The sequence below is a fragment of the Phaethon aethereus genome (genome assembly GCF_964289735.1).
Source record: "Phaethon aethereus genome assembly, chromosome: 3".
NCBI lineage: Eukaryota > Metazoa > Chordata > Aves > Phaethontiformes > Phaethontidae > Phaethon > Phaethon aethereus.
This window is the reverse complement of record NC_138576.1, coordinates 50,193,640-50,336,843: the sequence shown is the minus strand read 5'-3', so window position 1 is coordinate 50,336,843 and position 143,204 is coordinate 50,193,640. Positions and strand designations below refer to the sequence as shown.

Sequence of the window (143,204 nt, the reverse complement as noted above, 5' to 3'; positions counted from 1 at the left end):
GCTCTAACAGGATGAAAACACATTGCCGTTCTTAGGCCATCCATGTGGAGGTGGCTTAAGATGGCAGGTTTGTCTAGAAAGAAAGAAAGGGAAACGTAGGCAGTTACCTGATCGCATTTGCTCAGACTGGGAAGGTTCATATACCACACGGTATATGAGGTTCACGTAGATGGCAAAAGGGTGAGAACCAGCCCCAAGGCAGGTGTTGCTAAACACAAACCAATCCTCAAATTTTTGTGGTTGTTTTCACATTACTAACTTACGCTTGCTACACAAACGGGTTACTATAGTTTGACAACATGGATTTCTCTTTCTAGTAGACCCCCAGCTGGCTCAGATCTAGGACATTGCGGAGAGTCTGCCAAGGCAAACAGGTCCCATCTCTCTCTTGTGCTGAGGAGCCCAGCCCTGGGCACAGCACTCCAGGTGTGGCCTCACCAGTGCTGAATGGAGGGGACGGTCATCTCCCTTGACCTGCTGACAACAGGTTCCTGAGGACTGGAAGAAAGTAAATGTCAGTCCTATCTACAAGAAGGTCAAGAAGAAGGATCTGAGGGACTCCAGGCTCATCAGCCTCATCTTAATTCCTGGGGAGGAGTGGATAGTCCTGGAAACAATTTCCAAACATTAAGGAACAAGAATGTGATTGGGAATGATCAATATGGATTCATGAAAAAGAAATCCTTCTTGACCAACCTCATGGCCTACAGTGGACTGCCTTGGTGGCTGAGGGGACAGCAGTGGGTGTTGTTCATTTTGATTTTAGCAAGACTGTCGATACTGTCTGCCATAACATCATCACAAATAAGCGGATGAAATACAGGCTACATAAGTGGACAGTGACGGACTGAAAACCATCTGAACTGTTAGGCTCAGAAGGGTTGTGATGGTGGCCAGTCACTAGTAGAATACCCCTGTAGTCCATGCCAGAGTCAGTACTGTGTATCTTCATTAATGACCTGGATGATGCACCCTCAACAACCCTTCAGACAATACCAAATTGTGAGGAGTAGCTGATAGACCAGATGGTTGTGCTGCTGTTCAGAGAGACCCGCACAGGCAGGAGAAATGGGCTGACAAGAATCTCCTAAGTTCCACAAAGGGAAGTGCAGTGTCCTGCACCTGGGGAGGAAAAACCCTATGCACCAGCATATGCTGGGAGCCAACCAGCTGGACAACGTCTTTGCAGAAAAGGACCTGAGGGTCCTGGTGGGCACCAAAATGAACATGAGCCAGCAGCGGGCCCTTGCAGCAAAGAGGGGCGACAATATCCCGGGCTGCTTCAGAAAGACCATTGCCAGCAGGTCAAGGTGGGCATGATCCTTCCCCTCTACTCTGCACTGGTGAGATACATCTGGCATGCTGGGTCCAGTTCTGGGTTCTCCAGTACAACGTGGACATGTTGAAGCATGTCCAGCAAAGGACCACCAAGGTGATTAAGGGATTGGAGTATCTTTGCTACAAGGAGAGTCTGAGAGAACTGGGACTGTTCGACCTGGGGAAGAGAAGGCTCAGGGAGAATCTTATCAATATCTATGAATACCTGATGGGAGGGCATAAAGAAGAGGCAGCCAGGCTGTTTTCAGGTGTGTCCAGTGACAGGACAAGAAGCAATGGCACAAACTGATATACAGGAAATTTTATTGACGCGTAAGGAAAAAAAAAATTTACGGTGAGGGTGGTCAGACATTGGAACAGATTTGCCCAGAGAGGTGGTGGAGTTTCTGTCCTCGGAGGTATTCAAAACTCAACTAGACACAGCCCTGAGCATCTTACTGTAGCTGGCCCTGCTTTGGACAGAAAGGCTGCACTAGGTCTCCAGAGGTGCCTTTCAGCTTCAGCCGTTCTGTGAGCCTCTGCCAGCAGGCTCCTGGCTATCCCATCGCTGCTGCTGCTGAGCTGGCTTAGCCCTAAAACTTTTTTCATTGTTTTTCCTGTCATGTCATTCCTTTCCTCAGCTCTTTTCGCCATGTACCCAGACCCTTTCTGTACTCCTTTTCCATCTTGGTTTCATAAGTAATGTTTTTACAAAAAAATCTTTATGAAAAGCTTTTGCCATAAAAATTTTACTTGGCTAAAAATTTCCAGGGTTTGGTCACTCATGTCTGAAAATACTTTGTTTGGCTTTCAATAGGAACAATTCCCGAGGACTTTCTGTTACTGGAAGCTGATTTAGAAAATCAAACACTGATCTTTGTTTATCTCTCTACCTTTTCCTTCTCATACGACTTTTCATAGGACTACGGGGGGGGAATCCCTTTCAAAAGGCCGCGAATTTAATTTCCTAGGCAAGTCCCCAACCTGGTCCCTTCGGCTGCTTCTCTCTGCAGGGGCACGCAGGAGAGCTGGCAGGTGACGCTGCTCTTGGCTGGGTTGCTGGCTTAGACTTGGAAGGGGCACGTAGCACGCCAGCTCCTGGCTAAAAGGGGTAGGAAGGTGGTACTGTCCTGACTTCTAAGGGCCTTGGGGTGAGCGTAGGGGCCTGAGGCACCGCAGTCGCTTCTGGCGGAGCCGCACAGACCCCTTTGCGCTACGCAGAGGCAGGACTCTCGAGAGAGCTTCTGGAACGTGAGTTCAATCTCTTAAGTCGCAATGCTGCTGTTCTGCTGGCGTTTTCCCATCGCCCTTCCGCCACCGTTCCCCTTCCCTGGGGCACGCGAACGTGGGCCCGCGCCAGACACGGCCGGGACCGAGCTGTGGGCTGGGCCGGGGGAACAGGATTTTTTCCCTGGGCACGGGGATCGTGCTAGAACCGGCAAGCGGCAACAGGGAAGCCCGGGTGGAGATGGCGGGTTCGTCGGGCTGGGTGCGAGGAGGGAGGAGCGAGCCGAGCCGGCGGAGGCAGATGGGCACATGGGTGTGGTAGAGGTGATCTCTGTCGTCCTGGGGTTGAGCCAGGCTGCCCTCCGCGCTTGGGAAGATCCGCTGAAGGCGGGTTTGTGTGGCGCGCGGTTGTCGCCTGCGGGCCGGGGAGAGGCAAGCGGCCCTGGGGCAAGTGGCCCTGGGCGCAGGGCCACAGGTCTGCACCGTCCGTGGCTTATGCCTCGGCAGGGGTCTGTCCTTCCTGGAAATAAGGCCGGGTTCGGTCTTGCGTTCCAGCTGGTGTTTCATCCTTGCAGGGACACAATTTTGCCTGCAGTCAAACGTCGCTTGGTGGTAAGGATGGGAAATCGGAGTTGCTCTTCTGGAAACGCTGTAGAGAAACGAAGCTCGCGCAAGCGCTGTGGGGCTTGTCTGGCTACCTGTCTCCTTCCTGCCCCCTTCCCTCTTTCTTCTTTGAACCAAGTTCGGCAGTAGGGACAGTTATCGAAGGAAACTTTATTATGATCATTTGTAGATGTTTATATGCTCACCGCTGAACTGTATAATTAACAACAGTACAAAAAAACCCCTTGCGTTGACATCAGTTAGCATTATATTTGGAGGAATGACTGTCTAACAGATTATTGCTTGTTTTGACTTAGAATATGTCGAATAGAACATTTTTTTGCATGCACAGGATGTGTTGTAAAACACCTTACAGAATGTGAAAGTTTAAAAACATATCCTTACTTAAATGTCAAAGGGGAAATCATATTGCTTATATAGAAAAAAAAGTGGAGTTTGTTAAAAAACTTTGGTTTGTTTGTTTGTTGGGGTTTTTTCCCCCAAAGAAAACCCTCTCCTGGTGTGTCTCAGACATCCTTTAACTGCATAAACCTAGTACTATGAGCTCTCTTTGAGGAGGGCAGGAGAAGTAAAAGACAGAGAAAATGTATTTTTAGTGCACGATTCCTGGAGAACTTGAATTCTTCTCAACACTGTGCAGCGAATGCCTTCTCCCTGCTGCCCCATCCTAGCAACAGGGCGTCTGAGCCTCTGCAGGTGAAAAGCCAACAGACGAATGAAGGCCCCTAAATAACCTTCTAAAGCAAATCTGTAACAAGATGAGTGGGGGTTATTTTTACGTTTTGTTTTAGCGGGCTGAGAACCCTGTTTTTTCTTCACAGAACAGGCAACAGTTTGGGTTCAGCATATTTAGTTTGTGTCCTAAATGGCACATGAATACAGCAGTGGTATGTATCCATGGGATATTACCATAGAATCCATGGAATTTTTCTGTTACATTCATTTAAATCACTCGGAGCTAATTACAGTTTGTCTACAAGTTGCTCACATTGCATTCAGCTCAAACCAGTTTATTTTTACATTGACTGTCTTAATGGGTAGAGACTTGGCTCAATTTTAAATCTTGTCTCCACTCATCATAAGCATCTCAGAAGACCAATCGCTTTCTGGATGTCACCTTTAAAAATGGAAGCAGCGAAGAGAACTGAATTGATAAATCTGCTGCAGGTACCTTCTCCGGGTCAGGGAGGAGGAGCTGGGAGGCAGCGTTATGGCTGAGCCTGTTCCTAAGCGGCTTCTAAGATTGCACCCAGCCAGCACAAGCGTTTCCTCCAGCACAGCCCGACGGCCTGACCGCAGCTGAGCTCTGATGGACTGTCAGATGCCGTAACAGAAACGAGGTCTGTGCGAGAGCACCCTGGAATTTCTGCCGTCTTGCTCAGCAGAGGAGAAAGCTGAAAATTGCTCGTGTTGGAAGACAAGAATGCAGACAAACAGCAGCCTCTGCTGGGGAGAAACCTTCCATACTTTTTGTGAATGCTGTCGATATCACTGGGGAAGCCAAAAAAATTTAGTTAATGGGAAAGACATGGATTTGGCAAAGATGGTGGAAGCGCATGCAAGCTTCAGTGATGAGCGTAGAGTATGCCTCGTGCTGCCCAAAGTAAGTGGTGGAGGTAATTTTTCTCTAGACTAGGGGTGAATAAGTATAGTTATGATCATAAACATTTGGGGGAAACTACTGAAATGAAGAGAATTGTCGATCTGTAAGCTGCCCCTGCCCAGCTTCACCAGGTAGCTATTCCCACTGAAAGACGCACACAGCTACAGCAGCGCACCGCGGGCGACGGTGCAGCTTAAATCTCCCCTTTCTCTTCCCGATTCCTGTCATCTTCTTAGGGATGCTTTCTCCTCCTCTCTGAGTTAGAGGCCATAGAGCCTACTGAAGAACGACACGGGAAAAATCAATTGTGCAGTGAGTAACTTAATCATATCACGGGAAGAATGATCACTAAGCTATTTGTGTCTTGAAGCAGTTGATCTGAGTTCTGCTCTGATCCAGCATCATATTTATCACACTCTACAGTGCATTTAGAAGTAGTAAAAAGTGCTGACGGCTGAAAGTGACGGAAATCCCCAATGGAGTCAAGCTGAAAAAGGAGATGATGTATGTAAACAGTACGGGAAATATTTTAATGGCTTCTGGAGTGGGAAATTTTTTTTTTTTTTTCCAAAGAGGGAAATGTTTCTGGAGAATTTCCACTGTCATCTGGCACTTTCCAGTACTAAACTAAACTTCAGTTTTGAAAATCAAACCCTCTTACGTGCTTTCTTACACTTTTCGTTTTCCTTACCAGCCCTATTCGAGCCCAGCTCTGGCTCGTACTAATGAAGACGAAAGGGTAACATCTACTAAGATGCTATTAAAGGAATTTTTGGCATCTGCAGTATGGATCTTGCAGAGTGAGCATTGCCCTCATGCTGCTATTTCTCATGAAAGCATGTCTCGTTACGATTCCGGTACATCGTGCAGCATAGCAGGGAAGCTGCAGTTTAGTTTTGGCAGCTAATGCTGTGGTAGTCCAAAGGCGTTCCAGATCCCAGCTGGCTCCTCTGCCTGTTCCCCAGTGGCCCCTACCCCTTCGCAGTGGGGCAGGGGAAGGAAAGATGAACCCACTTCTCCTGGGCTTGTCGCGTCCCACCTTGGAATCCCTGGCTTGCAAGGTGAGACAGCGGGGTGGTCAGTGCTTGCCTACCGCTAAAGGGTAACAGGTTTTAGTGGAATTTTTTTTCCCTTCTTCTTTGGACTTGGAGAAGAACTGTTTGCTAGCCCCTTTGAGCCAGCCTTCCCTGTAAAAGGAGGCTGCTAAAAGAGAGACGACAGCATCTGCTTCTTTCAGCCTACCCTCATAGCTGGCATGTTTTTTTACATTTATTCCTTGTACCAGAAGCTGTCACCTTACGGTGTGATACCTTCAACTAGAAGAGCTGCTCAGCTGGGTCCTCAGCGCTGATGCCAGAGCAGAGCGAATTCCCTCAGGTGTTTGCTTATGTGATGTTTCAGAGTGTATCTATCTTCTCAAACAAACTTCTCTGGGCAACAACTAGGTGTTGTTGATACACATGCAGTAGCTGGCCCACACATGATTTTTTTTTTTCTCCTTTTCTTTTTTTCTTTTTCTTCCATTGCTGCAAAATAATGCATAGATACGCTGTGTCCTTGGGGAAGGTACTGCACCCCGCTTGGCACTATCAGGGAAATCCACCCTGATAAATGTGCTGTGTTCCTTCTCTAACCCTACCCTCTGAAGTGCCTGCAGGCATCCCTTTTAGCTTCATGTGTCTGAGGGCACTTTCCATCCCCCCATCTGTGCTGACAGCACTGAATGGGGCTGGAGCCCTGAGTGGGGCTTTAGATTCCCTTTCAGAGGAGGAAAGTCACCCGTGTAATTACTGCAGGCGAGACTCAGACTCATTAGGGCACTTTCACTGCTGAAGACAACCCCCATCCTGAACTTCAACTGAAGTAGAGAAGATCTATCTGGACATGTTTCAAGAGAGGAGCTATCTGGAAGAATGATACAAAAACATATGGGACTTGTAATGTCAGTATTTACATGAAAACATGAGGGAAAATACCAGTTTTCCTCTTTCACCTATTGCTGCTTTCCAGCAGAGATAAGGCTGACAGCACCGTAGAAAGAAGAGGGAAAAAAAAAAATATCACGTGCTGCTTGTGTTGGTATGTAGGTAAATCCTGGGAGTGAAAAGTCAGAGCTCACCTTACGGCCCACGAGCCGCAACTCTGTGGGGCCTGGGTGAGCGCAGGGCTGAGGGCAGCGGCCGGGCACTTGCTCCGGCCCCGGAGTAACACGGTGTCAGCCAGGGGTAGCCGGGGAAGCCGCTTAAACACACACCCCCCCACACACCCTCCCGTAGAGCTGGGCTTCTCTTGTCTCAGCTGGCAAGGGGAATAGCAGCAGAGGTTTCGGGGTGTCGGACGCGGTTCCTTCTGTCTGGCAGGAGCGAGCTGAGCGTGGGAAGGAGGGGAACGATCCTGCTGGTGCTGGCTGCCAAAAATTGCCTTGGGCCCCTGGGAACAGTGAGATCGGCTCAGAGGCTGGGGAGGGGTTGTTCAAATCCAGAGATGGGCTGTTATTTCGCAGCGTGTAACCGCTGCGGTCCCACTTCTACTTGAGCTGAAAGTTGTGAGTCTTTCCCGGGAACATCCATTGGGCACAGGGGGTTACACTTCTTTTGGGGGACAATTCCTTACGTACTTGTACGGGCTGCTGGTCTGCATTAATAATGCTCATAACAGATTCCTTTGGAATGGGCTGCGCAATGCGCATGGGCATCCCGCACTCAGGGGATGCTGCAAGGGGCATCTAGACATACCTCCAGAGACACACCTCCGAAATAAGCGTCTTTGCACAGGGCAGCGCACGGCTTTTATGTAGAATAAATTCAACAGAGCTTCACAAAACCCTCAAGGAGGTAAGTGTGTGCCAGGGATTGGATAGTGTGACGTTCTCTTGCTTTGAGCTTAAACTATGAATAAAAAATATCTCCCTCAAGCAGACGGCCTCATGTTAGGACTGCAGCCTCTTCCTGCCTGAGCAAGAATTGTGTCACTGCTTTCTTTGCCTATTTAATCTTTTTTTTTTTAATGAAAAAAAAAAACCTAGGACATAAATACACCCAGGTTTTTCTGAATGCTTGTATGTGTGTATATGTATATAGACACATATACATATAAGCATATATATATAAAAATATATACACAGTCATGTATAGTTCAAAATCATGCTTTTCTCATATGACCTTATCTGTGCTTTCTTTGCCTCAGTGAATTCTGGCTCAAGCCTTACAGCTGAAGGGCAATACATTCTACTCGGAAACTCACACTGCTGTTTTCTTTTGGTCAGCTGACATGTTTTGTGTATGTATGTGAGACAGTTTTTCTGGTGGTATATGTGGGTTAACTTCAAGTGAGACCTTCTACCTCCATTACTTGTAAACATCTGTAAACATGGCAGAGTTGTGTGGTGCCCATCCCGTGAGTGGTGGTCCTGGGGACGCCCGGCAGCTCCAAGTGCTCTGAACACCCAGCACCTCTGCAGACCAGGTCCTGGGTTTCCAAAACTAAGTCAGCACGTGTGAAAGCTGGAAGTAGCAAGGGTGGTGGCAGGAGAGTCGAGGACACCAAGGGAAAAGTTAGCTGCTACCAGCAGCTGGACCAGCTCTGCGAGGCTTAGGTTTACAGCTGCCACTGGAGAGCTGAGTGCACTCGCTGCTGGCGGAGGGAAGGCAGAGCGTGCCCTGCCGGTCCCGCGGGGGACAGCCGAGGTGTTAAGGAAGGGACAAGGTGGGTGTTCGAAGAGCAGAGGTGGCTTAGCGGTTTGAGAAGTCTGTTCTGCTTTTGGTTTGCAGAAGCACTCGCTGTGACACTGACCACGGGGGCAAGGAGAGGATGCTCCTCACCCGGAGGCGGTGATGAGCAGCCGTGACATCGGCACCTCTATCTGCCAGAGCCCCCGTCTCGGGCACGGGCATCACCTCACATTTCCTGTAGTTTCTCACATACCAAAAACAGCTGGGTTAGTAACTCAGCTGTTGATTCACATTCCACCTCTGTTATTCGCGGGCCGTTTGGTAGCCTGGTTTTGATGTCTCCAAACCCCTAGGCTTCTGGCAGAAGTCTGTTACAGATGATTTCCGTGGTGAGTCCGGTGTTCCTGGTTCTTCACAGCAGGTGTCCAAACCAGGAGGTGGTGACTCAATGCAGGAATACTAAAATACGCTCCTTTGGGCTGGATGAGTGCAGTCTGGGGATCTGGCTTCTAGGGCAGCTAATACTATATATGAATTCAAGACCAAGTGTTTTTATAATTGTAAAAGTTAGTTGTTTCAGGAAACCTTTTCTGCATGAAAGACTCTAAAATAGAAAAACATGTATCCTAAGAAGTTAGAGGAGCTGTTGGATCTCTGTACGCATGTCCAGCACTAGCTGTAATATGAAATGTACAGGTAAAATCTTCTCCCAGGCCTTAGAAGAAAAGGACGATTGCTCGCTGACCGTTAGTAACAGTAACGACAACAGCAAAATTATGCATTGAATTAAAAATAGTTAAAGATACAGAGGAGTCAGATGAGTAGATCTGAAAATTTGCAAGGCAAGTACCTTGCTTTATAATCTGGAGGAATAAAGCAGTGTACAGTAAAGAGATTTGGGATACATTAACTGTCCTGAGACTCTGAACGAAGCAAGTGATGTCCAGAGAATGAAGCGCAGGGGCAGTGATTTCCAGGCCCCTGGTCTCCTCGCCACGTCGCTACCAGTGCGGTTCACTGAGCCTGCTTTTACAGAAGGGATGGTACTTTCTGGAAGCTGCTGAAGCTGCACTTAAGATGTTTCAATTCTTTTCAGGGAAGCAGAGGCTTCTCCTCCACGCTGACCTGTGACCTGGCTGTGGGGGCCTTGCTGAGAGCCAGTGAATGGCAGACACGGATGAGATGGAGTAATTACGGCGGGTGAATGGGGAAAATAAAGATGGACCTCTTTCTTCCTTTTATCTCAAATAGAGGAGCTAATTTAGGGAACCTTTCTGACAAAAGCTCACAGTGACCCAAATCCTTCCCCCTTTGACTCCATGTGGACAAAACCGGGCTCAGAAGCTCAGAACTGGAATAGGTTAGACGGACACTTGAGAGGCAGCGGGTGATGGGTGCGGGTGGGTCCTGGCAGGGCCTGGGAAACTCTGGTGCGGGCTCCGGGTGACCCCCAGCCTCTGCAGCCAGAGGAAACCGACTGAAAGAGACTCTTGGCCGCCTTTGTTCTCTCACCAGCCCTTTCCTCTTGCATCCTGTTGCTTCACTTTCTGTCTTATGCTTTGTGGTGCTGGTGTTCCAGGAAATGGATGATTTTGGTCTTATTTTGAGTGAGTATAGCGTGTCCCTGCGTGATTCTCAGGGATGACAAGGTTTTTCTGGTAACTACTTGTGGCTGTTCATTAGCTGCAAGCTAATAAATACCTTGTGTTACTTAAGGGCTCAAGATCTCTGCTCATCAGCGTATTTTCTTCCATTCCCTGTACCTGTTGTGGCCCTCTGTCTGGCTGTAGCACCTCATATCCGTGTACCCATGTAAAAAGAGGTAGGTAGGCTTTTTTCCTCTGGAAAATTTCACCTGGAAATCAGTCCTAATCCCTGCCTTGTGAAGAGCACTGTCAATGCTCCTGATCTGAGGAACTTCTTGTGCTTATAGAGAAAAATACCTGTTTAAGCCTCAGAGATAGATCAGCCTATTGTCATTGCCAGACCCAAGAACTTACCAGTTGCTGGAGTGCTCTGAAAATGTTTCTCTTACAGCCTTTTTGGGAAGTACCCTAGGCCCAGCTTTGCCACCTTGCCAAGGTGAACAGCGGGAAATAGTGAGTAGACAAAATATGGGAGGTTTTATATCCCTACCTGTAGAGATGCTGCTGTCTGGTCTAACAGTTGGAGGCAGGAACTGGAATTTCAACCCCTCCATTGTTGCTTTCTAGGGTCTGTGGGGTCAGTGGACGTTTCTAGGAACTGGTTTTTACCTTCCTCTTTGCAACACATGGCCTTTACCCAGTTGGGATAGTGGTGAACCCTGATGCAGCACCCGGAGGAAGGGTATTCTGCAGAGGTGGCTGTCACTCAGTGGTACTGGCAAGAGCCCAAGGTGAAACATTCTTAGCCTTTCTTGATTTTGGGCAGGGATCCAGTACTGGTGCTCAAGCATGCGGTAGCAGCCAGCACGTGATGCTGTGCTCGCCCACTTAGAAGCTGCACATGCTGGGGAAACTCTTGAAACAAAACCTGATGGTGCACAGAACCCACCTGCTGCTTTGGAGCTAAAAGCTCATAGGTTTTGAGCTGCCCTTCAGCTACCTCATAGCCCCAAACAGCAATCTCACACAGCTGCTCTTACCAAAGATACATCTTGCAGATGCTTTTGTCTTAGATGTTCTCACCAAAGCCTGAAGTCAGGAAGAGATGCTGGTGGCTCCACTGGGAAGGGAGGGAGACTTTCATGGGTTTGCTGCTCTCATGACCACAGCAGAGCTTCACAGAGGAGATGATGGGGTCTGTTCTTTGTGCCAAGGTGGGTTAGTCTGGTCCGAGTTCAGCTTTAGGCACCCTCCTGTCCTTCTAGGTAGCAGTTGTACTGCGCTGCAGGAGAAAGTCTGGGCAATGACGCTCCCTGGGTTGGGAGCCACCCTAGTTAATGGTCTGCAAACCCAGCACAGAGGGGACACGTGCCCTTCACTGCGGCAGCGCGTGTACTTGCAGCACAGGCCCAACACATACATGGACATCAAAGGTGCAAAATAAAACTTAGCCGTGTGAAGTGCTCCAGGGCAGGCGTGACGTGAAAAGCACTCCAGCACCAAGGAAACAGCGAAAGAGAATACAGGGAAGCGGGGAAGGAAATTGCGCATGGGGGTGTGCACAGTACTTCGACATCCCCTGAAGGGGGTGGTCGTCCTTGAGCTGAGCTGTTGAGAGAAATAGCAGGACGTGATCTGCTTCGTACATACTGCCTCCCGGCATGGGGTTGGCCTGAATCCATAGGCCTGGCCCCAGCCGGCAAAAACATCTTCAGCCCTAAATGCCTATGTCTTGTCATCACTCGGAACGCTGAGGTGACTTGTTCAAAAATAACAGTGAGATTCGCCTGGTAATGACGTACCTGATGCTTCTAATGTAGTTTGTAGCTTGCTTTAACATCTGTATGCAATTTTCTTAATTGTGTGACAAATTCTTCAAATTTGTTACTTGTTTCAGGGGTTTTTTTTTGCTGTCTCATGCAACAGTGCAATGCTGAGAAATGCTAGCCAAAAAAAAAAAAAAAAAGGCGGGGTGGGGGGGAGGGATGTGCTCAGCCAAGCTGGTAGAAAGGAGAATCTCAGCTTTCCCAAATACATTAGCCAAAACACTTGTGGTGCTCGGGAAGCTGTACCTGCCCACAGCAAAGTCCCCGCAGTCTGACTGTCCTGGCCAGAGGTTTCAGAAGACCAGGGTGAAATGCCTCAGGGAGGTGGTCTAAACGCTCCTCCAGACATGTGTGCTCTCTTTAGCATGTGAGTGTGTATGTTAAATCACTTCCAGATCCGAAAGTATGGCTAATGGCACTCTCTGGTGTCGGCTGAGACTAACTAAGAGCTCAACTATGGTTCAATGACTTCAGGGGAACAAGGCTGTAGCTTTTAGTATGCCGGCCAATTCAGGGCCACCGCTGTTTCATGAGTTGTTGGGAGAAGACGCTCCAGTCCCTGGTCTGGAAATGGAGCTTTGCCACAGCAGGTGGAAGGGGAGCTGAGCCTGCTACTGCTCCTTGAAACCCCTCAGAGGCTGTCCCTGACTCCAAGGAGCTGTCAGTAATCCCATTTTTTTCCAGATTCTTCAGTCAGAAGGGCTAGAAAACCTTACCCTCTTTTTTCTTTTTTTTCTTTTGTTTTTTTTTTTTGAAAGTCACCTAGTGCTGGAACCGTATGCCTGTTTCTGCAGTTCTTTTGCTTTAATTCCCCTTGGCTTGCACTAACACAGACCCCAGGGCTCGGGGAGTGCTGGGGCGGCACTTGCCCCTGCCCGCTTTGCCCTGCCACGCCGCGGCTGCCCAGCAGAGGGGCTCTGTGAGAGGAGCCTCCGCTCCCCTCTGCGCAGCTTTGCGCCAGGCAGCTGCTGCTCGGGAACTCCCAGCCTTGGCTCCCCACAGACGTTACGGTTCAGCAGGCTTGCCTGTGACTTTGTCACAGCTGTCAGCGTAGGTCAAGGAGAGATGAAAGAAAGGGAGGCTGGATGGAAAGGACCTTGCTGCGCTTCGAACCCCCGCCCTTGCTGTGCTGCCTTGGGGAAGAAAAAACATTTCTGTTTTCTTTCATAGGCAGCTTCCAAAATACCACCAAATTTAAATTACTCTTAAGTTACTCCAGTAACTTTCAGCCAGTATTTCCCAAAACGTCTAGTTAGTCTGATTGCCCCAAATATTTTGAATGCTCCAACTAAAGTTTTTCTTAATTTTGTTTTGTTTGGTTTTGGTGGATTGGGTTGTTGGTTTTTTTTTTTTTTTTTAGTTAACGGCTTTAAAGAACCTAGGGCGTGATAATTCAGCATACTTCTAAAAGGGAAAGAAACCAAAAAAGCTAGTTTTCTGGAATAGTGAAGACCGAGGGTGTGGCAGTGCAACCACCTGCTGTATAAATCTCTATACTAAGCCAGAATGGCTGAAAAACCTGACTTTTGTGTAGTACTGACAGTAACAGTTTTACTCAGTGATGGCCAAGATAAGTCCATCAGTTCTTTGCCAGCTACAAACCATCTCTAGACATTTAGTCTTGAAGACTTCAAAGGAAAGAAATTGCAGTCCAGCTTGATCTGCCCCATTGCCTTGTTGGGGTGGGGGGACGACAACGACTGTTCTGCTGGTTAATTATCTTCAGTAACAGAAACATCCACGTTCTTCTGGCCCAGGCTTTTTGCCTTTTCTCCTGCAGGGAGGAAGGGCAGTGTTCAACTTCCAGCAGTGGCCCAGTAAATGCCACATCACCATGGCGAGTAGGACTACATTGTTTGGCTAGTGTCTGTTTTGGGTAACACACCCTTTGAACCATAGTCTGCCTGACTAAAGACAGGAGGCTGGTTTTAAAGCCACAGCTGGATACGCTATTCCAGCATCAAAGTTGAAAGACTCTGGAGGAGGAGGAGCAAGTTTCTCAAAATGATGATAAAGGAGACAACTCCTCATAAAAAAAAGATATTGGGTCTTGTCTATCATTTTAAAAAAAAAAGAGGGGGTTGCATTTTCTTACTGGTGCACAAAAGGACTTCTTACTCTAGGGGACAAAGAGCTGGAAGTTGAGGCCAGAGGAACTGGAAATGAGGCAGCACTTGTTAGCAGCAGGTGATTAAAACAAGCTGTCACGGAGCTCAGCGTCTCTCTTTTTCCTCAAGAGCATTCAGGCCTGATCTGAAGCCCAACTGGAAAATATGCTTAAAGCAGCCAAGCAAACAAGGCTCCAGTTAAAGCTGAGCGCTACAATTCAGTACAATAGTAACTGCCCTGAGTGTAACAGCCAGTGTCACGCAGCAGGTGAAATTAGATAAACGACTGATGATACTTTCTGGCCTTGAATTTTGGATTATTTGGAAAAAACCTGGGTTGTAAAGCATCGAAAGCTGTATGGATACGTAAGCTCAGTACTTTTTACTCTTTCTGACTAGTCCACCTTCTCCTGGTTGGTAAAATGGAGTAATGACACCAGTTCATCTGCGTTGGTTTATGAACGGTTTGGATGCTCCAGCCCTGAATATCCAGGCTAAGTGCTGTGCAGCAAGTAACGCCCAGGGCCAAATATTGAACAGCCAGGAAACAAAAAATCGACTAGCTGCATGTTAACTGAGCATCAGCAGCCTGAAAATGTGCCCAGGGCTCGATGGTGACTACTCTGCAATCATGCAGTGGGCAACGCTTGCAAAAAAATAACTGGTGCAGAGTAACCTGCTCTCAAGGCGACCGGTCGTCCTGGAGGTCAGCGGCATTACGGGCAGCAGATGCCACCGGGCACAGCAGAGCGCTTTGCTAAAGAAGGTCTTTAAATTAATTAATCGGGGTATCATCTGAATTATACTAATAAACAGGAGCAGGACAGCCACAGAATGAACTCCCTCCTGTCCTCCACAGAGTTTCTTCCTGTGCAAGTACACAGGAGAGTGTTAAGTACGTAAGCAACTTGAAAGTACATGAAATTATTTGCATCTGGGATATTTTTATTATCAGGAAAAAGACAACTGGTGTGGAGGGAAGGAGATGGTTATGGAGCCTTTAATGAATTAAGAGTAATTTTGAAATGACTGGCTTTTGTAAACAATTCCTGATCCCAGCAGATTGCAGGAAAAATACAACTCTTTCAAAAAAGGCTAAATTTGTTTCGGCACTTAGGGTTACAGAAAGGCTGGAAATAGCTTGGAAGCATGTGTCGTTCCCTGCAGTACAAGGAAGCAAATGAAAATTCTGCTTTTCTAATTATTTCAGAGGGCTGCTGTGATTTTGATGTTACTCTGTTGACTAATCAGGGAGCTTCAACCCAAGAATTTATTCTCATTGGCATGGACCAACATTGCTGTTAAGGCCACGTGGCCGTTACCGCTTCCCTGCAAGGTTAGGAAGGGGGGGCTTGCCTCGCAGCGGTGCACTTAGGTATTCCTGATGATCTGTCTTTGCCTAGTGCACAAGACACGACTTCCTGGCATCAACAGGAAGGTAATAGATCTTAACTGTCCGGGGGAGCTGCTGAAAGGATGAAGACCACTGACTTCTAGATGCTCTTGAGAGGGAGGCATACCCGTGTTGGAGACTAGATGTGAAGAACTGGGTGTTGCTGCTGGCCCAGGGGCTTTGGTTTCAGCTACTATTAGGCACTGCTGGAGGGGGGGTTCTCCATTTTACTTGTTCCAAGGGCTTCTTACATCTGCGCATGTCCAGAGCTGCTCACAGCTCCCCGAGATGGCTTGCTCCTGCCTGTGTCACCTTGCAAGATGGTGCAAAAGTTAGATGACGGCATGCCCAAGGTGTGCCCTCCCATTGCCCAAAACACTGGGGTCAGGCAGGCCAGGAGCATGTGTAACACCACCACGCTCGCTAGGATGTTTTCAAGAAAGCCTTGCTCCTCGTGACTGACCCAAGACATGGGACATGGGAAATCTTAGCCAAGGGGATTCAGAGTCACCTCTTCCCCTTCCCTGGAAAGTGATGAAACCATTTGGCTACAGGCTGGGAGTGGGGTGAGGACAGGACAGGATGTGACGGGACACGTGCTCATAGCTCACTTTTCTGAGGCCGTGAATTAGATGGGTGGGGTGGGTGGGGAAGTAAATGAAGTTTTATGTGACTATGAAAGTAGATGATGGAGTGAGTAGATGGTAACCCTTCATGCAGACATTCGTTTGTACAAATAGAAACAAACTTTTCTGACTTGTAGAGAATGTTAAATTTTGCTACTAATCACCTATATGTAGAGCCCTGTACTGCAACAGAGGCACTGGAGCTAGCATATACAAGCCCTCAAATATTTTAATACAGAATGATGACCCAACGCCATCCAATGAACTAATACACTTAATGTAATTTAGAGATGGAATTTCCAGGTAACGGTAGATGACAGCACTCTCTAAAAAAGAAATAACTGTTCAAATAATTTTAAATTAGCATGTAATAGATATGTACAAGCTTACAGATTGTGGAAGAAGTAATAAAGATGGAATGAGACTTAAATACCAAAAGCTTTTCATCCCAGAGAATAACCCAATTGTCTGATAACTTTAATGACCAGTGTTATTCTCACAGAAAGTACCAAAAGCCGTAATGTTGCAGTTTAATTTTGACAGCTGAATAGGGTTTGAGGTACAATTTCAACAGCATTGCTAGTATGATTCAGGTATGCATGAATCACTTATTTCTCCCTCCCCCCAGCAAAAGCTTATCTAACTAAAATGATCTTTTCTGAAGACAATAGCGTAACACTAAGTGAAGACAGAGGGCAGATTTTGACTAGACAGAAGGAAGAAATGTTTCACAGTGAGGGTGGTGAAACATTGGCACGGGTTGCCCAGAGAGGTGGCAGCTGCCCCATCCCTGGAAACATTCCAGGTCAGGTTGGACGGGGCTCTGAGCAACCTGCTCTAGTTGAAGATGTCCCTGCTCACTGCAGGGGGGTTGGACTAGATGGCCTTTAAAGGTCCCTTCCAACCCAAACCGTTCTATGATTCCATGATACGAGAAGTCTGCCCAGTGACTGTATGGTGCTTTTTTATCATTTGGCAAATAAATAAGATCTCGAATGCCCGTTTTAAATGCCAACGTTATATGTTTTATTTTTAATCAAGTAATTCTTTTAAACCTCACAATATCCATGACTGACAGGAAAAAAAGACATTAGGCATGAAATGAGAATATAAAATACATGATATGTAGAAAGGCAATCAGTGCTTTAGTCCCTCAAGACAGTAAACAGGTGAAATGACCTTCAAAACTTCAACTCACTGTCTTTTTTTTAGAAACATAAAATTCAAGTGATTTTTCTTTTATTTCACCTTGTAAACAACATACAAGTCAAAATGGACAATGAGGTAATCTATACTACAGAAGATAATTTAAAAACACTAGATAAGACACAGTATTAAAGTCATATATAAATCAGTGTTCACTTTGGTCTCTAGTATGGTTATTGTTATTATTACCACAAGCAACACATACTAGTTTAAGCCAGTCTGGTGATGTTTGTCAGCCAGTTGTTGCTTAACTTAGTAATCCAAGAGGTAGTCAAAACCATTATCCTTTGTAAAGATGGTTGCTCCTACATTTGGTTCAGTGACAATGGTAGCAAATACCTTGGTACTTTTCAACATTCTCATATAAACACTCCCGAAGCTGCTAATATACCTCTCCGGTTTAGTATAAAAAAAGAAGCGTTGTGTTCACAGATCAATCTCTTATTATCAGTTGTAACAGGGGTAACACAACCAACGGATCTTAAAAAAGAGGCTGTTGATATACTAAGCAAAATAAGATCGATGCATTTAACAAGGCTCTGCTTGCTTCTAAAACAATACTCAAATCTCATTAAGACTTCTAGAAAATTAAAATCAGTGCATCTGCACATGTACATATCTTCCCAATTACTTTTATATCTAGCACAGGGGAATACATATATATTTTTTATGATAAACATTTCTTACAGATAAATTAATTAAATTAAATTTAAGACTCGATGAGATTTCCCATGTTCTTTTATAATTCTTCTTACAAAGAATGTTACAAGATCTATAAACACTTTTTATGGGGCTCTACTCACAAAACTAAGTATGACTAAGCAGGAACTCCAGGATAACACTGGCGCAGAGTAAAACTGGGCTGAAAAGGGTGGCCTACAAAGGCGAGAGGTAGGATCCAAATGTGGTGTTTGGCACTCCCTGAAAGCTGGCTAAAAGCAAAATATCACAAATGGTATTAGAACGCCAGATTTACCATCAACTGCAGCAAAAAGTTATTTGGCTCTGCCTCCAAACACAAGTCTTCCTCATGGCCTAACTTTTCTGGCATGTAAATAAACACCATGACCTCTCCCTGAGGGAGAGTAAAAAGTACCTCACAATGTCCCTTATGATTAAATCGAGTATTCTAGTGTGGGGGAATGGGTGGGAGAGAGAATTCTTGTTCCAGGTTTAACCTTATCTCATCTCCAGTATTGTTAGGAGAAAAATACATCCTCTCTGAGCAGATATTTGAACTAGTTCTACTGAAACGAGTTTTATTGTGAAGAATTCTGGCAAGGACAAGCTGGTGAATAGGGGAGATCTAGGCTGAGCCAATGCTGCAGAATATTAATTTTGTCCTTAGACATGAAGGAATAATCCTAAACTCAGTCTGTGCCCTTTCCTTTAAAGGGTTCTTTGCTGATTTGGAGCAGCTTATTGAAGGAGTATAACTAGATTTTTTTCTGCTGCAGCCCAGTGCTAAGTAGTTACCTGCCGCAGCCTGCGCTGCTGTATGTTTAACTTAGGCATGTAAATTTTTGTCTCTTCTGGAGATGTATTTATTTTCATGAACAGTGCCCATAATCCTTTAGACAGAAAAATAAAAACTTGCAAAGAAATGTTTCGAAATGTCTTATAATTTCAAATGGATGGATGCTTCATCTTAAACAAGTATTTGCCATAATGTATGCAGTGGGGAACTACCAGTTACATATTTAGGACAGATAAAAAGTATGTACCATAGGTCAACAGCCACCTTTAAGGCTAGAGCAGCACAAAGGTGTGTTATGCAGTAAATATGAGGTAGCATTTTGCTGTAAACAGAATAATAATTTTATTGTCACTTATGTAAACAAAGTGGACTTGATGCTTTTTTGTTTTTATTCTTCTCCCTCCACCACCCCGTCCCCCATCCCTCCCCTCCTAGAAAAGCTATGCACCAGTAACTCCGACTGGAAGTCAGTGGGAGCTGTGGTTGCCCAGCATCTCTGAAAACTCAGACCCTGTGAATGTAAAGACACAAATGCTCACATAAGCAACCAGTACAGAATACCACTTTATCATTTCACAGGAACTTATAATACAAAATGCTGAGATCTGATTATCAGAAATGTAGGTCTATGTCAACTCAGAGGTAGTTACTAGTATCAGTACATAATACTTATATAGAGATAAAAAGGTCTAAGACTATTTGGTTTGTTCAGAGTAAGCAGGGCTGTAGACTATTCTGTAAAGAAAAAACATTACATGGTATATTCCCTGAGCAAAGTTCTTTGTCCTGAGTATGTTATGTAATAGTGATAACATTCTAATATATAAAAATAAAACCTTAAGCTTTCAACAATAAGATAGGGTTTGGTATGTGCTCTTAGCAGTTCAGTCTGACTTTGGTGCACACAGTGATTTCAAACAGCACCGATTAAAATCTGCATGTTGAAAATATTTCCTTATCTCAGCTCTGAACTTCTTACATATAAACAGGGAATGACCAGTTTTCAAATCCACAATTGCCTATTTCTATAAGGAACTTTGGTTTAAATTTTCAAAGTGACCTAAGTTTTGCATCTTTGCTGTTTAACCTGGTTTTTACACCGGCTAGAAGGTTAAGCAATGCCACTTTGATTTGTCTACATAATTTAAATAAGTTTACTATCCTTACGTAAGGCAAGGAAGTTCTTCTCTATAGATATATCACATTCAATATCGTCAAAGGTAAGCTTTGCATTAGCATACTGAGAACTTCAGTATAAACCATTGAGAGTCTCGCAAACACTGGCAAGGAATTCACACAAAATAATTTTCTTGAAATTGTGCCCTTCACTGAGGTGTTTGACTACTACCTGTTTACTGAAGCAGCAGCAGCAGCAACAGTAAAAGTCTCATCTGGCAGGACAAGTGGGAAGGGGAAGGCCACGTAATGAGCGAGCTGCATACCGGCTGTAACTATCGGCTGCAAAAGAGTTACCACGGGTAGGACTTTGGCTCGCTGTAGCCTTTCATGTAGGCTGTTTCTTTAGTTTGATTATCTGAGCTTAAACCTACCTGACTCTTTCAAGCTTTAACAGCCTGTGTTTATTGCCAATGTTAAGGATTATACAGGTTTCTCTAATTAACTTACATCCGCAATGGGATCTGTCAAAGTACGTTATCTTACGTATGACTTGGTAATTCAGAAGTTACAAATGGAAAGCGACTTGAAGTTTTGATAGGCTCCAACTCTATTAACCCCGAGCAAGGGCTGCAGCCCAGGGAGTCTCACTCTGAGGCAACCAATCTTTCTCCTCTTTAACGCAGAAGTGTGTGGTCCCAGCACACTCTGGACCAAGGCTGGTCAGCAATAGCCTCCAACTCAACAAGAAGCAGACGATGCCTAGGGCTTCCAGCAAATTTGCAGGTCACTCCCCTCAGGCTTGTCTGCAGCAGACACCCATCCTTCCTGACTGTACACATGCTGTATCATCAGCCAGGGAGGCTGGCTGAGCAACCCCCAAGTATCCATCTACCTTTATTCTTAATGATACTATTTATCCCAGGATCTCATTAGCTTTGCATTTAATTTTCTTTAAAACCAAAACAGAAAACAACAAAAATCCCTAGGGAGTTCTCTCCATGGCATTTCAACAGAAAGGAAGGCAGAAGTCCCTTCAAATTGAGGGGCACTACTCAGGTCCAAGAGAAGTTGCTGCTGCTGCTGCTACTACTACTGCCACTACTACTGCCACCAAGGTCCCCTAAATGTTCACAGAATACAAAGGGTTAAACAGGATGGTATCCTGATACCACTCGAAAGGGTCTGTTCAGTAACAACTTATACATTCTCCCCTACACAACAGTCACCTAAATTACAGTTACAACCATATTAATTTAACAAAACATTTTGAGAAACCAGCACAGGAACTACACATTCATTGTCTTTTCTGGAGCTTTAAACTCCTCACCAACAAAGGATGGTGGCAATGAGAGCTGTGTTGAGTCATGACACTGCCCTGCATGGGCACAGGGAGGGGAAGGGGTTTGGTACTTTGTGGAGATGAGAAAGAAAAGATCTCAAATTGATGGCATGGGGGATGTCTTAGTATCTTTAGTACCATATGGCAGTTTTAAAATATGAAAGTATCCTTTGGTTCACAAGATAAGTAACAGTCTTGATCTCAGTTCTGTGTGTGGTTTTTCAGATTTGGTTTGGTTTTGAGTGAGATTTCTTGGGTTTTCTTGTTTGTTTTTTTGAACATGTTTGGAAACATGGAATGAGTTCAGGAACACTTGTGGATACTGTGCCTATTGCTTCACAGTAATGTCTTGTGGGAGCTGGAGAACGGTCTGATGGAAAATATATATATTTATAGATATGCACACATACACACACGCGCGTGCACACTCATACACACACATACAGAAGGTAAAACGTAATGCACCCTGCTCAAATGTATTTTGCTTGGAGTGATTTGTCTATCAAAGAAAAAAAAATTCACAGTTCCTCAACAGTAGTTAAAATTCCAGGTCAGCTACTGATAATGAAATTATTTCCCCTGTATTTGCATGAGGTAGACATCCCAAGAGGATAAAGAAAATGGAAAGTTATGACAAATGCTTTAAGTTTTTTTCCTTTTCTGAACAGAAGGCCCCTTTCTGCTCGGTTCTTCGGGCGACACAGACAACTTACTCGACGAAGCTTCCTGTGGTGACCTGCCCGAGCGCTCCGAGATCTCCGACCTGCCCTCCTGAGAGTATGATGGAGACGAGTAGCCATGCGCTCCTCCCCCTTCTCTCGGGAAAGCAGAAGTGGAAGGCTGCGGTTCAGCTTCGTGTCTTCCCTGAGAACTAGTGGGCGGCTGCGAGACAGTTTTATGGGGGCAGTTAGCCACCATGTGCATGATGCTCTGACAGTAATGGCACTTCTTTGGCTGCGGAGGTAGACTACATTCTTTAGCGTGGTGGTCGAGGCCACCACAGTTGTAGCATCTAAAAACAAAGAGAGACAGCTAGTTATAAAACGCAGTGTCAAATTGTAAGATTTTCTATGTCGGGTAAGCTCAGCGTGAGCGTGCACAAGGTCTGCTGGTGAAACCGCAGGGGCTTCTGCACCGATACCTCACTGCCGCAGGCTGCGGTACTATGAGTTTTGCTTTTCAAGTCACTTGGAAGGTGCCCCTTTGTCGCACCGGAGCCAAAAAACACCTTCTGCTCGTGACCGGGAACCTTTTACCGGGGTTCCCGGCCCGCCGGCTCGGCTCTCCCCACAGGGCCGTCGCCGGGGCGCGGCCACCGCCTCCCGGTCAGGGCCCCGGCCCCACTAGAGGGCACCAGATATTCAGACGTCCCGCCGCCGCCGCCGCGAACATCTCTGTCTACGCGGGTATGATAGCATTCAACGCCTGACAGGACGAACGTCGCAAAGCGGGGCGAGGAGAGCAGAGGCGGCAGTCACCAGCGCCAGCCTCCTCCTGAGGCGGCTTCAGCCGGCGTGTGCCCGTCGCCGGGTCGGGGCCGTAAAGAAAGGTGCGGAGAGGAGATAACTCAGCCTCAGGCGTAAACCGTGTCCTAATGGACGTGCTGCTTTCAGCCAGGGAAACCCAAACGTGGAGGAGTGACGGCGGTGCTCTGTCAGTAGCGGGGCTCTCACCCACGGGCCGGCACCGTGCCTCCTCCCGCTCAGCCAAGGCACACGGTGAGCAGGGGCCCAAACTTCTACAGTGCTTGCGTGGCTGAGGGTTGGTAATGGCATTTACGGTTTTGATTCGGAAGAAAAGAAAGCAAGCCCTGGCGAGAGTCATAAAACAAGGTTTGTTTGTTTTCTGTGGAAATTCCCAAGCCGCTTGCAATCGGTGGTGACCTGGGGTGTCACCTTCGCAAGGCCGCGGCTGCCCAGGAGCCGCGGGGCGCAGAGGGCTGCCTCCATGCCGCATGGGCAAGGCCTTCTCCCCAGCTCTCTAACGTGGCTAAGACCCACTGAACACTCTTCTACTGACCCAGATGAAGAGATCTCCAGCAATTCCTTACCGAACCCTCTTGCTTTCTAACACACGCCGGGAACAGAAGTCCTTGGATTACGTTATTCTAACACGATACCAAGAAATAATGACACGCCTTTGGCACGGTGACCCTGTGCCAGTCACGTTCACCACTGAGCTTTCTCTTTTGGCTATTTTTCTATGATTTCCTGTTTCTCTGTTTTATGAAACTTGCACTGAATGCATGGACATTTAATTTATTATGATCTAACACACTACTGGAGAGAACTAAACCAACAGGTTTTTTTTGCTTTCACTTAACCATCAACTGATTTAAAAAAACCAACTGCACAAATACTTAGGCCTGGTGGAGTCAACTGAAGGATTAAAAAAAGACTGTAACTATAATTAACTGTATGTACAAAACAGTGCAACATATTCTGACTCGAGCCCACATCTAAGTATTTTAATCAGATTCCTGGAAAGTAACAAGGTGCTATTTCAGCTACTATTAAGCGGTCACTTCTAGTCTATAGAAGACCAAGTTTAGTCCATGCAAAGTTGTACAGCTGGAGTCTCACCTACAGAATTTACTTTACCTTCCAAAAAAAATGCTATTGATAAACCCCGCGTAATTTTTAAGACGACTGCAAAATGGCTGTTAACATTTGCAAATCCACTCCAAGAAACAATTCCTCAGCACCTCCCTCTTCATAGCTCTTCTTCAGTATTAGCAAGATACTAACAATATCTTTATTTTAACAGACAAATGAAAAAACAGCGTGAGTTGCCCATGGCATGCTGTTATATCCTACAAGACTGATCCATAATTTAGAGAAGTTAAACGATGAACAGAACTTCATTATCCTTTCAGAAAATACTGTAATTAAATTGTCGTATCTTCCCTAAAAATTAATAAGAAACAAGAAACCAAACCCATTATACTGAGCTCTGCACTTCTATGACAACTGCAATAACGTATTTTAGGTGAACTGGTTCATTTTTATGTCACCACTACACTGAAGTTTTATGTGATTTTTCAGTGGAATTTGAAGACTATGCTTCTAGCCTGTCTGCATACACTATGGAATAGCCCACAGAGAGACGCAGAACATAAAACTTCCCTCAAATCAAGAATAAAATACCACGTACAAGCCCCATTATAATTCAGTATTGATTTCCCTAGCAAGAACATACTAAATATGTTGTAAAATACAAACATCCTGATCACTTTTTCCCCCTAGAATTTTAAAAAAAAAAGTTTTAAGTTATTCAACCATATCCATCTGACTTCGTTCTCCCAAATCATTGCAGATCTTTTCAAATTGTGACCCACAATTAACAGTAGCACTCAAGTCTGAACTGGCATTCAGCTACGTTTCCCTGAGAAGCTTTCTAAACACCTTCTGGATAAAATAATAAGGAAGTAAAACTTGCAATTAGAAAAACAAAACAGCAACAACAAAAACCCTTAAGTGTTTTACTTTTTTCCTCTCCAAGAAATACATCTAAGAATTCACAAATGCAGTATCTATTATAATTTAGGTTGTATTAAAGAATGATGTTTATTATTACCCTCTTCATCGGTTTCTAGCAGTGTACATGTTCCTGGGCGAAGTATAGTATAATACAGTATAACATGGGAGTGCGCAGACATTCTGGAAATCGTGTATTTTATCTTAATTCAGAATACAGAATTTTATAGCTGTGAATGCATTTGCACTTGCTTCCTTCCCTTAATATTACATGTATTTAGAGTGGTTTAAAAAAGAAAAAAGTTTGAAAAAAGGTTAAAGGGCCTCAGTAGCAGGGTAGGTGGTAGCCATGGACAAATCAATTTAATCGGTTACTACAGTAAGCACTGTGCTGTCCAATTCAGTGAACCATTTCACCTCACCAATTGACCAAGAACCTGCTGTCAGGGCCCCTGCTTCCACTCAAGAGGCCTCCGTCACCTTTTGTGTATATATTTATCAATACATCCTCCTTGCAAAATATTGTAATTCCCTGCATTTATTCAAATCGCTGCTAAAATGTCACCATAAAAGAAAACTCTATCAGAAGCAGTTGTGATTCAACTGTAATTTGGCTTTTCAGGACTGCTTTCTGTTACCAATCAACTCAAGCATCTGGCTAAAGTGTCGCATTAGAATATGTATGTGCCAGCCTGGGTGTGCCTGGACTTAAACAGGAGGGTGGTATTTATTCAGTTCTTTTAACTATTTATTCATTCCTTGTCAGTCACTCTTACCAGGAGAACAGATCACACCCCGCTCTGAAACACATTCCCTCTCAAGGGATTTACACCAAAATGGAAATAGTCAGCCACCTCAGAGCTCACAAATGATACCACATGGCATCACCCATGTGCACTAAGGTATGCTATTAACCCTTTTGTCCAAAACACTTCAACTCTTTGCTCCTCTCTGCTGTATATACTTATGTAACAACATAATGAAACCTGATAGCATGTGATATATGCACACAAGCTTATACATCCAATCTCTATATACATAAATATATAGAACAATACACAAGCTGGCTCCTGCTAAGAAAATTAGCAAATTCTCATTTTAGTATGTTCTCAGTAACTCTAGATTAGTACAGCCATAGCAAGTATTTCTTCACTTCAGAAGCACCAAGGAAATAATGCATGTTAGCTTAAACACAACATAGAAGTTTATATGTAAATTACATCATGAGATGAATAAACCACAAAAAGCCTTTAAAAGTGCAATTGTAGTAGAAGTAACTCTTACAAAAAAGCAACAGCAAGAAGGATTTGTTAAAATAGGACTATTTCTCACAGTTAAGTTCCCATGATTTACTAGGCAACTTCAGGCTCAAAAAATAATGCAACAGAGTAAATAAAAAGATGGCAGTTATCTTAACGGGGAATCCTTTGTTCACTAGAGCACTGACAGAAAGATGAATCAGGGTGGTTTTTTTAATATGAAAAATATTAACATTTTAATAAAGGAAAACCTTGAGGAACTTGTCTAGCATTGTATTCCAATATTCTCAAGAAAACAGTAACATTAATACCTACCTCCTGAAGAAGAGGAGAGCATATAGCAAGGTTAAAAACCACTAAATTATCCTTCATTATGGATTTGTGATTGCACAGAACTATACATACTAAAGGAAACATGACCAAGCAAAAAGCATACAGATTCCAACATAAATGATATTGTATTAATTGTAATAAACTGATGACTGAAATTCATTAGAAGTACTCAATGTCACAACCAACTGCAAATGCAAAATAAAATAGCCTCTAGTCTTCAGCTTTTTTCCTTGTCCCAGCAGTCAACTCCTACTTAGAAAGCACACCCTACCCCTCTCCCTTTTAAAATGATGATAGCCCTGCCTTGCAAATACCTTCGCCACAGTAACAGCTCAGCTGATCTAAGCAAGGAAGGAAGGTAAGCACAACTGCTTGCTTCTTCATGCTGCTTTATAATATGATTTAGACGATAATCCAATATATATGACAAATAGAGACTCATTTGCGTGGCTCCACACTATTATCTGTTGAGAGAAAAAGCTTTAAAATTACCCTGGTGACTGACTTGGGGGGGGGGGGTAAGGGTTAACATCTAACAGGGACAGCAAAGGGAAGAAAGGGGGTATAGTCAGAGGAAGACTAAAATAATTCACCAGGCTATTCCCTACACCAGCTCCTCTTTTGTTTTTCCTTTTTGAATGCTATCAGACAACAAAAAACTGCAGCTTGGCTAGCAATGCTCCATCTAGCAATGTAAATGCTTTGAAAAAAAATGGCATGGTATTCTAACAGCATGCACAAGTGAGATGTTTTTACAATACACTGAATGCCAACAAAGCAGTTAAAGTGTAAAGGAAACGTTTAAAATTGTACCTAAACGTGCTGTCTTTTTTAGTAATTACTTTCACAACATACCTAAAGAAAGAAAGGCCAGTTCTTGCAGACAGAACACGCAGCAGATCGCGTGACTACCCTATTTCGGTGCAAAGGGAGGTTAAACTACCCACAATCAAACAGAAATATGGATCTCGGACAAAACTAACACGTTTGCAAGGGCTTCAGTGACTTGTCTTGAAAATCAGGCTGTGGGGCAGTGCAAGGGGACACTTCTGGCTGGGGGATGTGAACACTTAGAAAAGCTTGGGGAGGCCTGTGCTTGCTGAGGACAGGTGAGAAACACCTCCAACCCCTCCGCAGTACTGAAAGAGGCTTCTGGACTGTTGAGGATCTGGTAATTTCAAACTGTCTTTGAGATAAATACAAGTATATTTTAACAGAGTATTAAAACACTCCAGTAACCAAATCTCAGATATCAAACCTGTCACAGCAGCACTCCAAAGACTGACAGGCTCACAGGTGATTGCTGCTAAATGGGCACCTCTCATATGTCACTGTATTATAAAAGGACTAATCACTTTTACTTCATACAGGTATAATACGAAAACCCTTCTTGCTGAGAAGCCTGCACCTAAAAGTGAAAAAAAAAAAAAGTTTCAGAATTTTTTGAAACCGAGCTTTACCCTTATGCCTTAAAACAGCTCGCACATGCAGACCTCATCTTTTCAGAGTAAGAAACGCTGAAACTACATATGAAGCTGCAGTCACTGCAACTTAAGAACAGGCAGCAACTGTCCCTGGAAAAGGAAAAGTTTGGTCGTCTGCCAGGACAACAAACCGAGGAGCCGCAGGAGCAGCAGCGGCGTGTGGCAGGGGAGGAGCGGGAGGTGGTGGGGTGGGGACCCCCACGCACCCCGACAGCCCGGCGCTGGGCACCAGCTCCTCTGGCATTTCACTCCTTCCTCCGCCGCTTCTACCGGGGCATTCCCTTGCAGGCGTCACTTCGGGAGATTTCTCCCTCCTCACGCCCTCCCTGAACCTTTTAAGCAGCATTAAATCCCAGGAGAAACAAAGCCAGCCTGTGTTTTTTTCAAAAATCATGGGGTGTGGGAGGGAGCTGCCCCGCTCCCCGCACCCAGCGGGGAATTAACCCACAGAAATGTGGCCCAGCTTTTTGTTTTTAAAGGACGAAAACCCACCGGTCTGTCAATGAGACATACACACGATGCGCTGAACCTACACACCCTGCCCACGCCCTCCAAGAGGGAACTTGCTGGAATGTTTCTTCTCACATGCACATTGCTGGCTTTCATGCCATTTTGTTTATTAACCTTTAATTCTGAAGCAGTAGTTGAATGCAGGAGAGAATACAGGTAACTCTGAAAATAGTCTAATGAGGTATCAGTATTCAAAGTACTGAATACGGAAATAATACTGAAAAAATCATTTAAGGTCAAGTGAAATTCTATAGTTAAATAAACTAGAGAATGGAGCATTCAGCCTCTTCATCAGAGTATTATTTATTGTGTGTCCAGCAAGCAGGGTCACACCAAGACAGAAAACTTCACTAGCACCCTCATTTATCAATCCGTGAAAAAAAACCCCAAATCAACAAACAGTTTAATTTTGAAACTGTAATTATTTCTAGCCAAGTATGTTGGAAAATGGTGTGTTATCAATTCAGAAAGTGGCTGATCCTGTGAGCATTTGCTACCCCAAACCCCTCATTCACACAAAACACCGTGCAGAGGTGACATGCTGGGAAAGTTAATTGCAGGCTGTTGTTCTTCAGTAAAATTCAGTTTGAAAATTTCCTTTGCTTTACTAGCATTTGAGATTAACAGAAGTATCATCTTCTAAAAAAAAGATAGCCTCCTAAAGAAATAAAGATGAAATGAAATAAAAATGCACATCTATCTATTTCTTCTCCAAATCCTACAACACGTGATATCAGAGATCGGAGACACTCGATTTCCTGAGGAAAAACAAGGAACTTCCATTTTTTTAAGCTTGCCTTCTTTCATCTTACAGATAGCCCCAGCACGCTGACACAAACCCGCTGTCTGCAAGGCTTCCAATAACACAGGGTCGAATATTGATGATGTTTACTCTTGTTACAAATAAATAAATAGAAATGCTCCATTTTGAACTCATCACATTGACTAGTTTTCTGTGGTAAGTTCTAAATCAATCTCTTTTCCCCGGTGTATCGCAGCAGTAATATCAATAGGTTACGGTCTTTTGTTGCTTGGGTTTCCCCTCCCCCTCACCCCCCAACAAAGCAGCTGACAACAACGTGGGGCATTTGCCTGATAAATCAGACCTGTCAGGATACAATTTAGCTTAAGTTTGTGAGGAAATGTTGTTTGGTTTTTTTTTTTAAATTTGCTAATACGATTTTGCTGAAAGGTGAGTTTTTTTGAGAACCAAGAACAACAATGAAACAGAAAGGTGGTTCAAAATGCACAAAATGCAGTCTTTTTCTCCACAAACATGGAAAGGACTACACGGATAGCAGCTCTTAAAAAAAAATGACCTCAAAGATGTTATTTCCATTCTTTCTTCCTTTCCATAAAACCTTATCTCTGCTACCCACTCAGCCCTCTTTACAGGCATGGAGGGAAATTATTTTTCACATAATCACACAAAAATCCTTATGAAATGCATCCTCATGGAGGAATGCTTTTCGTTTGTTATGACAAAGGATTTTCTTTATATTGAGAGTTAATAACTCCTGAAATAGGTATTTACAAAGCGAGGTTTTTTTTCCAAATAACATGAAAGATGGTTTTGCTGCAATAGTATCAATACACCGTGGAAAGAATGTGTATATTTTAACGGCTTTAACCCATACAAATAAAGCAGATATAAGATCAGCGACAGTTTAAGTAAGTTATGTTTTAAATATTCGTAGATCATGCATTTCAAACATGAAACGTTACACCATGATTTCAATTAAGTCTACCGCTGCTAATCTTCTTTCATTATGAAACCACACACACAAACACTCACAACCACAAATTTCCCTTGTAAGATTTAATTTCTGTGGGAATAATAATTTCAAAAAAGGGATTTTAAATTAAACCAGTTCCGTATGCGGTGCTTTTCAAAACAGCCAGTATCTTCCATAGTTCGTGTCGGTGGAAAGGCTGCCGTACAGGTTTGCTCTGGGTATCACTGCCGTGTGTACCCACGTTTGCAGCCTACTGCCAGAGTCGGCTGGGGTGCAGCGCTGGGCAGGCATGGGCACGGTGGCCAGAACTAAGTAGACCTTGGCAGGCTGAGTTTGAAACCACTCCTCGGTGCCCCTGTTTACAGCAGCATCGTTCAGTGACACCAGAAGTCTTCACAGAGGTAGCTTGAGCCTTCTGGCCTTGTGGATAAGGACGCATGCTGCGTGAAACCGGCTCAACTCTTTCTGGGTCGCTGAGGTGCTGTTCATGAGCTAAGAGGCATGCCTGACCTTATCTGCCTCTCAGCAGAGCTGGTTCCAGGCTTTCTGCATCCACTGATGAGCTAATCCACAGATGAGATAAAAGGGTACTAAGTAACTGGGAATTAGTTGTTAAAAATTGCCATTTCCCTTGTGCTGTTAGCAGCAAATACAAGTAACACCAACGCCTCACAACAACAGGAAACAGCAAATGGCATCCTGGCAGTAGGTTGGAGCCCTGAAGCAAGTAGTGGTAGAGGAAGAGAAGGAGGATGAAGAGGACAGAGGGGAAGGAGGAAGGCTGTTCTGGAAGTTCATAACCTATTCTTCCCCAAATAACCGTTTAGAGTCTTACGACTTCAGGTATCCCTTATAAATCAGTATCATGCACAAAGTTTCAGAAATGCCTGGCGGCAGGAGTACAGGCTGACTTAGATCCTAGCCTTGAAATGGATTCTCCTATTACATTCACTGAATTAGACGACTTGCATGAATATAGGCTTCACAAGTGCTAAGGATTGCAGGATTTGACCAGCAACTCACATCTTCATTTCATTCTTCAGAAATAACGGGTCGGTTACTGTCTGACACACTCACTATGAGGAGGCCATGCCGGCTATCTCTATGGGGGTGTTCCTTCCAGAGCTGATGAAAATTGAAAGCGTAAGTTGCGTCACATGAAATACACTCAGGGCTTCCTTTCCCAACTGTGTAACAAAAGGACATCAAACATGGTGGTTGGTTTTCCTTGGAACAGCACCTCTAAGTTCACATGTTGAATACCTGCCAGAACAATGAAGCCATTCAGATGCTCTATAGCCACATTTTATTGGTAAGGGAAATCTGTACCACTCTGATGCACTGACTGAGGAAGCAGTCAGTTCCTAATTCACTTTTTCAAACTTGCCTCTTAAGACGTCTAAAATGCTCCATATATTGACATTACTACTAAATGCCTGTGTTCAGCATTTTCTATAACACGTTTTTAAGGGGCTTTCAACATCTTAAAGAACAAAATTAATTTTGATACTTTTCACATCAGAATGCAGAAGCAACAGTAGAGTGTGAAAAGTGTATTTTAGCTGCAACAGGATTAAGCCTCATATAGCTTTTAATTCCCACCTGAGGCAGGTATTTCTGTTGTCCCACACTGCCTGATCCCTGAGAATTAAAAGTGAAATAATGCCATGTTCTACTATGATGCCCTATCTCACCACCAGATTTATCTTTGTTGTTAATTCTCTCTGTAATTGTGTACATAAAAATAAAAAACACATTTGTACACACAAAACCAACATTGTTAATTCAAAATTTGGTGTTTTCTTTTTCTTAGTTTGGCCTCAGGGTGGCAAATCTCATGCACGGGTTTGAGCTTAATACTTCTTTCTCTGAATTCTGTTAATTCTGTGTACAGTTAAAAAAAAGGAAATATAACTGAAATAACTTCACTGTATGTGGTAAACTAGATCACTTTTATCCCTCTTAGTTGTGATTACGTAGCGGTATCACTCCAGAAAAATGGTAACAATGAGGTTAATAAAATTTTTTCAAAATATTGCATCTTCCCAGAAACAGAGCATCTTAATGGTCTTAATTCTGCTCTCAGTCACATGGGTGTAAATACAGAGCAGTTTTGATGACTTCACTGAGCTTATTCTCCGTTAACTTTAATAGTGTAACTGGGAACGGGATTTCCCACTGTGTATGGATACTGAAAAGTCACACTGCAGTAGCCAACGCTGTTTGCAGAGGTCTGGCTGATACAAACTGCGAGGCAACGCAGCAATGCAGGCTGAAGCCCTCAGCTTCACCTGTTACCGTGTTTGCAGGTTAATGTGACCCGTGAAAGCATAACGCAGTATAAATCACAAAGTTGAAAAAAGAAAACCACAGAATTATGGCCAAGGTAGAGAAGTGATACGTTTGATTCTTCTGCCCATTTATGCCCAGCCTTCCAGGTTTAGAAAGAATGAATGAACGATTTCAAAAGTAAGGATGTTTATAGGCCAAGGATCAATTTTCCTGGCATGACTGATGGAGTCTGCATCAGGAGATTTAGATAAAACAAGAACCCTGGACTTCAATAAAATGTTTGAAAGCAAAGAACAATTCAGATAAGGGCACTCCAGTCGTGATCAATGCAAGGGGACAGCAGATTACAAGTCAGACACTGAGTGTGCTGGCCAAAAAAAACCGCAACAGATGTGCTCACCGAGCACAGCACAATCAGCTATCTGTAGTTTTGATCAGAAATTCACACCCAAGCCACAACTTCAATTATGGGAGCCCTGAATTTACAATTTTGAAAGCAGTCACAAACCAGAAGAGTGATTAATGCCAGTGTCGTGTCTGTGCCTTAACAATTCATCTATACTCTAAACCAACCAACCTTCCAGTTATCCAGCAGCACTCACTGCGCAAGGCAGGAAAACTGTACGTTAAGACTGGAAGCGCACGGAGGCAGAAAGCGCAACACATTTTTAATGCAAGCCCTGAGGTTGCTAGTGATGAATCAGACCTCTGGTTGGGGTGGAAGAAGGCACATACATCTTTGCAGCCACTTATGTGAAGCATGCACAGGCCAGCAAGTACTGAATTTCCGTGGGGGGAACGGTTGCGAGTTCTTAAGTTTTGGAGGGCAAATCCCACCTTATGGCAAAAAAAAGGATTACTCAGTTATTTTGGTAGCCTGTCTGCTCTCCTCCAATCCCAGGCTCTGGGGGCAGGTTAGAAGACACGGAAAGGTGACTGGGACATACTGCAGTGGCTAGGAATGGAACATACAACATGTCAAATCCATAGGAAACCCAGTTTCTTCCTGTTTTAGTGATTATTGACCATACTGCTATAAGGTTATGGAGACAACTCTTACTATTTGTTGAGCAGTTAATTATTCCAGTGATATATCTTCCCTAGGAAAAATTGAGAGTATCCTTCTCCCATAGGACCTAAAAATATGCAGCTGAACCAGCTGGGGCAATGGACCTGAACTCACAGCTAGACAGGGAACTGGATCAATTTTTCTTCCATTCTGGATAAATGCCAGGTAGAGGGAGCAGGGAATTCATTTCAGGCAGAGCGAGAGCGCCCGGCTGCTCAGCACCAGGCTGGAGCAGGGTCCCTACCACCCACTCACAGCCCACTCCATCTGCATGAACCCTTCCTACTCCTGAAGGGTGGTGTATGGGTGCCACAACCCTCAACCTGTGCCGAAACAAACTGTATTGGTGTCAGTGTTAAGTATCTTTATTACTGCACCACTGTAAAAACCACAACGCCAGTCTTGGGAGCTGCCGTACGCTTTGCAGCTGAACTCTTCCCCCCGTACTGCCCAGAACCTCCACTGCTGCCTGCCATCCTCAGGCACAGCCTCCCCCACACCTCATGGTGCTGCTTCCACCACTGGGTATAATCCTCCTGGAAATGGTCAGTGACCTCTGTTCCCTAGAGAGAGAAGATGAGAAACCCTTGTCTCTTACCTACAATCTACTAATCCTTCTTCAAAAGGCTGAACAACGACCATCTGGAGATCACAGCATCCCCTGACAGCAGGAAGACTTGCATCCAAACGCGTCTTTCACGCTGAGTGAGGTGTGTGGTGAACCCTTGGGGACCTTTTGTACGGGTTAGTGTGTTCCCTGGCTTGGGCCATACAGGTGAAGGGGACGGCTCAGGAGCCAACCCGATACTTTTGCGGGACTCAGCTGTAAGCTAAAGCACTGAGTTCCTGGCTGTCCAGTAGAAACCCCAAGTGATATAAGACACAGACAGCAAGCAAATTCAGGTTTTGAGGCTCTTGGCAGCACCCAAACATTAAATTTAGGAACCCAACACCTTCCATGTGGTTGAAAATAGTAATACCTGAACAGTTGTAGCCATAGAAGACAAGGGACCAGACCTTTAAAAGTCTGACACTTCCTACACTATTCACAGATACTGCCAGGAACAAACCAATTGTTTATTAAACTAGCCTCACTCTTGAAAACCTGGAAGGCCAGAAAGCCTTGCTCCTAAATTAAGATCCCTTTGGCCCTTCTCCTTACAAACCTTCTAATTCTAAATATCCAAAATACCTGGAAATACCCAATTTCAAATAACCATGGAGTGGAGGGAAACTGTGTCTCCCGTACAGGACTACTAGACCTCAAGCACAGCCCATTAATTTGCCTCATGAAAAGTCTCATCCTTCCCAGGCTCAGAAGCTGGTGACGGAGAGCGTGGCATCACCTTCTTTCTCTGTCACAGGCAGCCTGTTGTGATAATCAAATGTTTACAGGTTTTTAAATGCCTATGTCCCACTGACTTCAGAGGCAAGCAAGATCCTCATAGCTTTGAGGATCTGAGTCTCTGCTCCTCAGGGTTGTTATCTGGTAAAGCAAGAAAAAAGAAATGTTACGGCACAACGGAGTACAATGGTACAGTGATGAGGCCACAAATTAACTGGCATTCACTTAACTAGAGCAGGAATCAAGCACATCCTGGACAATGCATAAAATACCCGATTTTGAAATTGTCATCTTTGTTATGGCTATTTCACTGCTGTACAACTATTGGGATGAAAAGTCATAAACAAGTTGTGAAAAGTCATTTCATTTATGTCTACAATCCAAACATTACACAGAAAATGAGGGCTATCAAGAGCTTAATTGAACTTCGCACAAACACAGAAAAACCCTCCACAGGTCTTTTTCATTCCCTGTTGACAGGAACCACAAAAATGAGAATCAGATGCAGAAAACACACTTTCTACATGGTGCAAAAGTCTGAACCAGAATGTCTTCAAGAAACTACTGTATCTAGCTTTCATCCCCACTTCCCGCACAGCTTTGCACAGCGAGTGCCACCACTGCTTGCTGTCTTGGCAGCATCCGCGACAGCTCCTGGGGTGCCCTTCTGTTTTCACACTCCGTACTGCGAAACAAGCCAGCAACAGTATGCCATGCCAGGCAGAACGCAGGGAACTGCCAGGGATCCTGCTCGAGTGCTGCAACCCATCCAGAACCATACGCAGTGACCAGACTCCAGCTCAACTACTTTGCATTTCATTCATAGCTTTTCTTCGGTAACGTGAAGACAAACGGAAGACAACCACCCAGTAAACAGCCCCCTTTTCAAGAAGAATACTTCCAAAGACATATGATCTGCTTTGAAAAACTCCTGAGGGTGATCCGTGCAGTAACTGAAACTGCTAGCCAATTCTCAACAGCAGAAGTTTTCAGTTAATTCATCTACTTTTTCCAGTTTGTAATGTTTGTTTAGCCTGGTTCACATCACACCTCCAGTTTCAAGGCAAAATCACAAACCATTGCATTGGCACAACTGTGGGTGTGATAAACACTGGCAGGTGGTGGGAGGGAGTAGATTAAGCAGTGAGATTCCCATCATCCTCAAATGCTCTTGCCAGAGGAACTGCCATGCTGAACCGCACCCTGTGACGGGATGTACCCCTGGTCACAGCACACACACAACCTTCACACAAATCTGTACTGGATTTCTACCTGGGTTCATGAATATGTCAATCATTATATTTCATTTATCTGATCTGCACCAGTAGGAGTGTGTATGTGAAGGATGGATGAAAGAATCACGCATTGGAAGTCCAGTGCAGATGTTGAACTTAGTTTTGTAAACAGGGTGGCTGTGACTGAATTCCCTTCAGTTAGAGACAATGAGCTGGAAAAGAACTGAACTGACAAAAAAGTAGCCAAGTTGGGTGCAAAGTGTGCTTCGAGTTAAATACATGCTAAATACAGTGCAGAGCTGCATATTTTCCCTCCTCTAAGTAAATATGTTTTTACACCATTCTTTCACATGTTCCCCATAAATCAACCACCTCTATTTCAAGTTAACTAATCCTTCTTTTGTGAACTCTCCCTCTACTCATGTGTAACATAGCTGGGGCACTTCCCACCTTATGCTCGTACAAGTGCTACTTGCAGCTGGACAACTTCCCTTCTACCTTCTTCTTCTGTCTTGCTGCATTATTCCTTCTTCGTTTCCCTTCCACTGCAATGCTTGGTGTGGAAGCACTGCACCTGTCAGGAATTGGCAAGAATAGCTCTCTGACTGTTTTCTTTCTGAGGCTATTGCACAGACAGGGCTTGAGTCAGAAGCTGCTGCTCACAGACAGAGAGCTGTCTGGTAGCTAAAAAGGGAGAAGAGAAGGGAATGTCAATGGTTTGTGACCAATTAGTCGTGAGATGACTTCTCAGCTCCATTTGCTTTGCCTGTAGTTATCTCAAATGCAGCGGGCAGAAAGCCTTTGAGAGGAGCTTGGCAGCTTTGACATGCCTGTCAAATGGCATCTTACAATACTCATGGCTATGATTACAGGACTGCTGCATACAGTCAGAAACAGAAGTGTAATGTTTAAGGGTATTCCTGCCTTTGTAAGAGATATGAAAGGGGAGCACAGAGTGGCCATGAGGGTGGGTCAGAGAGTTGGACAAAGAGGAGGGAGAGGGATAAACAAGCACGGGGCCATCCACACCAACACCTCTATTAATGGCATGTAACGGAGGCCATCATCAGCGACACTGGCTCACCTGCTGGCAAAGCCCGGACGGCGCAGAGCAATTGCAGGGCTGTTCAACGCTGGCGAAGCCGAAGCCAACCTTTCGGCAGAACGCTCGAGAGGAAGCGTGCCCCGTCACCGCGGTACGGCACAGCTCACCAAGGAGGAAGCTCAGCACGGCAGGATGCTTGCTCAGGGCCTTCCTATGCGAGACTGCCGACGTCGCTAGGGTAACTGGTAGTCAACAACGACTGCTGGTTTTATGGTATGCAATTTTAATTGTCTAACTGCAAGAGGAGTATGAAGTTCAGCTCTGTTATTGAACTGGTGATTTACGGCCGAAGGCAGTGGAGATGGGGAGGTTTCTTGTAGTATTTGTCATCCAGTGCAACACTCACCCTGCCCTGCAGAATGCCTTGAACACCCCTCCAGCAACAACAGATGCGTTCTCTTCTGGAAATTACCTGAGATCTTTACCACAGAGTTAACTGCTCAAATGCTTACCTTACAGATCATAAAACAGCTTAACAATGGAATTATCAACTTTGATATTCATTCAATAGCAAGTGACTCTTTATTCAAGAATGGGACAGCCTATAGGACACTTAGGTTCCCTCTTAAAGCTGAGACAAAGAGCACGATTTCTGCAAAATGCTGTGATAATTCCAATGCTTTACAATGCAATTACACACAATGGCACAGAAATTAACAGGGCAACATACCTGCTGATGTACCACTGGCTCTCTACAGCTAATATTTTTTAAAGGTCATTATTTGCTATGGTTAACTCTGCTATTACCTCAGTATTTTGGTGGCTCTGAAAGCAGAATGCTTTACAACAGAATACCTTTCCGTGCATCAATACCTCTTTTAGCTTAAAAGGGGACTGGAGTCTTCAGCTTACCATACCAGAAATGCTGGTGGTAACATTTCATAGGCCTCTAATAATCCAGCCACTAATATTATAATGTCCTTAAAGTATTTCGAATAAACAATATTTGAGTGTAATTCTAATTTGTTGGCAGGAATTTTAGACAAAAAATCTGCACTTTCCAAATAGTACTTCCAAATTATCTAAATGCTACTACTCCCTGTCTTTCAAAGAGCATCAATAACAAATGTGTTTACCACACCTGTTAGGAGACCCTTGCCACGTGCGTTTAGAGCGGTGCTCCCTCCAGTCTGGCTCCAAAGTTAAAGCATCTGAAGTGTAAATTGTGTGTGACACAACCAAGGAAACCCACTTTACTTTAACCTTGTTAATGGCGAGCCAGATGGAACTGCTGAGGCCACCCATTGTTCGGGTTTGCATTTTTGTGTAATGCCATGGTGTAGGTCCATAGGGCCTCATGAATTCCCCTCCTCTGAATATATACTGTGCTGTTAAAGGCACTGAAAGGATCAAGCTCTGCTCTGAGAGCAGCTGGCTTTGTATTTTTTTAATGGTTGTTAGCAGCAGCAGCAGGTCCATTCTATTCCCCCATTCTCCCCCTGCCCTTCTTAAAATCCTGATCTGTCGGTTCTTGAGTGAACCAAGGACTAACAGCACATCATACATTACCTCAGGTTCATTCCCCCAAATATTCATCCAAGTGTCTCAGATTCTCCCTCCCCTGCAGCCTCAGACCCTGCCCCAGCGGTTCTTAATCACACGAATAATCATCACCCACTTCATCAACAGTCAGGTTGTAATTTCTTTCCTACCAAACCCAGGTAACCTGTGCCTGCATAATTTTTGTTACTGGTCATCGCCTTCTGAAAATTTGGTCAAATTGCCCTGTTTTGACCTCCTTTGTGCCTTTAAGATGAAAATGGAAGCAAGAGGAGTTTTGAGTAAAGACAGCCCGCAGCAGACGCCCCACTCTGAGAAATAAGGGGAAACATGTGAATTGTGACATGCCAAGACACATCTGTACAGTGCTTGTCATGTAGAAGATAACACCTTGCAACGCCTGCACCATCATGCAGCAACGTCAGACATTTTCTGATGAAAAGCTGCAACACACGATGTAACAGAGGTAGTGAAAAACCCACAAGACCAGGGCTGGCTGCCTAGAGGGTTTCCAGCTGCGGTGCGGTATTTTAAGGTGTTGCTGGCTGGGAGAGGGGAGTTACTGTTCGCTGGGCTTTACTCCAGCTGCAGTGCATGCAGAACAGGATGAGAAAAGCGTGAAGCCATCCCTCCAGCCTTTCCTCCCCAATGGGCCTGCCACCAGAGAAGCAAACCGCACCTCGTGAAAAGGAGGCTGCAGCCAGAAATGACTGAATTGCACCACCGAGCACCGAATAACGCGTCTGCCGCGTTGCGAGAGGACTTTGACATACCGGCTCCTGAAGACCACGCAGTTAGCATAACCTGCGAATGATATTAGAGGGATGCTGCAAACAATTGTCAGTTGTTACAGAAACTACACAGAGGCAACATTGGGGCTGATCAGGTTATTAAAAGGGATGAGAAACCATAATCAATGCTTTAGAGCAAATTCCCTGACTGGTCCAGAATGACTTGCTTTTGTACTACATTGGCAGAGTAAGGAAGCAAATGCCCCTACCAGGTCCTCAGGTCAGTGCCTCATCTGGTGTAGGAGGCACACTGCTCATTGAAATATAATATATTCCTGCCGTTCCCAGCTGTCCCAAGTGCTTTTGGGAAGAGGAGCCAGGAGGCACCTGAAGCTCAGCAGTGCTGAGCCTGCTCTAGCGTGAACCAGAGTAGGGAATCAAGAACCTGATAACTTTTCTTTCTCCAAACTGCTCTAGACACCGTTGGGATGAGCAGCTTCCCCCTTCCTCCACGCTCCCCAAAAGCAGAAAAATGCCGGCCACACTCCTTCCTGGCGTTCCTATAACCTGACATAAAAGCTTTGGGGTAACCATGGCTGGCTGCCAAAGGGGAAGACCAATGAACTGGGGAACCACAGGAAAGACACACCAGAAGAAAAGGCAGGACATGGTAACCTCTACTTTCTCCCCACAGCAAGAAGGTCAGTTTAAATCCTCTCCCCTCACCCCTTTATGTTTTATATGAATAGCAGGGTGCAACTTAGGAAAGTTATTTTTAACTTGAATATTTCTTTAATATGATTGTCCTTAAATTAAGGCTGCCTAGATGCTATGAGGTGTCTCAGTGGGATCCACTGCACAAGGCATAGCAGTTTTATACTCACTATGTTGTTAAAAACATTTCCAATTCCAAATCTCAGGGGAGCATGGGAGGTTCAAAAACAAGCTCCTGGGCTCAGTAAAATATTTTTTATCCATTTCAGAGTTCATGTGGTAAACCTTATTTTAACCAATAATTTTCCCTTGCGCACTGTAACAGATCCTTTTTCAAGGCCAGATTACCTTTAGTACATTTCCACTGTCTAAGAAAATAATCTAACTACCAAAATACAAATGTAAGGTGCAATAATAAAGGTAAGGCACGATTTGCAGTTGATAAACTAACACTGCACTTCAGACACTTTTTCTGATTTTTCCAGGTCTTCTCTATTAGAAGGATGCAAGGCTTTCATGCATATTTTGAGATCAGACTGGCTTGATTGTCATTGCCTGCAGTTTTTATGTCCTTCTTTCATGAGCACTCTTTAGCCCTAAGTCCAGATCCCAAAGCAAAAGCTGTTAATAACCCTGGACAGTTGTGACGCTTGGCACTTTAGCACCCTAGGATGGAGATTATATGCCCCCCTTGATTTCAGCATACTAAGCTTCCTTGAAGCTTTGTTTCCTTCAGAGGCAGCTGCCTGCATTTCCATACCTTACCCTGCCTCTCGCCACCAGAGTTAAAATCACATGTGTATCAGTTAGAAAAAACAGCTGCAAAATTGTTTTTCCTATAAAGTCTTGCAGAATGAAGTAGTTCAGCTACTAGTAGTTCAGTTCAGTAACTTCCCTCTGATGATGATGACAAGAAAACCTTAAGCTGTCTTATAGAAGGGGGAAGTCATCAATAAATCAGGACTTCAGTTGCTAATATCACAAGCTTTGTACAAAAGGAACTCTGAGTAACATTAATATCACTGTAGAGCTTTATCATAAATTATTTTTAAAAATTAACAGGTTGGGGGATTTGTTGTTGTTGTTATTATTAGGTACTTGTTTCACTTTCCTGGTAATTGAGGGTAATTGAAAGGCTTGCAATAAAACTAGTTTGCTATCGCAACAACATAGCAAATTAGCATCTTATAACATACTTTTATACTTTATCAGTATTTAGGTATGCTTTGAAAATTCACTGATTCCTAGCAAAAACTAGGAAAATAATGCATGGCTGGAAATATCAGGGAATATATGCTTTCCTTTTTTTGGAAGGCTGGAAAACACAACACTGAATGGATTATATACTGTTTCACAAGGTTACTGACATTTATGTGTACTTTTCAGCATTACACTACTACTAGCTTGAAGTGCTGATTTTATATAATCCTTCCTTTCCATTCAGTGGAAACACTTCCTTTGAAGAACCATCATTAAGAAACCTGAAACATTAACTTCTTGTGTATTACATACACTCTATAATTGATGCATATAGTAAAATTAGACAGAAAGAATATGGTTTCTAATACCGTGTGTGAAATTTATGTTATTTTTTTCCTTGTCAGGAATAAGGCAGGTTATCATTTTAGTATACTTAAGTTCCAAAGTAAAACTCTGAAACTGTAACACACTTAATATGCTCGATGTCAAGTAGCAGAACACTACAACAGGAAATGTTAGTTCTAGTATGTATCTCCAGTTGTTTTCGCATCATTCACAGCAGTTCAAACTAATGCAACAGAAGCAGAAAAAAATTAAATGGATTGCTTAGAGGAAGCTGGTGGGGAAGGAAGAGCTGTGATTTCACCACACGCTGCACTCCTCCATGCCTACCGCCCATGTTTTGCAAGTTTTGAGGAGCAGCAGGAAGAGAACTGAGAAATGACCACTGCATACACACTCCTCTGTCATACTAAAATGCCAAACTAGAAGTTAACAGTGAATTAAGCCTGATCACCGCAGGTTTTAAAGGTTGCTCTTCGGTCCCACAGGCACAGAGCTGAGGACCGCTGCTTACCTTCCCAGTCAGTCGCCAACTTGCTGGTACCGCACAATTTAATAGACAAGTTACTGGTTGTGGTGGCACCAAAGCAACTAGGTGGGATTTGCTTTTCTCATCCTGTTTTCTTTCCCTGGCCAGGCAAACCACAAGCTGCAGCCCTGCTAAAAGCACAGACCATCGTTCCTGTGGGGAACTGGTGTGCAGCGGGATCTGGTGCTTCAGAGCTGCGTGGCAGCCTGATGGGAAGCTCAAGCAGAAAAGGCCTTACCTGGGACGCTCCCCAAACCCTCTGCGGGGTCTTGCCGATGCCTATTTACACCTCTGGCCTTTTGGAGGCCAAACCAAACTCCCTGTTGGGTTTTGTGCTCCTGACACTTTCCTCCAGTAAACCCCACAGGCTCTTAAATCACCACCTGCCACCACCGAGGGCAGATCCCGTGTCGCTCCTACCACAGGGGCTGCAAAGCCGCTGTCATGTTGCAGGGAACGTCTGTGCTGCGCCGAGCAGAGAGCACAATGTGTTTCATGCTGAGCTGCCTGTAAGGTTTTGTACTCCAGATAAACCCACGGAATGCAGAGCTGTTACCAAGAGGCATCCCCCGCTCCGCCACCACCACCCTATCCATTTGCTCCTCGGTACCTTTTTTTTTGTCCCTGCAGGATTAGTTTCTCTCAGTTACGCTCCCTGAACCATCTCTCTGCGGGATTAGATCAGCACCAGCTACCCCGTGGGGAGAGGACCACAACGCTGGCTGGGGGCACGGGGGGACATGGCAGCCAGTAATGTGAAACTGCACCCTGGCAGAGACCTGGCTGGCAGAGCCAGGGGCAGCATCCACCTCTTCTAAAGTCACAGTTCCCCTACAGGAAAAAAAACAATGAATGGGGATTCAATCTGTTAATGCTGTCCAGTACCTGGGAGATTCCCGTTTCTTCAGCTTTTACAGCACAGTGCAGAAAAATCAGCAACAACGACCACCTACTACGCTTGATATTTAAAACTAGTGCAGTACCGCTTTCTGAAATTTACAGTATTTTCAACTTAGTAGTGTCTCTCTAACAAGGAAAAACACCCCGAAAGGCATCATTTGTCAGCCACAAGAAAAACCCAGTTGGATTGCAAAGCGCAGCTGTCGGAGTCTTTGCCTGAAGAGTTTTGGGATGACTGTTGGAGAGAGTTTTGGCAAGCCTGGACCAGAGGTAGTTGAACACTAGCTGTGTGTCCCCAGGGGATGTCAGCGTGTGAAAAGGAGAGTCCCAAGACCTGGCTACATGTTAATGGACACAGGCAGGAGATACGGAAGTAGCTGCTGGAAGTTTATGCTCTTGATATTTGGCATAGATGATTTACAAGCACCCAGAAAAGAAAAAAAACAATTCAGCATGTTCAATGTCTACATCAACAATAACCTAAGTGTACACATTTACTGCACGTTTAAAAACACCATTATTGACAGAAGAAATTTTAAGTTAACTGCTAAATTTGACGGAATCTGTCTTGAATCCCTCCTGAGAAAGGGTACGGCCTGGGGTTGGGCCAAGGCCATCTCTGTACCTTCCCCATCTGCTGAGGGGTACATACCAATCCAACTGCACTTGGTAGGGGAACGCTGACCTGACCAGACTGCAGACTTCATCCTTCTTCCACAGAGGTTCTTCTCCTCTGTAAAAAGAGGCTGCAGCATAAGCAGAATTAAGTTATTGGCATGCTATGCCGACCAGGCCTCCAGGGCTGCACCTACTGCAGCATCCTCAGCAGAACTCTCCTGGCCACGCTGCTTGACTGTCTCAGCGGTCTCAGCCCATGGGTGCGTTTGGCAGCGTCACAAGCGCTGCCTGTCTGAAATACCAAAAGGGAACTTTACAGGCAAGCGCTGTGCAGCCCATCCTCTCCCAGGAAGGGCCACCCTGGGACCTGAGCCTGCTCATCCCCGTCCCACAGGGCAGCCGCAGCAGAACCCCTACCTTCAGGGGTAGGGCTTCCTTCCCCTCAACTAATCTGTCCACAGCCACCAAAAACCAGCCCTCCCGCTCCCCAGAGCTACACGCCCCGTCACAGCACACCCACGGGGAGCCTGGCACTCGGCGTCAAGCCGAGTCCCCACCGGACCACAGCTGGGGCAACACATCTTCCGTTGGGCTGGCACTCACAGGTCACGCACGCCCCAGGCGCACAGAGAGCCTGGGACCCCACGGCGGCTGCGAGGGGTGGGCACCCAGCCTGCCCGGCAGAGCGCCGCACCCCAGCCGGCCAGAGCCCCGGCCGGTCACGCGCCCTGGACCGCGCGTGCGACCCGCGCAGCTACAACCGGCGCCGTTCTCTGTCTCTCGGTCAGCTCGTGGAGGACCCTTGTTTAGCACTCCGCGTCCGCTGAATCCTGTGAAATATGCATGTTAAAGAAGCTTCTCTAACTATTCCTCATCTTTTCTGGAGGGCAAGTAACGACAAAAGGAAGGTGAGGGCTACAACCTGCCCAATTTGGGGCAGAAGTTTGCTGAAGACCTGTCTACCGGCACTGGAAGTCATCAGTCCACAGAAAGCATCAGGGCGGAAGCAGCCCTGCCTCTGCCTGCCATGGGGAGGTGAGCACTGCCTGCCCACCACTCCTCTTTAATCCAGTCAGCCCCAGTCCCACAAACCACCTAGCTCGTATCCAGAGATCCCTTTTACCACATTTACCTTCATTTCCATCCCGATTCTGCTCCTAATCGTCACATTTAGCTTCTACATACTGATATGCACGAACCCTTTTAGAGGTCACAGCTGGCTACTTCAGGGAAATAAGGATTTTTAAACTGACAAACTTGAACTACCATTTAACAAAGCAGTGCTTTAAAAACAAAACAAAACCAAACCAGATTTGTTGTTACACATAATCCTGTCCCTGTGGAATCTTTTATTTTTTTCTTTAACTAAATGAGAATCTGCTTTAAGAAAACAATTTCAAGTTTAATGAAAATGGATTTATATGCCACACACAAACTGTAGTCCTCTACAATGTAACAAAATATGCAAGCTTAAGCAAATTTACCACCTGCTACCACAGTAAGGGCACATGGTGGTATCCTGTTCCCAACACAGCATCTCATTATAGCAGCCGGATGTTTCCACTACAGCGATTAGCGTGCATACAGCGTCGCAATCGATTTCCAGTACTAATACCCCCTTCACCCCCTTACAATTCATACAGTTTTACACTTACAGTCTCAACCATAATCTATAATTCAAAATTTTTTGCAGGTCTGTGAAAACGCTCAACTGATGTTCTTACACGAGCAAGACCGTAGATCCTAAAAGCACGTCATGACATCGTTTCTTCTGCTGTCACCTGGCTTAACCAGAGTAAGCTAATGCGGCTTCATTTTGTCCAATACCTCCTACCGCAGAAGGGGAACAGCGTAAAGCAATGCACTCTAGGACGCACCAGCGGAGAGGACCGGGAGAAAGACGCACGCGCTGCGGCCACGCTGACTACGCAGACGTAGACTGGGGAATGTCGGCTGGTGAGAGGAAGATGTCCTACTAACGCAACACGTGCGGCATCTTTTAGATGAAGCCAGTCACGCAGAGCCTTAGCTACCAGCGACTGCAATAAACTGAACTGGGTTACAAAGCCAGAATTCGTCACGTTCCAGTGTCACTTTGTTACATGATTACCTGTACCAAGCTCACCTGGTGGAAGTTTGGTATAGAAAGGGAATAACACTGCCAGCATAAGAAAGAAGCACTCATCAGTTCCTGTCAGCTTTACCATGCATCTATAAAAACGTTGGGTTTTTTTTAATTGATGAGGTTATCAACATGTACATTTTCTTCTGAACTGATCTCTTATTAAGTCATCTTCCTTTTGATACCCACTTTCTTCAATGCAGTTGAGGCAATCTTTCATAAATTTATTGCATACACATTTATGCATATACGATATATGTGTATACAATACATATGTACACAACAGATTTAATACATTCTTTTTGTCTCTCCACAGTTAAAGTCAACCTTCTACAAAATGCATCTTAACATTACGCTAGTGTAAAGACTATTATTATTCTGCCAAATTCAAAAGTTTTCAAATTTAACTCATTCATATTTTATTCAAGAATTAATGACCCACAAGAAATGTGGGTCATTAAAACAGCTTAGATATATTACGATACACTTCTACAGATTTTATGGACAGCTATCACCTGATGTATCCCATATACATTCATGTTTACCTGGCTGCTGGGAACACTACTTATAAAGAAGACCAACATGCTTTTCTGCTGGCTTCTCATTCAAATTAGCAGCTAGAAACAGAGGAGGAACACAAAAACCAATAGTCCTTTCAACAAAAAAGACCACCAATAATCCAGATTTCTGAAACCCTCTGAACTCGACTGCATTACTACAAAAAGTATTTTCTGATGAGTTCTTATTTTGAGAAGGAGGGGGGCAGTGCAGGCTAAACCCTAGAAAGCAACGCAGAAGAAATCACCTCTTTCTGGCAGTTTGTGGTAAGGAAGTGACTCAGCCGAGGCAAATTACAGAGTCCATTTGGAGACACTGATTCCAAGAGCACTGGGGGCTGCAGCCAGAAATCTGGTGCAGCTGCCCTACCAGGATTTCAACCTTCATGAGCACTTCAAAGTACTATTTGCAGGAGTTCTGATCAGTTTTGTCTAACTCTGCAGCAACTTTTTGGTGTGAAAAGAACATGTGAGAGAACTGAGGATATATTCTCTACCTATTTCTCACACAGATCAAGCGAAAACAACGCGGGGTTTCATCATAAAAAGTCAAATGTAATTTCTAAGTAATTTAAAAAATTGTGTTATAACTTCTTTGAGTTTTGAATTCCCCCTTCCTCAAACTCAGCAAGCAGTCTACTCTGCCCTGCAGGCTACTGCACCCAGAACTTGAAGGCAGTTCTTAGTGTATTTAGAAGTAATGCAAACAATAATTAAGGGATGAAAAACCTCCAGCATCCTACTCTCCACTAGAGCAGTTTTCGATCTGTAAATCTCAGGTAGCTATAGACTACATTTAAAGGGTGGGCAAAAGATAGTTAAGAAAAGCAGACCTGTGGATAGGATGTTTGAATCAAACATCATGAAAAAAGAGGATACATACCTCCAACAGAAATCCTGAGGAACAGGTCTTCCAGATTAAAAATTGTGTGTGGGCGCCACTGTTTTCTAACAATTCAAATAGCCAAGAATCACAATTACTATTGTAATTAAAACCAGCAGTGATTTTAAGTATTGTATGGACTAAGAGGGAAACCAGCTCTGTGTTGAAGAGTTTACTATCTAAACAGACCGAACAGAGGGAAGGTATAGAAAGGGCTTAGGCAAACAAAAAAGTTATCTTAAGTCATGTCAGGCACACTATCTTTGTAGTTACTTAACTTTTTTCCTTTATTAATTAACAAGTTCTCTGTTCCTTCACAATGATTCACACGTCCTCACAAGTGGGTAACCAAAGCCATTCTGTAGGACAGAATCGGCTCTCCCTCCATCCATCCTACCAACGTATTTAACCACAGAGAGGGCTGACAAGCAAGGATCACAAAATGGCTGATCAGAAGCTACCCCATTTTATCCCAGGAATTCAAATGGGCGCAGATCTCCAAGATGCAACAGCCTTCCCCTTCAAATGCTCCGGGTTTCCCCCACGCTTCTGGCACTCCTGGGGATGGGGGCCGCAGCTGGTTGTGGCAGTACCACCGGGGACGCAGGGCACACCCGGTCACGGCGGTACCGCCGGAGTCGCAGGGCACGTCCGGCTGCGGCAGCCCATGCAGCTGGTAGAGCTTCTCCAGCCACCCCAGTGAAATGGCAGGAAGGAAGCAGACCGGTGGCTGCGTCCGTGGGAATGGTCCATGGGCTGCTGCAGTCCCCGACGGCTCCTCCTGCTTTCCCTTCCACGAAGGAGGAAGAAATGGTGGTGATCATTTTGCTCAATTTCCCCTCACGTGTAAGTCAGGGCTAAAAGCTACAAAAGGAAGGTTTTAGTCTTTACAGGAACAGTTTGGAAAGTTATAAGCTTGCAAAGGAGTTTAAATCTCATACGCTTCATTATCAAAAGAACAATAATAAGGTGAGGAGGTTAGACTGAGGCATACAGATGGCTGTCAGCTTGCGTTCAGCTGTGTTTTATAGTACTTTAGTTAGTAGCCATACCTATAGGACAAGTACCAGAATCTATACACTGTTAGTCTGAGCCCGAGCTGTGAAATATCCGTAACTTTTAGTTTTTGTTCCTGTTAGGTGTGTTTGCACACAGAAACACTAATCTGGCTTTTGCATGTGATGCTGAAGCCACTTTTATTTGCACTTTAAACAAGACAGACAAAAATGTGATTGCTTACACAAATCCTTGAACTTGCATGATTTTCAGAGGTGGAAAGGTGTCTTTTTCTAGGTAATATCATCTTCGAAATCGATTGTACAGATGAAAGGTTAAGTTCTCATTCTTCTAAAAACACACACTAATGAATTGTGAACTATGACAGACAAGAAAAAACAGACAGTACTGTTTTCTTTTAAATCAATTTATAAGCTATGAAAGAACATTCCTTGGTGACAAGTTTGCATTGGAAAGGAATTCACATTTGAAAAGCTGTAACAAAAAGAGATGCTTACAAATGATTTTAAGCATCACAGTCAGAAAATTTTAATCTGATAATAATTTTTCCCATGTACTGAGAGCACCTGTATTCTCCTGAGAGCAAGGGAGACAACAAACCACAAGCAAAACTCAGGTTCCACAACACTTACTATTACTGTTTGTAAGAAATGGAGCTGATGAAGTGCATACAGGCTGTATGATCAGATCCTGAATTATTATCCTAAAAAAATGTTGTGCAAAAGCATTTAGTATACAAAATACATAGCGCGTTTACACTGAACAGGCATTATGTTTCTCCAATTAAAAAAAAAATTATTCAGTGTTAATGTCCTCAAATAATATAAATGGCTTGCGTCAATAAACACAGTACAATTAGCTTGTTACCCTTAAACTGAGTTTAAAATAAGCAAATTGTTTGATGACTTTGATGTTTTCCACCCAAAATGTGCCGGCTAATTTTTCCATTCCAGTTCCCATTCCAATCTTTCAACTGCCTTAATCTCCTGCCCTCAGATGTTGACCTTCTAAGAACAGAGGTCATAGGTTAGCACAGACAGACCTCAAAAGATCTGGACTATCAATTCATGCCTGAAAGATTTCTCTTCCACAAAAGAACCACTAAAAAAGCAAATTCCAAAATCCAGCTCCACAGGCTGCATAAAATATAAACTTGTTGATAAGTTACATTCATAAATATTCTAAAAAGATTGGATCTAAACAGTATGAATTCATTTCTGTAGGATACAAAAATAAATGAAAACAATGGCATCGACATGGGATAATGACTGAACTTCAAAGATAAAAAAGGAAAGCTCTAGAAAGGAGAGAATTAAGAGTCGGCATCTTTAACCACAGATACGTATGTACGAAATGTTTCTAATCTCTACATTTGAAAGTAGCATTTTTAAACACAATTTATTTTCTTGTAAGGGTGAAAGAGTGAGATTAGCTAACTCAGAAAATAAAACAGCACCAGTTTCTACAAATTTTACTGATTATTAGTGAAACTACTACCTCATTTTCTTGCCATAATCAGCCGTACAAGATTCCTTGCTGCTTGTTTGGTCAATGAGTGAACAGCTCTCATTAAAAAAATGCCAGATGTTTCTTTTCTATGCATAAATGAAATGTATAGATTGCAAAGGAGAAAGATAACTTCATGAGGCTCCAGTGAGTTAGAAATACAGGGATGACAAGAACTAACTGTTTGATAAGATTATTTCTGAGCTCTAAGTAAAATTTGTACGTTACACAATGTGCATAAGGGCAAAAATTCTAGAAGTGAAGTGATTAATGATACTCCCACATTCAATAACATAAAATACCATTGAACTATTTAACAAAAAGTAAATTAAAACACTCTGTGGGTTCTTTTTTGGCTTCAAAAACTAAAGTGCTTTGCACATTTTAAGTAATTATTAACAGGAGACGTAGGCACATATTCCTAGCATTAATTATGCAAGCAACTAACCGTGATTCTCCAAAAATAAATCAAAGCACAAAAACATGGAAAAATGAGTCTGATGAATAGGAAATTAATGATTTTTCTTATACATACTGCAAAGAAGTGATTTACAACAACTAACTCGGAAAAAGAATGTAAATAAAGTGAAACCTTTAAAAAGGTCAATAAACAGGCTTTTCCTTACATCTGAGCTAGATACAATTTCTAATCCTATTGCCAACTACTGATGATTCCTTTCCATTGACGGAAGAAGCAACGCTGCATAATTTTATAGAACAACATTATGCAGACACAGACTGACACACACACACACACACACACACTCTCCTGTTTTACATTGTTAGTTTAGCAGAACAAAAAAAGGCAGAGCTACTAATTTTAGACACTAGCAAATCTGAAGCTGAATTTGAAACATTGAACTATTTCAGCTTTTTGTATTGGCCAAAAGATACCCATTTATCATTGAGGAAATCAAAGCATGCTGCTTAAACTTTGATGCAAAGGCTGTTGCAGCATTAATTGCAGACAATGAAATAAGAGTCTGTGGTTTGCTATTGTTTTCAGAGCTGTCTGAAGTAAATTAAATGCTTAGCATTTAAACTGTCCAACAGCTAAAAAGTAAAACTCCAAGTAACTTGTAGGCTAAAGAAAGCCATTCAGCGCAAGACCAGTGCAATTTAAATCAATTTTTGTACTTTCAAACTATTCATTGTACAAGCTCTAGTGCCAGGAGACTCAACACCAATAAGATTATAAATGAATGGAGATCAAAGAAAAGAAATTGTTTAGCTCACTCCCATATTTCATAGTGACCCTTCACAACTCTTTCCTCCTTAGCCGTTCCACAGGTCTGTTACTGAGCAAACCCAGCTCCTTCTACTCCATCAATAATGCCAGCCTCGGCTCGATATTCCTCCAGCTCGGCCACAGCCACCTTTGTTCTCTCTTGCACGTGTATGTGCAATTTCTGCCGTGAAACCAGCCCCTTCACCCTCATCCTACAGTGTCACAGTACTAGCTGCTAGTCAGAGACATGTCCAGGCTAATATCTACCCATTACCTACAAATTCAACGTTCAGAAAAGAAGGAAACAATTTACACTGTAGTAACAGCCTGTGAACCAACATGTGAGTTCTCCTACGTGGCTTTTTCTTATTTGCTGCATGAAATATAAACCAGTTATTGTATACTTCTTCTTTAGCCTACTTAATCCAATGCTTGAACTCACCACTAAATGCAGCTAAATCTTGAACACAATACAGAAGTACTGACTTTGGGACTCTCACTTACAGTATCTTCACGCATTATAAATATTAAACACTTTGCAATGGCTCTATGAAATTGTGTGGTTTAACTGGTCCCAACAGAATGCACAGGATTCTGGAGCACAAGAAAAAAGGCAAAATCTTTTTCCAGAGCCTTATTCTAGGTGCCCAATTTGAAATGTTAGAGCCTGTGGAGCACTTATTATATTATAGCACCTGATATATTTAGGGCAAAGCTCAAACTGAGCAACTGTTACAGGTGGAAGCATTTGGTGGTTCTGAAAAAAAAACTCCAGATGTGTCACGTTTGTCACCCACTAAACGAGGCACACACAATAAGCAGACTACTGCAAAAAGTCCCATTTCAGATCAACCCTCCTAGATGGGCTGGAATCACCTCCGTTGTCACAGGGCTGCAAAGCAGGACTTCAGCTCCTTGTGCATTAGCTCTTGACTTGCAGCAATCTTTCAAAATGGAGGAAACTTTGATTCAATCCCTGTTTGTGCCTGAGGGGCTTCAGGCTTCTTTGCACTCCCTGAAGAGTGGCCAGCTTTGAGGTGATCATTTGGAGACTGGGAGAACTCTGTACTTCTGTATTGACACCATTTTCAATGCTCTGTCCTCCCTTCCCCAAGCCCTTCTCTTCCCTCTCCTTCCTGATGTCCCCCATGTTTGTGTTTTCATATTCCTGCTCCTCCTCATCTTCTCCCTATCTGTTGTCTTTGAAATACCTTCCTGTCACCCTGAGCGATCATGGACATCACCAGGGCATTTCTATTTGAGCTCCACTGTTTCTGCTCTGAACAGCTTTCCATAACCAGAAGAAACAACTGCAAAGTCCCACTCAGTCCTGCTCCTTCTGGATGGAGGATGCAACATCACTAGGCAGGGGTGGCTTAAAACCACACTTTTTTTTTCCAAAATAAACCTACCTTTCCTGGTGTAAATAAGCCTTTAAAGCCACGACTTCTTTCAGGATGTAGCCATGTCTGACTGCCTGCTTGAGAAGTGTTCTAGCACACTGTAGGTGCACTTGGGGGGCTGGGGGTGTGCACAGTGGGGACAGCAATAGCGTGCCTGCACCACCGCTACAGAGATGACTACCTCCGTGACACATTCCTCTTATATAATGAGCTGCTGAGCTTCTTGACAAAATAAGATATGAAAGTAAATTCACATTTTTAAGTGATTCATATTTAAGTAGGTTTGATCTTTAAGTGTCAAGGACAGAAACATGAAGCCACAGCTAATAAAAGAAACAGCTGTAGCAATCTGGAATTATATTGCTGCACAGACTTTATTAATTTGAAGTTAAAGGGCTCCAGAACTTTTATTCCTTCTGAAGAGCTTCAGATTCATCAACAGTGGTAAATCAAAGGCAAGGTTTTGGGAATATCTGATTTAGCAGCTATGCTGTAATTCAGTTTTCTCCAACTTTCATGTTCTTGTTATCTTTTTCAGCAGGCCAAGATTTAATGGCAAATGTTTCCATCATCCAGAATCACCATTACAATCTTTCCTTGGTGTTATATATTTATTACATGCTTTGGGTACGTTTGCTAGATGATGCTGGAATGCAACACATCAAGAAAAGCAAGGAAATGCAACTTTTTCCTAAAATAAAAGGGATTTGGGGTTTAACTATTTACACTGAACATTTCTGTAGTAAAATATAGAACAGACTGTGAGCATCTTTTAAACAGAGAGTTCATCCTGTGAGCAGTTCTGTTCCCAGTTCATTGATAGCTACAGCACATGAGCAAAAAGCAGCAGAGTCTGTAGACAGCATCAACATCAACTTAAAAAGAAATTTCCACAACTGGGGAAATCTTTTCTAATAATGCCCTCTTCCCTACTACTTTCAAAGCACAGACTTAAGCATTTACTGAGTTGGGCCCTGAAAATGTATGCACTTTTTCATTTTTTCTTGTCTACTTGAGCGAGGGAGAAATTTGAATGAAAGAAGAAGATGCTAATTATATTAGGAAGATTTTTAGAAACAGCAATGATGTTTTGTAAATTATTTACTGAAATACTTTTAACATAAACTCTACTGAAGTTATGTATAATCTCTGCTAAATTGAGACAAGTTCTCAATTCTTTCTTGCTTCTAAATTCCTTCAGATGTGGGGAATCATTACAGTCTTACTACAAGTAAGACCCCAGTATGATCATTAGGCATACCAGTACACCATAGCAAAGGCCTGAATATATGCTGGTGCTTCACTGTAAACGAGAAAGAGCTCTTCCCTGGATGAAAGAGGGTGAAACACTCAGAAAACATGAGGCCTGAGAGGACATCCGATTGAAGAAAAATATTCTGCATTCTGAAAACAGTGTATGTACTTAAGAAACCCATCTGCTGTGCAGCGACAGCTTTACTCTACATGAGGCTGCACAAAAATGACACCTTCCTACTCACTTCATCTGTTCCTTGTACATTTTCAGAATTGTATCTACTTACTTTAGCATCAAATGTGGATTTGTTATTATAAACACTATGAAAAATTTGGGGCCTATCTCTTCTTAACTGTACATGGATACAAATGGATACCAAAGACAACTTTGTTCAGGCTGTACTCTGTTCTTAATACAAACTTGCAATGAAGAAAATTAGGCTTAGACACCACTGTGTGGTATCACTGCCACCAGGTTCACAGCTCTTGCTTTAGCACAGAAATTTGCATTCACTTGAAGCACACGAATAGCCCTACCAGAAGACACATCTGATGGAGAGGAAGAACATATTTTTGTGTGTTTTGTTGATTTGTACACCTAACTGCAAAGCCCAATTCCTGCCTGCACCCGAGAGCAGGCTGAAACACCGCGTTGTCATGCAAGTTCATCAGCAACGCGGGATCTGAAAAGAGCCCTTACTTCCAAGTTGCCTTGTGATGAATTCGATAATTAAATTGTGAGAAACCAAAAAACGACCTTTCAGATGAACAAGGAATTGCCTGTATCACCACCCAGCACACTACAGTGTGCCTGGGTACCCCAAAATAACTCTAACTGACCTCAGTCTCAGGAGTAGTGCGGCTGGTAAGGGGTCAAATTAAGCTTTGTAGCCTGCATCTAACTACGGGCACTTGGCTTTATAAATTAAACAATGTTCTCTACATTTAAAAGTTGGAATGGGATTTCCTCCATGTCTTCTGAAAGACAAAACCTTTTATTCTAATATTATGCATACCGTTATGCACAACTGTAATGATTCCTACACCTAGCTGCAACATTCAAGTACTAACCTCTCAGCTCAGCATCCTGGCTCCCGACTGTTTGAGCGACGGAAGTAGGCAGGAAGAGAAATCCATTATCTTTTGAGGAAGGCAACTCCTGACGCTGGTGTGCTGGATCTGGGGGTAGAAGTTAGGCTAGCCACGGCTTGCTGTCTTTCGACAGGCGAGGCTTTCCTGCTTGTGCTCTCACTCTGGGGCACTTAACCTACCACAGCTCTACACCAGCATTTCCAGAAGACTCAAGTTTAGCTACACCCTAGGCTGGAGATGAAATCACGCCAATCGTGTACGGTCCATAGATACACTGGGTGCTATACACACCAGTCAGTGGCAGTTGTTCTGTCCTTCCTCCCTTAAGCTGCCTTCCTTTCCTCTTTTGGTGAAGAACATACGCAGCCTTGGAGGTCTGAGCTGCGTTCTCATCAGGCTGCACGGACCAAATCCTGGAAGCACACCATGTGTTTGGTATGCAGGAAGGCTGAGGCTGCCGAGCTCCCTTAACACAGATGGGTGATGTAGAGATTTTAACAAGGGCTGTCTAATGAATATATGCAGTAACACTTTTAGAGGCTTCTAACTTAGACCTGCATGGGTCTGCACGAAGACAAGGAAAGATTAACCCCCCGCCCTAGAGGGGCAGCCATTCCCTCCTCTCCAAACCAGCTTTCAAGCCTCTGATCCACAGCACCAACTAGCAGCTATTTTAAAAAGTTATCTAATTTTTAACCTTATTAATAAAGCCGTCTGGTTTTATCCGACTCCCGGAAAAATCTGAACTGTTGCTAAACCTTCCAAAAAGTTGTCACCCTGAGAAAAAGAGCAAGTATGGAAAACTTCATCCCTAATGATTGCAGTCCAGTAAAGATATAACCTTATTAAAGTACTGGAGTAGTGCAAATCTCTCAGGCTGTTTGTTTTTTGCTTTTTTTTCCCCAGTCTAGCAGCATTCTGCTGCTCCTGTTATGAGTAGTTCATACTAGTTTAGTGGCTTATTATGGCACAGTCAGCAAATATCATTAATAAGATCACATAAGAAAGCACATTATCCCTCTTCCTAGCCTACTGTCTAAGTGTGCAAACTATTAACTATATAATACAAACTGTACAAATAATCTCAAATTTTGCTTGAGGATCCAAGAGGAAGTTGCATCCAGCAACTCAGGAACTTAACACATAATCTAATTGTTTTTTGCAGATTAGGTGCCTAAACCACTAATTGCCAGAGATGGAAAGCTATACCTCCCTATTCCTTACAGGCTCTCCTACTAGCCAGAGGATAGCAGGCCAGAGAGACCTCATTACACATGGCAGTTTTCATGTAAGAGAACAAAACTATGGTGGTTTTTGCAGTCAGTAAGCCTAAGAGGGGGCTCAAACATCTCTGGAAAGAAGACTGAAACACCCAACGGAATCACTATGAAGCAGAGAAAAAGCAAACAGACAAGAAAATGGGCTGCACTTGAAAAATGGGAAAAGCAAGAATGAAAACTGGAAAGAAATAAATTCTTACCATCTAAAACCAGGTGAAAGACAGTCAGGGAGGAAGAGGAGGTGTTCACATTCTAAGTTCTGAAACACCACCCTCAAGTAAGGCCCTTTTGCAAAGCTGTATTTTTAAGAAATCTGTGTAAAAGCTATGCAACTTCTGCATTACTTCTGTGCCAGCTTCCTCTTTAGGAAACAGCAGAGCTATGAATTTGATCTACCTCGGAGAGGAGCAGGAAAATTCAACCCTTTGCCATGTTGTCCATTTTGGGCCCAAGGCTACAACTCCCTGAACTTTTCATCCATTTCTCTGGACGGCTGGGTGCTCTCACTTCATCTGCTCCCCGTTTCGCCCCGGTGCTACTCAGAGACCTGCCCAAAGCAGGTCGCTGGGGCTGGCCAAGGGCAGGAGTGGACGTGCTCCCCGCGGCATAGCTGTGTGTGGTGAGCGCCAGCCTGGCCTTGCCTCCCACCTCTCAGGCAAAGGGACTCTTGACAGGCTCTCCCCATCTGCCTTGGCCCCAGCCGCCGGCTAAGCATGGTTTTAATGAGCTTTTCCCATTTTGGTACTAGTTCAGGGCTCCCCTTCACAGCCCATACCACCCCCATTATTCACGTCTCCTTCACAAAAATCTGCTTGGCTCAAGCTGTAGGAGACTTTTCTATGAAAATTAAATTATACACTTGAGCGTGATTCAGTCAGTAGAGATGGAATTGATTTAATTTCCAGTTCAAAGTGACTTTGTAACTTTTCTGTCCTAAACCAGCTCCTCTAGTCCCACTAACTTCAATCCAAACACCCTCCACAGCACTCTGCCTGCATCACACCCATTCAGTGGCTGTTTGTGCAGACCACAAGATTTCAAAGACTTTTCAGATCTTCTTATTATAGTCTGACTTTGGATCGTCTGCAGAATGTCTTCTGATATTAAATCCATCTTCTGTCTGACTCGGACATAAACTAATTTTAAGTGACAGTTCATCAAGGAAGTATTTTATTATTTAATTACGAACCCCCCACCACCCAGTGGCTGTATTTCAACTTGTGGTTTAGAAATATGTTTTTCTTCACTTGAAAATTATGCTTTTGGTCATGTCTAGGAGTCACTGGCAAACACCATTTATTACATCTTAACACAAAACATTTATTTTCTAGTTGTGTCTCCTTGGTAGATGTCTACATTGGAAAAAAGTTTTTGAAGTGTTACATCGATGGTGCAGTGCTCATTACTCTTTAGCCAACGGCTAAATACACGGCTACTTCACTAGAACATAATTCAGCATCACTGTTTATCCAGTGGCAACGTTTCGTTAAGCTCCCTCATTCCCAGCAGCTCTCGACTCCCTCCCTCACAGTTTACTTGCAGGGCTGCGCTGTAAACCAAGTCAGGGAAATGTTTCATGTCAAACCCAAAATCTCACAACACACTACTTATTTATTACATGTTTAAATCCAAAGCACTTACTGACACAGGGCACCTGTTCTAGAAAGCCTCCCCGCCACAAGTGTGATGTTAGCGGAGGGTAGCATAAGACCGAAACATCATAAATTAGAACTGGGAGATGGAGCTATAGGCTTAATTATTTCTTCCTTCTCCCTTTGTTCTTGCTTTATTTTATTGCTTCCAATTTGGTGTAAACACTTCAAAACCAAAAAAAGTAAAAGAAGTTGTCATCCTCCCTGTCCCCCTTGGAAATGTTCCACGTGAAGCAAGTGCCAAGTCAAGCAGATACAGCACTATAGACACTGCTGAAAAAGTATTCAGCTTCGAGCTTCCACGAAGAATAGTTACAGATACTGGATAATACCTCTAGATCCCAAAGAGAACTCTAGCTTCTAGTCCTGTGAGCATCATGCATCTTCTTTCTTACTATTGTGTCAAAGGTCTATGGGTCAAATTTATTTAAATTTCTACTGCACTAAAGAATATTTTCCCAGCTATATAAATTTATAAAAATAACCTTAAATAAAAAACTACAATTGATAAAATGGTCCTTTATCCCATTTCATTTTAGGTCACATACAAACACTGGAGCATTTGTTTAAAAAAAAAAAAAAAGCTAGCAAGCAAACATGAGGTTTTTTTTCCTTCCTCCCTTCTTCCTCCTCCAAACCTTATTCCAAGATGGTGGGCTAGGTTCTGATTTAATTTACTCTACTCTAAATCAAGATTTCACAGAATTGTCTACAAGTCACTGAGCGGCTAGGCGATTAAGGTGTGAATTCAGAGTACTTTATCTTTTCTGCATCAGCTCCCCGCGGTCATTCCTCGAGAGCAGCACAGCGTGCTTTTGTGTCAGCTCACTGTCAAAGCTGAGCGAAACACGTCGTCTTCCGCATGTCTTAGGAGTTCCTATGACAGGAGCCACAACCTGCTGCCGTGTAACACGTTGCAAACCCATCCCTTGGCTTAGGTAGAGACCAGTCCCAAGAGCCGCCACTGTGCATCCTTGCCATAAACCACCACTTCTGAACCCAGCACTTCTCAGATGCAAATCCCAGCTGAGTCTCCTTTAGAAACCTCCCCTCTAGCTCAGATTACCCTAGACACTGTGCAAAAAATATATACGTAAGACACGGATATTACAATAGCTTAAAGTAAGGCCTGGGAACCTGAAGCCTGCAGGCTGCTTACGGCCACAGCTTCATTTCTCGCGGACGACGAAAGACTTCCCCTTCCTTGTACCGCCATGCGCTAGCACGCTGCCCAGGAAAGATGCCGAGGTGGCCGTGATCACCGATGGTAATCACAAAGCCTTCCCACCCATGCTATAAAATTAACATGGCCCACAGTAACGCTGAAAGGGAAATATTATCACAGCAAGGTCCCCACAGCAACAACACTCTGCAAATTACAGAGACTCTGAATGTATTGTGGAAGTACCACGAAATCTACCAAAAAGCATGAATATTTGGTAACCTCAGTGTCCCGACTTCTTCCCCTTATTGCTGCTTTTCACTTTCTTTTTCCCACCTTTGCTATCCCTGTCAGTCTTCCCTTCTGCCTTAAATCCCTCCTACACCATTAATAGAGTCATGGGATCCATTCAAATTGGATCCATTTAAAAAGACGCAGTGAGGCTCGGCCCTCACACTGTTACACTGATAACACAGAAAAGAGAGAAAGACAAAAACTTCCATAAATGGAGGCACTTCTCACAGTAAAACTGCAATCTTCAAGAAATTTTCCACTACACGTGTTGGAGATGCGGTTTTTTATTAGCTAGGCATTCAATCAAAACTAATTTTCCTTCAGTCAAAGACACTGCTCCTCACCAAGCGATAATGTCAATGCTACTTCAGACATTTAAAATTTCAGACTTTTTTGGTGTCTTATGACTTAAGCATAAGAATTTTGAGACAGAAGTGGGTAGATGTTTTTGCCCACGTTTTCATATTCAAATTAATTCAATTTAATTTTGAATTTTTCCTTCTTTAAAGGCAAGGGAACATGAAAGGGTACATTGTCTCATGGATCATCCTCCTGCACTGTTTTTTCAGGGGCTATCTGTTCAATTTTTTCTATGCTTTAGCTGTGGAAACACAACATTGAAAGTAGGATTAATCTCACCTAAATTTAGAGACTTGGAAGTATCTGCAGCACTGGAGCTAGGCTCCCTTTGTAGTCCCTGAAGAAAAACAGCCACAAGGCAAGATTCATCCCCAATATTTTAGATGCTTCCCTAGGATGAGATTAATTGCACTCTGAAAGTACTGCTTCCTATACCGTGCACTACAGACATCGACATTTGTTCAAATCCGTCTCCTTAAATATGCAGTTTTTCCTGGTCTACTTACAACCTGTCCATTTAAATCACAAAGTTTTTGAAGTAAGGACTGTCTTCCTTCACGTGCACATGCAACAAACAGGACAACAGTATCGTGACTGCATGATCGTGACCTTTATTTGCTGCCATAGTGTGAAACATCAATTACAATGGTAATGCTAATAACCTAAACAGATTAGTAATTACAGTCCACGGAAAACCAATGGTTTAAATAACTATATTGGAAGCCTAGCTAAAAAAAAAAAAAAAAAAAAAAGATTTTGCACAGCCATTGCATGCAACAAAACTCTGAAAGGCCAGATATGGTTAGCAATCAAAAAGAAAGCTTTGTCTGGCTTACAAAGTCTCTCCTTGTTATGGTTATGGACTCTGATCTGTTACAGCAGCAATAAATTTTGTTCATGACCTTTAGCTTTTACAAAGAAGGTGAAAGAGGGACAACCATCATGTTGTCTCCAGTCCTTAATTAAAAAAAAAGAAAAAAAGAAGAAGAAAAAAAAGAAGCCTTTTGAACAGAGGTGGGGACAAGTGGAGTTCATCTGTAGCCAGCAAAGGCTTCTGATCCCCCGTTTCTTGAGGCTGGGCTACACTGCCTTGCCAGGTGACCCCCTGTTTCCCAAGCTAGTCTTTGCTTCAGAATTTGCAATGGAAGAGAACTACCTCTACCATACATCAAATACTGCAGGCAAAACTTGGCTGTTTGAATGTTCTTACTAGGAGCTTCACAAACTATATATTCCCCTTGATCTCAGCCATTACAGCTACTGGGCTGGGCAATACCATGAGAAAAAAAGGGAGATTCACCTAAACACAAGAGCTTTTGGGCAGGAAGGCTATCCTTGGGGAACTAGGTGTAGGTGGCTTTGTAGTGAACAGCATTACAGAACTTCTTGAAGCCATCACAGGCAGAACACAAAGCAAAACAGTGTGAGTCAGACTGCTACACTTGTGTATAAAGAAGTGCAGCTCTTGAAACTAACCTGGAATTCGTAAAATATTATTACAACAGTTCTTAAGACCACCAGGCATTAAAATTTCTGGAAACACCTGATACTCTGCTCACTAAGTAAAAATATAATTAATCAAATTATGTACATCTCAACCCTGACTGCATCACCTACACTTTCTTCTGTATAAAACTACCGATGCACAATTTAACACCCCTCGCACACAACAGTCTCTTTAGCGTGCACAATGCTCACCTGAACATGACATTATTTCACCTGTATTCAGACTGACCTCTCTTCTCAGACTAGTAGCAATATTTTCAAAATAATATTACATTCCCATGCAGGCTCCCTCTAATTCAATAAAATCCTTCTCAAGTAAAACCAATCAAGTGGATAATTTATGTAGTTGTATTGATACAGCTTAACAAGTTTAATCAAATCACGAGGCTACATGTAAAAGCCATATTTACATAGAAGGGTTTCCTTTCACAAACTAATAAATGCTGAAAACATAATTTCAAGAAAAACTTGCAAAGAAAAAACAAGGGGGGGGGGAATAGCAAAGTAAGGTAATTACCTATCTCCCTTTGGTTTTCTTTTTTGTACTGTCTTCCCTTTGGGTCGTCTTTCACTTCCTACACAGGGGCTCCCACCAGGGCCTGTTACCCGTATTGATTCAAGGCCTTTGGAAGATTTCTTAAAAGTAAATTCCACTGGTTCTCCTTCTTTTAGGCTTCTAAATCCTTCCATGTAAAGCTTGCTCTGTAAATAGGAAAAATATACTCTTGGTTACCATTGCCTTAAAAACAATATTTACATTCATAATCAACAGGACAAATTATCCTGTCTACTATCCTAGAACACAGACACGGTAAATAACAGTTTCCTCTGCATGAGCTATAGCAGACGATACTACTGATTATAGTCCTGGATACACTGAAAACACTATTCAACACTAAACAAACAGCAAAAACCTATTTTCATTATCAACAAAACTGAAATAACATTTTCCTTTTCTGTGATGAAGGCTATAAATGTAAGAAGCAGAGAAAATGCTGTATTCTTAAAACCTCTGTCTTAACAGGCATTGGGAACCGAAAAGGCTTTTTAAACAAAATGGAAAGAGAGCTAATTTGTTTATAATCAAAAATGTTGCAGTTTATATTCCTTATATCTGAGTCGTGGCTCTGCTGCTCTGAAAAATGAATCAAAGATACAATGAGCACGAGAGGCAGGAGGAAGGCCCTCTGAACAAAGTCCACTGAAATGGGCAATTCAAATATCCCTAGTGAGCTGCTAAATTTCTGTTCACTACTGCAAAAATCTTACCTAGTTAGCATGATGTAGGTACACATTTGTATTTTTATTCACAGAAAAGGAAATTATTATCATCAGGGCAAGTGAAATAAATACCGATAAATCTTTTGATATTACACTGTAGCCGCAAAAACTTGGACAAGCTGAAGTCAACAGGAGCTTACCACTGATTTCGATGCAATGAAAATTTTAACCTCAATTCCTAATTAATTATGTACAATAATAAGTCTACATCCCAGGACCAATCTGATGAATCAAACTCTTAAATAAAATGATCATCAACTTAAGTGCGACAGTTTTTTTGGGGGGAAAAGATAAAGTGATAGACACTGGTTGCATTAAACATTTGTTGTAAAAGTTGCACATTACATGACTGACATGGTTGGACTCACAGAGAATATCACAAAATCCATCAATTTCCAAACACTTGTAGTTTTTGCAGGAGAGTTATGAAACGTGTTTTCTTCGTTTGCTCATGAACTCTTAATCTCAAAGAGAAAAATCTAACCTGACTGATTCTTACTCTGTTCTCCAGCATTCACTTGGCCAAACCATGGAGTCGAGAAGGGAATCATCACTGCAGGTGCCAGCCCACTCAGTCACACGTCAAAAAGAGCCTAGCGACACTCGACTGTAAGTCACATCCACTACCCACAAGTGCAACGAGGGAACGCATTCAAACCAGATGGCAATCCCTGACATGGGCTCCCTGTATTCATGTTATGGGTATGGGAGGTTTGCAGCACCAAGACACTATTTCAGCTGAGCAAAAGAACTGACACCTACAGAGCTCATAGCTCGTTCCCAAAGAGGGAGCTGGTCTCTTCACAACGATGCATGGAGAACAGGAGAGGAGGCAACAGGTCCGAGCCGCTTCAGGGGAAACTCCATCCAGACATACGGAGAAGTTGCTCACTATGAGAAGACTTAAACACAGAAGCCCAGAGAAGTAGTGTAGTTCCCTTTGCTGCAAATAGCCAAAACTCAGCTTAACAGGGCACTGAATAACCTAATCCAAGGCCCTGCTTTCAGCAAAAGGCTGGATCAGAGGATCTCAAGAGGTCTCTTCCAATCTAGACTTTTCTGTGATTCAGATATCTTAATCCAGAGCTGAATCACACCCAATGAGACTGGAAAACAGGATTCCAGTTCCTGGTTCTGCAGCGGAGTTATCCCAGGGGAACCCATGCTACTTACCTTCTCCCTGACTTTATAAAGAGGGACATCACTACAAAGTCCATTTCCCACAACACTAATAGACTAAGTTAAAAATTATAAAATAATTGGGAATATTTTTTAATGAAACCATGTGAAAGCTCAGGCATCTTTGCTTCTAAAAACCCCCGTACTGGACCAGCTGAGTTCTCACTGACTACCCGGCAGCAACCATCCGTAATGCAACCAGACACTACCAATGCCAGTCTGACAGAGGGACTCGGTTGCTCATAATTTTTCCAGCAGCCAAAAGTAGGCAAGAGCACAGCTCCACTGGTTAGGACGAAGGCTGTTTTTGCTTATCCAGCTGTGCAGCTCTAGCACGCGTGCCTCTTCTACCAAATGTTGTAACAGTGTGAAGCATGAGATGAAGAGCTGACTTTCTAGGTAAGCGCTATGTAAAAAGGGAGGGGACAGTATGGGGGTGGACACATGTGAAAGAAGAAATATGTAGTATCTGTTCCCTGAATCAGAAACTTGGCTGTTTTTTGAAATGAAAATATAAGGTATAAAAAAGGAAATTAGGAACATTTTCTCACTAGTATAACTGGAAGACAGCAATTCTAAAACCAATGAAACAAACCACCCAGGGAAGGCAGTATTATTTCAAGCAAGCCCTCCGTTTTTAAATGTCTGTATAGCAATAAGGGGTTCTTTCTCACCATGAAGAAACATCCAAGTTCAGAATATGCCCAAAGAAGACACCACCACTCATCAACTGAAACAACAGACTCTGCCTGTGGCACGAATCCATCCCTAGGTCCATCCACACCTCTTCAGTCTTCAGCAGCCACCAGGGACAATCTTCTTAAAGGGAAAGAACTGAACAACATGTATTTTGTCCCAAACTAAAACACACAGCTCAATGTTCCAAAACTAGACAACCATGACAACACAGATGGGTGCTAACCACAAGGGGAACCTCAAGCAGATAAACCTAAGCCCTTATTTCTCAGTAATACTGAACATGGCATGGATGTTTCTGTCTTTTTGTTTAACTACAACTTAATGAAGATGCAGTTAAGTATCAGCAAGACTTATGCATTTTCCTTTCTGAGTTTCACTGTTATAAAACAAATACCAAAAGGGTGACATCTGATATGCACATAACATAAAGTCTTCTACTGTTCTTCAAAAGAATTACTTATTTAAAATGCAACCTAAAACCAGGCATTATTAGTACTCTAAAATGTTTTTATTTCTCTCATTTCACTTTCAGCAACAGAACTTTTATTTCCAAACAAAGCACTATGTTTACAAGAGGGATTTTAAAATATATTTATAAGCCAAAGTAATGGGACAATTATGCTTTCATAAATCACATATAATGCAAGTGTACTTTTTTTGCATGTTTGTTTTTTTCCAAGCACTTTCAACAACAGAAAATACTGAAAAACACACTCCAAATGACTTGCACAGTACTCTCCTTGAATAGACCTCAACAGCTTTTCAATGTTATGAGATAGATTTTGTGCTGTTTGACTTATTGTGTAAATGTATACTACTATGCTGTTAGCCAGCTCGTGGTGAGATTCTTTGAGGGTGCAATAACAATTCAAAGCCATAGTGAAAAAATGGCATTTGGAAACCAGCAAAACAAATCTAAAACCTGAATCCCTCTTAACTTGTCTGAAGAGTTGGACAAAAAATGTCTGTAAAGTTGATAATTTAATGTTGAGAGACCTAGCTCAGTATTTTCCTCACCTTACTTAAAGAAATAAAACCCATACAATTAAAAGCAGCCAGTGTTTCAAGTCAGTGAACCATTTCTAGAGCCCTGAATGGGGTGTATGGGCACACCGCCAATGAACAAAGGGAAAAACTTAAAAGCAACATGCTTTTCCTCCTTTCTCTCTCTTTCAGCTGTCAGAGACTTTGCTGTTGTTTTTATTAGCAGTCAATACAGTGATTTCAGACTAGAGCTTTTTTCTTTTTTTTTTTTTTTAACTTGACTGTCATTTCTATTTTTCTTTTTATAGGTATCCTATTATCTCTTGGTATTTTACCCTACAACATAGAGTATCGCACATCTCCGTCACAAGCAATGGCCAAAATGCTAGCAATTTCATAAGAGTATTAGCAACAACAAAAAAATGAGAGTGGAAAAATCTGTGATCACAAGTTCTTTGAAAGCATTTCCTGCTATGATACAAAAATCAAAACGTAGCAAATATAAACTGTATTAGCAAGATGGTCCCAGAGAAAAGTACCACTTCCTGGGCAGTGTCAGGGAGGGCTTAGAGCTCTCACTGGGCTCTACAAAAGAAAGGAAGTTTGGAATTAAGTCTCATTACAGGGGCCCGATCGCCTCTGATACGTGTGCATTACTTTTATTAACGTTTGGGGAGGGAAGGGAGCACAGGGTCCCAGTAAGTGCCTCTTCACAACAACTTTGCAATTTCTAGTCGGGTTGTGAACAACTGCTGTCACAGACATTAAGTTCTTTAGTGGAGGAGAAAAAAGTCATTCAGTGACATTCTGCTTAGGATCGTTTATTTTCTGTATCTCTCATTTCTGCCCCTTTTTATCTGGTGATTGACTTGGTACAATAACCAGATGCCACCAGTATGCTGGGTTTCCCAAAGTAAGAAAATGGTTTTCCCTCCAAAATTATCTACGATTAAATCCAAACATGAAGGAAAACATATCCTGAAGCCCAGCTGCACTGAAGATCGTAAGAAATTCTCTCCAAAACCGTCTCATATAGTTCCATCAAAAGCCAGCAACCTTTGAGTAAAGCAAGAGTACAGAGTAAGTGGACACAGAAGTAAAACAACTCACGCTGGATCTGCACTAGTGCTCTTACCTGCATTAGATCAAAACCAGAATTTAACCGTTGTACACTGCAAATGTTGGGGGAAGTGCTGCAAAGTAGTATCAGCTGCATGATACCAGTCCTGCCGCAAGGACTTCTGCTGTCTACCAAAAGTCCATTTTCAGGAGGTTTGTGAAGATCCTGTGTTTTTGCAGGCAGAATGCTAAAACAAACAAAAACCCCACTACGCTGAATAACAGCCCCTCTGAGAGCGACGCGTACTCTGCTGCACTAACACAGAATTTGAAGGCCAGGCACCCATAAGACAACTCGCCATTGCTCCTGCTGACCTCAAGGGCTTTTTCTTGCTCCTAGAGGCTTATCTTGCACCAAATCTGGCACTTCTCAGTCCTCCCCATAAGCCAATTTAACTCACTAATCTGACAGGAAACAAACTCAGTTTAAAAAGCAGGGGGGGGAAGGATAAGAGGAAGAGGAAACAGGGATAGATTTTTGTTTTTCCAGTGAGCTAAATCTGTTCACAGAAAGGTTCAACGAGCTCCAGGGCATACACAGTGGAAACAGCAACTTTTGAAATGAGAATGAGTTCCTTAATATTTTACGAAAAAAGAAAAATCTACAGTATTACAAAATTTTTTTTTTAAAGCTCAACATAATATAACTTTACTTTAAAAATAAAGCTATAAACCACTTTATTTCTCAAAGATTTGCACTTCAGCTCTTAGGCAATGAAAATCCATGTACATTACATGTACACAACATTTATTAGATAGGGTGAGCTACTGCAAGTAACTTTACAAGTAGGGAAAGAACTGGTAGTTAGGCAGTTACCACAATGCAGCTGGTACACTGCAATTTCACATCCTTATTTACTTGGAATTTGTCTCTGTCTTGAATTTCCACCTTGACTGTAGTCATGTTCATAACCTTGTTTCCATTCATCATCCTCTCGCTGTCCCCACACTGTTACTCTTCTTACCAAGAAGTGTGCAAAGGTATTTATTTAGCTTGTGAACAAAAGGATCTCTCTAATGCAAAACCACCCTCCCTATACAACAAAAGAATTTCTTCCCAATTTATTTATGTCTCAAGAAACTTTTACTAACCTCTTTAACTCTGGAGAACTTTAAGCAAATTCTAACTCAGCTTAATACTTTCAGTTCTTTTCCCACCACAACTTCCAAGAAGTGACTTCCTTTGATAATCTGGTCCTCCTTCCTTTCGCATTACCTTTTCTCTACCAATATCCCTCCCAGGAGAAGGTTCTCTAGTAGAAGGATTATGTAATTTCCCACAACGCTCCTATTCCTTTACTTGATCAAGTTGAACCTTTTCTCCGTTTAAGCCTCCAGTACTTCAGCTCACCTATGTTCACTGAAGAGTTTTCCTAATTTAACAAATGTTCGCCTTAAAAAAAACGTTATTGACACTTTATTATCCCATTTAACTTACACCAAATTAACCTCGTTCATGTTTTGTCTTCATTTTTTAAACAATCAGGTTTTTGTATAAGGTCAGCAATTCCTTCCGACTCCAAAATAACACAACTCTATTCTGAATTACTCTTGCGGTAAGAAAACTATTGACTGTCATGTACAGAAATATCACATCATTATAATATCATTTGTGCTTAAATATAAATCTGGCGTGCTACATAGCCTACCTATAATGTTACTATTCCTACTAGTATTCCTCTCTCATAATATTGTTAACACGCTGCCTCTATATAAATCCTAAGCTAGAGGTCTAAACCAGGTTTTTCATAATTCCTTCCCAAAGTGATTTTGACCAAACAGACTCTTACTGTGTCCATACTACTGTTTTTGTTTCTTTACGTGGTGCCACTTCATTCACGACGCCTTACTAATTTTCTGCATAATTTTCAGTATTTGTGTTCAGGCCACGAATGCAATTTCACTGTGTTTCTGCTGCCTCTATATCTGGTTACATATTCAGCACCAGCTGCTCTAGTTTCGTGTATTACTGAAAAGAGCCTGGATAATAAACATCTAATTTGTTTTTCCTCCCTGACCTCACCCTCTTTTCTTGCTATAGTAACTATATTTTTTTGTTAGCGTAGCACCTACACAACTAATCTTCTGCTACTAGTTTTTGCCCTTCCTCTGTGTAGACCATTTGTGCTACTGCATGTGCAATTCTCATTTACAAAATTTTCCTTCTTCTGTGCTTTAATACCAGGTGTGAAAATTAAGCTGGCCTCTTCTCCCATTTCTAAGTTTAAGTATTTTCTCATCAGTCATGCTAGGCACATGATACAGTTTTTAGGACTTAATTTAGTCAATTCAAAGGGATGGTTCCTCTTCCCCCACCTCAGTCTCACATTGACTCAGGAAGAAAAACGTTTACCGCTTCTTGGTAATGTCAGGTTTTCTGCCGTTTCTGCTCCCCGAAGCAGTTCTATGCAGAATCGAAAAACCACCACCTTCCTCAAAAGAAGCTACGCGTGTGTGCAGCCACGGCAGGTAAGGCTGTCCTATGCAGCACCTTGCCAACTTGCCGCTTACATCGCCTCACTGATCTCCTGAAACCATGCCATTAATCCCAGACAGTTTGTAATACCTTCTGAAGCCCACCCACCGAGAAGCATCAAACAACTCTGCTCTGCTCTAAGGCAATTTTGCAGAAACCCAAAGGCTCTTTCTACATAAACTGGGAACAAATGGACATGATATTTTATGCAATCATTAACTAGGGAGGATTATCCTCTTTCTATTTTCATTGGGAGAAGGCACTGGGGTTTTTTTCATTTTTTCTTTTTTCATGAGACAAGGGCCAGAGGTGCAGATGAACAGGTTCTCCAAGGCACCCTGACTTTCAATTCATTTTAGTGAAGTGTCAAGCGCAAAACTTTCCAACTGGCAAGAAAACCAGCATGGCTAGGCTGTGGGCACGGTGTACCTCTTCCACTGAAAAATTCATTACAATGGTGAGCTTCACACTTCTGTAGTGTCCACTTAGGTGGAGTATTTGAAAAATAGGCTTGAAAAGCCTCCTTTTGGTTAAAAAACCCAAACCTCCCAGGCAGAGGTCAAAACAAGCCATTCTTGTAGCTCTTCTATTACCAGGAATACACAGAGTCCTAGACCTTTTTTCCACCCCCACCTCCCCTGCCTCTCTCTGGCAAAGGCGGGGGGGGGGGGGAAAGGAAGAAAAAAAAGTGTGGGCCACCAGAAAATCCATGAATGCCACTGAGTCCAGTTCTCTCATTTCTTCTACAAGGGATATAAATGCACTGAAACCTGCATGATGAATGTGGTTGAGCTCTCTCCTGGTTGGCATCTCTGCCATGAGTTTAATAGTGAGCACAGAACACAGTACCACTACGATTCACTCATTTTGAGAAATATGCTGAATATACTGGAACACTGGTCTCCCCTAACAAATTTAAAAATCAGCCGATTTCAATGTAGATCATCCCATAAACACAGGTGAAAGCGCAAGAGCACAGGAAGGCGCAATATACAACCCACACAGTTTGCTCTATTTTTCAAGTATTGAAAAGGTACTCTGGTAGAAAGCACAGATTCAATGGAAGAGTTATGTCACCTAAAACTAAACCACAGTTTCCTCCAGATTTATTACAACTTTCTGGTGTTGTTAACCACATTTTCAGAAACAACTGCAGCACCTCTATTCTCATTGCCTGCCCTACGATGTCTATAAGCTTCATTTCTGCGCTCCTCTATACAACCCCATACATGGGAATGACAATCCCCTATGCCAGGAGATGTTTTAGCTACAAAAAGCTTTCCTATGCACCTCCCTCACCACCTCCTACCATCCCAAGAGACTGCATATAATTTTAAAAAAATGAGGCCCAGATCATGCTCTGCTAATTCAGGTGTAGCGGGACCTCTTTCTGCACATGCACCTTTTCCTCCCCTTGCATAGAAGTGGCTTGAGAGTCACGTTTTCTTACTGCAGACCCTTAACATCCATCTCTGGGAAGCTGTCTTTGACCTTTAAATTGGATACCAGTAGCGAAAAATAGTACCAGGAAAATACTGAGAAAGAGGTTCATCTACCTTTTTGCATCCCAGCTTTACATGAAAAAACACAGTGGTTCATGTCTTGCCAGTAAACAGAGGAATGCCTAATGCTGCGGGCAACTACAGAAGCCACAGGCTGACACTGATAAAAGGCATCTCATACAAATGATTCAGCAAGTCAGCAGTACAGAGAGAGTCACAAACCTGTTAAGACAGTTCAGGTCGCCCTATGCTCATGGCAAATATATCCTGATTGTACCGACCTGCCTCTTCCTTCCTGAAGCGCGGCGCAACAGGTAGCTACCAACAGCTCAGCAGACCCACTGGGGAACAGTAGGTTGGGGAGAGGGTAGCTGGGTTGTTTTGATAGAAACAGGCTAATGCATACCCAGGACAGAACAGGTCTTACTTGGGAGCGGTAAGTTGAGGTAGGACGGTGGGGTGAGAAGGATGAAGGTAAAAGAGAGGATGGTGGTTGGATCATGCTGGAACTCATCAACTTGACTATCTAATGGGGCAGGGGACAGGGTGGTAGAAGGGCCACCACCATGCCAAAGACCACCATGCCAAAAGATCATGGGTGGCAGCTGTTGTGGTTTAACCCCGGCCAGCAACTAAGCACCACGCAGCCACTCGCTCACTCCGTCACAGTGGGACAGGGGAGAGAATCAGAAGAGTAAAAGTGAGAAAACTCGTGAGTTGAGATAAAGACAGTTTAATAGGCAAAGTAAAAGCCGCACACAAGCAAAGCAAAATAAGGAATTCATTCACCACTCCCCATGGGCAGGCAGGGGTTCAGCCATCTCCAGGGAAGCAGGGCTGCATCACGCGTAACGGTTACTTGGGAAGACAAATACCATCACTCTGAAAGTCCCCCTGCCCCTTTCCTTCTTCTTCGTCCCAGCTTTATATGCTGAGCATGATGTCATATGGTATGGAATATCCCTTTGGCCAGCCTGGGTCAGCTGTCCTGGCTGTGTCCCCTCCCAGCTCCCCGTGCACCCCCAGCCTGCTTGCTGGCAGGCCAGTGTGAGAAGCTGGACTGTCCTTGGCTGCTCAGCAACAACTCAAAACATCAGCACGTCATCAACATTTTCTCATCCCAAATCCAACACACCAGCCTCATACTGGCTTCTATGAAAAAAAATAACTCTATCCCAGCTGAAACCAGGAGAGTAGCCTACAAGGAATAGGCTGGGGCAATGGCCTGGCTGATGATTCAAGCTAAAACTGGTCCATGGAAAAGGAGTGGCTGACAGTTAACAGTAGCTATGAGATCCCAAAGCCGCAGAAGAGCCAACTGCCCTCTCTTCCCAGGCTGCGAAGGCACAGGAGCCGCTCAAGTTCCGAAAGCAGAACGAGGGTTTACAGCCCAGTCCTGACTTGGACTGTGATAGCAGTTCATCCCTGCAACTGCCGCCTTCTCCTTCTCTGCTGGTTGGTCTCAGCTACCTATAGGCTGGATCCCAAAGAACTGTCCTCACCTCAGGAACCCAAAACCCCTGCTATGGAGGATGCTTTCTGAAAACTACCATCAGCTGCATTAGTGCAAAGCCCCTCCATGCTTCGATAGCATCTTCAAATTCTTGAGAGAGAAGAAAGCTGCTTGAAAGCTGCTGCGAGCCAGGGAGTGAGGGAGTAAATGAGCATGGATGATATTTTAGCCAACTGGGAGTCACTATGCCCTAAACAATCCCAAGATAAAAATCCATTATATTGTAAATAGAAACCTCTCTGGAACTAATCTCAAGCTTTTGGGCAAATGTTGTTTTTTATGACACAGGTATCACTGGTTCCCACCAAGGGCTCATGTTGCATTGTGCAAGGTCCTGCACAAATAATACAAGAAGGCATGGTTTACCAACAGGCAAAACACTGACACTGCTAAATCATTTGCAGGTCAGAACCTACATTTACTATTTTTTTTTAAATTCAATTTATTTAAAATGCCAATATATAAGTGAAACACAAAAGTCAAATACTGGTTAGAAAATTTGTTTACTAAAATCAAAGTCACCATGCGCACAAAAATATCTGAAAAAATTGGTGGAGTTCCAATGTCATTGCTCATAAAGCAAAGAAGTGATAAATAGGCTGAAATTCTTACTTATGCTTGTTTATTTTTAAGCTGTAGTTATTCTCACAACATATATATACTGTAAAACCAAAACACTTTTCCCTTTACTATAAAAGCAAAATTAAACAGAAACATTTATACTGTATTAACAATATCTGACTTATGATTCAAGTTCAAAAAAGCATTTCTATGCATTTTTGTTATAGTTAATCTTCCTTAGCTATTCTTGTGCAGCAGACTATACACTTACTAATATTTCGATTTTTAAAATCTAGTACTAGGTAATCTAGTATCCCATCAGTTCTACCAACTTATAGTCAGCTATATCTTACAGAATCAGACAATCACTAGGTTGGAAAGGACCTTCAAGATCATCAAGTCCAACCATTAATCCAGCGCCACCATGTCCCCTAAACCATGTCCTGAAGCGCCACATCCACACGTTTTTTGAACACTTCCAGGGATGGCGACTCCACCACCTCCCTGGGCAGCCTGTTCCAACGCCTGACCACCCTCTCAGTAAAGAAATTTTTCCTAATACCCAATCTAAACCTCCCCTGGCACAACTTGAGGCCATTTCCTCTTGTCCTATCACTAGTTACTTGGGAGAAGAGACCAACACCCTCGTCGCCACAACCCCCTTTCAGGTAGTTGTAGAGAGCAATAAGGTCTCCTCTCAGCCTCCTCTTCTTCAGACTAAACAACCCCAGTTCCCTCAGCCGCTCCTCATTAGAGACAATTGACAACTCCTTAATTAGATACAATTTTATGAGAATTACAAGTATTGAATAAATATTCAGATATTTGAATAAAAGAACACTATTGTCTTGGAGGAAGAATGAGCACAAGGTTATTTTATACTTCAAACTTATCACTTCTTTTTTGGAGGGAAGGGAGTGGCAGATCATCTAAATACATGACAGTTCAGGTACTAGAGAGCAGTGAAACTGGTAATAGATGTCTAACATGGTCTGGACATAACAGGAAATGAGTGGGTGACTTCAAATTAAATAATTTTTTAGAAATACACAGCAGTAGAAGGAGATAAGTGTTGATTCGAAAAGTAACTTGAACTTACCAGCACCTTTAAATTATTATTTGTGAGAGTATTTAATTTGTAACTTTACTGTGACCTAGTTCTCTGAACAGCTGCATTTTAAAAGCTGACACAAATGGTTGGTTTGGAGCCACTTCTGTTATCAAAGGATAAGCTATAATCTGTTACAAAGGACACGTCCCATGTTTCAATGAAACACCTCTGAATTTACAGTGATACAAATGAGAAAACAGCATTTAAGGCAAAACCCTTCTAATGTAAACAGAAAGCAGATTAAAGTGATTTTTATGGAAGAGGACAAAGGATTTTAGCTGTAAAAGATAAACTATTTAAATTTATTAGCATAGGTATTGGGGAAGTACTCAGAAATGCTCAAAAAAAAAGCTTTACTTTTAAAATAGTATCTTACTATTTTAAAATCTTTAAAAAAAATCTTACTATTTTTACTAAACATAACTATAGTTATGATTGTATTTATTGAGCAAGTGATTGCAAAACTGGAATATCACACATACAACTGCATTAATCAAATGACAGTAATGTTGGCTTCTCCTCAGATTACACAAGACTACTTAAATATTATTTAAGACTCCAATATTGAATCTGTCATTTTTATACCCTAATTTTAGCATGCCTTGCCAAAGAATGTAAATGTTTTCCGAGGCCTCCTGAAAGTGGGTCAGACCAGCTGCGGCAGGAAGACACAAAGGGGTTCCTTAAGGACAAGTCCTTCCTCCTACAATCTGCTGACACAGCTCACATCAACACTCATGGGGGAGAGCAGATCCAGAAGTATCAGCTTGTTAATTCTGAATTTGTTTGCTTTTGTGGGTTGGTTACACCTCAGACATGCCAGACACATTATAACGCAGGCAGGTGACTAGTTCCAATGCAGTGATAAGGCAAATACTCCACAGGAGAAATCCTTCCAAACACACATTTGTGGTTTAGCTGCATCACCCAGTAATATCTTTCAATACCATGATTTAAGCTGTAGACTCTCCCCTGTCCTTCTTTCAATACTAAAAGCACGTTGTTTCATGGGGCACTGGTGGCATACGTGGCACACTCAGGCTTCCGCTGCCTGTCTGAGGGTACAGATCCTGGCTGACGAAGGGAGCACAAAGGACGAGTAAGTATCTTCTCTTCCAGATATTCTTTCCAGGCCAAGGTACCGCAAGTCCAGGGACACTGGCTTTACCGTAGTTACGTTTTCTTAACTTCTGAGAAATTTACTTCTGTTGTACCCACCTGTACTAACATTAGAAGTCCTCTACGCAATGATTTTATTCCTCTCAGTTCTGGCTGAAGACTTTTCCTCCTCATAACATTACACTTCATATGGGAGAAAAATCAGAACTGTATAAAAATTGAAGTCTTTTCACTACAACATATTTATGTTTCCACTCAGTCTAGCTGCTGCATTTATGCAATGGTCTGGTGGTCTCACAGACTGCCTAATATCACAGAAAGCTGCCCCCCACCTCCAACAGCTCAGTACCCCCAAAAACCTGAAACCTATGATAAAAAAAATACAGCCTGAAATCTCTACCATCTATATTATTCCTTTATGGCTCAAATAAAAGTTGTCTGCTCCCTGAGCTGTTTGCTCTTAATACCAGGAGTAAACAAATTCCAGGCTCCATTTTTATTGGGACTGTTTGAAAGAGAAAGCTCCAAAGGCTAAAAATCAGAGGTACATCACATAGTAACTATGATGCAAGAAACACAGCTGAGCTGTGGGAAACAATAAATTCTGTGTATTATTTCTTTATTTAGACTCCTTTCAGTGACGTATCACCATATTCACACCAACATTTATTTTCTGGGTACCATGTAAGATGCAGCCATCTGTAGCTGAAAGCACGACGCTTTATGTTGGGTGGGTAGCAGGTGATCAAAAAATCAAGTAAGTACAAATTAAAGTGAGAGGAATAAAAAGCGGTTAGTCTTGCAGCTGTATGTGCAACTTCAGGTTCAGTATTTTCTAAGTTTTTTCCTCCTTGACTGTACAAACTCAGTTTTCTCTTATCACAGTTTATATACATGCGTACACGCACGTGTGTGCATGTGCAAACGTAAGCGTAATTTAAAGCCAACTCCATAACCTAGCTTGATCAAATAGATAAATCAAACAGGGGCCACACAAGCTGCCCATTACAAAGTATAATAAAACGTTAGTTAGAAAGCTCTTGCTGGCAGAAGAAAATTACTTGCCAGTAACTTGAGTTCTGCAAATGCCTCTTGCACATATTATGCTATGGGGAACAGGTATATTGCAGTATTTAACCACAAAGGCTTTTTTTAATCCAGGCAGTACCTATACCAGATGCATGTGACCAGCAGTTCTTGCACCAGCAGCTTCCGAGAGAAATCCCGTTGCGAGAGCAAGCGAGCAGAATTGGGAGAAGAGGCACAGGGGAAGGAAGGCTACTGAGCAATTGCTCAAGCTCTGGTTAAACGAACTGTGATGTACCAGTAGATTCACCTGAGCAAGGGTCAACATCCATTTGTGCAGTCTTCGACTCTCAAGTTATAGCTACAAATAGCTGTGGAGATGCAGTGAAGCAGACTTGCCAGGAAAAACTGAAAAACTATCTATGTGTGGGAATAACTCAGCTTTTGGTAAATGTAGTTTTGGAAGATGGCGGATGAAATTGTTATGTGAAATAACTTGAAAACCTTGAGTAGGAACATGGTGAATCCTCAGGGAAGATTTGTTACTACTCTCCTCTGCAATCCCCAAAAATATCACACCACTTCCCAAAAATGTAGTAGCAGCAAGCAGACTGTCATCAACATGAGGGGCAATCCCATCAGAAAGACTGCTTATTTAGACCTTAATTAGACCCTGAAAGTACTGTAACATAGAATTAGAAAAGATATAAGGACCAGTGGTGAGAACACAGAGTAGACACTGTGCTCTGTTTCCACCAGGCTTGGATAGCTGGAGAACACGCTTACTTTTTAAGCTGGGTCTAATTTTGCTCGCTCAGTCAAAAACTATCTCCACCTTCAGGTGGAGACTCAAAACTGCTACAGATAAGAAAGATGAGCAGGATCTACCGGTTGTCAGGAGTCATCCAGGCTCCATACAGTGACAGGGAAGAAACACAGATTTGGATTGCACATCCCCGCCTTGCCACGAGAGAGGATGCCTGAGAGTCCCGGGTTTGTACAGGGCGTGCACAGGGATGAGCTGGGGCCAGACCTGCCTGTCTCAGCCAGATGGAAACATGAACAATGGAGAGTCTCATTTTGTCTTATAAAACACATGTAGAATTAAAGGCATAAACAGATGAGCAGATAAGAATTCCATTGACCGAAGGACAAAGAAAGTATTGATACCCTAGCAAGTCTAAGACCTCCTCCAGAAAAAAAGTTCCAGCAATTTTGGATAACGCAATAAATGTGTATCTAATTAGACAGGCACAGTCTAAGAAAATGTTCTGTGGTAGAGCTCTTGCATTTCTTCCTGCATTGTTCACTATGCTGACAAATTTAACCCGATAAATCTGCTTGTTCGTTATTCTAAAGGTTCAAAAAATACACTACTGATGTCTGTATCCACAAAGAAGTACTGTACTAATTCCAGAAGCCGATCACCACCTTACGCAGCAGGGAGATGACAACAAAGCTTCTGCACCACCTTTTCAGTGTCAGAGAACACAATGATAATCCCAGTGCGGCTATGAGGCTGCAGAAGCACTGCGTGAAGACTTGGCAGGCTGTGCAGCAACGTACCCGGCAGGCACCACCACACGATCACAGCCCGTCAGGAGACGACACCGTGAGCTTGAAGCGTACTCAGAGTGTGCTTCCACACCCCAGCGAAAAACTCGCACAGGAGAGTGATGACAGACAAACAACCGCCTTTTCCAAGATACAGGTATATAACATGGTCTTATAGGACCATGCAGGCTCAGTAAACGTTCTGCTCATGAGCCAAATGTGCTCATGGAGAGTGACACGGGAAAAAAAACAACCCAACACAAAACTTAGGAGACTCTCCTATGTCTGTTCAGCTGAACATATGTGAATCATTTTGAGGCCAATCCTACAGAATCTATCTCGCTTTCTTAAACACATGCCCCTTCAATTCAATGGATCTTAAGGACAAATTAGTGAAACAGCTTTTTTCTTTACAGCCACACAGTATTTCTGCACCTCCCAGGCCAACTTAGACATGACCACTATGTCATGTGAATAGTTATTTTAAGAATGCAAGGAAAGCATAAGATTATGTTCGTGATTAGTCACCTGTGAAGTTTCTGCAGTTCATATACCATGTGGGATTTCTTACGGCTGGCTTTGTTCTTTAGACAGAGGAATATTCTTCAGAGTAATCAGGTGCATAAATGTCTGTTATGTAGACAGGCAAGATATTTTTGAGATAAGAAATTCCAAAAAAATGTTAACAAGAAAAGAGAAAGTCAAGACTACACAAAATTCAAGGCAGACTGTTTGTTTTTTTTTAAAGTTAACACAAATTAGCTTGATTAATCACCCTCTGTGTTTCCAGAGAATGAAGTCCCTGAGGCTAACAACAACCATGAGAAACTTACAGAGCGAGGGGGATAGTTCGTGGCAGAGTTAAGACATTTAAATGCATAGAAAAGAGACACCATAAAACCAGATACAGACCTGGGAGATGCATGATTCTCCACAGACTCAAGACCTCAGGCTTCTCTCCTGTAAGCAACTAAAACTAGGAACAGCTGAAGATGCACAAATTAGTCTTGTATCAGTAAAGTGTACCTATTTTCAGTTCAGCTGTTGATTTAGAAGAGAATTAAAGTATAAACCACCAGATATCCCAGCATAGCTTAAGACCTATTTTTTCTCAAATGACATAACCTAAAGTGAACGAAAAGCTTTTGTAGAGAGTAAAAATGGGGATTGACTGCTGTCCCGTGGATGCAGCTTTTAAAAACTAACAATCCCTCTGCCCTGTCTTCCAAAGGCTGAAGAAGGAAAATAGGCTGGTTTTTTTTTTGTCAGAGGACACATACACTGTGAATGTACTTACAGACACCTAAGCCACAGGTATTTCTCCTGGGAAATAACACACTTATCCAATCCATTCTCATTACCTGATATGATACAGAATGAAGGCCTATCACATATAAAGTCAAAACCAGTTGCAAAGTCATTTGTTATCTGGTGAAAGGGACACAGAACCAGCTATGTATGATCAGCCAAGTAAGCTCATGGCCAGAGCAGTGACAGAAAGTTCTCCAGCAGTGCTCCACGTAATAACAGCCCAGCAAAGCAGCAAGCAACAACTTGGACAAATGCTAGGATGCAGGATGAAGTAACATGGATATTCTGCTTGGAAAGTAAAAATAAACACTGAAGAGATAGAAAGGGCCTTCTCAATAATGAGGGCAGGGTCACTTATCAGAAACGAGAAAGATGGACTGGCCCAAAGGGACTCCACCATAGCCGCCTAGAGAAATTAGGCCTTACTTAGCCCAGGAAATTACACAGCATAGGACTTCATTCACATGTTTGCTGGCTTACGGCTTTTAAGATCCTTTTCTCTCTGTTGCTTTTTGCTCTATAAAAATTATACTTTTGTTTGAAGGTCATTTCTGGTCACCAATTGCCACATCACTGCTCTTAATGGAATAAAATGGCAGCTTATGAACCCAGTTGCACTTGCTGGGACTGACACGGAGCAAGAGCATCACAGGATCCTTTTACAAGAGACAGGATGACTCGGGGCCAGGAGGCAGCTGCCTCGCAGCTTCAGCCCAGAGAGGCTGGCCCAGGCTAGCAAGGCAGCCTGCCTCAGTGCTTGTAACATGTGATGCTTCCCTGTTTTGGGAGCAACAATTTTGCTCGGAGGACAGGATTTTGAGTATTGTTAAAAGTTTCTGTATATACGGAGCCCAGAGCTTGCCTGCTGGAGGCCTGGATTGCTTGCCTTGCAAATGTCACTCATTTATTTCAGCACACAGAGTCCTCCTCCTTGCACTGGTCCCTTTGGTTTTCTGTCTCCCCCTTGAGAATAAAATATAAAGGCAGAAACATTGGTTTTGTCTATACAAAGATTCAGACAAGGCTTGGTCTCAGTTACAGTTGCTGATATTTGAACAATTGTAGGTGTCCAAGCTCTTCGACTTCATAGGAATTGCTAATTTTTTTGCTGGTCAAAATGCCTCCTGGTTCAAACCAGGTTCAAACTCAACCAAGCCAACAGCAGCTTCACTCACCAAGTCTCAGAGTTTAAACTATGACTACTAGATAGATGGCCATCAATGGTGTTTTTCTGAAATTTAAAAAACTCTCACCCACCACAATGCATTATTAGTAACTTGTTACATATAAACCCATTTGTTGAATCTGTTTTGTGTTCCTTTTTCTACATCAAATAGTAGCGCTGCATCATTTCTGATAAAGCCTGCCCACAAGTCTTGAAAAATCTTCTGACTCAGTCATATGCTATCTAAGTATCAGGAATATGTTTAGCTTCCTTAACATGCTTCGACTTCAGGGTTTAACTGGAATTTCTAATAAAGAAATGGTAATATGCTTAATGATGTGCTTAGATTTATAATGTATATTAATTGTGTTTTATGCTGTAACAACCTGTACTCACAATTGCATATAATATTTTGGTTTTGTCCCTGTTGTTTTCTGTCCCATTTCACTTAATATAAGAAGCAATCCAGGAAAGCTTTTTGACCAAATATGACATTTTGGTTCTTAAAAACAAAACAAACCAACTGAACAAGCAAAACAACCCAAAACATTACAAATGAACTGTTTGTACAATAAAAATACCCAGCTCTTCAAACAGCAGCTTGAATCTACAATATCTTACTAAATTCCTAAGAATATGCGTGGACAAAGACAAGGATATGGCTATCCCTATGTAGATATATACTGAGTATCCTATTTTCAGAAACCGAGTATTTCTGGAATGACAACAAAACTAAAATGTTAGAATTACTCATATAAACTCATTAATGTAATCTTTAATTTAAAAGATGGCCTTTTCAGGAAAAGGGAGCAGCTCCCTTCTGCTCTTCCCAGCTGCAGCTGCCGATTCCTTCCTCCACGGTTTCGCATTCATCTGAGTCATCACTAGTTTAGGTAGCAATGCCAGCACAAAATTAATTCTACAAAAAAAGGGTGAGTTGGGGGGGTGGGGTGGGGTGGGGGGTTGTTGGTTTTTGTTTTTTTAAAACAGGTTTAGCTTGCTGAACTGACTCATGCTAGAGCCTGAGCCAGCGCAGAAAGAGAAAAGCAGGTAAGACTGCTTCTTCCAATGTACCTAACCTAAATGGGCTAAACTGTGACATCAAATCAGACCCTGAGCACCAGTCACCTAAACCTTTAAAAGATAAATGAAGTTTAGTAAATAATAGTAATGTAAAAATATTTTTATTTGTGGGATGATTCATTAAAGTAGTCACACATTATGGTCAGAACTCAGAGGGAGACAGATGAACTCTTCATGGAAAATTTGGAATTTGTGACAAAACCTTTCTATCAATAACTACAAAGACCAGTACAGACCTCTACACAAAAAAAGAAAAATTTATCAAAGTGAAAAAAACCCCACTTCACTGGGAAGCAAATCTTTTTGTATTAATATACCAAATCTATGCAATTCATGTCTGATAAAATCTTTCCAATCCCTTTCTCATGTCATCTCCACACATCCATTGCCTCCAAAATCATGGATTAGTAAATGCTAACATACTATTTATGAATAGAATTAGAGATGGCAACTACTGTTGGAGTAAGTCTGGGTAAACAGCTGAGCTTCTTAGTAGCTGGAAACTAATATAAAGCAGGAATGAAACACATTTCTGAGAAAAGATCAAGCTTGCGGAGCAGTGAACCACAGGGCTTTAAAAATTATTGCCATGAGATCCCCCTCTAAAAGCAATTAAGTGACAAGAAAAGATATTTCTACCTCAGTATCGGAACTCAGCCTACAGAACAGCTAATCAAACAAAACGGTGCTGTGCACAACATGCTGATCCCTCCTACTCTGCAAAACGTGTATAATTGATAGCTCACACAGTATTGGGAAAATACATGCAAGGAAATGAAAACTCCCATCCTGGGTAAGTTCCACTCGGACTGTGAATGTGGTTAAAGTAAAGCACATTCTTCACTATGAAGAAAATTTTCAGCCCCCTGCAAGAATTAGTAACCCTTACAATCAAATATGAGCTCACATTTTAGACTCTAACTGTGGGTTCATCTTCACTACTGTTAAATCAATTGTACTTAACTCAATTACAATGAGGTAATTACATTAACATGAGTCAGTGCATCCACACATGGCATTTGCACGTGTGCTTAGTGAATTGCTTTTACCTCCCACTCGGCACAAGTACTTCACTCAGTCACATTAAACAATACGCAGCTCAGGACACTTTCACCTGTGGTTCAAGCCAACACAAAACCACACTGCAGCTAAATGCCTCCATCCCACCTGCACAGGGTAGATCTGCAAAGCTCTCCTTAACCAGGTACTAACTTACCCCTGTGTGGGTTTACCTACCCACTGTAGGGCCTCTTGCCTTTTAAAATTTACAGTGGCCTAATCCTTTTGGAAAGGGAACAAAACTAGCCGACTTCGCAATCTGTTATTATTAAACAGAAAGGTGAGGAGAAAATTAATAATAATAAATAAATACGAAAAAAATCAACAAAACTGTGTGGGCTACAAAAATTTTACTGTTACCACAAACATTGTGATTCATGGGCTCCTGACTACATCTGCTGCCAGCCACATATGCACCCATTTCCAAATCTCTCCTGCCTCTCCATCCCTCTGTGTCTCAGGCTACATACATGTCGTTGCTAATTAAATAGCTCAGGCATCATTCCCTGGCTCTGCAGCAAGGTGGCACAGCATAATTTAACATATATCTGGCAAAATTCTTTTCTTCCCCAGCTCTGCCCCATTCCCAAAAGACAGGGTAACTGTGCTCAGACTGCTGACCAGAGCGATGCCACCGGGCATGCCCCCTTCTGCCAGATGTGCCAGATGCAGCAGCAGTTGCTGCGGGGAGGAAAACAACAATAGGGAACAACATGCTACCTCTCGCACAGCATGGAGGATCACAGTCCACTGCCTCAGCCTGCTCCTGACCCTGGTTTATTAATCACTAGATGCAGTCTTAAAGCTCACAAAGTGAATAATACTGCTTTAGTTAATAAGAGAGACTTTCTGCTACTGATCAGTCAGGTGTTTGTAGCAATTACATTTAGCTGGCCCATGCCTTAATCTAAGCAAGAACATGTATCCCTGTGTCTGTGAGCACAGCTCAGCAGTGGTCCTCTCTCGTCTCTGGATCCTGGCACAAATCTCTGCACAACTTTTTAATATAATCAACAAGCAGTTGCCAAGAAACTGAATCCACAGTCAGATGTGTAAAAATCAGACCTGCAGGCACAGAAAAATAGCAAACTAATGCAACATGTATTTTCACTTAAAAGACTGTTTAAAGTCACTGAACACAGTATTCAGCTGTTGAATTCAACAGCTACAGCATTCACAGTATTCAGTAATCAGGCATTGTACCTATTTCACAGAACGTGTGAATGCCCCCCTCTCTGTACGTGAAGAATCATGACTGACAAACATGGAAATGTAGTACCAACTGCAAAATACATTCCCCTGGGGTTCAGGTGTACGACACGCTTAAAAAATTGTAGTGCTAAAATCCTATCAAAGGGAAGATGAAAATCACACTAAAGATGGATATGACTTTGCAGACGTAATGCCAAGAGGAATGTAGGTTTCTTATGTTTGTCTAAAGAAGCACCTTCTAAAATGCTTTTAAATACCTTCACCATCTTCTCAGCTATCCAGGCATATGCATACTTTATCACAAAAGTACAAGTATTTTCTTCTTGTATTCTGTAAATGAATACACTGTTCTACAGAACACTGAACCTAGAATACTAATGCCAGGAAATAGGTTTAAAACATTAATAAAAAGTTTTAAAATATCATTATTACAAAACACTAGATTAAGGTCAACTTCTGAATGAAAAAGTGTGTATTTATGCACAGCTCACAGATGTAATTTCTTAGGAATAAACCCTTGAAAACCATGTGACACAAATATTTATCTTAGCAAAACTTGTTTGAAATGCAGAAAAAGAGAAAGGAAATAATCATTCTATTTGGCACTTGCTTGCCTTTTTAGACTGAGGGTGCTTTTAATTATTCTTATTTTTTTTCTGACTTGTGTAAAAAAATCAAAATAGAAAAACAGATCTTAACGAAATCTATTTAAGGACTTTTTACAAATAGCTGTGCTATCTTTCAATATTAAATGTCAAACAATCTGTACAAAACCTCAAGCCCTGGTTTAAGACTACTGCATTATTTTATAGATAAAACAGTGGATCTTCACTTTCCTTTTGCTGCCTTTGCAGTATTCTTCCTGATTTGTGCACTCATGTTTTAATCCAACAGTGGTATTCTCTGATCTTACCAGTGTCCTGTGTGGCTACAAGCTCACACAGTGGGGTCAAGAGAGAGCACAACCAGAAACTTCTGAAAAAGGAAAACAAAATGGAGGAGGGGCACCCGCAGAAGATGAAGGAAAGCCAGCAGAAATGCCTACAGCATACACTGCATTTTGCTCAGCTCTCCCAAAGCAATGTTTCCTTACCACTACTTGAGAATTTAATAAAAAAAAAAAGGTGTTAAAGAAAACCTCTTCCTTGGTCAACATCTCCAGATTTCCAGGGGCAATTCTGAAACTATTTATTTACTATAGGTTATATCCTATCTGCAAAAAAATCAAGAGTTTATAGTAAAATGCTGACCCACAATGGCTGATGGGAAAGAAAATCAGTTTATAAAGTTTCCTCTTAGTGAAATTAGATTTATGTATTTTTGCTCAGAAAAGGTAGATATTGTTTCGTTTTGTAAAATAAAGAAAATCCTGTGCTTTGCAAATACCTTTAAATGGTAATTAAATTTACATTTTATAGTAATAAGTTTCTCAAACATTACTTTCACAGCTAATAGTCCCTTTAAAAATATTTTCTCACATGCAGCTTATTCTTTCTTACATTAAATTTTCCATTTGTTTGCAACATACCCTCCCATAACCACTGAAAAAGAAGATAAACTGATTGCTGTTTATGTCACTGTAGTAACTTACTGTAACTACTTGAAATTTGGAAATCAATAATGACCCGAAGAACAACCTACAAATAAAGATAAATAGTATTTTGTTCACTTAACTCAGTCTTTGCTAGGCTTATGTGCCAAATAATTCAATTTGTTACAATATACCCAATATTGACATCCTCCTTATTCTTATCTGTCTGCCGGAACAGCCATACCTACGTTGGTCAGCCTTACATTAAGGCAACTGTGTACAGGCATGATCCACTTAGACTGTGTACATAATATCAGTGCACAAGGTACATAAATAATCGTTTGCAAGAGAAAGTGCTAAATTACTTTAACCAACCATTGATTTATGCAATAAATGAAGGGTACTGAAAAGTGCAATGATTTCCTCACAGTTGTAAGTTGCAGTTGAACAGAATTTTTTTAGTGGCATTTGGCAATTTTTCTTCCTAAAATAAATACTTAGATGCATTTACAAGAAAAGCAGCTACAAATTCAAACCATGTATAATTTTATACATGAAAGACAACTTTATTGTGAGGATCCTGATCAAATGCTATTAAACACAGAGCTTTGCTACTGGATAGGCTCCATTCATCAGTGGCAATCGATCTGTGTGACAGAAATATTTCCCAAAATTTCAGGACATACTTTTTTCTCTATTAAAAACTGCCACACGCAGCAGTTTCTCCCAAACCACGCTGACCCTGCCCAGCATAGACTGGCAGCAGTGCCCTGAAAAGCTGCCGGATCTCTTACGCTCCTACCCTGCCCATCCTAGCTGCCCGAGGCCACTCACCCCTGACAGAAATTATAAATATTATGTATATATAAATATGTATATAAATAAAAGTTCTTTCAATTTATGTACAACTGCATTACCTCCTCAACAAACAGCCCTCAGGGAGAGGGGTGGACTCTAACATACACCAGCAACATACTGTACCTGTAGCGTGGTGCACCTTAGCCAGCCACAGCACAATTTGTGTCAATAAACAATTTGAAGATAATCACTCTTGCTTTTTATTAACTACAATATCCTTCTGACTTTATGTTTAATGAGCAGCAACCAGACCTCAACATTTTCAATGTATCTACTAAACCTGCCCAGGTTATGCCTATGCAGCACCCAGCATACTTTCATTGACCCTGCACAGACAGAATTCAGCCCTACCTGCTCTCAGACAAATTGAGAGCCCATCCTGCAGCTTGCCGTGCCATGCAAGGGAGTCCTGCACAGTGCTCAGTTCGGGACCTCGATCATCATCAGCCAAGTCCAATGACATCCAAGTGACTTCTTAACTCTGTAGGTATGGCACAGATAACCAGTGCTTTGCAGCACTGAACTAATACCATGAATGACACACACCTGCATGCATGTAGAAAGTATTTCTTTAAAAACACTTCTCAGTTATTTCAGGACATTTCAGTGAAAATATTTTTCAATATTTTGAAAGCGTCCTTAAAGGCAAGCATCCTTAAAAGAGAAACAAAAATTCCTGCTACAGCCTGGTTTGAAGCAGAGCTTGGGCACCAGGAGAGAAGCTGTTTATGGCTTATTTGATGTAGAACTGGTTATCCCTGAGCCTTAGTTGAAGTAGCCACTGAGTTCAGCTAAGATACATTATATAAGATCTGCTAAGAAACTTTAAATCATGGAGACTCTTCAAGGGAGCTTAACTTGATCCTCCTGTAATATTAAGTAAAAGGTGTGCCTGGTAAAGGAGACAGCTCAATTATACCTGCTAGTTACACACCAGCAGGACAGTCACAAATTAAATGTTGCCAATGGCAATGGAAAACTCACTCTCAAATATTTCTATTTTTTAAAAAAAGTGACAGAAATAGACACATTCGCTATTTGCAGGACTGGACTGTTAACTTCTGTTTCTAAGGAAATGAATGCCAGACCAAGCACCGCACTGATACAAGATGCAGCGATGACAAGCATATGCCAACAAAGACAGAGGTTCTACGATGCAGTCGTGCAAAGTCTCACTCTGACATTTTTTCCTAGCTAGAAAGGTAAATCAACAAGACCAAAGAGAAGCTCAGGGAACAATACCTCCCATTTTATTTTGTCTCAATTCCTCGAAAATTACACTCTACCACTGTCCTGACACCAGAGTGTTCATATTCTGCATTTTGTCAGGCTGCACGCTTCCATTGCTTTCCTCGAGTTAGCTGAAATTTTCATGTAGCAAAACCAAAGTCCTATGAGCTTGCTGATACAAATGAAATTCAAACATGCAAAATAAATTACTAAGTTTTCAGCTCAAAGAGCAAAAGACTGTAATTCCTTCTGCAGCTACAAGGAAGCAGAATTGACACAGGAGTCCAGGTGGGAACATGAGGCCAGGGTGGAGGAAGGGGTGGGTGGGATTATCTCTTCTACCACAAGTCTGCAGTTGGGTGGCTTAAGGCGGTAATGAAACCACAGGGTTATAACAAGCAAGGATCTTGTCCAGGAAAAAACAAAACAAAAACCTAGCGTGGTATCATGTCTTCAGCAAACAATTTTTTCTTCAAGGTTAATAGAGTTCCTTGCTTAATTTAAAAATAATCATGCTGCTTAATTCTGTGGCTCACAAAAACAGTCATGAAAAGTTTGATGTGTATCAACCAAAATGTCATTAAAGCACTGGTGTAGGGCATGACAATTATTGGGCTCTCAAACGTTTGTGATTTTTGAGAAGCATTTCTGCCACTTGGAATTGTAAAAGCAACATTTAGCATTAATCTTAAAAACAGACAAAGAATTTTACATAGATTAAAATAAATTGCTGACCCCAAAGGAAACATTATCTGAATTATCTGACATGTACAGTAAAAATACTGTACGTTTTGTAAAACAACCCTATGTTTAATGGAAAATCTGCAGCCAGACAGCACACATGAATTAGTTAAAACTATAGAAAACCTGAGACAAAGTTATCTGTACTTGCAATGTGAAATACTTCTGCCTGACATTTTCAAAAAGCATGCATTCAAAAGCGTATTTGAACTTAACAATACAAGTAAAGCAGCCTTTAATCCCTGCACTATTTTGAAACAACCAAAGCAACCTTAGGGTTCCGTCAGCACAGATTCCCGTCGTTAACATATGCATCTAAAAATCGTTTGCAAGTAAAAATGTTATCAAAAAAAGGCATGAGATTCCAGCTAGCTGGATGCTGATGGGGGAAGAAGGAGCAACTGGCACAAACATATCATAGTCAATGGCACTACACCAAACTCATCCCACAGGAGACTATCCCAGAGGAGTGAATCACTACACACTACTCACAGCCTAGAAGTGCATTTTGTATTTCCAAATGTAAGAAATATTGGTTTTAATTTTACTATTATAAACTACAGTCAGAGAACTTGTAAAACAGCTTTACATGACTCACCCACATAGATGGAAAAATTAACATATTGAGTCCTGTGTTATTAAAGATTGCTCGATTTACTTTGCAGCACAGCTGTTGTTGTGGAAGAAATATCTATTTCATATGTAGTATATAAAGTATATATATATATGCACATACTTTTTTGTTTTTAAAAAGAAAAATTAATATACTATCAATCCTCTCCTCAATTAAAAAAAGTATTTTAAGTAGCAAAACAGTTCTTACACAAGGAAAAAAACCAAAACCTGTCAAGTCTCTGCGGAACTTTGCCCAAGGCCAAACTAAAGCAGAAGACCATTTTTAAGGGGTGAATAGTTACAAAAGTCACATATTTAAGGTCCTAATCTTGAAACCTTTATTTACACGAATAGTTCTTACTTTAAAGAGCAAGTGTTTGCAAGATCAGAATTGTACAATCATTAATCTTTTTGAATTACTTTTTAGCATGAAAGACTACGTTCTTGAAAACACACAAAAGCAGATTAATTCTGCTGAATATTTTTCAAAGCCTTTCTTTGTGTTGTTACAACAGTCAGAAGTTAAACAGAAATTGTAAGCCACGAGGTAAAATGCCGCTGAAAAGTTCTAACAAGTTTAAGAAAAATTACTGGTTGTTGGTAAAAATTTATTCACTTTAAAATTTCGAGTATTTCTGTAACTAGGACTACTTCAACACAGCGTGTTATTTAGTAGCATGTTTTGCTTGATCATTAAGAGGGGAAGTCTAGCTGTTTACTGAGAGGTCCAAGGAAACCACTGAACGTCTCACTTTCTATCATACCCACATTTAGCTCTCCATCCAATATTCTTTTTCCTGTAAGCATCAACGAAGTGAGCAACAAATTCAACACTTAGCTCAGGTTTCATATGCTCCTTACAAGGAGGCCGCATTTGTTTTCAAAGTCGTTTTTAATGTGAAGGGGGGGGGAAAGACACCACCACCACCCACCCCCACGCCCTGCAACCCCTCCGTTACGAGGCGTGTGACGCTGCTCCCCGCGGGGCCCGCTCCCAGGCCGGGGCAGGGCCTGCTGGGCAGCTCGCTGCGCCCAGGCCTGCTCCGGAGCCCCAGAGGTGGGAGAGGCAGCGGCCCCCCTAAAGGCCCGCGCCGCAGAGCGTTAGCGCCGGGGGGGGACACGGACACGATCCTCGCTAGTTACACGTCTTGACCGCTTCAAAAGGAAAGGTGCAGGCGAGGCCGCGCGCTTCGAGCAGCGCGGCCGCGGCTGCGAGCACGCCCCCCGCGCTGCCCACGTGTGGCAGCCGCCTTACCGTCGGCCTTCCCGCCCGCGCGTTTTCCTCCCGTGGGGCGGGGGAAGGGGCAGGACCCCGCGGCCGCAGAACAAAGGCCCTCCCTGGGTGGGGCCTGCAGGCCGAGAAGTGGCCCTGGGCTGTGGCTAATCGCAACGAGAGCCCGTGCCTGGATGCAGGCGGGGCGCCTCCGGCGGCCTGGGCCGCCGCCATCTTGATGGGCAGCCCCTGCGGCGCCCGGGGGCCTGGTGCGGCGGCGGCTGGTCCCGCGAGCCGGGCCCCCTGCGTGGGGTGCCGAGATAAGAAGAAAGCGTTGAGTGTTCGCTTTAGCCCCGGCTCGGTTTGAAAGTGTTTACGTCTTCGATAGCCCCCCGTATAAACAGATGCTACTATGGCGCAATGTGCTGGCATAAATAGTAGCAAACGCCCGGGAAAAAAAACCAAACCAAAACAAAACCTATTTATGAGCGCACTGCTGTTTATTTGCCTATTCTTTAATTCGGATTTGCTGTAGGTTAATTTGCTCTGTGGCTGATGGTAAATTGGTCTTCCAGCATGGGAAACGGTGGTGGCGCCCGCTGCACCACGCCAGCACTCCCGTGGAGGACATGGGGCACGGACGCGCTTCGTGGCGGGAAGGGGCGGCGCAGCATGAGCTCCGTGGACTTGGGGAGTAGCAGCCGCTCCATGACGCCAGACCCTCAGAGAGCTGGTGTTCATGTATCGTCATTTCCATTCTCGAAGGTACTAACCATCACTTCCAGTTCTGCACCGCGTGCTGCTACGTTAACTTTTCTTTTAAAAAACGATTCAAACCATATTAAGAGAGTAATAAAACGAACATCTTTGAATCTTTCACATCAATCGCTTCCTTGGGCCACAGCTAACTAGCAGGGGCGGGCTGGCTTATAAACGGCCCAAGGAAGCGACGGGCAGTGAATGGCCCTGACCCCGGCTTCCCCGGGCAGATCGGAGGGCCTGCAACCTGAGCCGGGGGGGGGGCCCAAATTCCTCCCGCGCCGCCGACCGGCCGCGGGGGGAGGCCTCCCTTAAGGAGGCTCCGGCCGGCGCGGCGGCTCCCCGGCGCCGCCGGGCTTACCGCGCCCCCAGGTACGAGGCCTGTAGGGGGGCGGACGGACCCCAAACACAACCCCAAAGCAGCGATGTACCTGAGTTTCAAATACCTCACTGCCTACCTAAATTCATCTACCTAAATTCTTGTGGGTTTATACTGCTACGTCAAAAATGTAAAACCTCAGTCTTCCCCGCCTGTCTAGCCACTGGCATGAAGAGCGAGCAGAACTGAATCACCTCTGTCTTTACATCTACCAATCAATTAATCGGCATTTTATAAACTTCTAACTGAGAATAGGATTTCAGATATTTTGTTCACTACAGTGGTAATGTTCTGCTGCTGTTCACATTCACAGGGATGATCTTAGATAAAAACAGGCATAAGCACAGCAACAACAAAATTTTGCAGTGATTCCATTCATGCATGTTTTAAATGAAGAGAGGTATTAACAGCATTTATCCTGCAGTCCCTTCACTACCAGAGCAATCCGAGACAACTTTTATATTAGAAACAACCTGCACTACTTGAATTTTACAAACTTACAATAAATACAACATCTAGACAAGAAGAATTGTAGCTCATTCTTTGCAAGACCAGAGTTTTTCCTCCATCCACACCAACTGTAACACAGCAGAGAATTCAATAGCTGACTGGCAAAATCTTGTCGGCAAGCTGGAAAATTAAGACCTAGAATCTTTACTTTTGGCCTCTTCTTGATACTAATTATATGGATTTGCAATGCACTGATCCAAAAGGGGACTGACAAATATAAAAACCACTGTGACAGTTAGCATCGGTCTCTGCCATTCCTTCATGCAGCAGAATCCCAACTGACCTACATTGTTAAATGAATTTCCTGAAACAGGCATGAACACTGCAGAAGATGAAAACAAGGCTTGTATGCAAGAATTTTAAGAGATCTTGTATTAATTCATAATGAATATGTTCATTGTGGTTTGTTGCACATATCTAAAATAATTTTGCTAATTTTATTTCTTAATGCTTGAATGTAACTTTTAAACAGTAACATTTTATAGCAACATTGTTACCAGCAAGCACTCTATAAAATTAGTCAAATTCATGAAAATTAGACATTTCAAAATCTGAGCATCTTTTTTTGACAAGAAAATATTTTGTCTAGTAAATTTGTCAAAATTATTTTACAATAATGTAATCAGTATTTGTCAATAAACCAATTTAAAAGGAAATAAGGATCACTATCTTTCATATATATTTAGCATGTACCCTTATTGTTTGTTAATTTGCTTCCACACAGACTTAATAAAAGGAAATAATTTTCTTTTTTTTGTCCTTCATCTTAAAATAATTGGCAATGAGATGCGAATGTGCCCACAAGAACAATGTGCTCGCAGGACATACAAATTCAGATTAACCTTGTTAAACCGTTGGAATTAAACACCACCACAAAAATTATACTAAACTTTCTGCAAGTTAACTTAAGCGGAGAAAACCTTAGAGCAGTACACATTTTCATTCTCTTACATATTATCAGTAAATAATTGTCTGCCAAGTTAGTCCTCTTTTAGACCTGAAATGCCAGGAATTTCAAACTTGTCCACAAACTAGCAAAGCTACACTTAAACCAAAGAAGACCCTGATGAAAATGAACAAAGGAAGCCAATGGAGTATCTTTTGCCACATAAGATGCAAATAAAGAGGAATCACATTTCTCTTAAGGTACACAGCTCAGCTGAATGTGCTGCAAAAAATTCAGATAAACATGCATCTATCATAAGTTCATACAAATAATACTGTTTTATAATTAGTTTTGGGGGCATTTTAAAGCTTGTGAAGCACTTACAAACGTAGTGAAAATGAGTACAACAAATGACAGTTGATATACATAAAACCCCCTAACATTTATTTAATCAAACTTCTCTGGTTTAAGTATCTAAGCTCCCAAATGAAACTATCAGAAATAAATGAGAGAAATTGTGCATACCTATTGAAACTTCTTGACCTCTATTTCTCTGATTTCACCTGGCTCAACATTTCATCTCTTAGTAACATTTTGTCCTTCAAATTTAGCTAAAATACACTGTACTTTTAAAATGTAAGTCAAAAGGAGGGAGAAAACAGAAACTAAGCTAAGGTTTACGAGTTTTTAAGAATTTAACAAATAGATTATATTCATCAGCCTAAAACTAGAAATATTAGAACAAAATCATTTCATACCAATTACCTCAATACTTCTCAAGAGAACATACTATACCATATAGGTGCATTTCATGACACCTATTGTGGTCAGTGCTGGTTTAGCTTGATGTAATGGACATACTATTAATAAAAAGTAAACACTAAATTACATATGGATAAAAGGAAAACAAAGCATAGTGTTACTTTATATATATAATTAAACCAAATTACTGATTCCTGTATGAAAAAAACTATTAATATGTAGGAGATCATAGAAAATGTTAAACATTGATTATACTATCGAATAATGAACACTAAAAATTATTAATCTTTGTCAAAAGGATGGTGATTCAACTGTAGCAATTTTAACAGTCTAATCTTGGTCCATTTACAGTTGTCACCAGTTAAAGAAATGATCATCCAAGGAAGTACTATCTGTGTGAAGAAGATTAACAGTAAACCCACATAAGCATAGAATAGGCTATCACTTTCCAATAAACTATCAAAAACTGTCAGTAAAAAAGGACCTCCTATATTACAAAAATAAAATAACCTGCCATTTAAAAAAAGTGTAATTTCTTAATGAAAATAAATTAATAAAGTTCGATGTAAAAATTCTTTGGGGAAGCAGAATCCACCAATTACATTCCTGAACATAAAGAGATTTTGTTGCTCAAAGCAGAGTGCAGATTAATTTTTAAAAGTATTTGCTGTCTTGCAAAAATGTTATGTAGTCATTAAATGCAAAGACATCATATAAAATGGAAAATTTATTTTAATTTTTACCAAAAGACTTCGCGAATTTCTACTGAAGACTATGTAGGCATAGATCAAACTTAAAGGAAACCTATGAAACAATTTGAATTTAAATAATTTTAAATATTTTCAAATCTGATAGATTAGATTTTAGAATGTTTAGTAGATTTTTTTTTCATTCTTGAGGAAAGGAAGGCACTGCTAAGAGAAGAATCTGATAGCCTACTTTCTTAGAGTAAATTAAGAGGCTATAGTGCAGGAGAATGAAGCACTCAGTGAAAAATGTGGTATTTACTACTGCATTAAGTGTTTGCAAAAGCACAAATTAAAACTAACAAAATCCTATTTCAATTGGTCTAAGCAAAGATTTTATCTTCAGTTGTACTGTATTTCTGCCTGAAAATCTTGAATATTAGTTTCATCTCGACAGTACACCTTTAAAATCTTTTGCTCCCTTATCATCTACAGTTCAATCTCACAGTCCTCTCTTTGTGACTAGTCCTTTAAAGTCAATGGTGACATGCAAAGTTCTCTGTGAAGAAACTCTTTATCTCTGCTGTTTATTCAGGCATCTCCTTCTCACCCAGATCAATCATCTTACAAGTAGTCTGTCTTTAACAATTATCACTAATTTCTGAAGCCAATTAAAAACACTTCTAAAAATTAAGTTACTTTTATGTTTGTTTCTAGGTTGCAATAGCTTCTAAACCAGAATCACACATGATGAACAGGATGCCCTGCTTAATGTCCTGATAGTTAAAATCGGTGTGCATGCTACAGTCACACAGATCCTTATGCAAGAAACCATGCATTCCTCACAGGGTTAACTTCTTCCCTACATTTCCCACCCATTAAACTGTTTTTGCAAAACATGCTACATGGAAACATTAAACAAATGTGATCTTGATTAATATAAAAGAGCTATTAAAAATAGCTTTCTTTAGAGAACATGCTTTCTTTAATGAACACACACACAAAAAAAACCCCAAAACCAAACAATGAAGCAGACAAACAAAGCAGGTTTGGCACAGCCCAATGAGAATTTAATCGCTGTAGTGAAGAGCTATTAAGTGCCGTGGTGAGATTGAAAGTTTTTTACTAACTGCATTTACAAATGTTTGAGGACCATATTATGCCTTCAAATCTGTAAACTGTCCACCCCCTCCTGCCTGGACAGAGGGTTCAACTTCTTCCCCCTCCCCAAGTCAGTGCTCTCCCTTACATCTGGGTGGGATCTCTACATCCCTAACGCAGGGGCCCGGGAAAAATGCAGATCATGAAAGAGTCTGCCAGGAGGATTCCCATCCTTGCCCCTGCACACACAGATACACAATACTGCAGTTACAAAGTTTTTCAGCAGTTTTCCCAATACCTACCACATCCTTTTACCCTTGCCAGAAATCAAAGGCCCTGTGCAGGTGGCCCCAACCGCCTCTAGATTACTGAATAGCTCTCAAGATCCCAAGGCGCTTTCACTGCAAGGGTGAACTTCATTCCCCTTCAACAGAACCTGCCTGCACCTCACCCCTGTGAGGGGTCTTTTTCACACAGGGAGCATTTCACATCCCTCTGCCACTCCTTCCTCCTGCGAGGGGATGATTTGGGACTGAGCAATTTTTCAACAGGAAGATGAAAAAACCCATAACATTATCAGCCCAAGAGCTTTGCATCAAAGCAGCCTGGCAGATTAGTGGTCAGGTGAATTTAGGCAAGACTTTAAATATTATAGATTCACAGTACAAAAAAGTAGCATATTGTGGAAAAGTATATACGAGTTACATAAATGTCAAGTCCATGCATACATAGTATGTTAAGTTTCATCATTTTAAGTTAACTTTTAATTAAGCAGCACAGACCCAAACCTTAGTTTACTACTCTACATTTTAGGCACTGTACAGGGAACAAATCAGATCACAATACAGCCCTCAAGTTTTTGAGCACAAAAAGCACACTTACACACTTACAAAACCAAAAGGATGTAAACTACATACCTCCAGTAAAAGCATTCATGTAAGAGACTTAAAATCCACCCCTAATGCTGTCCACTTTATTGAACAATTTTCACAGGTCAATCAGACCACTTTATGTGAGAAGACTGAGAAGAATTTGGCCCATCAGGTCTCCAATATCCACAAGAAAAGAAGGGATATCATGGTTTCATTACCTTAAGGAGGGGGTTTGGTTTACTGTTGAACCAATTCTCAAATTTCCATTCACCTGATGTGCTATTAATATCGAGGAGAGAGGGTAGCAAACAGGTTTGTGAATAATTCTTTGACTTTATTCTACTTTAGTGTCAACAATGGATGATTCTCAAGGTGTGCAATCTATGTGACTTAAGGACAGGTAATAAACAGGGTAAGATAGCAATACATGTCTGTTAAATACAGGGACTAATTGGGGGTCTAATCCACAGTCTACAGAGGTCAGCTTGGGTCTATTAGGTACATTCTCAATGACAACTTTCATGTATATCTCGTATTGCCAATGTAACAAGTCTAAGAATATTCAGAAATTACTACACATGGTCAGCAGAGGCTTTTTAAAACCCCGTATTTCCACTAAGATTGTATTATTACAAATAGCCCATAAAACCAACCAAGATTTTGGTTACTAGCTTGCAAAACGCAGTTGTAAAATGAAATAAAACATTTTCAAAATTATAGCACATGTGCACTATGAAGAGATTTTAAAGACACCTGTACTTTGAAAAAATACAAGTTCATTCTTATTCTAGTCTACTTAAAATACACAAGGGCTATCACTTTTTCTCTGTGTTAGGGATGTAGAGGTGAAAATACTAACCAAGAATGCTAACAAAACCAAAACAAACCTATCAGCCTCCCTCCTTCCAAAAAATGTAATTCTAGCACTAGATTAGAACTTTGGAATAGAAAGTATCTGTGTGATTTTCTTGGCTCCTGAACTGATAATAGAACAAGGATATTCTACATACTCTCAGACAAATAACTTTTCAAATGTATTGATGTATTTAATTTTCAAAGTTATACATACAGAATAATTAAGGAGCTATACTTTTCAGATTATCGGTTTATTACTTTCTGTTCTGTAGAAGTAAGAAACACACATTATTGTCAGGAATTAAAAATTCCTCCTAATTTTTTTGTTTTGTTTTATAAATAGTGCTGTTTTAAAACTGCAATTCAATGTATTTCAATGCCACAGCTTAATTGTAATCAATAAAACATGAAAAAGAGAAACACGTAAGATTGAACTGAAGTGTGACCCAAAAGAGTCCTGAAACATTCCACTTCCCAGGAGAGCTCAGATGCTTGTTACTCATCATTCCAATACTCACAAGTGCCCTTTTTCTTTAAAAGTCACTAACACTTTCATTGTTTCTCCATCCCCAGCTGAAGGTATTCTCCTATTTTGCACCAGAGGAGACTGCAATTTCATTCATGTTTCTGCGACAGTAGCTTCCATCTCTCTTTCCTCCTATACCTTCACCTCACCCCAAGAGCTAATTGTTTCCATCCTTGGCTGCCCTTCCATGGTGCCAGCACTGCCCACCCATATTTGTGGGGACCACGGGGTTTCTCTGATATAAAACCCACTAAAAATCAGATACGAAAACCAAAATTTCCCGAGCTGGATTTGCCATGCAGCTTCACAAGGTGCTACCCCAACAGGGAGAGTGCTATAAAACTTCCTGAAGCTTACTTAAGCAGCAGCACTGCTGCCAAACATAAAAGTAAAATCATGGCCATAGGACCCCCACCAAGAAGGGTGGCTGTAGGAGCTTCAACCTCCACCTGTTCACCACACTGCTACTGCAAAGCCAACTCAGCTGCTTGTGGAGCAGCTGCTGACCTGCCGCATGTTACAGCTTTGCATGTAAGGAAAATATCAAAATCAGTGCCAGTTCTCCTTAATACAGCAGACTGTAAAACTTGCAGCAGTTTCCACAGCTGCTCCACAAGCAGCTGAGCCATCTCTGGAGTGGGGATCTGGAATTCCCTCTAGCCATCTCCCAAGAAGTTAACCCCCGTTTTCAGTCAGAACCAGCCAGAATAATCTGAGGTTAAGCCTGGACACCAATTTCTCCAAATAAATATGCTCAAGCAATCAGAAGCACTTCCCCACCGTCTCCATGCAGAGGTGTTTACCGATACTCTGCTGATGTAAAAGCAATTTAAGGATCCACTGCTTTCACCAGTGACATCCAGCAAGCAAAAGCTAGTCCAGACCTGTCCCAAGTAACTGTCCCTTAGAAAGAGCTAGAGAATCACAATAATGCCTTTCTGTCAGTCACAATAATTTTCAGCTGACTTAACAAAAGGGGGAGAAAAGCACCCTTAAATACAGGGAGTGAAAAACTTAAACTGTATATCCTTATTTCTTTGTGTTTGTTTAAGAAACATCATAAACGGTCTTTACCCTCTGGTTTCTAGGCTCATAGGATCTTACTTAAATTATACCTTTATGGTCGCTTTTATACACCTTTGTAGAAACTGCTGGGCCTATTTTTGCTTCTGTTGATACCAGTGGGGAAAGATGAAAGGCCTTTACTGAGATGGATTACGTAAGGAAGGTGAATTAAACACTATTTACATGGGAGTATACTTTGTAAAGAGTCTAAACCAAAACTCTGCATGGCTCTAGATATACTTACTACCTCAGTAATGTAGTTGCAAACCGGGACAAGCAACAATAACAACGTTTTTCCCCATTTGACAATTCCTTTCCTTTTAGCTTCGGTTCATGTATCTGCTTTGATATCTTATGTTTGTGCCCCAGACAAAATATCCTCTTCCTTCCAGTATCCCAGCCCCTGCGCACAACTTCCTCAGTCTTGGAAAAAGGAGGATAGCATGCTCTGGAATGGGTGTACTTACTGCTCTGCCAAGGGGGGAAACCTCTTTTAAGACAAAACAGTCCCATTGCAGGCTCTCTGTCTTTGGGCCGCTTGTGCTTTTGCTTGTCAAATTTAGTGTTTAAACTTTTTCAGCAAAATCTGCTCTGATTCAACACCCTTTAGGTTTAATGGGATTTGCCATTCACTTCACAATACCACATAAGTCTATCGATAAAAATGCACTGTAATGTTGGTTTTAGATGTAAAGAAATGAAATCTGGAAGGTATTTCCACAGATGACAGCTCTGTAACTTAAATACCAAATGACAAGTTTCTTCAGGCAATCGTCTTTAACCATCAACCTCTCAGTGTTTTCCATCTATCTATGTGTCCATAGGTAGGACTTGAAATGTAGGACTGAGCTTAAGTAGTGGCCAAAATAAAAAATAAAACCACCATTGCCACCCCCCAAAAAAAACCCACCAACCCAAAGAAGGCTGTACCACTCCACACCACAAATCCACAGTGCCCATAGCTTAAAGCCAACTTTCTCTATATGCTCCAACCAACTGGTGATGCCAAAGCTTGGCTCTGAATCTCCAACTGCTACCCATTACAGATTCTACAGACACTGAGGCTGCTGAGCAGACTTCGACACCCACACCTTTAGCGTAGGTCTGATCTCTGCCGGATCTCCGATACACATGCTCACTGCATATACATGTTTACTCCCCATTCGCTTCCTTCCTCAGCTTCCCTCTCTAAATCCTGCTGGCCACTTTTGTTTTGATTAGGACTGGGCTTGCCTGGTCTCCAGCAGAAGTCAAAGATGACAGGTTTGTAATAGCATACTCGGCATGGAGAGTTCTGTACTTCGAAAGGGCATTGCTGTGTCCTCTTTAACAATAAGGAGCAATGGAATACTCATCACACTTGTTTGCCCAGAACTTCCAGTTATCCTGAGCAATTAAGTAGCTTTTTACAGGCTCCTAATACCACAGAAATGGAAAAAGATGTGCTAGATGAATGAATGCATCCTTGCCAAAGCACAGGATCAGCATTCAGTGTATCATGCCATGCCCAACTTTATCCTAGAAAAAGTAGTTCAACTATGGCTAAAATACTAGGAATGTAAAAAATAAGCATCTGATTCATATCAAAAAAGATGGTCAGTGAAATTAAGGGAAAAGACTTTTCAGATGTTGCTTACGTATCTAATTTTCCATTTATTCTGTTTACAATCATAACTGAATAGTCTCAGTATTCTCCCTCCTTTTGTTATAGGTACTTGCAACAATAAAAGCAAAATTTATAATATACAAATGATAGCGCAGTGCAGAAGGACTAATGAAAGAAAAAGGCTCTCTTCCATTTTTATCAAATCTTGTAGTAACAGTAACTTGCCACAACAGTAAGAAAGTTCAGATGAAAGTGAAAAATTTCAAACCATGTTCCTTTTAATGAGAAAACAAAATACATGAACTCCTGCATGCTGCTCCTCCCTTCCTTCCTCTCCCCATCTCATAAAAGAGGATCCCAAAGAAGGATCGTGTTTAAGGTCCCAGTTCAGAAATCCTGTATCGATCCCTTAACATGGTAAGAATTTTGGACTACAGAGCCAGCTCCCAGCAAACACCTTCTAAACTGAACAATCCATCTCACCCTGAAAGACCACGTTACTCAGAAACAGAACATGAAATTATAACCCTTGATATTCACAAACATGTATTTAATTGCATCTATTTACACCCAGCACCCTACCCTTCATTATCATCTTCAACATCTGGGCTTCATGCTAAGCAAAGGAATATAGTCACGTTTCTAGCATAGCCCATACAAAACGTGTGCAAAAAAGAATCCGCAGCATTTTTGCCATACTGTCAGCATCCAAAAAAGTTTTACATATCTAAGTTGTGTGTACAATTTTGAACATGCAAAAAAAAAAATTAACAAACATCATCCTTTCCTCTGATTTTATGAAAGCTTGAGCTCTTCTTGGTTCTTAGCAATTAAGACCTTTCTTCATGGGCACCACAAAAAGGTTTCACTCACTTCACCTCCCCAGTCTGTTTTACCCTTTGACAAATAGATCTTTTTCTAAAATTTAACAAGAACTGTTCACACGTAACTATGTGCAGAATCCACAACATAAAAGTAAGCTGTATTATTCATTCCATGCTAACATATTAGAAGTCCGAATGACAATACTGAGCCAAATTCAGTAAGGTGCACATTCCTTGGATTTAACAGTTATGCAGGACTAACATTGCTACTATTTTTTTTTTTTTAAAGAACCGCAGTGGACTAGGCACATTGCTGTGTTGGACACGGCTTGTCTCTAAAAAATTAAATCGTTTTTAGGACTTGTAATTTTTATATGACACTGAATGACTCAAACACATGACTTAAAGATATAAGCTGTATCAGAATAAAGCTAAAAAAGGACAAGAGTGTAGATGTTTGTACGTGTACCCTACTGACATTGTACACACACACAGATGCACATATATAACAGCTGATGTGTTTCTACCTTAAATAACGCATCTAGCTCTAGGTGGCTCATTGCCCGAAGGGTAACAACAACCTGAAGGCAGTTCAGAGAAGATCAATCAAAATGATTAGTGCTGAAGGAAGGACTTAAAAGGTAGAGTAAAAAACTCAATATTGCAGCTGTTTCATGAACAGAACTTTCATTGGGTGAAGGGGAAGAAAAGTCCAAACAAAATCAATATATACAATTAGTGAAGCACTAACTTCAGAAAAAACATTACTATAATCTGCATACTACCAAGGGGGAACTCCAAGAAAAAAGCAAAATTATTTATCGTGACCTCAAAAGTCTAGGTATAATGAACTTAAACTATTACAGGAATTTTGACTTGACATCCAATAAGTTTTTGCTCATAGCAAGATCTCATAAACTGGGCATAACCTCACCAAGAAAAGGTAAGATAAGGAAGTGAAAATATTGTTGCAGGGTTCAAGCTAGCTTTGACAGGACTTGGACTAAATAAGATAGGAGCTTCTTTCCTCCACTTAGACTGTCTCATTCTATAAAATGATACTGGTAGCTACAAACATTGCAGAACAAGTGAATGCACACCAACACTACGTGCACACACTTAAATAAGTGATGGAGTGTTTTCAAAGCAGTTTTGAACAGCAATATTTTGTTTCAACAGATTAATAAAACTAACATCTTTGCCTTGAAAAGGCCTTTTCACATGATTAAATTTTTCAAATTAATTAAACTAATCGGAATATGGTCCAATCACTGTTCAGACAACAGACTCTGTTGTACAAGCAGCATTGTTAAATAACATTACTGATTTTAAAACATTTTTTATGCTCTGGCTGCCACTGTTACCACTGGTCAGCTAGTCAGCTAACACAATGCATTCTATACAGCAATATAAATTATCTAATCTGTACTCTGAAACGAAATAGATACTGCTTCTCCCCATTACATTAAACAGAAAAATTCTACTTTTGACTGATGGAAAGAAGATTCAAGTCACCATGAAGTTTATGTACATCCTAGATTTAATCAGAAAGAAAAAGGTGAGAAACGCATTTTCTTTGTTGTAAGAGCAATCCATTGCAGAATACTAATAAATCTACTCAGTAAGACATATCTCTAAGTAATACTCAAAATGACTGAGGTGCACAGTTTATGTGGAATGAAACATGCTATTTTTCACTGCATTTTTACACTGCGATAGGTTTTAGAAACCTTACTAAGGATATTGGCAAATTGTAGCTTATTAAAGCGTGAACAAACATGTCTAACATTTCCTTCTTGTCCCCCCTTTAGGGGACACAACTGAATAGTGACTTCCAAATTTACCACATGCTTTTATGTTATTTTCTATGACTACTTTCCATTATGGAACAGTACACCTTGTCTAGTATTACTTAAATGTATCACGTAATAATGCAATTCAACACTTCTGTATTTCCACAACTCTAAGAATATCTTTGTTACCAAACACGTTTTTTTTATTAACAGCACTGCTATGCTTCAAATGTTTGTCTTCTATTATTTGAGAAGGGAAAAGAAGGACATGTATTAACACAAAATTAGATGAAGAAAAAGGCTTTGCATCTATAAAGTACTATAGATTTATAGAACTGTAAAGAGGAATTTCATGATTTTAAAAGGTACAAAGGAGGGACGACAGGGAGAAAAACAGGAGGAAGAATGCTCCTTCTTTGATAAGTATTTAATTCATTCAGTTCGAAAAAGAAAAAGCAGCAGCAAAGAGCGGGGCACCTCATATACTACTGCAAAGCAGGAAGTGTAAGAATTGAGTAAAGTTCGCTATTGGATTCTACACTTTGTAGCTAATTCCAAGGGCAAGGAGCTAATACTGATGTGCAGGCCCTCAGGGGCCGGGTACATGCAAGGCAGCAAGATCAGAAACCCACTGCAGGCACCGTCAGCAGCGAGGCAACGTGCCACAGCAGCAGCGCCCAGTCTCCCTTTCAGTCACCTTTTTATTAACCTAATGAAAGGTGTGTTCTTTAAACAAGCCTGATGAAAGTCACCACAAAATATGGCCGGGCCATCAAATGGAACATTACAATGGAATCACTACCTAATCACGGAACACTCCCCTGCCCCGTCATTGCAAACGTCATAGAAAATGGACAACCACGCAAAAAGTTAAGATGCCTTTCTTGCCTTCCTAACATGGCCCTAGCCAAACCCAAAATGGTCTCTGTACCCGCTGCTGCTCTTCTGTCCTCTGATCACAGAGAAGACGGGTGAAATTCAAAATAGCGTTGTTGCAACTGGAGACTTAACAGAAGGACCGGGGGGGTCTAGACATGCTCCTTCTCTACAAACCACGCCACAGACCTTGGGAGAAGATCCCTTAACTTTAGCGTTTTGTACGTATCTTGCATCTGAAACTCCTCCGCGTGAAAGGCATTCATACGGGCTCCCACGTTCAAAATACGAACACCGTTCACGCAGCTATGCTTAAAAATAAAAACAACGGCCACACGCCCCTTCTCTCCCGAACAGCCTTACAGAAACGCTGGTTTTGGGCCGATTCCTTCAGCGTTACTTTTTTTTTTCCCTTTTTTTTTTTGTTTTCCCCTAGGAATATTTAAAAATCTACCAACCAGACCACATGCACGCTTCAGTGTATGGCCACAGAGACGCTCTCAGGTCTGAATTACTGCAAAATAACACTGTAATTATGTCTTAATTTCACTAACTAATCTCAGATGAGCTTTTAAAAGGCAGTTCGAGGTTTACAAGAAAAGCATTCAAAACTGTATTCAAATGTTATATAAATGAAAACCGACATTTATTTAGCTTTTTCCCAGCTTAATTTTCATCAGCTTCCAAGGAAAGGCATAGCTGCTCCTGATCAGTCTGGTGACAAACGATAAACGTTGTTAAAAAGAGAAGTGTGGCTTTTGAAAATAAATAAAGAGCACAGGAGAAGTTTCTAACCAAGGAGTAAGATACGAAGAAACAACATTATCCTTTCGCACAGATCTCCGGCCACAAAAACTAAGCACAAGCTATCGACCTTATTTACTCAAATTGTTCGCTGCCAACAAAACTACTACCTAAAGCAACTTTTTGATTACAGATGTACCTAACCTAGGAAAAATAGGTTACTTCACATGAAACCGGACTCCCACTGAGCTCAACCCAATGCGGCAGGCTGAGACGGAAGACTAAAATGGGTCTTACTTGGTGTACAAAGACATCAACTGGAGACTCCAAGGGGCTTCCCTCTCGGTTGCTCATGGAGATGAACCCGAATCCCATTCTCACATTGAACCATTTGCAATGGCCGGTTCCGTGCAAAACCTGGGATTCCTCCTCTTCCTCCTGCTCCGGCAACTTCCCGGGCTCCTCTCCACCTTTACTCGCCCCTGCTGAGGAAGAGGGAAAGGCCGGGGGGGGGGGGGGGGGAGGGGGAGGAAGAGGGGAGAAAAAGAAGGAAGGGGGGGCACAAGATGCAAAGCAAAGAGTTAAATTCTGGTAACATCCTTTTGCCACTGTATAAAGGAGTTACTACAGAAGGGGGGGGGGGCAAAACAAAAGCAAACGGCGAAAAGCACTTGTTTTTTTCCTAAATCCTAAAATAAACCACCTTCTCCCCAAAATACGTAAAAAAATAAAATCACCGGAGGTTACAGAGAGGAAGCACTGCGTACGGAGGCTCTCCCTCTCTCTTTGCCCAGGGCAGCCCACGTTTCTGTACATACGTGTATTTTTCCATTTAACTCCATCTTTCAGCCACATTACAGCACGGAACGCGATACTTTACTTGAATATTGCTGGTTTAAGACCGATCCCATTTCTCAACAGAAATTCTCAGCCCAATTAGTCTCTCCTCGCAAGGCGCAGGACCGGGGGGGCGAGGGGGGAGGCCGGCCGAGGAGGGGTGGAGGAGAGAGAATAAGCAAAATTGGGTAGATAGCACAACTGGTTATTGCACACGCAGCGCCGAAACCACTATTTTCCAACGTGTCTCCATCCCTCCTTGGAATAAACTTTCGATTAAAGTTGGGACAGGTGTACGGCCGTTTTCTCATCCCACCGCTGCAACTGTGCTTAATCAAACAGGAACAATTCAAACAATAGCCCCCCGAAAGCTTTTCAAGTTGTGAATCGGTGTGGGCGGTACGGAACAGTTTCTGAGCTGGGTAACAATGGGTTTGGAGAAAGCCCCCTTGCGCGAGCTGCTAAAAAAGGGTAATGCATAGCTGGGTTAAAAGGGGGGTGAGGGGAGGGAGGGGGGGGAGGGGGGGGAGAGCGAGCGAAAATCATAGTAAAACAATAGAAAAAGAAAATTAACCTTCGGCCATGTTGCCCCACGGGCCCTCTGCTCCAAACTCGTGAGATGAAAACTTTCCCTGTGGATCGAAGTGGTCTTCTGCATTAATCTAACATCCTGATTTTGAACGATCGCAAATTTAGCTCGCATGGTCTAATGTGCTTTCCCTCTTTTGATTTTTCCCCTTCTCTCTCGCTCCGTTTCTGGCCCCCTGCGCACACGTGACTCGGTCAATTACATGCTTTCTTGCTACTAATTTCACATCGGATCCTTAAGGGGTTGGCAGGAGGCAGGAGTAGCCAATCGCCATTTCAACTACGCTGACACACCGCAGTAATTTATGAATGAACAAGAAATTTCCAACACGTCTTTTTTTTTTTTTCTTTTTTCCGACAGCTAATCTGCACGCCTCTTTACGGGAAATCGAGATGACGTATGATTCTGGGGTTTCTGCACTCCCGTGCATGCACAAATACGTAGAAAGACCCGCGTGTTTCTAGACACAGCCCCAGAGAACAACACATACGGGCAGAGGCGGGCGTCCAAGATGGGGGGGGGCTCTGCACGGGGTACGCGTACACGCCACGAGTGCGAGATGCTTACAAATGAAACGGACGCGTGTACAGATGGGCACTAGGTATGCGGGAAGGCATCTCCATCGGCGTGTGTAAAGTACGGGCGCACGCACAAGCCGCCCGCCGTTTCCACCTGAGGGAGAGCCGCCCGAAGCGTCTCGGCACCGTCTCCTCCCCGGCTCGCCAGAGCACACGCGAGACCTGGGTCCCCTCCCCGTGCCCGGCGCAGCCCGCGTCCCGGTGGAAGGGGTGGTGGTGGAATCTGCCTCTCCCTCCCCACGCGTGTGCGTGTGCCGCCGCTCACGCCCTTGCCTGCACGCTGCTAATTTCGCATTCAAATTAAAAGCGCGCCGGAAACGCGGTATCACCTTAATATGGCCCGGAATGTGCGGAGGTTTGAGCGCTTCAAAACATTTCTGGAGGGGGATGGGGAATTGTACTTCACAGGTTTCTCCGCCATCTCTTTCCGGGGGAGGGGATGTGATTAATGACTTCCTAAATAAGAGCCCAGTTTTCAACCCTAGTATTAGATTGAACCTCAATCAGCAGCGATTTTTCCCGGGGAGCGCGGGGGAGAGGAGGAGGAGGAGGAAGAAGAGCAGGAAGACGACTGACAGAAAAAAAAAAGGATTTGCTGGAGAGGAGGAAAGCGGAAAAAAAAAAAAAAGCCGGAGGAAGAAGACAAAGAGGGGAGGAATAACGCTGGCTGGGGGCTGTTTGTTTCAGCCCTCGCTGCCGGCGGGAGCAGGGATCCCGCCCGGGGAAGAGACGCGTCCTCAGCCGCGGGCTCGGCCCCGGCCGGGGCGCGCCCCGATGGGAAGGCGCTGCCGCCGGCAGTTGCAGGGCTGTCGGCGTGCCCCGCTGCCGCCGCGCTTACCCGCTTGCTTTAGAAGTATTTTTAGAAACGTTAAAAAAAACCCAACACCCTAACCCCTCGTTAGGTGATATTGTTTTATTTTCTGTCTCTCCCATCTCCTTCAGTGCAAAGGTACAGATGAAGGTGTGACTCAGATGTTCGCCTCGTCTGTTCTCACCGCCACCTCCTCGCATCTAACCTCGCTCTATATCCAGTATGGTGTAGCCTTTAAACGCAGCCTATACCTCGTTAAAACCTGGGCTCAATTACTTTCTTATTAAACCCCCTTCCCCCGCCACCCTCTCTCATCCCCGGGGATGGGGGATGAGAGACACACACACAAACAAAAACGCCAAAGCAGCAGACCGATCCGCGCGGAACCCGCGTACGAGGGGGTTTACGCATTGGGAAAGCACTTGCTGTTGGTTTGGAAGTGGCGTCGATCAGTCTGCCCAATTAAGGGGGACGCCCCTGCCCCCGATGGGCCTGTTGACTCCTTTTGTTGCCTCTCAGGAAAGCGTAAATTCCCCGGCTAGCGCCTCATTTCTCTCTGTAATACCCCGGTGCTCGGTTTGGAAAGCAGCGAGAAAGCGGGCAAAAGTGTACGAATAACAAGCAGCCCGGCAAGTGGAGCAGAAGCTTTAAATCCTGAAATTCCTTCGCAGTCTTCAACCGTAAATTTCCTATAGGTTATTTCAACAGCGGAGGTCGACTTCCTACACTGACCTGCCTTACGCGTTCGTGCAACATATCGCTTCTTTTTGCTCGTAACCTCCCTTCCCCCTTTACAATAGCGATTATTTTACAATATTAAATCACCGGTAATTTTATATACTTGGATCTTATGACGGGGACTATAGCTAATATATAATAAATGTATGAGATTTTAACACACGTGAAACCCCGGCTATGAACAAGAAATTAAGGTTTCCGGAAGAAAAAAAAAAAAAAGCTTACATCAATTACTTGAAGTGCCCAAGACTACATTTCTCGTTGCAGAATGGCACATTTATAAAACACGAGCTCTCTCTGCCCCTCCCTTCAAAAAGAAGGTGTTCTGTTTAATACCGTTTTAAAGGTCTTAATCTTTTTCAGATTGACTTACTCTACCGACATTTGGTATAAAAATTCCTTAGAGGCTAGAATATTGGTTAAACAGACACAAACGAGTTGACTGAGTTCATTAAATGGAAAAAAAAGGTCTTGTTAGCAAATTTCAGTTAAAATTCAGTATAATGTTCCTCGATGAATAAATGAAAAACTACAAAAACACGTAAATTAAGGAATGTAAAGATATTTGTTGCAAAGTATTTTTTACATTGCAAAATAAATGCAATTTGTAAAATGGATGGGGGGAGGTTTCCAAGGGGTCTTTACTGAGATTTTTCAGGCCTCCAGTATTAGTGGAATTAAGGTTGGGGTCACTGGACTGGTCACTGGTGTCAGATGTTATCGACTCATTCATTTCCTGCAAGGGACATCAGCCTTTCAAGTTTTGTGGAAGGTAGAGAGCTGTTGCCAGCTGGGAACTCTCCGGAAAGGAAAAAAAAAAAGGGGGGGGGAAGAACCCAACCCACTAACACCCTTCCAAAATCCATTCGAAAAGAATCGGAGGGAGGGGAGGCAAGAGGATAAAGGTGGAAAAAGTCCGACAGAACAAGCCAGTTCGTGGAAATATTAGTTTAATGGTAATAGTTCACGTATTAAAAAGGGTATTTCTGTCCTTTCATTTCGCTAAATAGATGCTGATTTTGGTGAAGACAATTACAGTAAGCTGGAATCATCGTGTTTCTAAATGCACAGTAAGAGCTCACTTGAAACTATGTAACCAAAACCAGTGGTGTTGGATTTCCAGTTTGTCACCTTCCTAAAAACTTTTAAAGTCCTAACTCTTGTTTTCTTCTATTCCTCAAAACAAAAGACCCCACCTCCTAAAAACCCAAATCAGAATAAAGAAAAAAAAAGCAGCCAAACAAACGACCGACCCTGCGTGCATTTGAAACAAAACGCGTGTTTTACACTTGAAAGCAGAGCTCAGGGTGCTGCCACGACCTTCCCGTTGCAAAGCGCAGCCAACGCTTCTCGCCGACGGGCAGGCAGGAAAAGCAGGATCGGCGCCGGAGAGCCCCTGCCTCCCCCCCCCCCCCTTCACTTCGTGGGGGTTGGGGTCGCTTTGCGCCGCTGCCGCCCCACGCAGGACAGAGGCGCGCCCACGCACGGCTGATGTTTGACTAAGACATCCCTCGTGTTTTCCTACACGGTTTCTATCGAAAACGGTTCGTCCTAACGTTGGGGGGGGTGTGCTCTCCGGTCGCTTCCTCAGGGCAGATACCCTTGGCCCTGAGGGGGCCGCGGCGACCCCCCGGGCCAAGGGTCTCTGCCGGTGCTACACTCTTCCCGCCAAAACCCTCTCACCTACAGTTTGGGCGCCAAAACCGCCTTCCCTTTCCGCCGCCGTTAAGCGGCCGGGCGGAGGGCGAAGGGTGCGTGTATGTGCGTGTTTGCCACCGGACCGGCGGGTTTTCCTCTCGGCAGCGGCCTTGTCGCTCCCCGGGGGTGTCGGAGGTGTGTGTGGCGGGGGGGGAGGAGGCAGCCGTTTCCAGCCGCTGGTCGCCCGGCGGGCGCGAGGGCTCGCGCGCCCAACTGCCGCGCTCTGTCAGTGCCCGCGGGCGCGACCGGCGCCTGAGGCGACGGGTCTAGTCCCCGCCAACCCCCCCCCCCTTTTTTTTTTGTGGTGGTGGTTTTGTTTAACGCTTCCAGAAAATGCGGTTTCTTTCCACCGGGGAATGCGGCGACGTGCCTTCCCGCGCATTTCGGACAGCAGGGTCGGTCATGTCCCACCACCGCCCCCCTCGCCCCTTTTCCCTGCCTCGGTCTTATTACCCTCCGTATTACTCCCGCGAGATTTTTAAAAAAAAAAAAACAAAACCCAAAACACAGCTCCCACCCAGCTGCGCGCTTCCCATGGCTAAGGGCGATGAGGGACGGCATTTGCTCGACGTGCATCTCGCCGGCTATGGAAGTTACCGGTTTTATAGCGGAGCCTTCGCACCGCGCCCCTCCGGAACGACGGCACTTTTCGGGAAATGCCGTTCCAAGGCGCAGCAGGCGCCTCTCACCGCCGCCACCCCCCCCCCGCCCGCCGTTTGCAACTGGAGCACAGTTTTGGGAGGTCCCCAACGGCTGCCCCGGCGCTCCTCAGCCCTTACACCTGAGGCAGGAGCCAGCCGCCGTCACCCCCGCAGCCCGCCGCCGCCTTCGGTACAGTTTGCAGGCCCTGCTGTTGTAACCGACGGCCGGAGGAGCGTGGTTCCAAACAGGCGCTTTACTGAAATTTTCTGTTGAAATGAAACGCGGCGGCTGCCGGCCCACCCTGCCATCCGCGGGTTATGCCGGCAATGCCGGCAGCTTGCGGGGGTCAATATATATTTATAAAATACTGGGAATTGCCCTAATTCCGCGCGTGATGCGAGGGCAGGAGTTCTGCTGCAGGATGTGGTCTCACGTACGTGAACAGTTTCCCAGTTGTGGATTTGCAACCGATAGCGACCGCTTCCCTGGCGATTTAAGGAGGCTCTAGCCTGTCGCCGCGGGAGACCGCCTGGCAGCGGCTACGGCCCCGCGGGGAAGACCGGCCCTTGCAGAGGGACGGGCTGCCCGCCCGCAGTACCCGCGCCGGCGGCCAGCGGCCCTGTCTGTCCGCTGCGCCCCCCGCGGTGTAGGCGCAGGACGACGAGCCGGGGGGTCCGCGCCTCAGGCGCTCCCGCTGCAGCCCGCCTCGTCGGCCGGGACAGCGGCACACGGGCGCGGCCTGCCTGTCCCGGCGGGGCGCGCAACCAGCCTGCGCCAGCCCGGCGGTGACACGGGCGGCTCCCCCCGCCCCAGCACACAGGTAAAACCCGTCACCCTGCCAGCAGCAGCCCTGGGCTCGCTACCGCCGCCCCCAAGCGCGTCCCGCCGCTATGGCACGGACGGTGCCTCTGGGCGGAGCGCCCCTCCCTCGGGCACCCCGCCCCGCGCATGCGCCGCCGCGGGAGGGCACGGCGAGCGCCCGGGGAGGGCCGCGCCCCGCCGCCGCCGGGGCAGGAGGCTGCGAGGGGCGGGCAGCGCTGCCGGCTGGGCCGCGGCCGAGCGCAGCGGAGCCGCGATCGGAGGGGGGGCTGCGTGGCGGTAAAGCCCAGCTGGCGCTGTAACTCGACAGCGGCGTGAAAACAGGTCGGGGAGTTAAAATCGTAGTCAGCGACTGAGATGCGTATGGCCGCGGGGACGTACGCGGTGGTGGGAGTCCAACTGCCGCCTTAGAGGGCTCCGGCAGTTTACAACTGGTATCTGACAGTGGGTTACTGTAAATAAACTTTCGGTACGTAATCGTTTATTTGTCTTACAGAAGCAGAACACTCGAAATGCATCAAGCAAGAAGTCTGAAGCTTGTGCGCAAAATTAGTTATCCTCTCTCCTCCCCCTCGCCCCGAATTAAGTTCATTGGAGTCAGTGGGACAAAAGTGCTGCAGTACCTCAGTTTTATAGATACAAAGTCAGCCATGTAAGAGGCTATAGAGAAGACTGACCTGAGCCTGAGGAGACCTTCTTGAATGACCTCATCGTCTTCTGAGGAACCTAAAATCAGAGAGCTGGAGTCAGTACTGTGTACATTGTTCCAGAGTACCATATTTAATTACCTCTTCTCCAGTTTAACGGCTCATTAGAAGGCCATAAAATGTCCGGGCATTGACTCTGTGAAGTGACCTGTAAACTTATTAACTGTTTGAGACTTACATAGCTCATCAGAACCACAATGAGATAACCAAGGCATAAGATAAAAATCAGCTGCTGCTTGCTTTTTTTTTCAAGCGTCCGTAAAAGCATTGCCCCTTTCATTGGTCTCTTATGAAAGACACGCAGTTGATGACAACTGAGGGAAAAGACACAGATTTGAAGGATATCAGAAGGTGTTTGTTTCCTTTATCAATATTTAATTGCAATAGGTAACCTAAGAACTAGCGAGTTGTCTTAAATTGTACAAATTAAACAGTCATACCTTTATAGGATTGAACACCCCCCCCCAATAAAAACGAGTCTTTGGGATTCTTTCATGGTCCAAATCAAAACCTGGTACTAATTTATGAGTATCAATGGAAAAATGCTTTCAATTATGTCAGTTATAAAACTGCCAAACATAACATGTAGTAAGACTAAATTCTAGGTCTCAATCTGAACAAGTCCAATTAGTCATAAAAAAACAGATGTGTGACTTGATTGAAACTGCATGAAAGGTGTACTTTTGATCCAGTTGAGCAAGGCTTGTCTAATTTTGTATAATGCCAATAAAAATATCACACAGAAAAGGAGTACTGCAGATGGTAGGAAGCATGAAGGAAAAAAACTTGGGTTTGGAGTAAACTTGTTACTTAGGCTATCCAGTTTGTTTAATAGATGAAAGATGAATAGACAGGAGCATGCACAAACTCACCTGCTACAAGCCTGTCCTCTTGTCACCCTCTGCTGTCTTTTGAATAATCTACTTCAACTAAAACCCATCCAAAACAAACAAGGAGTTGCATTATCCTCCTGTTCAGACATAAGCCAAATTCTCTTCTCTTTTAGCGAAATCTGAAATTTGCCTTTTTCCAATTTAAGAGCACATCCTGACAGTCATCCTGCTCTCTTGATAAAAAATATGGGATATTCCACCACGAGTGAGCAAAGCCAGAAGAAGAATGACCAAAGACAAACGAGAATCAAATTTCTCCAACTTCTTTTCCCCTACAGTCAGTTATCCCAAGTCCTTTCCAAAACCGGGAATTGGAAAAGGGGATGGTACAATCTTTCTTTTCAGTGCAACAACCCTGGCAAGCCAACTCGGTTCCTCTTCTTTTGTAGTAACTAAGTTTTCCACTGGAATTGTGTGGACTTTTGCCTTGTATTAGACCTAGCTCTGCTTTTACACCTTCAAGCACTGAAGCCCAATCTCTTGTGTCTGCTTCTTTGTTCTGCCAACCTGTGGCTATGTGCCTTTTGTGTCTTTCGGATTTACTTGCATTATTTATGCAACATAATGAAATATGCAAGCATAGAGTAAAGGATCCGATCTTGGCTTTGGCACGTAGTCTGCTTCAGTTTATGAAGGGATTAAAAATAAATATTTGGGGGAGTGGTGTCGGGACTCAAAGGGGAAAAGTACAGTTCTTAAAAATTGTAGCAGAAAATGGTGCAAGCTCAAGTTATTCTTGCTTCCAGAATCTCCATTTCATAACACATTTCTAAGTATAACTTATTTTAGGGTGTCACATAAACATATCAGATTATTAAGTAGAAAAAAGGAGAATGTAATTTTTTTATAAAGTAGTTGTTATAAAAAGCTTCCCAACGCGGTACACAGAACTTGGCACAAGGGATGTCAGCATAGAAATGCCTGGGCATTCCAATTCTGTGAACTCATTTAAACCAGATAGTTTAAATGAGAAACTAATCAGCATGTATTTTACCACATCCTACTGAAAGCCGTAAGAAATCAGTCCCTGGCTGAAATGGAAGCAGGTTTGGGCTCTGAAATGGCTCATGGTGAACTCTCCTATGTCTCCATATGCTGTATGGAAAAGTATTTTGGCATTTTAGTTCTGAAACTACCTTGGCATTTACATGAACTTTGTAACTGCAAATAACCAAATAAATGCTGTTTTGGAATTATGTACCAGGCAGCAAGATGTTTTTAGAGAAAAAAATTACTCGCTTTGAAAGCAATCCTTGTTTTAACTGTGCATTCACAGCATGTGGAAGGATGCTGTAACAGCAGGCACAAAAAATAATGCAACAGAACACCATATGGAATTATTGCAGGATAAGGAAATACAATGAAAAGACTAGTATCAGTTAAAGACGCACTGACAGATATCCAACAAAGGCATTCCACCTTTCCTTACAGCTAGCACATTCTGTAATGCAACAGACTTAGTAGCTTGTATAGTTTGTTTTTTGACAACTTACTGGTCAGTGGAAAATAATCGTAAGTCTATACCTATTTAAAAGGAAAAGAATTCTCTTTGATAAGCATTGTTTTGAATTCATTAGCTTAAGTAAGGTTGCTGCCAAAAGATTCATGAACATAATTTGCTTGGATGAAAGTAAACCAGACATACATAGTTCCCCCATTTAAATAAGTTATATGCCTTCCTCCAAAAATAAGTTGAGAGGAAAAATTCAGATGTTAAACCTATTTCTTTCACAGTCAGTGGTAGCCAGGGGACCAATTTCATCTGCAGAGTAAAGGCAGCAGTATTTTTTTGAAAGAATGCTGGGTACCAGAAGTACAATCGGAGTGCAGATGAACTAGAGAACAGAACCCACCAACACTTTATTTTATAACAAACAAGTATGACAGTGGTGCAAAAGAATAGGGAAAAACATTCCGATGTTAAAGTTCTTACAATTAACTCGTCAGGAGTGAAGAATTAAATGGATGAATGCTGCAAAGTATATACAAAATTTTAAAACTCTATGTACAGAACCCAAGCATAGAAAGAGCATAAAACATTAGCTTTTTAAATATGTGTCTACACACACACATGTTGGTCACATATATTAACTTCGAAAAAAGCATTCTGTAATTAACAAACTTTGCTGCCTATATTTTGAACCAGTCAGTAAAAATTAACTAACACTTTATTCTCATTTACAGTTCTCAGCTGCTGGTAGAAGCACTATGGACATAGTATTTTGATTCAAACATCACAAATGAGTGTTGTCTTATACTCTGAATTAACTTGTTTTAAAAGTAGGTACATAGATTCCTTAATCGACAATTCTAAATAATGGATTTCCTTCTGAGATGTTTGCATTGTTTCAACTCTCTTTTTATTTTCATTTTCATTCAATAAAATGTAGTTAGTTTGAAATGCATAAATAAGAAAAAAATTCCTGAAAATATACACTCAAGTGTCAAAATCCTTAAGTAATTACGGGGGGAAGGGGGGAAGCTGAAAGCTCTCACAATTTTATTCTTGGTCTAGCCATAATTTTCTTTGCTTTTCTTCCATACTTTTCTTCTTACAATATTTTTCTAGCAGCTGAAGATAAAAGCAAGTGCCTGTGCGAGATGACAAAACATTTGAAAAATGCATCAGCATTTTTCTTGAATCATCAAGAAAATTAACTAACAGGCGAATTAAAATTTAGTCTTTCTTTACTAATTTCACCCAATTTTTTCACTGCTCTGAAGGAAGGTAATTACAGTTTGACATAAATAAAATAGCTTGGCAATAGTACAGGTATGCTTTTTCTCAGATATAAAAAGAGGTTAAGCGTACCCTAGTTTTTAAGAAATGAAGTACACATTCTTGAGGACCAGACATCCAGTTATGCACCTTTTAACTATCATCAGAATGTCATTTGACCACAGTGAGAACAGCAACGGCGAAAGGTAAGATGTGCTCCCACCGTTGTTATGAATCTGATTCTTTTGGGCAATAAAAAGGAGTAATAAAACCCACCGTATCAGAATCGCAGCCAATGAAAGCCTGCCACCCATTTAAATAGGATCAAAGTTTCTCTTCAAAATGAAATACCATTATTATATTATTACTTGCAACTATTTTAGCATCAAAAACTATTCAGGATATATTTAGGTTGAAATTTCACTAATATGTACTGAACAAGATAATTTTTGTTTTCAGGCTTGAAATTAGGTATACACTTCTCATATTTAGTGTATTTGATTTAGTATAATCTACAGTTGCATATAGTCTGCATTTGAATGAATTAAGCAACTATGATAATTATTTAACATTAAACTGTTTCAAACAATATTTTGTAAGATTCAAAGGTGGATTTTTTTAAATACACAATTTCAAAATAAAACACATCACCCTCTACTACTACTGTTTTTCTACTTCCTACACATTTAAAGTATTTTGTTCACAGTTTACTGTTAGCCTGGGCATACTGAAATTGCCACACATTGATTTGCTATACAGCAAATGAAGTGCTGAGAAAACTACCTTGTGGTCTTACTACATTTGTTCTCAGGTGAATTTTCTTTGTATTTTTAAAATTAATTAGTATCAGTACTTTGTAAGGAAAAAAACTTTAAAAGCCACAATTCCCAACTCATAGACAGATCAACATATTTTTCAGAGCTTGATCACTGATTTATTTTGTAGTTATTTATTTCTATGAGAAACTATTTATATATATTGTAATGTTTTATTTCACCACTTGAAAACTATTTGCAAACAAAACACTGCCAAATGAAGCCCTGAAAAGATACATGTTAAAGGCCAAATTAAGAAAGAGCCATTATGGCAACAAAGTAAATTCAGTATTTAAGTTTTTAGTTTAAAGAAAAATGCTTTTTTTCCCATTCTCCCTGATTACACGAAATTGAATGTGTGTTGTTCACATTCAATGTAGAGATGTTACCTATTGAAACCAGAATTGTATGTGCTTTTTCCTCAATGCAAGACCATTATTAAACCAAGATTAAATCTGTTCAATAAACAAGGGGTGTAACTTAAAATTTTCATTTAAGTTATAAAAATACCCTAACCAATTAAGAGTTTCACAGCATCCCCTCAAAAGTGATGGTGCCACAAGAAGTTTGACAGTGCTACAAGTTTTATTTCAAAAAATCTATTCTAGAGATTTTTATTTGTTTTTATAACAATTTTAGTATGCTTTGCTCAGGCCTCCTTTCTGAGATGTTTTATATTAATATTTGCTTTCATGGAATTTACACATCTTTCACATATCCTTTCCTTTGCATAGAATTTTTGTTTTATTTGTACATGCCATTTACCTACAAGACACAGAATCTTCTTTCTTGGTTTTGTTGTTTGTTTTTTTTTTTAATCACTGAATTATTACTTGAGAGTATTAATAAAGATGGAAATTTTTTTATCATTTGCATTTCATAACATGGTAACAAAATACTGCTATGGATATTTGTGGATTAAAACAATCAAACCAAAGGCTATGACACTAAAACTACAGAGGAGTGTCTATATTCTAAACAACAATATCCACTTTCCTAGAAGTATGGATAGTACAGGGTGCATGATATTTTTCTCATTTTAACTGGAGTGGACAGCAGTCCTGTATGTCATACCTTCTGACCGAGTCACTGTTTAAAACAACTGAACAAATAAAGTGATGCAATGGTCACTTTTTATAAACTTTAGTGCAGATGATGGGTCATTAAGTCAAAGCAGAAAAAAGTACACAGGAACATCACTGATATACAACTAAAAATTCACAATATCTAAAATCAAAGATGAAAATCTTTAAAATCAGTGCACACATCAGTTTTTGAAGTAGGTACAGCAGACAGTGTCTGAAAGAAAAGCAAAAACCTACTATGCGATACAAAAATACTAGTGAGTGTACAACAAATTTTAACAGTGCAATTTGTGGGCATTATTCTTAGGTGTTGCAATACTGCATGTGGTCTAAATATATATTAAATGTTACCTATAGAATATCTATTGAATACCTTTAGAATATTTATGAAAACAAGGTTTAGTGTAAATGTGATATTATTAACATAAACATTGAAACAATCCCTTGAAACTGTTCAGAAACCTGATTCTTAATTAGTGAAAGAATATACACTGCATATAATAAAATGATAATCACATACACCTACTAGTTAAACAATCAGGTTTTAGGTCTGTGTAATTACTGTACAGTGACACAGAGAATGCTGCAGACTGGAAGTAGGATTTTTAGGAAGGAAAGTGCTTTGCTAGAAATACTAAGTATGTGCACGAATGCCAAAATGCATGGACCTGCAATTTAACTTTATGGAAATCATGGTGTGTATGATTCATCAGACACACCTATTTTTTTGTTAAGATCACTGAAAAAGCAGAAAATGGCTACAGGCTCTTCTCTTAGTTCTCAAAAATGCAAATACTAAATACAGTTTGTAGATTATTAAATGTTAAGAAATGCATTTAAATGTTTAAATTTAGACAGACCTATTCTTGTATGATTAACAGTAGCACAAATAATTCCATATTACAGCCACATTCAAGAAAAGAGGGAACTGTGTAAAACTACTTCTATTTCTCTGTTAAAATTGACTAGTTAAATATTACGGTCCTCGCTTCTCCGTATAATTAAGCTTTTGTTCAACCATGAAAAAACTAGAAACTGATTGCTTGAAAATGAGCTGCATGACCTTTGTCCCGGTTTGTCACCTCTGACCTTTAATTTGAAGACCCTGCATATCAATTCATTCTATTTTTAGAAGCAGTATGTTAAAAAGTCTGTATATTTTTAAAAATGTTATCCTCCCATATGAAACACATCAGGTTGTTTTTGTCTTTTTTAGTCTCTGCCCATCAAACCAGAGTACCATATTTGCTTTTTATTGTGCAACTGCACTTCAAACACCCAGCGCGCAATTACAGAACATGAACACTTGTCTTCTGTGGTGAAAAAAAAAGCTTTTTTACTTTTTTTTTAATATACTAGAGATGCTCAAGCACATGAAAGTGAATTTAGGGGGAAAAAAAATCTTCTAGATTGCACGGCTGTCAAAATTTAACTGGCTTTTCTTAAGGAGAGGAAGAAAGGAAAAAAGCTCATGTCTGTGTTTGTATTGCTGCTAATGGATACTTGTTTTTTCTTGAACCTTCCCCCTACTACCAGTGGTTGTTTTGTTCTCACTGATGACACGCTACTAGTTTGATACTAGCTTTCAGAACGCCCTTTCATAAACTGAACTTGTGGTTAAAAATAGCAAATAGCAAGTTCCTGTTGGTTTCAGATGCACTTGCATTTTATATGGGCAACATTACGCCCTGCAAGTTGTCTGCAAAAAAAATCTTTATTGCTGGAAGGGCTCCTTTTCTAAACAAGAAGGCGCTATAGCATTTCTGTCATTGATTTTACTACCAGCGCTCAATACTGTTTGTTACATAAGGGCTCTTGGTGAAAGCATTTCCCTACCGTGACCCCTTGTGAACGACGCAAAAATATACGAGACGAAGAGGAAAAAGCACGACCCGCCGCCGTGACAGCGGGCCCTCCCCGGGGCGGCGGGCCGCAGCCGGCACCAACATGGCTGGCGGGATTCAGCACCCCGGCCAGCGGCGCGCCGGCCGCGGCAGGGCCGGCCCCCGGCTCGCCCGCCCGGCCCTCGCCTGCCGTGACCGGCGCACGACTGCCCACCGGTCTGCCTGACAACGCAGGGGGCTGGGGCTCCTCAGCGAGGGAAAAATGGTTCCTTTGGGAAGTACCTCCCGCCCCAGCGCCCTGCTCGGAGCGGGGCTCGGAGCCTCGCCCGCTCCCGCAGCCGCCGCGCTGCCCGTCACCGCTGTTAGCCGGGAACCCAGCGGAACGCTACCCCGCAGGCACAAAAACGAGAAAAAGAGGAGGAACAAATGTTTCAACCGCTTGAGCTTTAAAATGCATTTCTCCGCTCGGGGATGCGATCTGAAAGGCTGCTTGCGACCCGCCACTGCATGACAGCAACGGCTTGGACAGCTGCCCTTCAGGCCTAGGAGGGGGAGGGCTTGGGGCTTCCTTCTTCATTTATTTACCATCACTTTTCCTCTTCTGAAATTTTGCATACACGTCAGGTAATACATTCTCAGATTAAAAAAAAAAAGAAAAGTTTTGATAAAACTGAGATGGCAGCACATGCCCCTTACAGAACGTACTTTAAAAACCAAGTACGAGACAGCTGTTTTTGTCATACACACCCAGGCAGAGTTTTTACTACAGCTGCGGCTACTACATGGGGCAAACATCAGCCATAGTCATTACTTTTGCCATTACATACGTGATTGGTTTCACGACAGCAAAGGAAACTTGGCTTCCTGGTGTATCGATAATAAAGGTCATAATTTAATTCAATATTGATTCTTACTACTCCATACCAAGGGGAAAAAAAAATCATAATTCTTTAAAAACTATGGCTTAGTTGCCTATCTTATAAATAGTTTTCCAAACAAGCTTGTCAGTGTTGTCTCCTTGCAAGCTTTAAGGTTTTTTTAGCGTTTTTAAAAAATAACTGACTTGTAGTTTTGTAAAGCAAAGCGTACAGTTGTCAATCTAAGAGTAAACATGCACTATCGCATTTTAGTACAATATTATATCCAGATACCACTAAAACTACACACAACTGCATTTAAAAGAACAATAACCAAATTTAACTACAATTATTTTATTAGTATCTGATGACTTGTTCATGACAGGACATTTCTCTGGACTTGCAATTATTAATAGTGTTTCCATGCAAGATGTGACACTCCAAACCAGGTTATTAGATGGGGGGAAAAAAACCCCAGCCCCGTGTATGGCCTATTTAAAAAGAACAGTACAATCAGTTACATAAGGAAAAAGCATAAAGTCTGTAAACAAATTGTTAGAGCACACCCCTGTTTTGTCCCATCACTGTAAGAATGTCATACATTATTTACTCACAACCACTAACAAGCTAACAACTGGTAAGAGAGAAAGAAGTAAACGAATCGAGTCCCTTTAGGTAATGTGTTTATCAGATTAAAATGGATAATTCCTTCATGTTAAAGCAAAAAGAGATTTAAAATTCACCTAGACTTTTCAGATTTATTTAGATACGCCAGTTGCCCATTTTGTAATAGTTTGAGTAAAATATTTACGTGCATTGCTGTTGTTTGCTTGTTTTAAAATTAATTTACCAACTTGCTAGCTGTTTCTCTGACTCGGCGTACGGCCCCGCCGCTGCAGCCGAAGGGGGCTGCCGGCACTCAGCCACACACGCCCCCCGGGACCCCGCCACGAGCGGCGAGGCGGCCCGCCAGCGTACCCCCCGCCGCGGCGGCCCGCCCAGCCTGCGCCGCCCCCCCCCCCCCCGCCCCGGGCGGGAAACCAGACAAGGAGAAACGAAGCGTTCTGGAGGCACTTCTGCACTTTATTTTGTTCTCCCTCGCACGGCGTCCCGTCGGCACCGGCAACTCCGCCTCAGAGCCAGCCGTGAGGCTACGTGGGACCGCTACCTGGAAAGCCCGCCGGCAGGGACGCACCCCCGCGCCTCTACACCGCCCCGGCCCTCTCCCCGCAGCCCGGAGGGGCGCCCGCCGCCGAGGGCGGGCAGCGGCCGGCTGCGACCCCGCGCTGCCCGCGGCGCGGCAGGGAACCATTCAAAATGGCGGCCCCTCCACCACTCGCCTTTAAAACCCCCGCACCGCGCACACGGCGCTGCGCGTGACACCCGGCAGCGGCGCCCGCCCCGGCGGTCGTTACCACAGGGCGGGCAAACCCCGCGCCCTTTAGGGCGCACCGCCGCGGCCCCATCCTCCGCTCCCCTGCCGCCTCACGGCGGACGCGCCGCTCGGCGGGTCCCGTGCCGCCGTCCGTCCGCTTTCCGCCCCGGCCTTCCGCGCCGGTCCCCGGCCGCCCCCCCGGCCTCCAGCGGCACGCCGGGCGGCCACCGCCATCCGGCGGCGGCGGGGCGCGGGCCGCCCCCTGGCGTCGGGCTGCCGCAGCGTCTCCGCCGCCGCTGCCCGCCCGTTACCTCGGCCCCGGCCGCTGCCGCGGCGCCGGCGGCTCTCAGCGGGGCGCTGCACCCCGCGCCCCGCTCGGCGACGGGGGGAGGCTCCGTCCCTTCACCCTTCCACTGCTCCTACGACCGGCGTCGTTCCTCTTTGACGTGCGGAGCGGCCCGGCACCCCCTTCCCCCCGTCCCGGAGGGGAGTCGCGGCTCAGGTGCTGACAGCCGAGCCGGCAGGGGCCCCGGCGCTGCCCGAGGGCAGCGGCCGCCGCCGGAGGAGGGGGCGCAGGGCGGCTGCGAAGGAAAAAAAGGTGCGAACCCGGAAGTACACCCGCCCGCAGGGAAACGCCCGAGCACAACAACGCGGGGCCACTTTGCCTCCGCCGAGCGCAACTTTTTCCGCCGGCATCGGAAAATCCCGCCTGCTTCCCCCTCCCCGCAGCCGCCCACGGCGCCGCCCGGGCCCGGCGGGAGGCGGACCCGCGCCCGCCCCGGCAGGTGCGGCGCCGGCGGGAGGGCGAGAGCCGGCGGCGGCCCCGCCGCGAAGGAGAGGTGAAGGGAGCTCGCTTACCTCCCGCACGCCATGGTGGCCGGGCTAAGCGGGGCTGCGCCTGCGGCTGCCGCGATGGGGAGGCGAGCGCAGGGGCTGCGGGGGCACACACCCACCGACGGGCACCCCCGGGGGCTTTGCCTTCCCGAGCCGCTGGTAGGACGGAACGGAGAAGGAGGAGAAAGCGAGCCGCAGCGGCCGGAGGGAACCGGTGCTCACGCCGGGAAGGCGGCGGCGGCCAGCGAGGAGGGGCGGCGGTGGCGGGCGGGCGGGCGGGCGGACACGGCCCCAGCGCTGGCTCACGCCGCCGCCGCGCACCTGCCCGCCGCCCTCCCCGCGGGCGGGCGGGCGCCCGGCGGCTGCGCGCGGGGGCGCTCGAGGGCAGCGCCAGACGGCGGGCGGGGCGGGGCGGGGCGAGGGGGCGGGGCTCTCCGGGAGCCGCCCGCCGGCGCCCGCGCGCAGCCCTGACAGGGCCGCCCCGCCGGTGCCGCCCGCCTGCCCGCCCTCCGCCGGGCGCCGGGCTCAGGTGCCCGGGCTTCGCCTTGCCGCAGGCCTCTTCTCCTCTGACCCCCACCCGCCGCGTCCAGTACGGCGTGGGCCCGGGTCACCTCACAGCCCCGCGGCCTCCCACTCGCGGAGGTCGAGGGCCTCTTCCTCCGGCAGGCTGCCTGCAGGGCCCGGCGCACTGCATCCAACCAACTGCCTGCGTGCCGGCCGTTTGAAGGCAGCGCCTTGGCTCAGGGCAGCGTACCGCGGGGGCCGTTCGCCTCCTGTGATTGCCTCTGGCCCCGCCGCCCCGGGACTGGGCTCCCCAGCCGCAGCGCCTCCAGTTGCTTGCGCTGCTGCGCACCCCCAAACCTGCCGCTGGCACAGGTGGGGCTCCGCTCTTGCGTGGAGGATCTGGCACAGCTTAACGCCGCCTTAGCCAGCTGCCGCCATGACCTGGTGGGTCTCACGATGTGCTGTCCACATCCCCAAAGCAGGCCGGCTTCATAGCTGTGCAACTGGCTTGTCCGGAGCTTGTCGGCTCCCAGTTGTCTTGCACCATAATCGAGTCGCTTTCCCGACATGTGAGATTTTATCAATCCCAAAGTTTTGTTTTTCTAGCTCATTCTGACTTAGCCGCAAAATAGCCCAATGGTGGTGTACATACTGTCACAAACACCCTTCACCCAAGTGTATATAGTACATTGTTCTACAAATAGCAGGGTTAACAAAGCTTGGTTACCTATGGATTAATCTTCCACATCCTTTTTCTACCCATTCCCTCTACATAGGCTCCAATAGTCCCCACTTCCCACATGCACAAGCAAAATGGAGACAGTTCCCAGCGGTGTGAACACTGGCAGGCTCACCACGCACTTGTGCCGAGAGCCAGCCAACTGGTAAGTCAAGCAGTAGGCAACTGGTGAAGTCGCACCATCTTTCCTCTGGTGGGGACACTGATTAGCAGTCTCTTTTATCTGTCCGCTGATTTTCATGATACTTAGTATTTTTGGGTTCTTTATGTTGACTTTGGCTGAATTTGTAAAAAGCATTCAAAAGTTGTTTGGGAGCAAGGAGATGGACAGTGAATGAGATTGCATTTTCTTAAGAGACCAAGAGAAAATGTGGCACATGGAAAGGATGGCTTTTTGAAGCACTCATTTCCTACACTCTAGTGAGCCCAGTTCACATGGGCTTCTATCATTAGGCATTTGTATGCCTGCCCTGATCACAACTTCCCATTCTTGGGCTTTCCTTTGTGGATTTAATCTTTGAGGCTCCAGTAAGACTTTGAAGAAATTATCAGCACTTTTTCAGTGCAATTAGAGGCCAAGTCAGTGCGAACGTACCATGCATAACTTTTAAACTTCTTTTTCATGAAAAGGGCTTTACACAGAGTTTTGCTATGTGATAGTAGCCTGTGATTAAGGAAGCTATGGAGCCTCTTGAGCCTCAAATACTGTGCATTACTTAGCTGAGAAAGGTTTTATGTTGGACAGAGAAATACTTTCAAGGCTCAGGAGGTAGCCCTGTGCAGGGAGTTACCAGATGACACCGTTCCACTTAGACTTATCTATGCGCAGCCCCAGCAACTTACTTCATTCCTGTTTCCCAGATGAGATTTAAGTAGCCACATTTTGCTAGTACTCCTAATATTTGACTCTATTACCTACAATTTACTGTGCACTCAGCGTGTATCTATATATAAATCTAGCCTAGTATATAGGTATATTACCCAAACACAACTCTAGCTATGTTTTGCTAATAGTTTGAGAATGTATGATCTTTTCTGAAAAACAAACAAAACCAAACCACTGTCAGAACTTGATTTCTCAATTTTTTACTTCTTTCTAATAGATGAGGAAGAGTTCCTTCCTGGTCCCCTGGCTGTTATTTGTGCTGAGATATTTTTGCAGAAAAAGAAACATACCCACTTGCTTTGTTTTTGTACCCTTAGCTTATAATATAATCTAATTTTATAGCAAGTTCGTATAAAACAAGTTAGATATGGAATATAAGCAGAACTGAACTCTTTCAATAAATAACTGAACTGCAAGCAGTTTGAAAGGGTGTGAAAACACTGCACATTCTTGTCTATTTCCATCTCTCAGCTTTTTTTCACTGGGCTTGTTCCTAGGGTTTCCCCTGAGAACTTGGTGAAAAATTTGTTTCTTTCTATGCAGATTAAACAGTTCTAGGCATTTTGATGAGGTATGAGATTTTTTCCTAAGGTGACCTGTTAAAGTGACCTGCCATCCCTGGTGAAAAAGAAAAAGCACTGAAGATATGTTGCAAAAAAGAATGAGTGCTTGAAAAAGCATTTTTAATTTTTTGTGCTATATGTTATGCCCAAAGCAGAATGAAACATGTGTTGTACTGCTATCAGAAATAATTTCTGGAATAGTTCATGAAAATATATCATAAAATCATTATTATATGATTATCATTTTCTAAAGCTTTTTCACTTTAGTAAAAAGAAAAGAAAATCATCCAGTAAATAGCGCTGTTTTCCATTCTGTAATGCTGTCCCCAACTGTGGGAAATACTCATTGAATGTTTGAAAAAAAGACCAGAGACGCTGATCGTGGGGAGGGAATTTCTGAGGTTCCAGGTAATACCTTCTCTAGCACAATCCTGGGTTTCGGAAACCAGTCCAAAACCTGAGGTTTTAGACCAAGACCGGTTGCTCCTATTCCAGCCCCACTGCTACTCAGACCAGAGAGTACATTTACTCATCCTGCAGACAGAATCTTCTGCTCCCGCAGCTTTGTGCTGCCTCAGGTTTCCCGTCCTTCCACGTTTATCCTCTTGGAATTCTGTTTCGATCACGCTATGTTTTCTTTCCTGACGGTATCATCTCTCAATCGCCAGCCCCTTCGTTAGTCTCTCTTTATACCAGCTTAATCAGGGTCTGAGTAGGCACTTCTGGAGATTGTGTATAGGTTTATCTGCAATATTTCTAGGACCTGTTATTTGTTATAAGTGGGTGTGTTTGTGTCAACTGTTATTAAAATTGTCTAAAAATTTCCCACTATAAGACAGTTTTCCAGTTGCTTGTATCTTTGGCAAGCTAGCTTTTTGGGATGAAATTTTTCATGCCTGCTGTTATAGGCTGTTTACATTTTTTCCTAGTCATTCCCAGGAAAAAGATTAAATATATATATATATTTGGTCCATGTTAAGAAATTATTTTCTTCAAAATGATCCAGCGGTCCCAATATTTAGAGCAGGCACTTCAAATTTGGTGTAGTGCAGGAAAATGCCTTTTGTTGTTCGTGTGGGTACCCCTCCAGATCTGGCTGAGCTTGTGCACACTGAGAGACTTTCTTAACAGCTAAAATCTACACAGCATTGGGTCCAACAAAAACCCAAGTCACTTCCAACACCAAACACTGAGCGGCCTATGTGCACCGGGTTTCTACAGTGAATGGGTAGTTCACGTACATACTCTCCCTCCTCGTCTAGGCTACAGAATCTCAGGAAAACTTTCCATGAATGCCTTTAGCGACTCCTTTTCCCAAACAGATTCTTGTTTGGGAAGTAAGAACAAGAAATTTCGCTCTCGTCCTTTTAGAGACCTTACTGCTAACACCCTGGAAGCATGAAGGAAAGAGCTGTCTCAGTCAAATGGAAAAAAAGACAAATGCCAGACCAGGATGAGGGAAAAAAAAATAGATTAGGAGGAAGAGTCTCCTGAGATCAGAACTCTTCAAGGGGCAAAAAGCTAAGTCTAGAAACTGGGGAGTGGAAGCAGAGACTCACTGCTTGAGAGCATTTCGCCTCGTATCAGCATGTTTATTTGCTAGCGTAGCATAATCCACAACATGTGAAGTAAGAGTTAATGAAGATCAGGGTTACTGTTGGCTGAAAGAGCTGTCATACGTACCCGTGGGAAGTAGCAGAATCTCTCCTACTAGTTGTGAGGGGCAAGGACGGGGTGTATGCGCAGGGGAGGCTGACTACAAAATCATGAGGGAAGCATGGGAAGTTAGTGGGCGAATAGGATACACGAAAAGAAGGAAGAGAAAAAGGGTCTGGGAATGCAGTGGAGATGGAAAAAAATTATTTAGATGCTTGTCTGAAAAATGGGGATTACAAGAGTATTGAAATAGATTTGATTGATATGGAACTGTGGTAGACGAAGGCAGAACAGGAACATGGAAAAAACTTGAGAGTGGAAACAGTATACATGGCTGGTGGGGGGGTGCCCTGTGTGCATCCCCCCTTCCGGGTGTGTGGCTGCCTGGGCTCACGGCCAGCTTAGAGATAGTATAACTGGTAGCCTTGAAAGAAAATGGTAGAAGAAACCTCAGTGAGGGCCTGCTGCTCCTTCGCCCAGGAGCTGTTTTTAAACTGAGACTCTCGCCCTTTTTCCCGGCTTAAGCTCCATTGCAGTTGTGCTGTAGCCATGGCCATGCTTCTTGATCTGGACCCTGATGGGTGGCAGGCTTGACCTCGGACCTGCCTCATCCCCATGAGCTTGCCTGGCCATCTGGACTCTTAGCTGGCCTTGGTTGCCACCAACAGACCTGCTCTGCACTCTTGTAAGTGAGGCCCCTGCCCCACGGGCTCTGCTGTCACCTGTAGCTTCCAGCTCCCCTTCCCTATCAAAGCAGCCTCCCCTCGCTGCCCCTGGCACTGTGGACTCACTGTGGACCTTTTCCTACAGCTTCACATTCCACCAGTGGTCTCAGGAGCAGTAATGTAGCAAGATTACAGTAAGATTGCTTCTTCAGCTTTGGAAGGTGTATATCAGGTATATAACCTCACGGTCTCAAGCCTGATGGTAAATCAACTGACTACCACATCTTCCATTCAACCCCCTTTTCGCTGCTTTTTTAAAAAAACACATCAAGTGTGTTGTAAAACTCAACCAAAGGAAAATGACTGCAGTTGCAAGCTAAGTGTTCCCTGCATGGTGGCAGCAAAACTGACATAAAATGTGCTGTAGGAGGACATTGGTGAGGGTCTTGTTTTCTGTTTCCTGTTTTCTTTCCCCCAGAACTGTTCACGCCTCATGAAGATCCAAACTGTGCTTTGTTTCTTAGCTGGCAATGGCTGTATGCAGTTACAGAACTTTCTCTTTTCCCCTTTTAGCCATTACTCTCCTTCTTTGCCCTTTGGGATTGTTCTAATTTTTTAATGACCCAATGAAAACGTTAGTAACAGAGAAGTTTCCTATTTTTCTTCTGTCTTCCTCCTATTTTATTTGCTTTTGCCAGTGGGGCCAAAGCAAGGAAGTGATTTTTTTTAAGTTAGTTTGGAAAAGCTGTGCCAAAATACGCTGTTGTTCTTTATTTTGTGGCCTTGTGAAAATCATGCAGCATTTTATGAAGCTTTGAATTTTAATACAAGATTCTCAAGAACGTTCCATTTGCAAACCTAGACAAACATCTAAGGACATGAACATTCAATACGGTAATCAGCGAAACGTATTTTATCATAAATGCCTTTTTAGACATTTATTTAGTTGCAGCCAAGTCAATTGTATTTCAGTCAAGCCTTTATTACAGGCACACTAAGAGCACTCTGCCATGCCTCAACTGTTGACTTCTCCATGCCTTTTCTAAACCAATATTTACCACCTTTACAAGGCTAGATTTAGTTCCAAACTAGTATCTATTTTGCCTTCTTCAAATGCTTGATCATTTCTGTCCTTGTCCAGTGGCTCAGATAGATACACCAATTTGAAAGTTGAAGTTATGCTTGTTGTTTAAGCTGATGCAGAAACCAAGTTGTTGTGCATCCAGAAACTTGCCATGGCATCAACTGGTTATGGGTTGATCGCGAAGACCAAACCAAAGAGGAAGATGTGAACTCCCTCAGTCAGCGCAGATCCTGCTTCTGCTTTTCAGACCGAGGCCACACGTGCAACTCCAGAAAAAGTGTGGTTGGCTTGGACTTTCCTATTAATGTGAATGAGCATGCCAGGTGTGTGTTACACAGGTATTGGTTTTACACCAAGGAAGAAGACAAGCATTTTGTTCTTGGCAAAACAGATGTCCTGGTTTCAGCCAGGGTAGAGTTAATTTTCTTCACAGAAGCCAGTGTGAGGCTGTGTTTTGGATTTGGGATGAGAAAATGTTGATGACGTGCTGATGTTCTAAGTTGTTGCTAAGTAGTCAAGGACAGTCCAGCTTGTTGTGCTGACCTGCCAGCCAGAAGGCTGGGGGTGCACGGGAAGCTGGGAGGCGACGCAGCCGGGACAGCTGACCCCGACTAAAAGAAGTGATATTCCATACCATATGACATCATGCTCAGTCTATAAAGCTGGGATGAAGAAAGAGGAAAGGGTGGAGGGACGTTCAGAGTGATGGCGTCTGTCTTCCCAAGTAACCATTATGCGTGATGCAGCCCTGCCTCCCTGGAGATGGCTGAACCCCTGCCTGCCCATGGGGAGGGGTGAATGGATTCCTTGTTTTGCTTTGTTTGTGTGTGCGGCTTTTGCTTTACTTATTAAACTGTCTTTCTCTCAAACCATGAATTTCCTCACTTTTCCTCTTCTGATTCTCTCCCCTGTCCCACCGTGGGGGAGTGAGCGAGTGGCTGCGTGGGGCTTGGTTGCTGGCTGGGGCTAAACCATGACAGCAGAGTGTATTGGACTACTGCTCTCAATCTGTCAGTTCCCCCCATCATGTTTTGTTTCATTTATGGAAAATCCTTTGCCTGGGTCCTCACTGCTGGTTTACCTATTCAAGGATCTGACGACTCTTTGGCCACATCTGAATTAGCAAAATGAACAGGGCCAGGGCAAATGCCAGAGCACTGGTCGTGCACAGTCCATGAAGTGGTTTTGTGCCAACCAGGCCTTGCTGAAACAACTGGTGCCAGGCTGTGGCTGGGGAACAAGCATGGGCCAAAGCCAAGCCCTGGTATGCAGATTTCTTTTGGCCTGGTTGCAGGGATACCTGGTTTAAACTCTTGTATGGTTGTGAGATGTGCCAGGCTAGTTAGCCACAGGGTTAGAAAATGAGCCCTGTACTCTTCTGTTTACCAGTATAGACATGGCCTTTGGGTCTTGAGCCCACAGTGAGATTGGTGGGAGGAGGGGGAGGGGGGTCTCTACAATGAGGACCCCTTTTGTAAGAGCCATATCCAAAAAGAGGCTAGTAATTGGGTGGTCGTTGGTCTGAAGTGCTCCTATATTCTACATTACACCATCACTGAAGAAAAAAAAAGATAGTACGGGGTGAATAAGAGCTTAGGTATCCTTGTGTCCAGCTGACTAGCCAAAATGGTAATTTGCGGCCAAGTTTTTAAATATTTATTCTACTTCTGATCCCAGGATTCTGACTCTTCCCTGGTCCAGTTCAAAAAGGTTTGAGCATGCTCCTTTACAGAATAATTATCAGAGTGGTGGTTAGGGCACTTTTTTAAAAAGAAAAATAATATGTAGCTTTTCATCTAATGCTCATCAAAAACAACAGCAACAGCAAAGGGTCTGGTGCAGGATGAGGGACTTATGGTAAAGCTGAATTAGTGCACAAGATCTTCAGACATAAACAATTATTTCAAAAGGACCACAGTCAGTTCAAATACTTTTTTAGGAATTCAGTAACATATACCTCGTTAACCATTAACATTTTAATGCTTTTTAAATCAATATGTATAGCCTTTAAGCATGACAACCATAAGAAAATGTTAGCTTAACATTAGGAATAAATTTCATTTTGTTATGACCAAGACTGGTATGTGGGTTTTATTGCATTACACTGTATGCAGTTTTCATCAGCTCAAACTGTCTGGCTCCTTATAGCAGCTTGATTTAAGGAGTTTGAACCAGTTTCCTCAGGGAACTGCAGGCTCAAAAAATTGAATTGTTAGCTGGTAGGAAAAAATTACAGAACATTTTTCAAAGTATACAGTGGTGAAGAAAGGAAATGATTACTTGGAATTGGGCGTGTAGAGTGAGAAAGTGCCTGCCTTATGTGTCTGTGGGTGGTAAGCCACAGTTGGTTTATACATTTACTTTGTTTCTTCATCTACCATTACTCCAATCACAAGAACTAATTACAGTCATTTAGGTCAGCACTTCTCTATTCTATTGAATATTGAAAAAACAGGTAGAGTTACCATGATTTAGAAGGAGCTTCTCTGCACCTCCACTGGACTTAGAATAATATGCAACTACAATAATATCCAAGCACTCATTTTCAGCATCACTTTTATTGTTAATAATGAATTTTAACAGTGAAACCTTAGTTGATAAGCAAGGCTTAAAGTCCTCCTCTTTTGAGAAATGTGGCTTACCTTTGCCACTTCAGTTTGAGTCAATCAGAATTCACTCAGAGATTAATTGCAAAAGTAAACCACTGTTGTGGTTGAACCCCAGCCAGCAACTAAGCCCCACGCAGCCACTCACTCTCTCCGCTGCGGTGAGGTGGGGGAGAGAATCAGAAGGGTAAAGGTAAGAAAACTCATGGGTTGAGATCAAGACGGTTCAATAGGGAAAGCAAAAGCCGCGCATGCAACCAAAGCAAAACAAGGAATCCATTCACCACTCCCCATGGGCAGGCAGGTGTCCAGCCATCTCCAGGGAAGCAGGGCTCCATCACGCCTAACGGTTACTTGGGAAGACAGACGCCATCACTCTGAACATCCCCCTTTCCTTCTTCTTCGTCCCAGCTTTATATACTGAGCATGATGCCATACGGTATGGAATATCGCTTCAGTTAGTCGGGGTCAGCTGTCCTGGCTGTGTCTCCTCCCAGCTTCTTGTGCAGCCCCAGCCTCCTCGCTGGTGGGGTGGTGTGAAGAAGCAGAAAAGGCCTCGACTTTGTGTAAACACTTCTCAGCAATAACGAAAACATCTCTATATTGTCCAGACTGTTTTCAGCACAAATCCAAAACACAGCCCCACACTAGCTTCTATGAAGAAAATTAATTCTATCTATCTCGGCCAAAACCAGCACAACGACATTGCTAAAAGGTGAACTGTTTGAAAGCTACGCTGACTTGAATGGAGACTGTTTTCATACAGGAGAGTCTCCTTTCACATTTCCCATATCCTTTCAAATAAATAAATAAATAAAATAGACAATGGATGGCATTTTAATATATTTTGAGTTATTTTCTGACTTTCTTTAAAAGTCAGTGTAGTGTAAGTCCCATTGTACTTGCTATCAGAACTAATCTGGAAAACAATTAGGCAGAGAGTCCAAGTTAAAATGTGAGTGGGGAAGGAAGCATGGGTCTCAGCAAATCCTACTTATGTAGTCTTTTAGATATGCAAAAAAAGTGACAGATACCAGCCACAGATAAAAACCACAGAATGAAAAGAGAATAAGAGGTGCTCCTTGGCTCAAGAAAAAGCTGAGCTAGCAAGTGGAGGATCAGCTTACTGTGGGAACAGAAAGATCTCAGGACTTTTTCCAACAGATTCTGGAGTATAAATAACAAAGGCATGTCTGAGCCTCAAAATAAAGCGAACAAATCAGTTAGCTACAGAATGGTGATGGAGGCAAGGATTCTCAGTGCAATCAGGGAAGAATTACTGGTGATGAAAAGGAGGGCAGAGAAACTGGAGCGTCAAAAATCTGACAATCACTGAAGGACCAAGTAGTGTGAGTACCAGCAATACTTGGCTGGTTAACAAAACCACTGAAGAGAAGACTCCACACTAGAGCCAGGTGGACATGGGGGAAGAAGGGAGGCAGGGCTGACACTCAGCAGCTGGAAAGCTGGGTGATAAACCGTGAATATATAAAAACCATCCAGGTGTCTGGCATTTTTCTCTCTCAGAAACAGAGCACTGGCATCATCTGATTGACACTCTGAAGTTATTAGGCTTAGTAATATAGGCTACTAAAACGCAGAACTAAATCCATTGCTAGAAAAACTCCACTGCAGGCAATGGAAGTATCAAAGAAATTATTCTGAACCACCAATACAGCAATCTATATAGACTGATGCGTGGTTAAGTAGCCAAGTGTGTAACTTCTTTAACCTTGTCCTTTTCCCCAAGCAGTTTATCTGTACTGGAGCAACACACCTAACTTCATCTAAGGAGCTGAATGCTGCTCTTTTTGTGTGTTTCTTGAAGGACCAAGCTTCAGTTTTCATGTGATAAAGTATCCCTTTCTAATCCTAGCTCTATTTTAATTTACCAAAACACATGGACCTGAGTTTCCTGTTCCTCTCTTATTACCAAGAGATGAAAATGGAAGTGACACAAATCAGTGGAGAGACTTTTCCACCCTTACACATCTGATTGATTATTCATACTGGGAAATTTTGCCCAATAAGTAACTGTGGGAGAATCTAATTATTTGTGAATTATTTTGATGAAAGCACATTCATATATAATTTTCAGGTTATTTATTAGCAGTGCCTGCTTGTGACCTGAATTAAAGTAATAGTTGCAGGTGACCCAAAAGTAACAGAAGAATGTGCATTTCCTGTGGCCCAGTTTCATGAATACATTATCTTTCTTTAAACCTAGATTTCTGCATTGGGAACAATAACATACTGACACTGTCTAATGAAATCAGCCTCAACTGCCATGACCTTTGGTTTACTCAACCTTTTGCTTCCATGGTTAACTATATGTGCATTATAGTTAGTGTTGAGGAGATGATTTGATCATTATTAAGAACCTATCAAGCTTGCTTTCTTCTGAAGAAAGGAGAAAAGCTAATAAACAAGCCTGGAAAGAAATAAAGAGATAAAGCATTCATGAGAGAGATGAAAACTGAACTCTCTTCAGCATGGAACAGTGAAGAGATATAAAGCAATAATGGGTAAAGGCATTCCTGGAAAAAGCAAAAGATATTTACTGATATACATAGGGTTTGTACTTGCTTTGTTTTTTTCCTTGTGTAATCAAGTGTGACACCAATGAAAGTTTACCACCTGACAATCCTCTGAAAGATAATCAGATATACAGTAGTTGCAACACAGGAAGTAGCTGGGTTCTTGCAAGACACCAACATCTTTTGGTCCTGACCTAGAGGATCTGTTTTCACAAGTAAGAGTACAATTTCGAAGAGAGTGTAGTCTAGATGACATGTCTCAGAGGTAGGTCTTTGTTCTTTTCCCAGGGCTGGTCTCTTTTCATAGGGACAACTTCTCATGCATCAAAATTTGAGCCATTCACTAAGCTGGAAGGGCCACTGAAAAAAAGTGTTCTGCTTCAAGCTGATTCTGGCACAAACGGTGTCTTCCCTCACTGGGAACTAGCCTGGGGAATGGGCATGGCTGAAGTACACTTTTTTTCAGCTAGATACTTTTTAGAGAGAGCTGATTTTTTCAGCTAGATAAGTACCATGGTTATGGTTCACTGTGCAAGCAAGCCAGAGCGAGTTGGGTGGGAAGAGGGGGGAAAACAACCGCACCTGTCATGCCTGATTTAGTCCCTGACTTACTGTGTTCATAAGGTAGGAACAGAGCTATTGAAGGCTGCTGTGGACGTAGCAAGCTCTGAGCTGTGCCAACAGCATGATGGAACAAAGACTTGGGTGAGAGAGTGTCGCAGATCTCTTACTTCATTTTGTCATGACGCAGCTGCTACTCAGTTTCCCTTTCAAGTAAAACAGTGTAGCTCAGTAGCTTAAAGAGAAGAGGTCTTCAGGATACTTTAAAACTGTTCTTCAGTGCTCATTCAACAGAACAGTCCCCAAACAGGATCACAGAATGGTTGTGTTTGGAAGGGACCTCTGGAGATCACCCAATTCAGCTCCTCCTCTCAAAGCAGGGTCATCTGTAGCAGGGTGCTCAGGGCCATGTCCATCTCCAAGAATGAAAACTCCACAACTTCACCAGGCAACCTATGCCAGCGTTCAACCCCTCTCACAGTAAAAATGTTTTTATGTTTAAATTTAATTTGCTATATTTCAATCTGTGCTCATTTGCTGCTTTTCTTGCCACTGGATACCACTGAGAAGAGCCTTCTCCAAGCTAAACCACCCCAGCTCTCAGCCTCTCCCTGTGTGATAGCTGCTGCAATCCCTTAATCATCTTAGTGACCCTTTGCTGCATCTGCTCAACTTATTATATAGATATACAGGACTGTAACATCACAGTGAATAGTCACAGCTGACAAGTACTTTTTAGAAACATGTCCCTTACCCAGGTGACAATCACCTGGTCTAACTGTGTACTTCAAATATGGGACGTTGTTTAGCAGCTTGTAGTGTGCTTCCTACCCATTCAAACGTACTGATAACCTTCATTACTTCAGAACGGGCCATATATAGAAGCTAACTAGGGTATTGCCTTTTCCAGCTTCTCTTCAAACATTGATTGTTTCTAGGAAAACCTAAAAACCACTGCACATATCTCTCCCAAGACCTTGACCTCTACCAAGTTCCTTTGAACCTGCAGGTTTTTATCAAAGATTTAGTTTTACTTTTGAAAGGAGAGTTACTAAGAGAAAACACTTTATTTCCTGGCATCCATTGGCTCCCCTGTGCAATGAAAGACCTTTAAGGCAGATTTATAGTCTGCAACAATCTTGTTTGAAGAACAGGTTTATCCCAGGATTCATTTGAGTTGTAAACTTGAGATGCATTCTACAAAAGTGAACAGACATAAAAAAAAACCCCAAAAAACCTGTCTATTCCTTTTCTCTGTAAGAATCATGATATGGGTTTGACATGGGTTTTCACAGGAGAAGACCTGGGATGCTGGATTCTTTCTATGAGACAAACCCCAGAAAGAGCCTATGCAAAGACTAAAAAGCGTCTTAGAGAAATGAGAGGCTTTGTAAAGATGAATTTCAGATATGAGAGTGCTATAAGAGCTTTTTCTTTGCTCTTAGTGCAAAACTGGGAGGAGTGGTTGATAGATCAGATAGTTATGCTGACACTCAGAGGGACCTGGATGGGCTGGAGAAATGGGCTCAGAGGCAGCCTCTGAGTGCCACAAAGAGGAGTGACAAGTCCTGCACCTGGGAAGGAGCAACTCCATGCACCAGCACATGCTGGTGGCTGACTAGCTGGAAAGCAACTTGGCAGTAAATGAGATGGGGGTCCTGGTGGACATCAAATTGAACATGAGTCAATATGCCCTTGTGGCAAAGAGGGGCAACAGTATCCTGGGCTGCATTAGGAAGAGCATCTGGAGTGCTGGATCCAGTTCTGGGCTTCCCAGTACAAGAGAGACATGCTAGAGTGAGTCCAGCAATGGGCCACATAGACGATTAAGGGATTGGAGCATCTGCCATATGAGGAGAGGCTGAGAGAGCTGGGACTGTTCAGACTGGAGAAGAGAAGGCTCAAGGAGATCTGATCAATGAATATAAATACCTGATTGGGAGAAGAAAACAGCCAGGCTCTTCTCAGTGGTGCTCAGTGAAAGGACAAGAGGTGATGAGCACAAGCAGAAATACTGGACGATCCACTTAAACACACTTTGAAGATGATCAAATGCTGGCACAGGTTGCCCAGAGAGGCTGTGGAGTCTCCATTCTTAGCAATCATCAAACGTAGACTGGACCCAGCCCTGAACACTCTGCTGTAGGTGACCTTGTTTTGAGCAGAGGAGTTGGACTAGACGATCTCCAGAGGTCTCTTCGCACCACAGCGACTCTGGGATTCTGTGATCCATGAAATGAGGCAAGCTGTGTACAAGATATCACAGTAGTTATGGTAAAAAATGCTAACCTAAGTGAAAGGCAGGGTATTGAAAGAATTTTGTTTGACTCTGAAAAGATTCATGGATTAATTTAACATTAAAGAGGAAAATGTTAGCAAATGGAGGGAAAGAGGGGAATGTATCGAGGTGGAAACACCTAGCAAGGCAACGTAGTAGAAACAAGACTGTTCTGTAATAAACATGGGGTATAATAAATACTAAACAAATGTGTCCTGCAGAGGATGGACAGAAGAAGAACGTCTGTTACAAAACCAGAAATATATAATCCTCAACCCAAGGTAAGGGTTTAATAATAATGAAATAGTAATGAAAGAACTTAACTCAGATGGTGCCTGTATTCCATAGGTCTCCAGGCACTTTCACAGAAACAAAATGCAAACATAAACACACAGCTGGGAGGGAAGAGGCTTGATGCAGAAACAGAGTATTTTGCTAAAGGAAGCTCTGTTGCAGACTGATTTAAGCCCTGGAAATAATACATAAGCAAGATGTAAGCAAGATCACAGATCTGCCATGATAAAATAAGCACAAGTTTCTGCAGCTTTCATCACCTTTCAGTTAAAAAATATATGTACATATGTTTACACATTTTGTTATAACTTCTTGTCCAGGTTTCAGCCAGAGTAGAGTTAATTTTCTTCACATAAGCTAGAGTGAAGCTGTGTTTTATATTTGGGATGAGAAACTGTTGATAATGTGCTGATGTTTTCAGTTGTTCCTGAGCAGTCAAGGACAGTCCAACTCCTCACACTGGCCTGCCAGCGAGCGGGCTGGGGGTGCACGGGGAGCTGGGAGGGGACATGGCCAGGAGAGCTGACCCAGGCTGGCCAAAGGGGGATTCCATACCATATGACATCATGCTTGGTATATAAAGCTGGAACGAGGAAGAAGGAAGGGGTGGAGGGATGTTCAGAGTGATGACGTCTGTCTTCCCAAGTAACCATTACGCGTGATGCAGCCCTGCTTCCCTGGAGATGGCTGAACCCCTGCCTGCCCATGGGGAGTGGTGAATGGATTCCTTGTTTTGCTCTGTTTGCGTGCGCGGCTTTTGCTTTACTTATTAAACTGTCTTTCTCTCAAACCATGAATTTCCTCACTTTTCCTCTTCCGATTCTCTCCCCTGTCCCACTGTGGGGGAGTGAGCAAGTGGCTGCGTGGGGCTTGGTTGCTGGCTGGGGCTAAACCATGACACTTCTACACTGCTGATTTACAAAGTCATCACATGCTGGTTCTTTGGGTTCTCTACAGGGATATTGTAACATCAGATTATGATCTGATTTGAGGCAACCCCCCAACGGTATCATATAAATTTTAAAAATATGTAAAGTTTACAATGCATTAAACATGAACATATCAAACACAAGATGTCTTAAGTGAACTGGAGTGAACACCACTGTAATTGCATGAAATAAGTATCCTACATCAAGAAAATTGGGGTGAATATTTGACCAGTTTTGAAGAAAAATGTCAATTTTTAAAAAAGGAAAGTATTTCAAAATTATAGATTAGTTGCAACATAATAGATAGACTTACTTTCACTTACTAAAAGTAGGTAAATTCACTACCCTAAGTTCATCACAATTAAATGTTCATCTGGAGTGCTTCATGAGAGTAGTTCAAGAGTCCTTGAATGAATAATTTTTTTGATGTCTTAAGAAGTTCTTTTTTATTTATTGGTTACTGCTCTAAGATGATAATCAGATAAGATCAGTGTTCTCCTAATTGTATGTACTATGCTATGTAGCAGTGCTACTTGTCACTTAGCATCCTTCTAGTGAGTTACTTTTGGTACTTACAAAAAATAGCTGCACTCTAGGTATACAGAAATCAAGATGTAAAAGAATAAATTGTACAGCATCACTCAGTGAATCACCGACAATATTAAATGTAGACCCAAATGGAATTTGGGGAATCCATTCTGCCTGTTAAAAATTCTCTCTCCCATGGGAATTGGATTCCCTCACTGTTTCCTTTTTGTAGCACAAGAATAAAAATATCCCTTGATGAAAGACTTCAGAGAAAAGAATTTTTCATGAAGTTTGTTAACCACAATGCTCACTGCCTTTCTAAAAAAGTCACAGCCAATCTAAGGAAGAGTCGAGAAAGCCTAGAGAACTGTCTCTCTCAGCATGCCATTTTCTTAGTGTAGGTGACAAATACTGGGATTCACATACTTCGGCTTGATGACATGCTGTGTATGCTACTTAACAGCTAATAGTGGAACCCTCAGAGGAAAAGTAAATGGAAACCAAACCACAACGAGTTTTCTGTAACTCCTTAATAGATACAGATACAGAACACTTCCTACCCTTCATTATAGCCCTTCCCAGGTCTGGATATCTAACTCTCTTATAAATTCCTCTGCCATTCAACCATAAACTGACACTTAACAAGGGGAGACAAGTCTCATACAGCACTGCAGAGCCATCCTATTGTGCTGTGCCAGATCTGGGAATATCTAAATAACAGATATGCTAACACAGCTGAAAGTCTGAAGAAAAAAGGATTCCTTTTTTGCTTTTCTTTTGTTTAACTAGCCAGTCAGCAGCTATGAGGGGGAAATAGCAAAAATAAGGAAAGTGGGAGATAAAGGCTTTATCCCTTCATTATCTCTATGGTCAGGAAAAAAAAAAAAAAGAGTCTGTTAAACAAAAGAGATTTTCAACTGAGCCTGCATCCTGCTGGACTTATTCATCCTTCAGGCTCTGCTTATGAAAGTTGAACTGTAGCCATGCAAGTCTTCTACAGTTTTTGTTTATTCAAGGGCACCTAGAATTTAAAAAGTGAGTCGAGCAGGCAGAGAATAGGTGAATTAGATTATATGGGGTGAATTCTTTTTCTTGCTTGTTTTTTTCCTACCTGACATCTGTCAAGTCTATTTGTGTAAGGGTTCATGCAAATAGAGAAAAAAAAGACAGTGTCTTCAGTAAAGTGTTTACAATTCAAAATAAGAATGGAGACTGACAAGAAAGTATCGGGAGACAATGACATAGCAGTGACCACAGCACACCAGTAATCTAACTGTTGTCATATTTTCTGCAGGCATTATGGAAGAAGTGTAAGGGACCTATCTGAGAAAGGATAATGAAATGGCCTTGCAGTAGAGAGCTCCTGCTAAGTGCAAGGAACAGCATGGGAAGAATCACAAAATTGGTTTGTGTTTGCTATTTTTTAAAATTATTTTAACAAATAGGCAATGTAGAGCCTGACCTGAGACAGGAACTGACATCTTACTACCTAATTACTTCATCACCACAAATTGAGTTCAGTGGGAAGTGGTATGCAGAATGGCAGTTGGAGATGTGACAGCACTGCTCCCTCCCAGAGCCGCCAGTCCTGTCACCTGCTCTCTCCTGCATGAATGCTCCTGCTGAATCCCTGTTGACACAGAAGAAAGTAGACTGAGAGCAAATCAAACTCTTTGAAATGAAACTCTCTCATTCCCCCTTCCTCCCCCACCCCAAAGCACTCCTGACATCCTCCAAATTTAGTGTAAAGCTAATTGTCCCTTCTCTCCAGAGACATCAAACAATGCTGCTGTTGTCTCAGCCTTCCAACATGTCTACCCCAGGACTTGGCAAGGCAAGTGAAGAGCCTTTCTTCAACATACTTTGAAGAAACAAAAATAATCTTTTATCCCTTTCCTACTTACATTTTGCTCCTTCTACTGACTTTCACTGGTACTCACCAAATAAGTCTGTTCTTTGAAAAAACAGCTGGCCATCATGCAAGCAATGTGCAAACTACATAACAGTTGTTAATAAATTAACTTTTGTCCAAAAATCTCTACCTAACCAGGAGGGGTCTAGCAGCAGACCAACTCTCCTCTCTCTCTTGGAACATCAAACAAAACCACACCAGAGCACGAAGTAAATGAAACTTGGGACAATAATTTGCTATATGTATGAAAGACACCGAAGTAGTTAGAGGCAAATTTTCATGGAGTAAAGTACCATTGTTCCCCTTACTTCTCAACCAATTAATCTATCAAATGTGACCTACATTACAGATTATGTCCTGACCTTTGAAGTATCACCAGAGTTGTGCTCCTTTTGGACAATTCAAAGCTCTGGTTTAAGTAAGGAAGGGCTGGAGACAAAACTTTCTCTGTCAAAGAGTTACAGAGATAGAGCAAACTTCCGGAGAAGAGGATGATCTGAAGCAGGAAAAAATGCCGCCAACCCTTCTCTTTTAAAGACATCTTTCCATCATTTGTGACACTGATCAATGCTAACTTCAATTATTTTTTTCTTCAAAGGCAGAGTGTTAAAGAACGTTTTGTTCTGCTGTTGCCTGATAACTGTTTCACTTATCAATAAAATACTACAGGAATTAGGTTTTCCAACTACCAAATTGTTAATTTCAACAGGAAAGGAACTGATGAGCAGTAATATGTCTCATAACTCTGAAATTGTTTTCTTGCCCTTTCTATAGTGTCAGATTTTTGCATACTCTTGAAGCTGGTCATCAGCTCTCCTTCATAAAAAACAAACTGAAAACCCCTCCTCAAATTTCTTTTTTAACTTACATGTGAAGGTATGAGGTTTGGTGAAATTTACTGATAATTCTTCTTTTTTTTAATTTGGTGTGGAAGGTCACTTTCAAATTCACATCAGCAAAACTCCCAAGTTTTCTGCTTACATCTTTCCCTGCATTACACCAGAGTCTATGCTTATGCAATTGGCCAGTGAAACTTTCATTAATTGGCCTGGCTGAAAAGTAAAGACCAAAAAATCATCCAGAAAAGAAAACAAATACTTTAACCTGTATTATTACCTCTGCACTTAAGCCTGTCAGTTATCTGGACTTATGCGTGGAAGTGTTGAAAACGTATAGCTTAAATACCAAGTATAGGATGTGTTTTCTTCCTCAGCTGAACTGTGTCTCACCTCAGTCCCCCCCAAGAAACTCCTATAAGATGACAGCTGTAAGGCTTCTTACTTCGGTCTTTGAGGCATGAAAAGGATATGAAAAATTATTCACAGACAGCTCCTCCCTGACCGCATATTTGAGAAGATTCAGTTGTGCTGTTGAGCTCACCACCTGCACTGGGACACACAAGCATTTAGGGGTGGCTGCTGATTTACGCACCACGGAACATGAAGGGAGGAGAAAACAGCATGTGCTCGAGGGACATGCAAGGGAATTGAAAGCTTAATGTCTGCAGGATGTCAAGGCAATATGCTTGGAGGTCTACACATGTTTGCAAGACACAGTGCGCATCTTGCTGCCCTGTTGTACTCTATGCTAGTTGTCCTCTCAGGCAATTTTGCCAGTCCCACTGTTTTCCCCCCATGTCTGAATTAGACAGCATTTCCACCTCAGTGATGGTATACTGCATTGTTGCCAGCGCCTGTGGGCACGTAATTTGGCACATGCATATTTTTCTGACATAATTATTTAAGATACTAATGTACAAATGAGCTTAAGAATGGAATAAACTGCAGGACTCATTTCTAGTATTTCTAGGAACTGTTTTATTGGAACCAAAATTTCATAGGACTACATTTAAGATGCTCTTTTTCCCTTTAACCAGGAGATTAATTTTTCCATCACGGTATCTTCCACTAATGCACATTGTAACAACTCTACACATACATCCCAGGCTATTCTGTTGTGGGCTGAGGATTCAGTAATTGCACAGATTTGTTCAAAAGAAAGTTGAGGCAATAAAGCCTAGCTGACTGAGAGCTGGTGTAGACCTTTAGCTAAGTCTAAGGTTGTGCTGACAGCAATATTACTTTAAACTTATATCCTACAGAGGGGAAAATACTTTAAAATTATCACAGTTCTGCACAAGCTCATTGGCCAAGCTCTCAGGTGGCTAAGAAGTAAAAAAACCTCCTTTGTCTGGTATAGTTTTAGATAGTGTAGTGTTTTTATTGTCAGACTCAGGTCTAGGGTTTGAAGGAAGGAAGGAAAAATATGAAAAAAGAAAAATAATATATGATGAACAGATGGAAAGAAATAGGGCAAACTTGTTCTCACTGCTCAGCTTAAAGATCTGTCACTTTGTGTGACTTTGTGTGCCCACAACTTGCTACATTGATGCTCATTCCTCTGTAACTCACTTGCTAAGGGTCTAAATTAGCAGAAATAGGGTCCAGAGCTACATAAAGTCAAGTTTTTTCAGTATTGTTACTGAAGTGAATCATCAGCTTAGTTGACCTGACTTCATTACTTCCTGAGACATGGTTGCTAGTAGAGACTTTGTTAGAATATCTTTTCTTCCTGTGAAACACTAATCTCCAAAGTCAAAATTCACCTTACACAGCTGCTGAAGCTATTTTTGTATATCCAAAGTTAATCCCGCTTTGAGCTACAGTAATAATGATATATCCCTTTGACAACAGGCATGGAAGCTTTATTCTGTTCTTTTAAAACTGTCCCTAGCAGGTATTCAATTGCACATCTTGGATATCTGGGAGGCCAGTATCTGATAAGGTGCTACCATTCTTCCTCAAAGTTTTTTGCATTTAAATAAGGCAAAGATCCAAACCAAAAATGTTTTGGATAAGGCCAACTTGAATTTTCATTAGTGCTTAAGCTCTGGTTAACAAACATTAATTAACTAAGATGATTATATTACAGACTGGACACATATATTTTTGATTAATCATGTTTAAGGAGCAAATGTTTGAGTCATGGGACATATATATGTAAATAGTGTTTGCACTGTAATTTCTCATTGCATTAATTAATACACATTAAAACAGACTGATGGTTTATGAAACAGCCAGTGGAAAGTCATTATATAATGGGCAATGCAAATTATGGCCTGGCAGTAATTATCAATTAACTCTGTAATTAACTAAGTAATTAACTCTGTTGGAGAATAGAAAATAAGAACGCTTTTACCAATTTAATCATAAAGCCCAATATCCTAATCTGAAGCAATGATCAGCATGATTCACTAAAGTATATTCACTATGTAAAGCATATAGCGATACTTGGTATATTCTCCCAGTCTTGTCCACTGGCATTTTACAGCCAAAGTTGTATCCAGGACTTTGTGTTTAACAGCCTTTGATGAACTTTTTTCTAGGAACTTCTCTAGCTGCTTTTTGAACCCATCTATACTTTGGGCTACCACAATGTCCTGTGGAAATGAGTCCCTGTTTCCTATGTGCTGTCTGAAATAGTCCTTCCTTTTGTTCATATTCAGAATGCTACCTGGAAATTTCACTTGGTGCTCCTTAATCACTTGGTGTGCACCTTTTCTGCACTATTCCTGACCTTACAGAGCTCTATTACACCTTTCTCCTCACTCCCAGCTTTGTCTTTGAGTATTTAGAAACTCCTCAGATGGGAGCAGTTTCACAACTTCGACCATCCCTGACATACATTTATATTCTTTCTGAGGGGGGATAGAGGGGGCAGAACTGCCCACAGTATTCAGTGGTGCAATGACATTTTCTGTTTGTTCTTTCTTCTCCATTGATTTATCCAGGAAAATGGATCACTTTCCCATGCAAGTATCACAGGGCATCATTGCTGCCTGCCTTTGGAAGAGATGGTGCCTGCATGGAGATCACACCTTGTGAGAGGTTTGGGATTCCTTCTACCAGACCTTGCGCGGGATTTTTGTTAGGAGCCATCATCAGCTCTTCAAAATAAAATGAACTCAGATTTCATCCATGAAGGAATGGACTCACTAGTCAATTAATTAACAAACTAGTAGCCCTCTGGGGCTGACAAAACAGCCGTTGTTGGCCCTTGATTCTAAACAAGGGTGGCCACATACATGCCCCGTTGGAAATGGTCCCTGGCCTTGGCCAGTTCCCAAGCTACGACTGGGAATTGCTTGGGAGAGGTGTGCCTGGGCACAACTCTTCCAAGGACTGCTTCAACAATTTAGCAAAACAGATGCTTCAGTTCCAGTGCCTGGCAACAGTCCTAGGCACTGATTTACCCATACAGAGAGAAGCTCAGGGGCAGGTAAGATCGGCACCGTGGTGTGCATGCTGAGTGGGTGCTGGTCCTCTCAAATCTGTGACGTTGCTTCCACGTGTATTCGCTCTGTATTTGGAGCAGGATGAAAATGTTCAGAAATTAGATGAGTCCAGCTGTTTTCTTCTA

At 42.9% G+C, this 143,204-nt stretch overlaps 1 protein-coding gene across 3 annotated transcripts; it reads right to left on the bottom strand.

Annotated features, from left to right (window-relative positions):
* Positions 1-21,764: 21,764 nt before the first annotated feature.
* LIN28B (lin-28 homolog B) lies at positions 21,765-110,625 on the bottom strand (the record flags this gene model as incomplete). 3 transcript variants are annotated; one of them, XM_081998338.1, is made up of 4 exons in its annotated part: positions 21,765-22,134; positions 61,334-61,518; positions 103,500-103,687; positions 110,592-110,625. In XM_081998338.1, the coding sequence occupies 4 exons, from the start codon at positions 110,623-110,625 to the stop codon at positions 21,765-21,767; spliced, it is 777 nt and encodes a 258-aa protein (XP_081854464.1). The 3 variants fall into 3 exon arrangements, with proteins under 3 accessions (XP_081854464.1, XP_081854466.1, XP_081854465.1); XM_081998340.1 differs by having other exon boundaries at positions 103,500-103,684; XM_081998339.1 differs by lacking the exon at positions 110,592-110,625 and adding an exon at positions 104,083-104,113.
* Positions 110,626-143,204: the final 32,579 nt, after the last annotated feature.